Here is a 134,162-nt window from a genome sequence, read left to right as displayed (position 1 = left end):
AACTTGGCGTGCCAATGGATTAGGAGCAGCAAAAACGGGCCGATAGCTGACGCTGCAAAAGCAGATGACAAGATGAATTTAGTAGTTGATGGACGAGTGTCTGCTGCCGAACTGCGACGGGTTGGGCTCCGCGTTCTTGTTTTATAGGCCTCGATGGTGGTAAACGCCCACTAGCGGCGATTCCTGGGTTTCTGACGTGGTGATGACTTGCAACGATGACTTGCGTCCCTCAGGCTTGACCACATGGCGATAACTTGGCGTGCCAATGGATTAGGAGCAGCAAAAACGGGCCGATAGCTGACGCTGCAAAAGCAGATGACAAGACGAATTTAGTAGTTGATGGACGAGTGTCTGCTGCCGAACTGCGACGGGTTGGGCTCCGCGTTCTTGTTTTATAGGCCTCGATGGTGGTAAACGCCCACTAGCGGCGATTCCTGGGTTTCTGACGTGGTGATGACTTGCAACGATGACTTGCGTCCCTCAGGCTTGACCACGTGGCGATAACTTGGCGTGCCAATGGATTAGGACCAGCAAAAACGGGCCGATAGCTGACGCTGCAAAAGCAGATGACAAGATGAATTTAGTAGTTGCTGGACGAGTGTGTGCTGCCGAACTGCGACGGTTTGGGCTCCGCGTTCTTGTTTTATAGGCCTCGATGGTGGTAAACGCCCACTAGCGGCGATTCCTGGGTTTCTGACGTGGTGATGACTTGCAACGATGACTTGCGTCCCTCAGGCTTGACCACGTGGCGATAACTTGGCGTGCCAATGGATTAGGAGCAGCAAAAACGGGCCGATAGCTGACGCTGCAAAAGCAGATGACAAGATGAATTTAGTAGTTGCTGGACGAGTGTGCGCTGCCGAACTGCGACGGTTTGGGCTCCCCGTTCTTGTTTTATAGGCCTCGTTGGTGGTAAACGCCCACTAGCGGCGATTCCTGGGTTTCTGACGTGGTGATGACTTGCAACGATGACTTGCGTCCCTCAGGCTTGACCACGTGGCGATAACTTGGCGTGCCAATGGATTAGGAGCAGCAAAAACGGGCCGATAGCTGACGCTGCAAAAGCAGATGACAAGATGAATTTAGTAGTTGCTGGACGAGTGTGTGCTGCCGAACTGCGACGGGTTGGGCTCCGCGTTCTTGTTTTATAGGCCTCGATGGTGACAAACGCCCACTAGCGGCGATTCCTGGGTTTCTGACGTGGTGATGACTTCCAACGATGACTTGCGTCCCTCAGGCTCGACCACGTGGCGATAACTTGGCGTGCCAATGGATTTGGAGCCGCAAAAACGGGCCGATAGCAGACGCTGCAAAAGCAGATGACAAGATGAATTTAGTAGTTGATGGACGAGTGTCTGCTGCCGAACTGCGACGGGTTGGGCTCCGCGTTCTTGTTTTATAGGCCTCGATGGTGGTAAACGCCCACTAGCGGCGATTCCTGGGTTTCTGACGTGGTGATGACTTGCAACGATGACTTGCGTCCCTCAGGCTTGACCACATGGCGATAACTTGGCGTGCCAATGGATTAGGAGCAGCGAAAACGGGCCGATAGCTGACGCTGCAAAAGCAGATGACAAGATGAATTTAGTAGTTGATGGACGAGTCTCTGCTGCCGAACTGCGACGGGTTGGGCTCCGCGTTCTTGTTTTATAGGCCTCGATGGTGGTAAACGCCCACTAGCGGCGATTCCTGGGTTTCTGACGTGGTGATGACTTGCACCGATGACTTGCGTCCCTCAGGCTTGACCACGTGGCGATAACTTGGCGTGCCAATGGATTAGGAGCAGCAAAAACGGGCCGATAGCTGACGCTGCAAAAGCAGATGACAAGATGAATTTAGTAGTTGATGGACGAGTGTCTGCTGCCGAACTGCGACGGGTTGGGCTCCGCGTTCTTGTTTTATAGGCCTCGATGGTGGTAAACGCCCACTAGCGGCGATTCCTGGGTTTCTGACGTGGTGATGACTTGCAACGATGACTTGCGTCCCTCAGGCTTGACCACATGGCGATAACTTGGCGTGCCAATGGATTAGGAGCAGCAAAAACGGGCCGATAGCTGACGCTGCAAAAGCAGATGACAAGACGAATTTAGTAGTTGATGGACGAGTGTCTGCTGCCGAACTGCGACGGGTTGGGCTCCGCGTTCTTGTTTTATAGGCCTCGATGGTGGTAAACGCCCACTAGCGGCGATTCCTGGGTTTCTGACGTGGTGATGACTTGCAACGATGACTTGCGTCCCTCAGGCTTGACCACGTGGCGATAACTTGGCGTGCCAATGGATTAGGACCAGCAAAAACGGGCCGATAGCTGACGCTGCAAAAGCAGATGACAAGATGAATTTAGTAGTTGCTGGACGAGTGTGTGCTGCCGAACTGCGACGGTTTGGGCTCCGCGTTCTTGTTTTATAGGCCTCGATGGTGGTAAACGCCCACTAGCGGCGATTCCTGGGTTTCTGACGTGGTGATGACTTGCAACGATGACTTGCGTCCCTCAGGCTTGACCACGTGGCGATAACTTGGCGTGCCAATGGATTAGGAGCAGCAAAAACGGGCCGATAGCTGACGCTGCAAAAGCAGATGACAAGATGAATTTAGTAGTTGCTGGACGAGTGTGCGCTGCCGAACTGCGACGGTTTGGGCTCCCCGTTCTTGTTTTATAGGCCTCGTTGGTGGTAAACGCCCACTAGCGGCGATTCCTGGGTTTCTGACGTGGTGATGACTTGCAACGATGACTTGCGTCCCTCAGGCTTGACCACGTGGCGATAACTTGGCGTGCCAATGGATTAGGAGCAGCAAAAACGGGCCGATAGCTGACGCTGCAAAAGCAGATGACAAGATGAATTTAGTAGTTGCTGGACGAGTGTGTGCTGCCGAACTGCGACGGGTTGGGCTCCGCGTTCTTGTTTTATAGGCCTCGATGGTGGTAAACGCCCACTAGCGGCGATTCCTGGGTTTCTGACGTGGTGATGACTTGCAACGATGACTTGCGTCCCTCAGGCTTGACCACGTGGCGATAACTTGGCGTGCCAATGGATTAGGACCAGCAAAAACGGGCCGATAGCTGACGCTGCAAAAGCAGATGACAAGATGAATTTAGTAGTTGCTGGACGAGTGTGTGCTGCCGAACTGCGACGGTTTGGGCTCCGCGTTCTTGTTTTATAGGCCTCGATAGTGGTAAACGCCCACTAGCGGCGATTCCTGGGTTTCTGACGTGGTGATGACTTGCAACGATGACTTGCGTCCCTCAGGCTTGACCACGTGGCGATAACTTGGCGTGCCAATGGATTAGGAGCAGCAAAAACGGGCCGATAGCTGACGCTGCAAAAGCAGATGACATGGTGAATTTAGTAGTTGCTGGACGAGTGTGTGCTGCCGAACTGCGACGGGTTGGGCTCCGCGTTCTTGTTTTATAGGCCTCGTTGGTGGTAAACGCCCACTAGCGGCGATTCCTGGGTTTCTGACGTGGTGATGACTTGCACCGATGACTGGCGCCCCTCAGGCTTGACCACGTGGCGATAACTTGGCGTGCCAATGGATTAGGAGCAGCAAAAGCGGGCCGATAGCTGACGCTGCAAAAGCAGATGACAAGATGAATTTAGTAGTTGCTGGACGAGTGTGTGCTGCCGAACTGCGACGGGTTGGGCTCCGCGTTCCTGTTTTATAGGCCTCGATGGTGGTAGACGCCCACTAGTGGCAATTCCTGGGTTTCTGACGTGGTGATGACTTCCACCGATGACTTGCGTCCCTCAGGCTTGACCCCGTGGCGATAACTTGGCGTGCCAATGGATTAGGAGCAGCAAAAACGGGCCGATAGCTGACGCTGCAAAAGCAGATGACAAGACGAATTTAGTAGTTGCTGGACGAGTGTGTGCTGCCGAACTGCGACGGGTTGGGCTCCGCGTTCTTGTTTTATAGGCCTCGATGGTGGTAGACGCCCACTAGTGGCAATTCCTGGGTTTCTGACGTGGTGATGACTTGCACCGATGACTTGCGTCCCTCAGGCTTGACCCCGTGGCGATAACTTGGCGTGCCAATGGATTAGGAGCAGCAAAAACGGGCCGATAGCTGACGCTGCAAAAGCAGATGACAAGACGAATTTAGTAGTTGCTGGACGAGTGTGTGCTGCCGAACTGCGACGGCTTGGGCTCCGCGTTCCTGTTTTATAGGCCTCGATGGTGGTAGACGCCCACTAGTGGCAATTCCTGGGTTTCTGACGTGGTGATGACTTCCATCGATGACTTGCGTCCCTCAGGCTTGACCCCGTGGCGATAACTTGGCGTGCCAATGAATTAGGAGCAGCAAAAACGGGCCGATAGCTGACGCTACAAAAGCAGATGACAAGACGAATTTAGTAGTTGCTGGACGAGTGTGTGCTGCCGAACTGCGACGGGTTGGGCTCCGCGTTCTTGTTTTATAGGCCTCGATGGTGGTAAACGCCCACTAGCGGCGATTCCTGGGTTTCTGACGTGGTGATGACTTGCAACGATGACTTGCGTCCCTCAGGCTTGACCACGTGGCGATAACTTGGCGTGCCAATGGATTAGGACCAGCAAAAACGGGCCGATAGCTGACGCTGCAAAAGCAGATGACAAGATGAATTTAGTAGTTGCTGGACGAGTGTGTGCTGCCGAACTGCGACGGTTTGGGCTCCGCGTTCTTGTTTTATAGGCCTCGATAGTGGTAAACGCCCACTAGCGGCGATTCCTGGGTTTCTGACGTGGTGATGACTTGCAACGATGACTTGCGTCCCTCAGGCTTGACCACGTGGCGATAACTTGGCGTGCCAATGGATTAGGAGCAGCAAAAACGGGCCGATAGCTGACGCTGCAAAAGCAGATGACATGGTGAATTTAGTAGTTGCTGGACGAGTGTGTGCTGCCGAACTGCGACGGGTTGGGCTCCGCGTTCTTGTTTTATAGGCCTCGTTGGTGGTAAACGCCCACTAGCGGCGATTCCTGGGTTTCTGACGTGGTGATGACTTGCACCGATGACTTGCGCCCCTCAGGCTTGACCACGTGGCGATAACTTGGCGTGCCAATGGATTAGGAGCAGCAAAAGCGGGCCGATAGCTGACGCTGCAAAAGCAGATGACAAGATGAATTTAGTAGTTGCTGGACGAGTGTGTGCTGCCGAACTGCGACGGGTTGGGCTCCGCGTTCCTGTTTTATAGGCCTCGATGGTGGTAGACGCCCACTAGTGGCAATTCCTGGGTTTCTGACGTGGTGATGACTTCCACCGATGACTTGCGTCCCTCAGGCTTGACCCCGTGGCGATAACTTGGCGTGCCAATGGATTAGGAGCAGCAAAAACGGGCCGATAGCTGACGCTGCAAAAGCAGATGACAAGACGAATTTAGTAGTTGCTGGACGAGTGTGTGCTGCCGAACTGCGACGGGTTGGGCTCCGCGTTCTTGTTTTATAGGCCTCGATGGTGGTAGACGCCCACTAGTGGCAATTCCTGGGTTTCTGACGTGGTGATGACTTGCACCGATGACTTGCGTCCCTCAGGCTTGACCCCGTGGCGATAACTTGGCGTGCCAATGGATTAGGAGCAGCAAAAACGGGCCGATAGCTGACGCTGCAAAAGCAGATGACAAGACGAATTTAGTAGTTGCTGGACGAGTGTGTGCTGCCGAACTGCGACGGCTTGGGCTCCGCGTTCCTGTTTTATAGGCCTCGATGGTGGTAGACGCCCACTAGTGGCAATTCCTGGGTTTCTGACGTGGTGATGACTTCCACCGATGACTTGCGTCCCTCAGGCTTGACCCCGTGGCGATAACTTGGCGTGCCAATGAATTAGGAGCAGCAAAAACGGGCCGATAGCTGACGCTGCAAAAGCAGATGACAAGACGAATTTAGTAGTTGCTGGACGAGTGTGTGCTGCCGAACTGCGACGGCTTGGGCTCCGCGTTCTTGTTTTATAGGCCTCGATGGTGGTAGACGCCCACTAGTGGCAATTCCTGGGTTTCTGACGTGGTGATGACTTGCACCGATGACTTGAGTCCCTCAGGCTTGACCCCGTGGCGATAACTTGGCGTGCCAATGGATTAGGAGCAGCAAAAACGGGCCGATAGCTGACGCTGCAAAAGCAGATGACAAGACGAATTTAGTAGTTGCTGGACGAGTGTGTGCTGCCGAACTGCGACGGCTTGGGCTCCGCGTTCTTGTTTTATAGGCCTCGATGGTGGTAGACGCCCACTAGTGGCAATTCCTGGGTTTCTGACGTGGTGATGACTTGCACCGATGACTTGCGTCCCTCAGGCTTGACCCCGTGGCGATAACTTGGCGTGCCAATGGATTAGGAGCAGCAAAAACGGGCCGATAGCTGACGCTGCAAAAGCAGATGACAAGACGAATTTAGTAGTTGCTGGACGAGTGTGTGCTGCCGAACTGCGACGGCTTGGGCTCCGCGTTCTTGTTTTATAGGCCTCGATGGTGGTAGACGCCCACTAGTGGCAATTCCTGGGTTTCTGACGTGGTGATGACTTCCACCGATGACTTGCGTCCCTCAGGCTTGACCCCGTGGCGATAACTTGGCGTGCCAATGGATTAGGAGCAGCAAAAACGGGCCGATAGCTGACGCTGCAAAAGCAGATGACAAGACGAATTTAGTAGTTGCTGGACGAGTGTGTGCTGCCGAACTGCGACGGCTTGGGCTCCGCGTTCTTGTTTTATAGGCCTCGATGGTGGTAGACGCCCACTAGTGGCAATTCCTGGGTTTCTGACGTGGTGATGACTTGCACCGATGACTTGCGACCCTCAGGCTTGACCCCGTGGCGATAACTTGGCGTGCCAATGGATTAGGAGCAGCAAAAACGGGCCGATAGCTGACGCTGCAAAAGCAGATGACAAGACGAATTTAGTAGTTGCTGGACGAGTGTGTGCTGCCGAACTGCGACGGCTTGGGCTCCGCGTTCTTGTTTTATAGGCCTCGATGGTGGTAGACGCCCACTAGTGGCAATTCCTGGGTTTCTGACGTGGTGATGACTTCCACCGATGACTTGCGTCCCTCAGGCTTGACCCCGTGGCGATAACTTGGCGTGCCAATGGATTAGGAGCAGCAAAAACGGGCCGATAGCTGACGCTGCAAAAGCAGATGACAAGACGAATTTAGTAGTTGCTGGACGAGTGTGTGCTGCCGAACTGCGACGGCTTGGGCTCCATGTTCTTGTTTTATAGGCCTCGATGGTGGTAGACGCCCACTAGTGGCAATTCCTGGGTTTCTGACGTGGTGATGACTTGCACCGATGACTTGCGTCCCTCAGGCTTGACCCCGTGGCGATAACTTGGCGTGCCAATGGATTAGGAGCAGCAAAAACGGGCCGATAGCTGACGCTGCAAAAGCAGATGACAAGACGAATTTAGTAGTTGCTGGACGAGTGTGTGCTGCCGAACTGCGACGGCTTGGGCTCCGCGTTCTTGTTTTATAGGCCTCGATGGTGGTAGACGCCCACTAGTGGCAATTCCTGGGTTTCTGACGTGGTGATGACTTCCACCGATGACTTGCGTCCCTGAGGCTTGACCCCGTGGCGATAACTTGGCGTGCCAATGGATTAGGAGCAGCAAAAACGGGCCGATAGCTGACGCTGCAAAAGCAGATGACAAGACGAATTTAGTAGTTGCTGGACGAGGGTGTGCTGCCGAACTGCGACGGCTTGGGCTCCGCGTTCTTGTTTTATAGGCCTCGATGGTGGTAGACGCCCACTAGTGGCAATTCCTGGGTTTCTGACGTGGTGATGACTTCCACCGATGACTTGCGTCCCTCAGGCTTGACCCCGTGGCGATAACTTGGCGTGCCAATGGATTAGGAGCAGCAAAAACGGGCCGATAGCTGACGCTACAAAAGCAGATGACAAGACGAATTTAGTAGTTGCTGGACGAGTGTGTGCTGCCGAACTGCGACGGGTTGGGCTCCGCGTTCTTGTTTTATAGGCCTCGATGGTGGTAAACGCCCACTAGTGGCAATTCCTGGGTTTCTGACGTGGTGATGACTTGCACCGATGACTTGCGTCCCTCAGGCTTGACCCCGTGGCGATAACTTGGCGTGCCAATGGATTAGGAGCAGCAAAAACGGGCCGATAGCTGACGCTGCAAAAGCAGATGACAAGACGAATTTAGTAGTTGCTGGACGAGTGTGTGCTGCCGAACTGCGACGGCTTGGGCTCCGCGTTCTTGTTTTATAGGCCTCGATGGTGGTAGACGCCCACTAGTGGCAATTCCTGGGTTTCTGACGTGGTGATGACTTGCACCGATGACTTGCGTCCCTCAGGCTTGACCACGTGGCGATAACTTGGCGTGCCAATGGATTAGGAGCAGCAAAAACGGGCCGATAGCTGACGCTGCAAAAGCAGATAACAAGACGAATTTAGTAGTTGCTGGACGAGTGTGTGCTGCCGAACTGCGACGGGTTGGGCTCCTCGTTCTTGTTTTATAGGCCTCGATGGTGGTAAACGCCCACTAGTGGCAATTCCTGGGTTTCTGACGTGGTGATGACTTGCACCGATGACTTGCGTCCCTCAGGCTTGACCACGTGGCGATAACTTGGCGTGCCAATGGATTAGGAGCAGCAAAAACGGGCCGATAGCTGACGCTACAAAAGCAGATGACAAGATGAATTTAGTAGTTGATGGACGAGTGTCTGCTGCCGAACTGCGACGGGTTGGGCTCCGCGTTCTTGTTTTATAGGCCTCGATGGTGGTAAACGCCCACTAGTGGCAATTCCTGGGTTTCTGACGTGGTGATGACTTGCACCGATGACTTGCGTCCCTCAGGCTTGACCACGTGGCGATAACTTGGCGTGCCAATGGATTAGGAGCAGCAAAAACGGGCCGATAGCTGACGCTACAAAAGCAGATGACAAGATGAATTTAGTAGTTGATGGACGAGTGTCTGCTGCCGAACTGCGACGGGTTGGGCTCCGAGTTCTTGTTTTATAGGCCTCGATGGTGGTAAACGCCCACTAGCGGCGATTCCTGGGTTTCTGACGTGGTGATGACTTGCACCGATGACTTGCGTCCCTCAGGCTTGACCACGTGGCGATAACTTGGCGTGCCAATGGATTAGGAGCAGCAAAAACGGGCCGATAGCTGACGCTGCAAAAGCAGATGACAAGATGAATTTAGTAGTTGATGGACGAGTCTCTGCTGCCGAACTGCGACGGGTTGGGCTCCGCGTTCTTGTTTTATAGGCCTCGATGGTGGTAAACGCCCACTAGCGGCGATTCCTGGGTTTCTGACGTGGTGATGACTTGCACCGATGACTTGCGTCCCTCAGGCTTGACCACGTGGCGATAACTTGGCGTGCCAATGGATTAGGAGCAGCAAAAACGGGCCGATAGCTGACGCTGCAAAAGCAGATGACAAGATGAATTTAGTAGTTGATGGACGAGTGTCTGCTGCCGAACTGCGACGGGTTGGGCTCCGCGTTCTTGTTTTATAGGCCTCGATGGTGGTAAACGCCCACTAGCGGCGATTCCTGGGTTTCTGACGTGGTGATGACTTGCAACGATGACTTGCGTCCCTCAGGCTTGACCACATGGCGATAACTTGGCGTGCCAATGGATTAGGAGCAGCAAAAACGGGCCGATAGCTGACGCTGCAAAAGCAGATGACAAGACGAATTTAGTAGTTGATGGACGAGTGTCTGCTGCCGAACTGTGACGGGTTGGGCTCCGCGTTCTTGTTTTATAGGCCTCGATGGTGGTAAACGCCCACTAGCGGCGATTCCTGGGTTTCTGACGTGGTGATGACTTGCAACGATGACTTGCGTCCCTCAGGCTTGACCACGTGGCGATAACTTGGCGTGCCAATGGATTAGGACCAGCAAAAACGGGCCGATAGCTGACGCTGCAAAAGCAGATGACAAGATGAATTTAGTAGTTGCTGGACGAGTGTGTGCTGCCGAACTGCGACGGTTTGGGCTCCGCGTTCTTGTTTTATAGGCCTCGATGGTGGTAAACGCCCACTAGCGGCGATTCCTGGGTTTCTGACGTGGTGATGACTTGCAACGATGACTTGCGTCCCTCAGGCTTGACCACGTGGCGATAACTTGGCGTGCCAATGGATTAGGACCAGCAAAAACGGGCCGATAGCTGACGCTGCAAAAGCAGATGACATGGTGAATTTAGTAGTTGCTGGACGAGTGTGTGCTGCCGAACTGCGACGGGTTGGGCTCCGCGTTCTTGTTTTATAGGCCTCGTTGGTGGTAAACGCCCACTAGCGGCGATTCCTGGGTTTCTGACGTGGTGATGACTTGCACCGATAACTTGCGTCCCTCAGGCTTGACCACGTGGCGATAACTTGGCGTGCCAATGGATTAGGAGCAGCAAAAACGGGCCGAAAGCTGACGCTGCAAAAGCAGATGACATGGTGAATTTAGTAGTTGCTGGACGAGTGTGTGCTGCCGAACTGCGACGGGTTGGGCTCCGCGTTCTTGTTTTATAGGCCTCGTTGGTGGTAAACGCCCACTAGCGGCGATTCCTGGGTTTCTGACGTGGTGATGACTTGCACCGATGACTTGCGTCCCTCAGGCTTGACCACGTGGCGATAACTTGGCGTGCCAATGGATTAGGAGCAGCAAAAACGGGCCGATAGCTGACGCTGCAAAAGCAGATGACAAGACGAATTTAGTAGTTGCTGACGAGTGTGTGCTGCCGAACTGCGACAGGTTGGGCTCCTCGTTCTTGTTTTATAGGCCTCGATGGTGGTAAACGCCCACTAGTGGCAATTCCTGGGTTTCTGACGTGGTGATGACTTGCACCGATGACTTGCGTCCCTCAGACTTGACCACGTGGCGATAACTTGGCGTGCCAATGGATTAGTTTCAGCAAAAACGGGCCGATAGCTGACGCTACAAAAGCAGATGACAAGATGAATTTAGTAGTTGATGGACGAGTGTCTGCTGCCGAACTGCGACGGGTTGGGCTCCGCGTTCTTGTTTTATAGGCCTCGATGGTGGTAAACGCCCACTAGTGGCAATTCCTGGGTTTCTGACGTGGTGATGACTTGCACCGATGACTTGCGTCCCTCAGGCTTGACCACGTGGCGATAACTTGGCGTGCCAATGGATTAGGAGCAGCAAAAACGGGCCGATAGCTGACGCTAAAAAAGCAGATGACAAGATGAATTTAGTAGTTGATGGACGAGTGTCTGCTGCCGAACTGCGACGGGTTGGGCTCCGCGTTCTTGTTTTATAGGCCTCGATGGTGGTAAACGCCCACTTGCGGCGATTCCTGGGTTTCTGACGTGGTGATGACTTGCACCGATGACTTGCGTCCCTCAGGCTTGACCACGTGGCGATAACTTGGCGTGCCAATGGATTAGGAGCAGCAAAAACGGGCCGATAGCTGACGCTGCAAAAGCAGATGACAAGATGAATTTAGTAGTTGATGGACGAGTCTCTGCTGCCGAACTGCGACGGGTTGGGCTCCGCGTTCTTGTTTTATAGGCCTCGATGGTGGTAAACGCCCACTAGCGGCGATTCCTGGGTTTCTGACGTGGTGATGACTTGCACCGATGACTTGCGTCCCTCAGGCTTGACCACGTGGCGATAACTTGACGTGCCAATGGATTAGGAGCAGCAAAAACGGGCCGATAGCTGACGCTGCAAAAGCAGATGACAAGATGAATTTAGTAGTTGATGGACGAGTGTCTGCTGCCGAACTGCGACGGGTTGGGCTCCGCGTTCTTGTTTTATAGGCCTCGATGGTGGTAAACGCCCACTAGCGGCGATTCCTGGGTTTCTGACGTGGTGATGACTTGCAACGATGACTTGCGTCCCTCAGGCTTGACCACATGGCGATAACTTGGCGTGCCAATGGATTAGGAGCAGCAAAAACGGGCCGATAGCTGACGCTGCAAAAGCAGATGACAAGACGAATTTAGTAGTTGATGGACGAGTGTCTGCTGCCGAACTGCGACGGGTTGGGCTCCGCGTTCTTGTTTTATAGGCCTCGATGGTGGTAAACGCCCACTAGCGGCGATTCCTGGGTTTCTGACGTGGTGATGACTTGCAACGATGACTTGCGTCCCTCAGGCTTGACCACGTGGCGATAACTTGGCGTGCCAATGGATTAGGAGCAGCAAAAACGGGCCGATAGCTGACGCTGCAAAAGCAGATGACATGGTGAATTTAGTAGTTGCTGGACGAGTGTGTGCTGCCGAACTGCGACGGGTTGGGCTCCGCGTTCTTGTTTTATAGGCCTCGTTGGTGGTAAACGCCCACTAGCGGCGATTCCTGGGTTTCTGACGTGGTGATGACTTGCACCGATGACTTGCGTCCCTCAGGCTTGACCACGTGGCGATAACTTGGCGTGCCAATGGATTAGGAGCAGCAAAAACGGGCCGATAGCTGACGCTGCAAAAGCAGATGACAAGATGAATTTAGTAGTTGATGGACGAGTCTCTGCTGCCGAACTGCGACGGGTTGGGCTCCGCGTTCTTGTTTTATAGGCCTCGATGGTGGTAAACGCCCACTAGCGGCGATTCCTGGGTTTCTGACGTGGTGATGACTTGCACCGATGACTTGCGTCCCTCAGGCTTGACCACGTGGCGATAACTTGGCGTGTCAATGGATTAGGAGCAGCAAAAACGGGCCGATAGCTGACGCTGCAAAAGCAGATGACAAGATGAATTTAGTAGTTGATGGACGAGTGTCTGCTGCCGAACTGCGACGGGTTGGGCTCCGCGTTCTTGTTTTATAGGCCTCGATGGTGGTAAACGCCCACTAGCGGCGATTCCTGGGTTTCTGACGTGGTGATGACTTGCAACGATGACTTGCGTCCCTCAGGCTTGACCACATGGCGATAACTTGGCGTGCCAATGGATTAGGAGCAGCAAAAACGGGCCGATAGCTGACGCTGCAAAAGCAGATGACAAGACGAATTTAGTAGTTGATGGACGAGTGTCTGCTGCCGAACTGCGACGGGTTGGGCTCCGCGTTCTTGTTTTATAGGCCTCGATGGTGGTAAACGCCCACTAGCGGCGATTCCTGGGTTTCTGACGTGGTGATGACTTGCAACGATGACTTACGTCCCTCAGGCTTGACCACGTGGCGATAACTTGGCGTGCCAATGGATTAGGACCAGCAAAAACGGGCCGATAGCTGACGCTGCAAAAGCAGATGACAAGATGAATTTAGTAGTTGCTGGACGAGTGTGTGCTGCCGAACTGCGACGGTTTGGGCTCCGCGTTCTTGTTTTATAGGCCTCGATGGTGGTAAACTCCCACTAGCGGCGATTCCTGGGTTTCTGACGTGGTGATGACTTGCAACGATGACTTGCGTCCCTCAGGCTTGACCACGTGGCGATAACTTGGCGTGCCAATGGATTAGGAGCAGCAAAAACGGGCCGATAGCTGACGCTGCAAAAGCAGATGACATGGTGAATTTAGTAGTTGCTGGACGAGTGTGTGCTGCCGAACTGCGACGGGTTGGGCTCCGCGTTCTTGTTTTATAGGCCTCGTTGGTGGTAAACGCCCACTAGCGGCGATTCCTGGGTTTCTGACGTGGTGATGACTTGCACCGATGACTTGCGTCCCTCAGGCTTGACCACGTGGCGATAACTTGGCGTGCCAATGGATTAGGAGCAGCAAAAGCGGGCCGATAGCTGACGCTGCAAAAGCAGATGACAAGATGAATTTAGTAGTTGCTGGACGAGTGTGTGCTGCCGAACTGCGACGGGTTGGGCTCCGCGTTCTTGTTTCATAGGCCTCGATGGTGGTAAACGCCCACTAGCGGCGATTCCTGGGTTTCTGACGTGGTGATGACTTGCACCGATGACTTGCGTCCCTCAGGCTTGACCACGTGGCGATAACTTGGCGTGCCAATGGATTAGGAGCAGCAAAAACGGGCCGATAGCTGACGCTGCAAAAGCAGATGACAAGATGAATTTAGTAGTTGCTGGACGAGTGTGTGCTGCCGAACTGCGACGGGTTGGTCTCCGCGTTCTTGTTTTATAGGCCTCGATGGTGGTAAACGCCCACTAGCGGCGATTCCTGGGTTTCTGACGTGGTGATGACTTGCACCGATGACTTGCGTCCCTCAGGCTTGACCACGTGGCGATAACTTGGCGTGCCAATGGATTAGGAGCAGCAAAAACGGGCCGATAGCTGACGCTGCAAAAGCAGATGACAAGACGAATTTAGTAGTTGCTGGACGAGTGTGTGCTGCCGAACTGCGACGGCTTGGGCTCCGCGTTCTTGTTTTATAGGCCTCGATGGTGGTAGACGCCCACTAGTGGCAATTCCTGGGTTTCTGACGTGGTGATGACTTGCGCCGATGACTTGCGTCCCTCAGGCTTGACCACGTGGCGATAACTTGGCGTGCCAATGGATTAGGAGCAGCAAAAACGGGCCGATAGCTGACGCTGCAAAAGCAGATGACAAGACGAATTTAGTAGTTGCTGGACGAGTGTGTGCTGCCGAACTGCGACGGGTTGGGCTCCGCGTTCTTGTTTTATAGGCCTCGATGGTGGTAAACGCCCACTAGTGGCAATTCCTGGGTTTCTGACGTGGTGATGACTTGCACCGATGACTTGCGTCCCTCAGGCTTGACCACGTGGCGATAACTTGGCGTGCCAATGGATTAGGAGCAGCAAAAACGGGCCGATAGCTGACGCTACAAAAGCAGATGACAAGATGAATTTAGTAGTTGATGGACGAGTGTCTGCTGCCGAACTGCGACGGGTTGGGCTCCGCGTTCTTGTTTTATAGGCCTCGATGGTGGTAAACGCCCACTAGTGGCAATTCCTGGGTTTCTGACGTGGTGATGACTTGCACCGATGACTTGCGTCCCTCAGGCTTGACCACGTGGCGATAACTTGGCGTGCCAATGGATTAGGAGCAGCAAAAACGGGCCGATAGCTGACGCTACAAAAGCAGATGACAAGATGAATTTAGTAGTTGATGGACGAGTGTCTGCTGCCGAACTGCGACGGGTTGGGCTCCGCGTTCTTGTTTTATAGGCCTCGATGGTGGTAAACGCCCACTAGCGGCGATTCCTGGGTTTCTGACGTGGTGATGACTTGCAACGATGACTTGCGTCCCTCAGGCTTGACCACGTGGCGATAACTTGGCGTGCCAATGGATTAGGAGCAGCAAAAATGGGCCGATAGCTGACGCTGCAAAAGCAGATGACAAGATGAATTTAGTAGTTGATGGACGAGTGTCTGCTGCCGAACTGCGACGGGTTGGGCTCCGCGTTCTTGTTTTATAGGCCTCGATGTTGGTAAACGCCCACTAGCGGCGATTCCTGGATTTCTGACGTGGTGATGACTTGCACCGATGACTTGCGTCCCTCAGGCTTGACCACGTGGCGATAACTTGGCGTGCCAATGGATTAGGAGCAGCAAAAACGGGCCGATAGCTGACGCTGCAAAAGCAGATGACAAGATGAATTTAGTAGTTGCTGGGCGAGTGTCTGCTGCCGAACGCCGCATGCATCGCGCAGGGACGTGGTCATGAAACGTTTTGGAACCTATTGGATCTCTCCCTTGATTTTCACGCGCACAACATCTTTCTTATTGGGGCTTTGCCTTGAGCAATCCAGCTGGCCCGTTTTGTAGTATCCAAGAACTGCATTAACACGCTCTTCACCAACCGCGCATCTACTACGCCTCGCCTCCTCGGTTCTCCGTTCTTCTGTGGGGAGCGGCTGTGCCACCGCAGGAGGGATGACTCTGGTGTTTGTTTACCATTTCCACACGCCCTGTCGGTTATGTTTACACCGTGCAGGGGACACCGCCGGTGTCACGTACCGCTGCCTCGAGTCTGTGAGATACGATCGCCTTTGCGCGCGCAGATGTAACCTTCGGCCTTACATTCAAGGAGCAGGGCTGCCATCTATTTTTTTTTTTTTGGCAAGTCTGCATCAAGACACACTTGTTTTCCTTAGCCGTCTTCAATTATGCTTCGGCTTGGAGTCCAGCTACGCCATGCGTTGCAATGCAATAATATACCACCGTCATAACCTTCCGCTCACGCCACTCCCCTTATCAGTCGGGCAAAAGGCTTCCGTAACATCGCTCGGTCCTAGTGCTGCCTTGAACGACGAATCAAATTATTTTGTCAAACAGGTGCTCATATTAAAGTACTAATCTGAAAAGGTAGCACGATGAGCATCTAACTAACCAAGAATAACACCCTCATAAGTTTTGTACGCGCCGTAAAGTTCAGTATTTATTGGCAATATCAGTCACATCAGCGATGAAAACAAGTTCATGCGTTATTTCTAGAGTGCTTCATGGCGTCTGGGCATTAATATGACCAAGTATGGATACTGCGGCATGAGTCGCTCGTGTACCACTAGTCGTTAAGGCAGAAACGCCCCAGCGGTAATTGATGCGACCACGGCCTGGTTACACATTTATTTTCTTGTTTTAGAACAAAATAATACAACATATATTTGCATATTTCTAATTACCAGTCATCAAGTACACATCGGGTAAAATTTAAAGAAAATCGAGAATGAATATATTTTTTTTAATTACCGCACAAAAATCGCAAAATGTTGACTTTTTCGACTTCGACAAAATTTCTGATCGCAATGCATAAAATAGTTTTAACAGTAGAACGCTAATTAATTTGATAAAAATTTACAAAGCCTAAAACACTGGACACAAAAATTTTTAGTTTTAGAATACAAATTTAAAGCGACCTAAAAATTCGCCGAAAAATGGCTCATTACATACGATTTGCTCCAGAAGCCAGGTTTGCCATTTTATTTCGCTTGAAACATCTGCTCATATAAGTTAACTTTTAATAATTCTGACAGTAAAGTATGCATGCATTAAACTTAAAAATTTAACGGCGTAGAAAGCTGCATTATGTATTCCTCCGGCCTTCAAAGTAGCGTCAACGCGCAGTTGTGAAAACCGTTGCTTGAACCTTCTCTCGCATGTGATTTTTCTCACGAATACAACGAGGTATCTTGCAAACGTAAGGTCTGTCCCGTTGTGTGGACACGTTATGCTACCTCATATAAAAATTTAATTGAAAACAAAAAAAGGCCTGACACCATCATGACCGTCCTTATGTGAACACACCCTACTATCAAAATACCAGGTATCTTCTAACCGAAAAAGAAGAATTTTTTGCTAATGTACTTGGACGCGATTATGACATCATATGTCTGACAAAAACGGGGTGACATGATTCCTATATAAATATTTCTTATTTTTCAAATTAGTTTTCTGTTTTTAGGGCAGACAGAAATTATTCTAAACTAGTTAGATATGGGAGTGGTGTCCTCATGGCATGTAAGTCTACATCTCATCGTTTTAGGCGAAAAGACCTTGAGACATATGTGGAGTGTTTTGGTTACAAATACAAGCTGCAGATGGTTCGAACTGTCTCGTGGGCTGCGACTATTTTCGGCCAAGTTCAGACGTTTGCACTTTTGTACCCTATTTGGCAGACCTTGAGAGTGGAATTGATTTCTCAAAATTTAAGGTGGATATCTACGGTGATTTCAACCTTCCGAGAGTCGACTGGCCTACTCGCCTAATACGTAGTGACTGCGCTTTATTAGGTGAAAAAAGTAAAATGCCTGAACAATTTTTTATTGGTCTTTATCAGCACAATAACTTGAAAAATTGTGCTCGTAATATTTTGGATTTGATTATATCGAATGTACCGATCTTTGATTTCAGTGAAGCACGAGAGCCGTATATCCCAGTAGGCAAATTTCATCCACCGTTTACTCGCCGTTTTTTTTTTTTTTATGTATAGGACTGTAGGGGGGGGGGGGGGGGGGGTGGCGCAGGCGAGCTGGTGTAGATTTACCGTTTTTTTGAACCACCAGAGACTGTGTGGACAACTAGAAGAACCAAAAGTGGAATGGACAGGAACAGAAATACAGGAGGCGTCGTCTCGAACCAGCGATGCCTAACTTATGCGGTTGCCTTTAGAATCAATCGTAACCGTCTCTTCCACTACCCGGTTGACATCGTTCACCTCTCTGCACACGACTTCTGTTCCCGACCACTCTGCCGTTCAGTCATTACACTCTTGCACATGTTTTTCTATGTGTGAATTGGCAGCCTCCATCTTTACGTTTCTCTTATGCTCTGTTATTCTATCGTGCACACATCTTGAGGTTTGCCCCACGCATTTTAATCCACACGCCAACTGTATCTTGTACACTGCTCCGTTTTCACACTTCACCGATTTTTTTCCGATGGGCTTCCTGGCACTTCTTTCTCTCTTTTAAGAAGAGAGTGCGATTACATATCTTTAAGTCTGTGCTAAATACTACATTGAGTTCAAACTTTTTCCCACAACTTTTTTCACATTGTGAGAAACTGCATGGTAGTACGACATTGCCGCGTACCTTTTCTTAGATTTATCTCCTCCTTTTTTCTCTTCTTCGGTTATTAAAGACTTGGCAGCAGCGACGGCACAGAGCTACCACGCTCACACCGGTCATCTTTGCAGATCGCCGATCCTGTTCTTGACAGTCTACTTCTGGTCTCGTCGGCATCTGCTCCGGAGAGATTACGAGCCCAAGGTCCGGCCGTCTGCGTGACTACGCTGTTCTTCGAGCCAGCCTGCCATTGGACGGTGCCACGAGACGTCAGTTGCTGCGCTCTACAAAAGAAGAACGCTTCTGATCTTCCAGACACTTGGCAGCAGCAACAGCACAAAACTACCACGCTCACACCTGTCATCTTTCCAGGTGTGCTTGAATTTGTTTGTTCATTACTATTGGTGAGGATTACCGTCGCTGCTGCCACAGCACTTACTGTTTTCCGTTTATCTGTCTTATTTTTTGGTTATTTTTTTTTTTCGTTTCACACATTGCTCTATGTCTAAGGACATGTCAAAATTGTTAAATGACCTCAAGGAGGAACTTCGGCAATAATGGAGGGCTTTCAAAGAGGCATTGGCAAGAGACATCAGAAGCGATATTCGTGAAATGCGGACCGACATCAAGGAAGCTAAAGATAGCATGAACTTCATTAACCTTGAATTCGAAAACTGAGAGGGAAAGTAAAACTGCGTCCTGGGAGAGAACGTCGAGCTTCAAAAGGAGAACGTAAGCTTGTCGAAGAAATTCGACGAAATGGGAAGGCGTATAAAGGCCTGCCAAGAACGGCTCACGGAGTCTGAACCAGGCACGTAGCCAGGGGGGAGGCCCATGGGGCCCGATCCCCCCCCCCCCCCCCCCCTGAAATCTTCCATTTTGCATGGGTCCTCCTCTCCCCCCTCCCCCTCATACAACATTTTGTCATGGGTGGGCCCTTTCCGAAAGAAAATCCTGGCTACGTGCCTGGTCTGAACAATACTCACGCAACGTCAACTTAGAAATCAAAAGGGTCGAGAAACGCGACCATGAAGTACTTCGAAAATTGATAGAAACGATTGGGGATGGCATTGGTGAGCCGATAGCTCGAGCTGATATTGCTGCTTGTCATCGGGTGCCGACCCGGGATTCAGGAATAAGTAACATTATTGTGCAGTTTGTGAACCATAGAAACCGTGACGATGTTCTTGATAAGGCAAAAAAGAAGCGTCTCTCAAATCAATATCTTGACCTTGACTCGAGTGTGCCAATTTTTGTCAATGAACATCTCTGCCCAACACTGAAACGTGTTCTTGGCAAAGCGATTGAAAAAAAAAACGCCAATGTAACTGGAGTTATGTCTGGGCGCGAAACGGTTGAATTTTCGCTCGTCAAACGGTAAATGCGCCGCTTGCTCGAATTGTCAGTGAGGAAGACGTTGGAAAGATTCGCTAAGTTATTTTTGTAGCTTTTATGTTTCTTTTTTCCTTTCAGTAGAGTACTTAGATCTTGTTTTGCCCGAAAACTTCAATCATCCTATTGGAAAGACCAGTTTCAAAATATAACTGGTCAGACTGGTATTCGGACTGGTCATACTGGTCTAACAGGAAATCAAACTGGTGCAACTGGTAGCCAGACTGGTGTAACTGGTAACCATATTGATCTAAGTGGTCACGAGATTGCCTTCTAACTGGTCACCAGATTGGCCTGATTGGCCACCATATTGGCCTAACTGGTCACCAAATTGGCCGAACTGGTCACCAGAAGCCGAACTGGTCACCAGACTGGCCGACCTGGTCGAAGTGGTAACCAGATTGACCAAACTGGTTACCAATTTGACCCCTCTTTCTCACTTTATTTATTGGCTCTTACTTTGATTTATTGGCTTTCAAATAATTACGGCATGATCGAGCGTTTACTTTTTACTAAGAGATTAATCCCCTGAGCCGTTTAAAATACTCTCAGAGGTATGACATTGCTGGAAAGAAGTCAACATGCTGGGAATATTTTTTTATTGCTTAGGCAGTCACTGAGAAATTCCGTACGTTCAAAACGACCAGTATAAAAAACGGAAACGCAGAGCTCCGTAGTAGTGATCAGGTTAGTGTGCTGTTGTACTGATGTTTATATGTGCCTTGTATGCGTATGCGCTCAATGTATGTTCAGCTAATGCTTGTAGTAGGCGTATTGTGTCTACATTTGTGTATAATAAATATTTTCGAAGCGCAGGGTGGCGTGAACAAATGAAAATATTTTTTGTCTAACCAGTGTGACCAGTTCAACCACCATGACCAGTTCGACCATCATGACCAGTCAACCAGTGTGACCAGTTCAACCGCCATGACCAGTCAACCAGTGTGACCAGTTCAACCCTTATGAAACTGTCCAAACTGAAGCAATAACCAAGTTTGAAACTTGTACCAGTTTCAGACTTGGTTATTGCTCCAGTTTGACCAGTTTCATAATGGTTGAACTGGTCAAGATGGTTCGAACTGGTCACACTAGTTGACTGGTCATGGTAGTTGAACTGGGCATGGTAGTTGAACTAGTCACACTGGTTGACTTGTCACAGTGGTTCGACAAAAATATTTTCATTTGTTCACGCCACCACTGCGCTTCGGAAATCTTTATTATACACAAATATAGACAGAATGCGCCTACTACCAGCTTCAGCTGTACATGCATTGAGCGCATTCACATACACGGCCGGCACATACAAACATCAGTGGGCTCGGTGGCACCGCGTCAGGCAGGATGACTAATCCCTTCTTGCTGTATATGCAGATTCTGCTGTGGCTGCCAACCCTCGCAACACCACTTGGAGAGAAGCACCATGACTTGGCCGGCTCAACATGCGTTCAAAGATTCGAGCAAGTAATCTGCTCGGCGACTCACGATCCACCAGTTCATCATGGAAGACAAGATTACGGCAGTGAACTCACACCGCCAGTGCGACATCTGGCGTCGAAGTTTCCTTCCGGACCGCTGGTGACGAGAGCAACATCGTCGGCTGCCTACAAAAACCGGCAGCTTCAGGACACCTACTTCAGTGGGCTCGGTGGCACCGCGTCAGGCAGGATGGCTAATCGCTTCTTGCTGTATATGCGGGTTAGTAATAAGTATCGTTGGTGCAAATGCTTAAGAGATGACACTGTATCGCTTATTGTGCTGCCGAGCCCTTGCTACTTTCTTGTTATGATGACTGAGTGCTGGGATGTCGTTCTTCTGCTGCTTCAACTCTATGGTGATGTTGAACTAAATCCAGGACCGCTGCAGAAAATTTTGGAAGGTGAAAACAAAATAGCGGGAGATATTTCTCAACTGAAAAGCCATTTTGGCACCCTGGAAACACGGTTGGGAGCGATTGAGGCGTCGACTTCCCGTTTGAATGAGCTAGTCGAAAAGTTCAATAGCTCGCAGCAGACAGTATCAAACCTAGAATTCTGCGTGAAAAAACTGGAAAAAAAAATAGATGACCTGGAAAACAGAAGTAGACGTAATAACCATATAGTTTATGGAATCCGGGAGATGGACAACGAGACTGAAGACAATTTAATTAACAGTGTAGTCAATGAAGTGTTCTCCTATAGGTTAGCAGTTCACGTGAAAAGTGTTGAAAGAATTCATAGACTTCGAAAATGGTCTTCTAACCGAATGCGTCCCGTTATCCTCAAATTTAGTGACTTCGTATAAAAAAAAAAAAAAAGAAGTATTGGAAATGCCCGGAAGTTAGAAGGATCAGCCATTTTTATTAACAAGGATTTTCCCTACTCATCAGGAACGTACGGAAAAAGTTGTGGGACAGTGCTAAGGATAACAGAGATAAGGGAGAGAGGGCAACATTATTGCACGACAAATTAAAGATCGGGGACGTAAATCGGGACGTAATGTACGCCTGGGATGAAGAGAAGGATGAGACAGTACAATTGCCCCCGCGTGCCCCACACGAGCAGCATAATTACGCTAGGAAATGACCAATCATGTCGAACGTCAATAAAAATTTCGTAGTCCTCAATGTGAATGCCAGAAGCGTGGTAAATAAAGTCGTTCAACTTGAACATATCTTGGTTGAACATAACCCGCATGGTGTCCTTATCACTGAAACCTGGCTGAACACATCAGTTTTAAATTGTGAAATCATCCCACCGGATGTAAACTTTACAGAAAGGATCGGGAAAGTAAAGGGGGCGGCGTTGCCAGTGTTATCAAGGATTGTTTAGATTGTGCGGAATCAGAAGGCGCCCCTGACATAGAAAATAAATGGTGAAAGATTAAGTTTGGCCATGTTCAATACGTTTTAGGCGCTGTTTATCGCCCGCCCGGAATGGGATTAGAATTTGTGAATAAACTGAATGACTGTCTAGATAAGCTCCGCGCGCACTCTCGTAAAGTTATCATTGCCGGCGATTTTAATCTTGCTGATATCGATTGGGATGGAATGGTTCCGACCATTCGTGAAACTTTGGTTTCTTCCGCTCTCCATGAAATGGTTTTTTCGCACAATCTAACTCAAGTTGTCAGACCCAGAAAAATTCAAGGTTCGTCCAGTTTGCTTCTGGATTTGTTTCTTGTTTCTGACGGCTTGCTATCAACCACTTAGGAGTGTAGCGTGTTGCTCGGCATTTCAGATCATTGCATGGTCCTTTTATCTCTTCCAAACTTAACAACCCCTTGTAGAAAGTTTACATATAGCGTATACTAGGACTTCAACCAGGCCGACGATGAGGCCATCCTGGACGAACTACTTTTGGCACAAGGAACTTTCCTGGAAATGGCTGATACTCCAGCACTTTCGGTCAATGACTTGTGGCTTTACTTAAAAGAAGTTATAATTAAGTCTATGACTTAGTATGTAGGCACTAGGACAAAGAAGAAGGCAACGCACAACCCCTGGATCAATAGAAATATTATTCATTTAAAAAGATATCACGATGTCGGGCTCCAATTCGCAGAGCAGCCACTCCCACTGCGCGTGAAAAAAATCAGGTCGCCAAGTCAGAATCTTAAAACGTCAATTAAAGACACAAAACACAGATATTATAACCAAACGATGATGAAAATAATCCCTGGAGAAGGGGAACAAGAGGGACAAAGGACAAACACAAATCTCCAAACACAGCTAGGTGACTGGTGCGCGACCAAAAAAATCCGCCTGGTCCGGGTATTGAACCCGGGACCTCTCCATTACAGGTTTAGCGCTCTACCAACTGAGCTAACCAGGGGTTAGACGTCAGTAGAGCAAACGGGTTTTATCAGCCGCCACCAGTCTAACACCAACAAGGGTGAAGCTTGCAATTTAAGGTTATGATTATAATGCACCTTTGCATTTAATTGCATTATAATCATAACCAAACGATGCCGGCGTTTTTAATCTCGTCCGCCAGCAAATTTTGGCGGCACCTTTCACCAACAAAAGAGGGCGTGGAAAAACTTAATGTCGATGGACACACGATCCAAGATAACTACGAAATAGCAAATTGCTTTAATAATTTTTTTCTGTTGCGTTTTCTTCTGATGACGAAACGACGCCTGTATTTAACCAATTCGAAGACGTTCCCGCCATTCCTGGTTTACAGTTGTCTCGGGAAGGAATTGTAGATCTGTTACTCCACCTAGACCGTAAGAAAGCAACCGGATACGATAAAATTCCAAATGCGTTTCTTCAACGGTATGCCGAGTCTCTGTCCAATTATAATATTATCGTTTTTGAGAGATCCCTGTCTTCAGGTTTATTACCAAGGACTGGAATATTGGTAAAGTTGTGCCTGTTTTGAAGTCTGGGAAAGCTACCTCCGTTAACAATTACAGACCAATCTCACTAACATCAGCATGTGGGAAACTTTTAGAGCATATACTTTCGAGCTATATTCACTCCTTCTTAAGTCATTACAACTTATTAAACAGCTCTCAGCACAGCTTTTGTAAAGGGCTATCTACTATTACTCAGCTGGTTGAAGTCAAGCATGATTTTTCTGAAGTACTGAACCGCAAAGGCGAAGTTGATGTTAATTTTTAGATTTAAAAAAAGAAGCATTTGATAAAGTTAACCACAAAAAATTATTACTCAAATTAAAATATATTCTGAAATACCCAGGTCTCATCAGATAGATAGAGATGTTTTCGTACGGAAGAAGACAATCTGTAGAAATCAAAGATAAACATTCCGATTTGATCGATGTAAAATCAGGTGTACCTCAAGGAACAGTGCTCGGTCCTTTGTTTTTTTTATATATTTATTAATTATATACTCTTCAATTTAACTGTTAAGGCTAGGCTCTTTGCCGACGACTGTATCTTGTATACATAGGTTAAGGAGCCCACCGATCAAACTAATCTTAACACGTGTTTAGCACGCGTTGGTCAGTGGTTCAACACTTGACAAATGTCACTAAACTTAGATAAAACCGTTTTTATGACTATTAAACATAAAACAAAGCCCATTGAATTCGCGTACGCCATCGAAGGGTATTCACTAGTAAGGGTAAGCAGTTAAAATATCTGGGTGTCATTATTTCTCACGATCTCCGTTAGGGTGCTCATATTGATAAAATTGTGAAAAAAAGCGAATTATAAACTGTGGTATTTAAGGCGGTCTTTGAAACTAAGTTCAATGAACACAAAACTTTTGGCTTATAAAACACTCATTCGTCCGTTGATGGAATACGCATGCGAAATTTGGGATCCTCATATTGTTAGAGATGTGCTGAAGCTAGAAAAGGTGCAACGACACTCTTTACGTTTTATTTTTTCCAAATATCGTCGACTGGATTCACCTACGGCACTGTATTCAAAAGCCAACATTCCATTACTTAAGATAAGGCGTAAAGAAAAAAGATTGAAATTTTTATATATGATTATTAATTAATTATTGCAGATAGATAAAACAGTCTACCTAGTTCCTGACCCAGTCGAGAATAACTCGGGACAAACACAGCCGCGCACTTCATCAGCCCCAATTCTTCAAGGACTGTTTCAGATACTCGTTTTTGCCACAAACCATAAGCGACTGGAATCTTCTTTCAGAGCAAGCTGTGGTATGCCAATCACTTGAAGGTTTTTCTTCTTATATAGCATCTTGCAAAATGTGAAATAAAATGTTTTTTTTGTATAGTTTCTCGCCAACGCAATATAGCCCATGACGGATCTAATTTTTTTATCTTTCATTGTCAAAGCATTTTTTGTGATTATTTGGTGATATCTTTTATAGTGCCTTTTCAAGTGTGTGCTGCTCTTGTTGCTATTGTCTTTGTACACTTGCATACCCACCCTATCATAGTCTCAATAGAGACTGAACGTATTTTGAAATAAAATAAATAAAATAATAAAATACAACCAGCACACTAACCCCATCACTACTTCCGAGCTCTGCGTTTCCGTCTTTTATATTGGTCGTTTTGAGCGTACAGAATTTCTCGGTGACCGCCTAAGCAATAAAACAAATTCCTAGCATGTTGATTTTTTCGAGCAATGTCATACCTCTGAGAGTATTTTAAATGGCTCAGAGAATGAATCTCTTAGTAAAAAGTAAACGCTCGATCATGCCGTCATTATTTGAGAGCCATTAAATAAAAAAGCCAATTCGCACACCCCTAGAAATAACCCCTAGAAATAAAGTGAGAAAGAGGGGTCAATCTAGTAACCAGTTTGACAAGGCAGGCTAATCTGGGGTGACCCGTTTGGCCAATTTGGTTACCAGCTGGACCAGTTCGGCCAGTCTGCTGACCAGTTCGGCAAATCTGGTGATCAGTTTGGTCAATCTGGTGACCAGTTAGGCCAATATGGTGACCAGTCAGGCCAATCTGGTGACCAGTTAGATGAATATGGTTGCCAATTAGACCAGTCTGGCCACCAGTTAGAGCAGTCTGGCTACCAGTTGCACCAGTCTGATTTCCAGCTAGACCAGTCTGACCAGTTCAAATGCCAGTTTGACCACTCCGAATACCAGTCTCACCAGTTAGATTTTCAAACTGGTCTTTTCAATAGGGGTGTTTATCTTCTAAAGATTGTGCTCACGTCTTTTACTTGAATGCTCGTTCGGCGACAAATAAACATGATTCTATGATATTCCTTCCAGATCAGTGTCGGGTTTATTTTGATCTAATAATGCTTACAGAAATGTGGTATCGGCAGGACGCTGATATGCTTCTCACCGGGTTACAAACATTTATTTTTAAACCGCAAAGAACGACGTGGTGGCAGTGTTGCTATTCACGTGAAAGGTTCTATTAAATGTGAGTTGATGGAAACCTTTTCTGAAGTAACATGTGATTATAAAGTATTAAGTCTAAAATGTGGAAAGAGTAGTGTTACTGTTTTATATCGTCCACCTTCGGCAGATTTTCGAAATTTTATTTTTTTTCTTGAAAATTTCTTCGATTACGTTTCTGTAAATAACTATCGCTTGGTCCTAGGGGGGATTTTAATGTAAATATATTAAAAGATTATATTCAAGCAAGAACGCTCACTAATACGCTAAACTCAATGGGCTTTCAAAACGTTATTACATCCGCGACAAGAGTCACATTACCTACATCAAATGCAATTGATCTTTTTATTACCAATGCTTCTACCAAAGTCAAAGCCGCTGGAACCATTAGCAGTTATATCAGCGATCATTGTCTCATTTTTTTTTCCTTGTATAATCACGAAACGCAGAGAGAGAGTTCGAAGGCTACCGCCACCTTTCGGAAAATGTCAGACGATTGTCTAATTGCATTTAGGGACGCGGTCTTAAACTGTGAATGGACCCCTATTTGGTCTATGATAGATGCGGATGAATCTTATAACAAATTCTTACACGTTTTCAAAAAACTTTATGACGTATTTTCCGGTCGAAACGGTAACTGTAAATAGGAAGATAAGGAAGCCATGGGCAACCCCTATGCATGTAAAAATGATGCAGAAGAAAAATCGCTTATATAGGGAGTTTGTAACTTCAAGGAATCCGGACAAGTTATTGCGTTTTAAGAAATTTAGGAACGAATTAACGTCTGAACTAAGAAAGGCGAAATCGTCATACTATAAGCAAAAATTCAATGACGCCACAAAATAGCGCCCTGAGGTTGTCTGGAAAGTTATAAATGAAGTTCTTAATCGCAATAAGCCATCTTCTTGTATAGGAGAATTAACCGTAGAAGGTCGATCTATGTCGGGAGGGTGTCTGGCAGATTGTTTTAACGCGCACATTACAGATACGCAGACTACTACCTACGATGACAGCGCCATTCGTTATTTCAGTCATGTCGATGGCACTTTTTTCTTGAACCGCCCCGACGAGAGAGAAGTCTTTAATACATTCTTAGGTCTCAGAAACAGTAAGAGTATTGATATTGAAAAGCTTGAAATAAAACCAGTTACATTTGTAATGGACATTATTGCTAAAGTTGAAGCCTGGGGGAGTTGGTATGACATACTTAAAAGGTTAAAACAGAGCAAAAAACGACGGACACGGTAAAGAAGGACACGGACAAAGCGCTCTGTCCGTGTCCTTCTTAAGCCTGTCCGTTGTTTTTTGCGCTGTTTTAACCTTTTAAGTAAAACATTATTGCACCATGCCTAGCGCATATATATAACTTATCATTATCTTCCGGAATATTTCCCGCAAGTATGAAGTTTGCTAAAGTCTCAGCCATATTAAAGGTGGTGATAAAAACACGGTAAAAAAACTAAAGTCCTATATTCGTGCTGCCTGTATTCTCTAAAGCACACGAGAACATTATTCTTACACGTCTCGATAACTTTTCGTAAAACATTGCGTGTTAACAGACAATCAGTTTGGTTTTCTAAAAGGTAAATCAACTGAAGCTGCGTTGTTATTTCAAAAGGAAATTATATTACGAAACATAGAAAAGAGACTTATTACATTAGGTGTATTCATTGATTTTAGCAAAGCATTTGATGTTTTAAATCACACAATTTCGATTGCGAAATTAAATCATTATGGCGTCCGTGGTGTGCAACTGGCTTTGCTGAAATTATATTTACAAGATCGGAGACAGTGTGTTGTTATTGATGGTCATTGCTCTTCTTTTCGAAATGCACAGCAAGGCGTCCCGCAAGGTAGTATATTAGGACCTCTCTTGTTTAATGTCTTCATCAATGATATTGTGAATATTGATAATGAAGCGCAGTTTATTATTTACGCAGACGATGCAGACGATACAAGTTTGTTTTTCTCTGGTAATGATGCTAATGCAGTAATATGCAAAGCAAACTCTGTTTTAGAAAAGTTTTCCCAGTGGTCTGAGGTAAATCGGCTCAACTTAAACGCAACAAAATCGGAGCTATTTTATTCAGGGCTACCAATAAACCAATCGTGGTAAATTATACTATCCAACTTGGCACCTCGGAAATTGAACTGGTAAATAAACATAAAACTTTAGGTGTTATTTTTTTTTTCGAAGCACTTGACGTGGGAATCTCATGTCAACTATCTAGTTGGTAAACTTCCTCGAATTATCGGTATTGTCGCTCGTTGTCGGAGTGTTTTACCCCCAAACATTAAGCTACAAATTTACCACGCTCTGTTTCAGTCTCACTTAAACTATTGCCATCTCGTGTGAGCTACAACCACAAAAACTAATCTTCAAAATGTACTACTACTGCAAAAAAAATATAGTACGCTATATTGCGGATGTTTCGTATACAGACCACACAGAACCTTTGTTTACAAAATTTAGAATACTTCCTGTTGCGAGCATGTTCGAATACCGTTTGCTCTGTGCGATTCGTTTTTCAGCTCAAGCACTTGTAGATTTTTTGTACATTATTTCGGGACTCAAAATGTACGAAAGTAATGTTAACACACGCCGTACAGAGACATATGTGCTTCCTTAATCTCGCACGAACTATAACTTTCAGTCACTACATTATAATGCACCATGTTTATTAAACAAGTACATCACAAATAACATATACATATACAAGACCTCCACTTGTACTATGTCTAGCTTCGCGTGGTGGGATTTTGAATTGCATGTTATTGCTGTGATTTTGGTTCCTTTTATATATATATATATATATATATATATATATATATATATATATATATATATTGTAACGGACAAGGAAAAGGAAGAAAAGGAGAAGAAGAAGACGAGGTCGTGTGGAGAACGGGGGACTGAATTATGGGTTGCCCGTTTAGCCCATGAACTGGGACTCCCGCAACATTTGGTGGCAGCGGTGGGATTACGAAATGGCAACCCAATCGGAGGCAAGTGGCGTCATCTCAACTTCCGCGGCGATGCAAATCACGGAGCGGTTAGCTAATCTGCTCGCCGAAAGGAGTGCTACGGACATAGTGAACCTGCTTGGAACCCTCGACGATTGCCTCGCAACCCGTCTGTCTCTGCTGGAATCTGCGGTCAAACGTCAGGTTGCCGATGTAGGGCAACGCCTCAATGATGGCCTTTCGTCCGTGGAATCTCGAATTCGACTGCCTGTGCACCCCGGACTGCCACTCAAGCTGCCGACATTCGATGGGCAGTCGTCTTGGCAAGCCTTCATTATCCAATTCGAAACGGTTGCAGACTTTTACGGGTTCGACTCAACGTCCAGAGCTCGGGCAATGGTGGCCCAGTTAAGGAGGAACTCTGCTGAATGTTTGGAGAGCATGTCTGCCACAAGTCGTTCCTCATATCAGCTACTCATAGAAGCTCTAAAGTCCCGCTTCGGTGATGAACATCTCCAGCAATTTCACCTGACTGCTTTAAAGCACCACCGCCAAGGCACGGACACACTGCAGGAGCTAGCTGACGTAATCCAGCGGATGGCGAGAAGAGCGCTCGTCGGATGTACGGAAGTCGACGTGGAGCAGATAGCAACCACTGCTTCCATCGACGCAATCGAAGACACCAACATCCAGCTTCTTGTGCGACTCGCCCACCCAACCACGACTCGTGCAGCACTGACTCGCGCACTCGAAGTTCAAGCAGCCAACAAAGCAATGGACATGGTGTCGACATCTGAAATCCAGCTTTCGCGGGTGGCTCACCGATCTTCTCCGGTACGTTCAAGTAAACGTCGTTGCTTCACGTGTGGTGACATTGGGCACTTAGCTCGGTCCTGCCCAAATCACTTGGCCCCGTGCAAAACGCAACCTATACCAACGCCAAACGTTTCAAGTGACAGTGAGCCTGGCAAGGTTGAGTCTCATGTAGTGCATCATGTTCCTCTGGTGACAACGCCACTGCGCACCTCACCAACGCCATGTCTTTCAGTTCATCTTCATGAGTTGGGACAACATGTGAATGCTATCGTGGACACCGGAGCTGCAGTAAGTCTAATCGATTATGCATTACTGCAATCAGCGAAGTGCACCACGCCCAAAACACTTCCTGGTACCGTCTGTCTCATATCAGCCGACGGTTCTACAATCGAACAAGAAGGACAGATCTCGTTGACTGTAGAAACCTTAGGAACAACAGTCAACCTCCCCTTTGTAATAGTGCGCAAGTTACAATGGTCAATGATACTCGGCCGTGACTGGTGTTCAAACGTCCAACTCTCCCTATCGTTTCGAGGAGGTGAACATTGTTTGTCAGCCGTACCAACTTTCAGTACTGGCGATCAGTCCAGTTGTTCTGCGACAGAGTGGCCCCAAGGAGATAGCGGGGGAAGCAAAGAAGCAATTTCCTGGAATTTTGAGAGCTTATTCGATGGATTTGTCCTAGCGTGGTCCAGCTTGAAAAACCTGACGAAGACCGCTGCAGCTCAAGTGTGTTCTACCATCGCAACTGCTACGACACTTGTGTCTACACTAATGGCACCGATGGTCAATCGAAAACCACACAAGGTCTTCCGTATGGTCGCAGCATCGGACGTTGTTGTACCTAAGTTATCTGCAGTTTGGGCTACAGCAATAATTCCAGGTTCAATGACGTCAAGAGATATCCTAGTTGAATCACTGCTACAATCTCGTCCTGGGAGGGAGTTCGCTATACCTCGCTGCCTTGTTTCCTGCGAGAAGGGGAGTTTGATGCTTCCCGTTTTAAACCTGACAAACGGTGACCTGCTCCTGAAATCCGGTGAAGACTTCGGACCTGTGACATTTGCCCTCTCACATGCCACTGTCGCAACAATTAGTGCGGCACCAACGATGTCTGTCCCGCAAGATTGCCTTGAAAAAGCTAGTGACCTTCCGTGGTCGGAATTTAATTTCGGCCACAACTTAACAGAACAACAAAAGGCACAGATACAAGAACTGCTCTTGGACTTTCGGCAGTGCATTGCTATTACACCAGAAGAGCTAGGGTGCACACCACTTGTGCGCCACACCATCAATACTGGTGATCACGCTCCAGTACATCACAATCCAAGACGTGTTTCGATGAGAGAACGGGAGGAGATAAACCACCAGGTAGACGACATGCTTCAAAGGGACATTATAACTAGCTCCAACAGTCCTTGGTCGTCACCAGTTGTCCTGGTTAGGAAAAAAGACGGTTCTACAAGATTCTGCGTGGACTACCGGAAACTTAACAGCATAACAAAACCAGACGTGTATCCTTTGCCACGACTTGATGATGCCCTTGATCGCCTTCATGGTGCCAGCTACTTTACTACTCTGGATCTCATGTCCGGATATTGGCAGGTGGAGCTGGAGCCGAAAGATTCCGAAAAAACTGCCTTTGTGACTCCTGACGGATTGTTCCAGTTTAACCGCCTTCCATTCGGACTCTGCAATGCACCTGCGACCTTCCAACGCCTCATGGATAGGGTGCTTGGACACCTGAAGTGGACGATGGCGTTAGTTTATCTTGATGATGTCATCGTATACGCTGACACCTTTGAAGAACACCAGCACCGTCTGCGTCTAGTGCTGAATGCCCTCACCAATGCGCATCTCCGTCTGAAACCATCGAAATGCTTCTTCGGATGCGACACAGTCATTTATTTAGGGCATGTTGTCAACAAAGAGGGTATTCGCCCGGATCCAACCAAGCTGGCAGCGCTAGCCAATATTCCTGAACCCACTACCACAAAGCAGTTGAAAAGCTTTTTAGGCTTTGCGTCCTATTTTCGTCGATTCGTAAGAAACTTCTCTCTCAGAGCTGCTCCACTGACTGAGCTTCTTAAAAAAGACACCAAGTGGCGTTGGTCCGCAAAAGAACAAGCTTCTTTTGCTGATATCAAAAGAGCACTTCTTGAACCACCAACCCTTGCCCATTTTTCAGAAGAAGCACCGACGTTCATTCACACTGATGCCAGTGGCGAAGGGCTTGGCGCTGTTCTTCTCCAGAGAGACAATACAGGAGTAGAACATCCCGTCATATACGCAAGCCGCAAACTCAGCGAACCAGAAGGTCGATGTCATTCTTCAGAACTCGAGTGCCTCGCTGTTGTTTGGGCAGTGGAAAAGTTCCGTCCATACATCTACGGAAAGCATTTTACAGTCGTGACAGATAACTCTGCTCTCCGTTGGCTTCAGTCAAAAAACGATCTAACTCCGAAATTGACTCGGTGGGCAATGAAACTGCAAGAGTTGGACTTCTCGATCGTTCATAGAAGTGGGAAACAGCACCAAGACGCCGACTTCCTCTCACGGCACCCCATCGAAGACGCCAGAGTTGCTCCTGTACTCGCACTCCTAGATTTGCACTCAGCACAAGCAGAAGAATGTGACACATTCAACATAATCCAGTTGCTTTCTGACGAAGTGAACGGGGGACCGCGACTTTCGGAACGTCGCTTACGGCGTCTACGAGCGTACTACCAGCTTCGGGACGGTCTGCTGTGTCATCGAGCACATCCCTCAGGAGCGTGGCTCCCCGTAGTTCCCCCCAAAATGCGTCGGAACGTTCTTGAGATGTGCCATGACGCTCCAACTGCGGGTCATCTCGGGCAACACCGGACGCTCGACAAAGTCGCCAAGAGGTTTTGGTGGCCGCACCTCAGGACGGATGTCCGACAGTACGTCGCGTCTTGCGCAACATGCCAACTGCGGAAAACACCACCGCACCCGGCGAAGACCGAGCTACAGCAAATACCACCTCCAGGCAGCCCGTTTGAGGTAGTTGGAATTGATCACCTGGGGCCGTTTCCAAAATCTGATGATGGAAACAAGTACGTCATTGTCGCAACGGACTACCTGACGAAGTGGGTCGAAGTGGAGGCGGTCCCCGATACTTCAGCTGTGCATCTCGTCGCCTTCGTCAACAAACACCTTGTATTGAGGCATGGTACACCCCGCCGGATAATATCTGACAGGGGAACGTCATTTATGTCCCGTACTTTCAGTTGTGCTTTGCGAGACTACGGAATTGAACATGCGGCCGCTTCAACCTACCATCCTCAAACGAATGGCCTAGTGGAGCGTACCAACCGCAGCATTGGAGATATATTAGCTGCGTTCGTCAATAAATCTCACAAGAACTGGGACACATTCATTGGTACAGCGGCGTTCGCTTTGAACACTTTACAACAGGAAGTGACCGCCAAATCTCCATTTGAGCTTGTTTACGGAAGACTCCCGACGCTTCCGCAGGAATCATCGATGGGCGCTGCATGGACCCGTCGGGCGCGAGAGTACGAAGAGAACTTCGCTGAACGACTAAGTGAAGCCAGAAAACTGGCTCGAATGGCAATTCTAAATAAGCAATCAAAGTTGGCCGAACGTCACAACAGAGAAACCTCATTGCCGTCGTTTTCACCAGGTGATGTGGTGCTTCTTCGAAGGAATCTAAGATGTCCACAGCACTCGGAAAAGCTTTTGCCCAGGTACTGTGGACCTTTCAAGATTAGCAGGCAACTTGGACCCGTAACATACCGTCTCGAACACCTTGACAGTCTGCCTCAGCGTGGGCGACGCCGCACTTTGACAGCCCATTCAAGCCATCTGAAACTTTATGTCACACGCGGTGACTATCTTAGCATCGTCCGGGACGGACTTCCGAACAGGGAGGGGCGAGTGTAACGGACAAGGAAAAGGAAGAAAAGGAGAAGAAGAAGACGAGGTCGTGTGGAGAACGGGGGACTGAATTATGGGTTGCTCGTTTAGCCCATGAACTGGGACTCCCGCAACAATATATATATATATATATATATATATAACATATGCTTTTCAGTGTCAAAGCTGCTGCCAGTGTAAAGGGATCCCAGACCCAGTCAAGCTGTTTTTTTACAGCTTTTTGCCTGGCGATCCCTCCACTTTTCTGTAAATAGAGATTTGATTTAATTTGATTTGATAAAGTAACATGCGTCTTTACAAAATCTTTTTCGTAACCCGCGCTCCCCAATCTTTCCCAATGATCCTTCACTGCCTTCGCTACGTAATGTACGCACCACCTGTCTAGAGCATTCTGAACTAACGACTTGACGACTCCCGCCTTTACACTCTTTCAATGGCAGCTCCTTTTTTAATGTACTGGCTTCGGATAATCCTTATCATATTCCCAGCATAACTCCTTAGCAACATGAATTCTTAGATCCAGAAACTGTAATACATCACTTTCTGGCTTTTCTAAAGTAAATTTCAGTTCCGGGGCTGATGACCTAATTAACTTTTCTACATTTCCCTCAGCTCCTCTCTGAAAGCAACAAACCAGGATGTCATCAACATAACGCTTGACTATACAACTGTCTGAGGGCATTACCTTCAGTACATTACCCACAGCGCAATCTAAAGAGTTAAGGTAGATTTCTGCCAAAATTGGTGCCACTGAAGAACGGAAGCACACTCCTTCTTTCTGTACATATTTATTTCCATGATACTCTACTACCGTTGACTGAAGATACATCTACAAGACTGTCAAAAAATTGTCAACCGAGATGCTGAAGCCTAATTGGAACCTTACTAAATTTAACTTCAACCCTTCCCTCACCCTTTCCATTAGTCTACCTTTTTCCACAAAAAAAATAATAGAGATCCCTGATATCCATAGAGAATGCAGAGCATTATTCGCCATGACGACTCTCCAAACTACCGATCAATTCATCAGGTTTTCTCAGTAATAGAGAATTTTCAAGCTGTACATACCCTAATCCCAGTTCCAAAAACCTTGGAACGACTTTCTACCACGTTCCATTTTCGTTAATGACAGCGCGGAAAGGCAACTCCGGCTTGTGATCATTCAAAAAGAACTTCAAACACAGTCTTGATTGTTTTGTATTCATCAAGTTCCTGCCTGTACTCTGAAACTTGTCTTAGAGCCCAGAAATAATTTTCCTCACTTTGTCAGTGTTGCGGAAAAAGGGAATCGAAAAATTCCTTTGCTTTTCTCTGGAAAACCGAACTGGGTAACACAGCAAATTTCCCACTTCTGTCCGTTTGCAGCAACTCCACCGATTTCTCTTCCAACTCCTTTTTTGTCGATTTTACCTCTCCAAAATTTATTCTTTCCGTGGGGTAATTTTTGCCTATCAACTTTTTTCATTCTTCCCACCATTTGATCTATATACGCCTCCCTTCCATCTGGGCTGACTGATTAGCCAGCGTCTGAATTGATGCCAACACAGCTAGCCTTGACGGTTTTTGGTTTAAGCAAAACTTTGGACCCCAACCCAACAACTCTTCAGTCTTCCGGGAGATAGCCTCTTTACATGGGTTAACCAACGAAGTCTGAGACAGATTAGGCACAGCAATAACGTACGGGGGACGGGATCTCTGATACCTCTGCCAACCATCATTTCCATGCACTCGAATTCCAACATCGCTACCACACTTGTTTAACCTCTTCGTGCTATTTAGAACATGCCGCTGTCTCTCATAACAACACAGGTTGAAGTGGATCCTCTTGATGCTCTCCCATCGCTTGTAGTCGTTGTGATGCCTCAAGTTCTCGCCCAGCAGCAGGAACCACAGTCTCTCGTTTGACTTGTCGATGTCCAGAATTCATTGGCTTACCCCGTCCCTGCAAGTCTTGAAAATCTTCTTCTTGGTGCACCACGGAATTCCCGCTGTTGACATGAATTTGAAGAGCCCAAGGTAAACGAACTTCTTTCGTAGGCATATGCCTAAATAGGAAACATCGGCTTCCAATTCCGCCAGTCGACGTCCTAATTTGTCCAGGATGGCGATTGCTTCAAGAAACAGTGATGTTGGCGACGACGAAGCTGCTGATGTGCATAAAAATGGGACTAGACCTGCTTCGGGTGCGATTGACAATAAGGCTGTGACGGCACAGGCGGGCTTGTCATTCCGAGTACTGCGGGAGCGTATAGCGCCAAAATTCATGAATGCGCAGGGTGACTATCTGGGCCTATTCAATTGTTTACGGGGCAATTATTGGTCCAGCCTTTTTATCTGAAGGACGTTAACTCTTGTGTGGAATTATTGACATCAACAGTCCAGCGGGCTATGGAAGAATGTATACCCCGGCACCATCCAAAAAACTCTAAATTTCCTCATTGGCTTTCTTCTCACCTGAAGCATTATATGGATAAAAGGCAGAGGTACCTCAGAATAAACAATTGTTTAAGGGGCAAATATTGGTATCAGAGATTTTTGATTTGTAGAACAATACTCAAAAGTAATAACGCGTCTCGATATGAGACGCGTTATTACAGCCGGCTGGAAGATAACTTTAAGAAAGATCCCAGCTGCTTCTGACAAAATGCGCATTCGCAAACCAAAAGTGGTGGCAGTGCTGTCGTGCGCAAGGCCGGCTATAAGATATGTTTCAAACCAAAGGAACTGTGTGAGGCTTTTGCTGAACATTTTAGGGCTTGTTTTTCGCAATCTTCTGATGCACCTGCGACTGTCGCTATCGGGGGTTTTGCTGACTGCTTGGCATACCACGATGTAGCAGAGAATGAGGTGGCGTGTTTCTTCCGGAAGCTTAGGGCAAAACTCTCTGTTGGCTGTGATGGCGTTCCGAACTTCATTATCAAAGGCGGTAGTGAAATATTCGTACCTATTCTTACATATATATTTTGGGATTTGATAGCTACAAACACAGGTACCGATAAAGTAACCAAAGGGCTTTCTCAGCAGCGGCGGCGATCTCAAAGGAGCCGTCAAACCTAGTAGCGCGGTCCCCACATCTCCGCGGCCATATAGACGACGTTTAGGGCTACATCACCGCGGGTCCGTTCGATTAATTACCTTTGTCTGTGCCAATGATCGACTACCTTGTCTCACTTTCTCGAATATAGTGGAAGAGAAGACACACGTACCAGAGTAAGGACAGAGGCCAAGAGCATTTATTAAAACACTTTTTTAAATGAACTACAATGTCCCAATCCAATGTGCCCCCCGCTCCGGCAAGGTAAGAAAAGGTCCCTACCTGCCAGGCGGGGTTCGGGAGAGCCAAGATCGGGGAAGCATCGGAGAAGTCGCCGACACACGTCCTATCTCTTTCGCGGTCACCGGACGAGTCCCTTTCCCGAAAGCGGGAAAACAAGATGCGAAACCTCCTCGCCTTTCAGCAGTGATCCGCATCCGAGCGGGGGAACGGAAGAAGGTCCCCCCCGGGAGAGAGTGAAAAGGAGAGCCCCCGAGCCAGGTGGCCCTCCGCCTCACGAACAGGTCGGAGCTCACGGCGAAGGAGGCCGAGTGTTCCGACCTGCGGCCGTTATCGCAGCCATCGGGGAAGGGAGACCACAGGAATCCCCACAATATTTAACTTGTCTCTAGAAAGTGGGTTTTATCCTTCCTGTTGGAAAATGTCACTAGTATTACCAGTCTTGAAGTCTGGAAATCCTTGCGATGTTAATCACTTTCGTCCTGTGTCTGTTCTCTGCGGCTTTTCGAAGGTCTTTGACATGGTGGTCTATGAGCGTTTGTTCTCCTTTTTAAAACGGAAAATGCATTACACCATTACAGCACGGATTTCTCAAAGGCAGATCTGTTGTAACAAACTTAAGTGCTTTCCTCGGTCATAGTAAACCTACCGTACATAACAGTGGTCAGGTGGATACAATTTATTTTGATATGACTAAGGCCTTCGACAAGGTTGACCACCAGGTACTTTTGCTTAAACTGAAAGAATACGAACTTTTCCTACGGTATTGTGCTTGATCTGAAAGTTACCTTTAAAGTCGTCGAAATCGGGTTAGATATTTTAACTGTTTGTCTGAACCATATGCATCTTTATCTGGTGTCTGCAGAGTTCTAACCTGGGTCCACTTCTGTTTTAGTGTTTATCAACGATTTACCGTCCTGGATTAAAGCTCAAAGGTGCTCGTGCTCGCTGAAGACTTTAAAATTGTTCCGCAAGGTTGAAAATATTAGTGATTGTATATATATCCAATATGATATCCGCTCTCTTGAACAATGGGGCTAGACAAATAGACTTCTACTGAACCCCAAAAAGTCAGTAGTGATGTCCCTTACTAGGAAGAGAGAGGGCATAATGTATGACTATACCCTTTTTGAAGCACAAGTGCAGCGAGTGTCGCACGCGCGTGACCTTGGTGTGATCGAAGACTCAAGATTAGATTATCGTTTTCACGTTTCTCGTATTTTCAGTCATGGTCTACTCTCTCTTGGCGTCATTTCGCGGTTGACAAGAAAGTTTCGTTTTCCTGGGTGTCTGTTAACCACGTACTATGCACTTGTTAGATCGCGTCTTGAATTCGTGTTCGTCACATGGAACTCTATTGCGATGTCACGAGGCAATTTAATTGAAATTGCTCAGCGTAGATTTATACAAATTTTATATTAAAAACATATTGGCCAACGCCGCTTTTACGGCTAGAATTCTCTTTTCGTGGACCTCAATCTTTTAACTATGCATGATAAAAAAAATTGCTAGAGATATCCACTTTTTTATATTAGGTTGTGCATGGCGCTATTGATTGTTCAGAGCTGTTGATGGCCTTGAGATTCCGTGTGCCCTCTGGGCGGTCATCCAGCTTCGAGACACTTCGTATCCTAACGTGCGATCAATCTGCCCGATGACATGATTCAACCAAACCTATAAAGCCTATGACGAGATTTTTGTTTGATTTTATTACTTGAGAAACATGCATTTATCCACAGTATCGTCTACACTTACAAAGCCTGGCAGTTCGACGACGGAGCCATAGAGTGGAATGAGAATACAGCGCGGGAGATAACGGAGGCATTTTACGTATCACGATGTAGGAAGGGCACGTGTGTCAGCGCCCCCTCTGTGGTCCTCTATCAAAAAGAGATAGAACATCTCGGCCAATGGGAACTTGGTGTGTGGTGACGTGGGTGTGGTGGATTGTTCGGGTTTTTTTCGCGGCCTTCATGTTTTTCCTATTAAATTTCAGTTGTAAATCAGCGCCTTGTCTGTGTGTATACTCTTCTACTGGTCCGCCGTTTTGGTTGCGCTCTATTGTCGTTCCGATGCATCACCAACTCGCCCAGATTTCTACGCTTCTACAGAGCCATATAGTGGCCGCTCGCAGATTTAGAGCGCGAGGATCTGATAGCACAGAAGATTTTTCGGGGAATCTGGTAGTGAGCGCCCAGCTTTTGAGCGGCGAGGACCCGAAACACACTGTTCGTTCAGGAGAAACCGATGTGACTGGCTGCTGATGTCGAGGCTACGGCGATTGCGGCCACCGAGTATCCTTTATCGAATTCTTATTTTAGTACTCATTCTGGTTTTGTTTTCGCTTCCCGCATGGAAACATTTTGTACTATTGAAAATCATTCGGGAGAAGACTTTTTTGGTCTTTCTAAATAAGGGAACCTGAAAACGTCCTCAAGACGTCTTTGAAAAGACCAGAGTGTCTCGACTAGTTCCGGACGTTCCGACGACGAAAACGTCTCGACCAGCTGAGGACGTACTCAGGACTATCTGCGTTGTCTGGGCAGCTGTGTGCCCTATGGCGCATGGACCGCCGAAAACTCCAAGAAGTGGATAGTCTTTAGTCTTTAGCCTTTAGTCACCACATGCTTTCTTCGCCGTCTGGCTGGCGCCACCAAGTTAAGTTATTGCGTCGACAAAAAGCAGTTTTCTACACTAAGCGGCGAAATACGCCGGACACAAGCACACCCGCTTAAAAGCCACAAGTGCGGACAGAAGCCCAAGATAGGGGTGTTCCGGCGCTCCAAACTGAAACCCAATCCGTTTGTTAACGACCGGGGTCCGACTCTTCCCCTCCGAGCCCCGCGGCTGCTCAAAGCCACCCCCCCCCCCCCCCCCCCCGCGCGTGTGGGCGGAAGACGCCCAAATATGGAGACACAAACATAGGCAGATAAAAAAAAAACAACGCCGACGCAACCGTAGAAAGATAGACTTTTCTAAAACAAATCTTACTTATTTCTAACAAAATCCTTCGTTACTTAACACCTCACCACCAAGAATGTTGCAAGTACACTTGCTGTTCGCGCAACATCTGTCCCCCTTTCCGAGACAGACGCGTAGCATACAAAAACAAAAACAACAACAAAGGAGCTATACCCCTCGCGAAAAGACCTGTTGGGCGACAGAGAAAACAAAAAAAAAAGCCCGGCGAGGCCCACACTCGCACGTTCCAGATTCCATCATGACCAGTATTTATACAAAAGCAGAAAAAAAATGAACTGTGACGGCAGGCAAGCAACTCCAAAAAGCCAGCAGAAAAAAAAATTGCTTTACCTAACTTATACTTAAATCTGTTTCTCCAGACCTGCGCGTTCCAAAGAGCTCTCAAACCCTGCCGCAGGTCCGCGAGCCAACGCTCTCTCTGGTCATGGTGAACCTCTGAGAAAACGGGAAAGGGACTCATCCACTGTTGTCTGGCGACATCCAATTAGCTGCTCCTCCACTCGCCGCCACCCACTTGCCGCAGTGTTCCCACTCGGCCTGGCGATCGTGCCCGTCGTCTGGAAGCCTCGGTTCCTTCTCCGTTCACCGAAAAGAAAAAAAAACGCACAATTTCCCGGTACCACAACGAAGGCAGCACTGCAGCGACGATCTCGTCTCTCCTTTTGAGGCTTGCCCCGATATTCTGTCGCCGCTCGCTGAAGATGCTTCGCCGGTCCGCAGGTGAAGCCACAGGTCCTCCTGTTCTCCGACGTATATGACGCAAAGGACTGCCTGTCAGCTGCCACCATTCCTTTTTGGGTAACTGTACCCCCCGCCCCCCCTGAGCTTCTCGCGAATAGATATTGCCACGGTCCTCACTCCGGCAGGAGCGAGCCTTGTCCGCAGTCCAGCAGACGCCACGACTTCTTTTGGGTAACTGTACCCCCCCCCCCCCCCTCCCGGGCTTCTCAGTAAATATTGCCACGGTCCTCACTCCGGCAGGAGCGAGCCGAGCCTTGTCCGCAGTCCAGCAGACGCCACAACTTCTTTGGGTAACTGTACCCTCCCCCCCCCCCCCCCCGGGGCTTCTCACGTAGATATTGCCACTGTCCTCACTCCGGCAGGAGCGAGCCTTGTCCGCAGTCCAGCAGACGCCACGACTTCTTTGGGTAACTGAACCCCCCGGGCTTCTCACGTAGATATTGCCACGGTCCTCACTCCGGCAGGAGCGACCCTTGTCTGCAGTTCAGCAGACGCGACCCTTGCTCGCAATCCAGCAGACGAAACACTTGTCGCATAGAGCCCAGGTACGTTCCGCCTACCTCCGTTGATGCCGTCGTTTTCGCTCACCGCCCGTCGCAGAAAGTCGGCGATCCTGTCGACTGCGCCAGTCAACTTTCCGAGGGAGAGGGTGCCGGTCATTCAGGATGGTGACGACCGATGATGATATTCGTCCGATGCAAGTCCCCCGGAAAGTCGAATAAGAAAAAAAACTAAAAGTTGTTCGATCCCGCTGGACACATTACGACCTTTGCCGAACCTTTAGAAAAGTTCGGCAAAATCTTGCAGTCAACTTTACGTGGGAGAGGGGCCGGTCAGGATGGTGACGACCGATGATGATGTTCGCCCGATGCAAGTCCCCCGGGAAGTCGAATAAGTAAAAAGAACTAAAAGTTGTTCGATCCCTCTGGACACATTACGACGTTGGTTGGTTTACGGTGGCCAGTGTGGCCACGTTTACTTCGAAACAAAACGACAACAAGTCAACAGTAATTTACATGACAAAACTCCCAAAATTAAAACCCATATTTTAGTCCTCCAGTCTCAAGAGCTGAATCTGCCTGATCTCAAAAGCCGAATCCCCGAGAATCCTCTCGGCAGCCCTTTTCTAGACTCGTAGGGGCCTCCTTTCCCTCCAGAGACGGACCAATCACTTCAAGTTTGCCCATTGTCACGTGGTACACTCTTACCCAATGATCAGCGAGCTGTCAACGTGACCCCCCTCCAACACTTCAACGGTCAAACCCAAATTCTTTGTAGAGTAAGCACATACTTTCTTCGCCGTCTGGCTGGCGCCACCAAGTAGTTAAGTTATTGCGTCGACTAAAAGAGAAGTTTTCTACACTAAGCGGCGAAATACGCCGGACACAAGCACACCCGCTTAAAAGCACCAAGTGCGGACGGAAGCCCAAGACAGGGGTGTTCCGGCGCCCCAAACTGAAACCAATCCGTTTGTTAACGACCGGGGTCCGACTCTTCCCCACCGAGCCCCGCGGCTGCTCGAAGCCCCCGCCCCCCCCCCCCCCCCCCCCCCCGCGCGTGTGGGCGGAAGACGTCCAAATATGGAAACACGAATATAGGCAGATAAAAAAAATGCCGACGCAACTTTAGAAAGATAGACTTTTCTAAAACAAATCTTATATATTTCTAACAAAATCCTTCATTACTTAACAAGACAATTCCTTGCCTTTTCTCAACGTTCTCGTGAGAAGAGAAAAGGAAGAGTTGACGTTTTCTGTCTACAGGAAACCCACGCATAGTGGACGTTATCTCTGGAAGTCTGATTCCAATCACCCAGCCTACCACAAAGCATCGGTGGTCAAGACTCTGCTGTGTAGGGCGAAGACTATATGCTCGTCTGAAGCTGGCAGAAGAAAGAAGGAAAAAAAAAAACGTCTGTGCTGATTTCAAAAAGAATGGATGCACGAGCATCTTTATCCAGCGCATCGCTCGTCGTCAAGCTCAAGATCACCAACTCCAGCAACCACAAGCCTGTACGCAGCCATACTCAACCTCGCACATCTGCGTACCCTACATCAAAGGAACAAGTGAGGCGCTGGCACGCGTGCTAGCCAAAGGAATCAGCGTGGCCCACAAGCCGCTGTCACGCTTGGGTTACTCATGCCCCGCCCAAAAGATCGCCCTCCGAAAGAAAAAACGCAGGGCGTGGTTTTATAAGATCCTTTGTGCAGACTGTCCCCCCACTTACATCGGCGAGAAAAGAACTTTAATGAAAGAATACGCCACACAATAACGACGTTCTTAGCTCGAAAACGAGTGCAGCGCAGTTGCGGAGCGCTGCGAAGTCAAAGATTACGGGATTGGTTTCGACAACACCAGCATTATCGGGGGATCGGTGGCCGAGTGGGCTGAAGCGCACACCCAGCTCGACGCGCGTGGAGCGAAAGCTCGCGCTGCCGAACCCAGGGATCCTGGGTTCGAGCCCCACCCCTGCCCGTTTCGATCTGGATGAGCATCGTACCGGCGTGCGGTCGTGTATCACTACTGCGTGGTGCACGTTAAAGACCCCAGGCTAGCGGTTGTACCGCACTGGCTAAATTGCTCATCTACAGTGTAAACCAGTGTCGCCCCTACTGGCAGACCAACCTTACGCTGTATAAATCACTCAAACGTCCAATTTGACTTTGATTTTGACCAGCATTATCGTCGCAGAGACTAACAACAGACGCAGGCTTTTCATCGAGTCCTGGCACATTCAAACGACGCCAGGAAAGATAAATAGGTGCCTTGGCGCTTTACCAACAGTGTATGGAAACTGGCTTTGCCATATCCGTGAAAGAATAGGATCGAGAAATGTGCCACATCCCTGAAAGAAGAAGAAGGTCGAAAAACTCCGCTCCTCAACGGCCACAGTCGCCCCTGACGAAGAACCAAGTCGGATCGAAACATAGAGCTAGAAGACCTACAAAACGAACAAAAAAGGAGAACAGTTGAAAAAACAAGAAGCAAAAATTAACAAGAATATATATATATATATATATATATATATATATATATATATATATATATATATATATATATATATAAACCATTGAGTCACGCAATTATTGCTGTAGGAATGCATATTTTATACAGAAACACTTCGACAAAGTAGCGAGACACGCAGTGATTAGACACAGCAAAACAGATCAGAGTTAAAAATCAGGTAGACGTAGTCAACACGAACACGGCTAGACAAGTGTCACTTACGATTATGTAAGCGATGTTATCGCGTGCAGTCACTGAATTCTTGCATTATACCCCGACCACATGGCAAAATTAATGTAATTTCGATCGAATGACATTAGGGAGTCGACAAATCCCCTTGCGACGCTCGTATAATCACTCGAGACCGCGAGCTGACTAAATTCCATATCAGTTAATGAAAATATATTAATTTTTCCGTGTGGCAGGGGAACAAAGGTTACTATTTACAGTCAACTAATTTACTTCTCCCTGTGGGCTCGAGCTGCCTTAGAACGAAAGATAATTTATTTTGTATACAATAATACTATTACCTTAATACAGTTAAGATTCCAGTATAAACGCGTTAAAGGTAATCAAATAACATTAGTATAAATAAACACATAAGCACCAACAACGCACTTTCAATGATCACACAAACTTGTTATTCACCTTTCAGTGAAAACTGGAATATTACCACACATATTTACAAATGTCGACGCAATTGTACACGGATAACAACGAAGAACAAGATGCCAAGAAAGCCCGTAAATAAGTTGTTTCTCACCAATTGATCGTATCCAAAAGTCCTGCAATATCCGCCACAAAAATATTTGAACACGAACTCCAAGAAGTCTCTCTCTATCAAGAGAGAGGTCTATCGATAATCGACCAGTGTCATCGTTGGCTAATTGCCACACATGTCACTCGAACCGTAGCAGGACTTGTTCCGCGAATCCAAGTAAATGTCTTAGTATTAAGCGAACACAAAACAAACAAAAAAAGAAAAAAGAAAAAAAAAACTACGGGAAGAAGGAAAGAACTATTAAAAGAACCTCACACGAGAGCAACAGCAGCAGTGTGGGACGAAAGGTTTGTTGACCCGGCCATGTCTTGCTCGTGTGCGCTCCCTACGGCGATTACTAGATTTTTTCCGGTTCGCTTCCCTTCTGAAATGTCTCAGCATTCCTTTTTAGACAGTCAGCAGCTCACACACAACGTAAGTTTACCAGAATCGGACCCCGGATGAGGGAAAATATGTCGCATCGGAGCCGGTTCATTCAAAAAGTGTGGGGAGCTGCGGGACTGCACGTAGTCCCGCGGTTACGGGGATAATTATAAATATAAAATTCGTAATTTCAACCTTGGTAGCGCGTTGGATATTACGTTTATATTATTTATATAATAAATTGTACAAGACTGCGCTTTTAAAACATATATTAATGCCAAATAAACGCGCATGAACACCACCGCGCCGCTGGACAAGAAACTTCTTATTTCACGTCGATACCAGATATTTTCTTACGTAGTTGCGCCACGGCCTTCCTTCTCCGTCTCGGACATTTTGACGTAACCACTCTGAGCGCTACGGCCTTCTCTTCTAGGGGGTGTCGCCCCAACGCGACTCTTTACCTGATATTACGTCAGAGCTTCCTGGATCTGGATCTGTTGGCTATTCCCTTCTAAACGGGCGGAAACTACAGTACGGATTATCTCCGTATGTGTCCTAGCCATATATTGTCCTTAGGAATGAAAAACTCCCGCTCCCCTGCAGGATTCCCTTCTCCAATCCTCCAATCGCCGCTTTGTTTTCTCGATCACGTTCGCTCCGTTCCCCCCTGCTTCCGCACCAGCCGCGCCCCCTGCATCACTGGTTGCCAATGTTGGCAACACTGATTGCCAATGTTGCCAACAAAAATGCCGTTTTTTGATGACGCGCTTTGGGAAGAGTTTAAAACCCAATTTCTCGCATGAAGGAGGATGAAAAATTCGGATATTGCGCGGAGAGTGTTCCTAAACACAGTTAAAACAAGATTTAATTGTCTTCTTGAAGACAAAAATTGACCGGGAAATAAGGGTCAGGCTCGTCTCCACTCTCGGCTTGATCAGCGGCGGCTCTGCGTGGCATGGCAAACCTAAAAAACGCAGCAAACCCAAAACAAAAACGGGGAAATCTATGCAGGGGCAAAATAGACCTATTGCTATTGGAGACGTGGGCGATCGAAAGCATCTCTGTGGTCGGCCTGCCACAATTTGCCGAGTGCTGACTGTGACGTCAGCAAAGGTAAGAGTGATATAAGAATAAGAGTAATGTAAGAACTTCAATTTTCTTGGTGCTCGCAGTGTTGCTTTCAGAGTGCAATGATTTCAAGCTTCCGCCATGCTCATTACAGACACCATCAAACTTGTTCGCAAAGTAATGACGTCACGAGAGGGAACCATAGTAGGGCGCCACCAAAACATCTCGCCAATATTACCCAAGCATCAAAGAGAATGCAGGGATTGGTGTTCCACGCGCCGCACGTGCTGGCCTCAGCAGTAGTAACTTTTCTAAAGCCTTAAACAAATTGCGTCTTGCACGCGCGTTCGTCAACGCATTATTTTGGTTATTTACTTCAAATCATTTACACGGGAAGGCGTGCGTGTGGGGAGCATGGAACACCAATCCCTATACATTCTCCTTAACAAGGGTTTCCTTAGGAATTCAAATTAGCGAAAAAAAAAGGGGGAGGGGGGGGGGGGAAGCATTGAGATTAGAGGAGTCGTTGCGAATTAAGGGGTTGCCTTCAGAAAAAACAAGGGAAGTGTACACCCCCCTTGTTTTTCTGGAGGCAACCCCTTAATGTCACAACTTGTCACATTAAGGGGTTGCCGCGCGTCACTGCGCTCCTTGTGGCCACTTGCCATATTCACGAATTGAAGCATTATTTATACTGTAAGGTCCTGGTCATATGTTACACATGTTGCATGTTCAGAACTTCATAAATTACCAGCTCCTAAAGCTCTTTCCTCTCCAATTTCTGAGAGCATCATAGCCCTAGTTGCTTTTCCACCATAAAACGTCAATCTACTGCTACTACTTTACCTCATGTCTTTCGCTGACAACCAAGTTTGGTATTCAAATTTAGAGTTGTTTATGAAACGATAACCGCCTTTTCGGTTTTACTTTGCCGACAGTCACGGGGAACCATCGTAGATTTTACGTTAGGGACGTAGAACACCAGCTGCGGATTGCGGGCGCGAGCTTCAGTCCTCCATCAAAGTGACGGCACGAGGTCTTCTAAGCAACGCAAAACTCTTGCATGCTATAGACCTTTCCAGTGTTTACAAATCCACAGTTCAGCGTGCGATCTCCACAGCTCAGCACGCGCGTGTGCGTCGCTCCGGAAAACGAGCAAAGCACGCGCCATACGCACGAACACTGGAAATGGCACCGGCCATACGCTCTTTCTTGGAAAGGTCTATTGCGGGCTATGTACGAAAAGTCCCTATTAACGTGAAAAGTAAGCTTAGTGCCACCGCTGAATCATGTTACAAGATAGCGAAGCAATGATTAACCCTGTCTTCCGCACAGCTGACGATTCGTGCTTCCGGCAATTTTTCTTGAATCGCCTACCAGGAAACAAATTAATAAGACATTCTGGGAGACGCATATTTGCCTTTCCGTTTAGCACGATGCTGTGGCATTTGACTGCACAAGAATAACTCGTGTCCAGCCCTTTTGTCGTCGTTACATTACTTTACGAAGCGCGAGGCCAGCACGGCAAGTGCACCAGCCTCTCGCGTCGTCTGCTCCGCGTACGCCAACTAGTATGGGCGCGCCCCGCCAGGGGGAGGGAGCCTGTATTACAGAGAGGGTTCAACTGCTCGATAGGGTTCATGGGCCGCGTTTGCAACACGAGCTGCAACGATGTTTACTATTTTGTTAATTAAACCACCTGAGACTGGGTGAGAAAATCTTGAAACAACCAAAAGTAGAAGAAACAGGGAAGTCAGTCATTGAGTCAGACGACGTCCCAAACTCAGCTAATACGTTTATTCAGTAAACCTCGTCACCAACCAACACAACGACTCTGGTTTCAAGGGTGTATATGAGATGGTTTACTAAATAAACTTATTAGCTGAGTTTGAGACGTCGTCTGACTCTTCTACTTTCGGTTGTTTCCAGATTTTCTCACACAGTCTCAGGTGTTTTAACAGAATGGTAAACTAGGATAGATAATCTGGACAGTTGGTAAGAATTTATGTTGAAAAAAAAGTGCGACTGGGACACAAGCAGTGGCGTACCAACTTGCTTTTGTGTGTGTGTGGGGGGGGGGGGGGCAAACCAGATCCCCCCCCCCCTAAGGGCCGGGGGGGGGGCGGTGCCCTTGGTGTACCTTGGGCGTCGCCGGAGTGTGTTTGCCCTGCCCAGTGCCGGCTGTTTCGGGGGGGGGGGGGGGGGGGGGGGGGGGGGGGAAACACATGCCTTGCCCCCCACTCTGAGAACTAGGGGGGGGGGGGGGGGGGGGGGGCAAGCGCACCCCGGTTGGTACGCCCATGGACACAAGCGTTGTCTTGTTGTCCTTGTCCCAGTTCAATCGCCACCCCTGCCCGTTTCGATCTGGATGAGCATTGTACCGGCGTGCGGTCGTGTATCACTACTGCGTGGTCCACGTTAAAAACCCCAGGTTAGCGATTTTACCGCAATGGCTAAATTGCTCACCTACAGCTGAAACACCAGACGCCCGCTGAGGCAGACTAATTTCCGGCCCTATAATAGAGATCAGTGGTATAAACATACACACGACAATTTGCTTGCTTGCCCCAGTCGCGCTGTTAACATTGTACACTCGCTGTGTTTCGCAAGGAGGTGCCGAAAGCGTAGATCCTCTGAAAAGTCTCCGCCATTCCGCCCGCTTTCCTGCTCGCCACGCGAAAACTCAGCTCATGCGCACTTGCGACCAACCTCCGCAGGACATGGTTGATGGACACCACTGATCAGTGATGGACCCTCTCTGCCCTCTCTACAATCTAGGCTCTCTACGATCGAGGCACGATCGACGCGCCACATGATAGCCACCGTTGGAACTATGGGCAGCATAGTGGGCATAGTGCCACTGAGCGCCACTTCCGGCAAAGCGGACGATCGGCGCTCCATATCCGGCAACAGATTTCAAACTTCATTTACGGTTAGCGTCTGCGATTTTTTGTGACGTGCCGCTCGCGCCTCGGTTCGTTTTCGCTTTTTTTTTTTTTCGCGGTGTTCTGGTCGTTTCGCGTGTGCGGGATGCGGTCCCCCGACGCGCGCTAGGACAGCGGCCGGCTCGACCAAGTGACCGCTTCCGAACAACGCCGGAAAAGGAAACGATCGAGAAATAAATTGGTGCTGCCAAAGCCGTCGGCTTAGGCCTAGCGACCCCGCCGCCGCGGTCGAGATGGGCTGTGCTGTGAGTACCGCCGCGGACAAGGAGGCCGCGGAGAGGTCTAAGAAGATCGACAGGGACCTCCGCGCCGATGGCGAGCGACAGGCCAGGGAGGTCAAGCTCCTACTGCTCGGTGAGTGCCGACTGGCGTGCCGTACCGGGGAGTCGGCGGTGCCCGTCGGTTCGACGACCTGTCATGCTCCCGTTTTTGCCTTTCTCGGCCGTTCGGCAGCTTCGGCTTCGAGCTGCGCGGGCGGCAACCGCGAGCCTCACGTTCTTGTCGACCAGGGATGTCGGTTCAAAGTTTACGGAGCCAACAACCGACTTAATTTCGCGGTTATCGGAGCGGCCGCTAACCCTAATCAACCCCTCCCTCGCAACCGGGCGGTGGCAAGACCGTCGCCGGCAACCTGTAGGAAGCGCTAAAAGGGTATCAGTGGCGGGACGATCCTTCGGTCCGATGATTTGCGGTTTTGGAAGCGTCTGTGCAGAACGATACATCGCCGGCAGAGCGGCGGATAAGCGCTGTTTATTCGACTGTCGCTAACGAACGGAAGCCGGCATCATAGGACGCTTCGAAGCCGAGACTGCTGCGAGTGTTTCGAAGCCCGTGTTGCGTCCCGTTGCTTGCCTCTGCGAAAGAAGCATAAAAAAACGCAAAAAGCAAAAAGAAAAAAAAAAAAAAAAAGTGACATCCGCTGTTCGGAGAACCGGAGGCCGTGATCTTGGGATTCCTCTGACTCTCCCCCGCGAGCACCGGCACGCCGATTGAAGCTCGTGCCGTTGGTAGCGCGGGGAGCGGGACGGCCTGCCGGGGATGCTCAGCCGCGCGTGAACACCTACAGTGGGGCCGCACCGTCGGTACTCTGTGCATTTCTCGCTTGGGCAAGCCGGGGCTCGCCGACGGCAGACCCAGCTCTTGCTGGGGGCCGTCTCGGGCAGCAGGTGGGCCATTCTTCGCCTCTTTCAGTGATGTTTTGATGCGCTGGCACGTGGGATGGCAGGAGAGATCGTAACTCGTCAAAAGTACACGAGCTTGAAAGAAGCAAATTCGCCAAAAGAGACGGGGGTGGCGCGAAAACCTTGGATGGGGTTTGCATACAGGCGACGACTTCGTCTGCGGGAGAGGCGAAAACACTCCGGCGGGCATGCACGTACTGGGTCAGCACCAGAGTGGCTGCGAATTACTCCCTGTAGATTGTTTTCACATGACGTCAATCCGCCATTTTGTTGTTTGTTTGTTTTCCCAAACAAATTTAGTAATATGAAGGATTACATCGCAACCTGTTGAGATGTCAGCGCGGTAAGACTTATAGGCTTCCATGCTCCACGTATTTGAGGGGTCATTTAAATCCTTAGAACGCTCGCCTTCGGCACACACCAAACAGCTCACAACAACAAAATGGGGGACAAAATTACGTCATTGAAAAGTCTGTATTTTGTGGAAGAGTGTATTTTGTAAATGTAGCGTTTTAAGCGTGTAGTGTGGCTTCTACACCTGTAAGGTAGCTTGTAAGCATGTTAAGAAAATGTCTGTATTGATGCGATAAATAAAAAAGCAAAATATTCTGCTCTTGCCTATAAGTGTTTCATCAACACACTAACTCCACCCTGTTGCGTCACGCCCCGGGGGTGCTGCTTTGGGCACATTTCCGATCGGGGTGTGTGGGCTGAAGCCGCCATGTAGGCCAGGGCATTGCTGTGTTGTTTTGGAAGAAACTTGACTAACACCTGCCTTCTCGTTGAAGCATTGCGACTGTAGCTGCACCAAAAGAGCCGGGAAAGGTGTCAAGATAGTTTTTCCCGATTTTTCTGAGAACGTGAAAAGGCTAAACCAGACTCCATTTGGCCAGATTTGCTTTTGCGAAAAGCACTCCGAGTTGAATTCATGCAGATCTGTGATTGTCAGATTTATCTTTTTTTGTTTTAACATAGACCTTATATATGAGAGCACCATCTGTAGCACGGAGAGGCAACTAGCCCTCATCGCCATCTTGAAGGATACCACGTCTCTCGCACAAGTCTGCGCACATTTCAGTGTTGCAAAACTATTTACAATACATTCACATTTCGTTGTGTAAAGTCAGATGGAGAGTGGTTTGGTTGCTGCAATAAGTGAATATACTGTATTTGTCTTGTTCTGCCATGATGTCCAGACTAAAGTAGAAGTTTGGGCTAGTTGGTATTTCATGATTAAAGATTAAAACAGCGCAAGGACACGGACAAGAACAAGAAGGTAGACAAACAAGGCGCCTTGTTTGTCTACCTTCTTGTTCTTGTCCGTGTCCTTGCACTGTTTTAATCTTTAATCATGTCCAGACTAAAAGTTAGCCACGATCGGGCTGGCGACTGCCTGTGCGACGTGGCAAGGTTGCTTGACGTGAAGCTTTACTAGTGTGGGAAGTTCAGTTGGTAGACGTGCAAGATACGTAAAACTATGGTCCACGTCTTTGTCTGGCATATTTAATCAGCCGATTAATTACGGCATTCAGACTGCTAAGTACAATTCAAAGCGGTGTTATCTCAATAATTTATTAGTTAATACATGTTCCAATTGTTTTCCAAAGATTGTTCATTTTAGCAAACATTCGACAAGGCTCACAAATATTATTCGTTATTATTCGGCCATTAATATGACCGATTCAGCAATATATATTAGAATTAATTTATGCAGCAGATTTTAAGGTAGGTACTTTATTTGGCATCACAAAAACACAGACACTGTGGGTAAAGACGACGCCTGCACTAGAAGGTCTTGATTATGTATGTGTGTGCAAGTGTTCAATGGCAGAACTTGAAAAACAGCTCGGTGAAGATTGCGATATAATCAAATTTGGCTTTTACATAACGTGCCCAGATATAATGTGCTAGCGTCATCCAGGCAAATGGAAAGGAACTTTGGCAAAGCTGCTTCTAGACATGCAGCCTAGCTGTCTTGAGTTTGGCAGTCGGAAGACTTGCGAGCGCTGCGACTAGCAATTGGCATGGTCACCGGATCGCTACCAACTGTACTGTGTGTTACGTTGGCTCACCGCTGAATTGCCTATGGAATAACAGCCTGATGATACCCTTTCAACTCGCATAGTCACAAACACTCCTATCCTTCACGACAAAGTGGCTGCGAGAACATCACTGGAACACTGAATGTTCAAGGAACCAATGCACTCTCAATAAATGGTAGCACCTAGTCTCTTGTTCTTACTCCAAGCAGAAAGAGAAAGAATTTCTCAGCGCGTGATAAAGAAACGTCAGTTGTATTGCACGTACGACCTCCTCACCACACCACGAAACTCGTACCGGGGCAATTTAAACAAATCAAGAACATCCTTCGAGATCGCATCCGCTGCCCAGTGTGCTCAGCCAGATCAAGCTTTTCTTTCACTGTTTTCAGATTTTTTGAAAGGGGTCTGTAAAAATGTAAAAAAACCGCTAAGTTGTCTGTACCACCCGCGGGCCACGTTTGGTGCATTTTCATGCTCAAACGACCATCTGATGGTTCAAACTGTCGTCCGCTTGTTGGATCAAAAACAGCCTGTAGACCACACATTCGTGCAGTAATACCAATAAAAAGTAAGTCACTTTTTGTTGCTGTAGCTCCAAGTCTAGCTACTTTTGAAAATTTTAACTCCAAACAAAGCCACTCCTTACTCCCCATGGCAGTGGCATAGGCAGAGAGGGGGTTTGGGGGGTCCAAACCCTATACACTGAACTTAATATTCTGCAAGTTCACACCATTCTTTCAATACAATTTATGGAACACTTTTTTTTCTTTTTACTATACAATATTTGTTTAATAAAAAACCAAGAGGGGCATTTTGAGCCCGCATGTAGCCTCCCTAGAACCATAAAGATTATTACTTGGGGAGGAAGAGGGGCAAAGAGACAGGTTGTCTCACCTTGGGGCATGGCAATGCAAGAGGCCCACTTTATCAGGATCATGTAGAGACTAGGAAATGTGGACTTCTGGGAAATGATAGTGCACCTTGCTCTTTGACTATATCTGACAGCAAATGCCAAGGTGCAAGCAATCTTGAGGGTCATGAAATTGGCAGTATTGTGGCTTCAAGGAAAAAGAAGTGAGGCGGAGAGAACTCTGCCCGTAGCTAACATTTTTTATATAAGGTTTTTTTGGGGTTTTCTTGTGTGTAAGTAGAAGTTTACAAACTTAAGGATTTCTGGTAAGGCACCATACGTTGAGTTTGCAAACACAGCTTCACTGGGGTAAAGATGTTTTAAGTGAAGATCTTCGTAAGTGGGGAGTATTCTATGGGTTTTTATATGAGGGCATATGTAGTCAGGTTGTCTGGAGTAACTGGATGATGTCATTTGCATTTTTATTTGTTAATGTCGCTAGTGTTACCTGTGGCTGATGTTTGATCTTCCTGAGATGAAAAGTTAATTTGCAAAGAACTACAAACATTGTGAAGTCACAATATGTGCAACTTGACAGTGTAATAGTCAACACCAGAGCTAACAGACGACTGTCTGTTAGCTCTGAAGTTGGGAGTCTGTGAATGGACAGGATCGCAACGCAACCCATAAACTGCTTCAGCTGTGACTTGGTCCACTTCGGCTGAGGTCTCCCTGCACACTTAACAGGTTGCTTTCTTGCACAGCGTGCTGAAATATAACGTTGTCTAAAATATTTTTTCGGTGACTGTCATTTTGTGGCAAGAAACATTGTGACGCTTCTTATCGACTGCAGCTGTCTGGCTTTATCCACAAAACACGTTGCTAACGGCTATTGGCAAGTGCAGGCACAGATTGGCTGTCATCTAGGCCGTGGTCTTCGCTGCTGAGGTTAGATGCATCTCTCAAAGCATCTGTATAAGGTGCAATGTAGTCGAGATCTCCATCGTCGCTTTTGTCTTCTGGAAGTAGGTGGGTTCTCAGTCACTGGGCACCGTAGAAGGTCACACTGTCCATGGTCTCTGAACAAGACATGTGCAAGAGTCCCAAATTAAGTTATTTTGTGGCAGGAGTCTATGTCGCTCACCACATGGTCCTAATGCCGAATTTAGTGAATTTGTGACAAACTAGTAAAGCATTACATGGTCAATATAACAGGGCTTTTCTCAATAAGCGTATCAATATGCACTTTCTAATCTGTGTTCAGAAGGAATAGAAACTACAATGTAATTGTACTTACCTTGCTTTTTGTAAGGATCTGCAAACTAATCGCTGCACATGCTTGACATCATACGACCTTCAAATAGGGTCAACTGCTGCCCGCCTGATATTCTCTCCTAAATGGTGCTAGCTGCCCAAGATGCATTGCACCATCTGTCACGACAGCCAGCGTCGGTGTCTGTAAAGGTCTTACTGCTATGCAGGAACAGCATATTTGGAATGTTGCTAATTCTCGATACATGGCGTCAAAGGGGGTTCAAAGACTCTTGCTGTGAGGATGCTCTCTGAAGAGGAGCGTGAGCTTGCAAGGGGGGTGGAGGGGCGGGACGCTGGCGGAGTTGACCTTACGTCTCTCTCCGGGGGATTCTCCAGATTTTTATTTATTTATTTTAATACCTTCAGTGCCGTACGGCGTAACAGAAGGGAGTGGGGGAAAAACAAAAGTACAAAAAATATAATTCAACACATATTAGTTAACATAATAGTTTTCAATGGCAGACTTGAATGCAGGAGCGCCTGTGATTGTGGCGATGGAGGTGGGCAGGTGGTTCCAGTCATTAGTAGTCTTTGGGATAAAAGAATAAAAAAAGTGCTTCGTGCAACTGAAAGGCACACTGACTTTATGGTGATGATCATTTCGATGGGACACATATGATGGTTCAGAAAAAAGCTCTTCTGTTAGATGCTGGTTGCGATGATAAATTTTGTCAAATAAGGACAAACGAGATAATTTTCTACGCAATGAAAGATTCGGCAGATGTAAAGTTAGTTCAGTGATGTGATTGCTGCACCAATTGCACCAAACTGCGCCAAGGGGCTAACCCTGCTACATCCTGCTGCATTTTGCCAAAATATGGGTAATCTACGCCAAGCCTGCGCCAAAGAACCAATTTCGGTCGCCTTTAAAACCGAAGCTAAACGGAGTACCGTAATTGAGCATGCGTGTGTTATGTGGTGCAAGCAGCCGTCCGTTTGCTCTCTCGTAAGTCTTAAATTAGAAATTACAGAGAAGATGCAAGCGAGCTGGTGAACTTTCAACATCGTAAAACCCGAGACGTAGGACAAAAGGAGAAGAAAAAAAAAGGGGGACAACACAGACACAGGTGTTGCCCCCTTTTTTTTTTCTTCTCCTTTTGTCCTACATCTCGGGTTTTACAATGTCATAAGTCTTGTCTTGCGCCTTTTTTTTTTCAATGATAGACGCAGGTTTGTGCGGACGTTCCGACGCTAGCGTGCCGGGTACCAGCCATGTCGTCGTGTTGTGAAACGAAACCACATTTTTGCGCTGCGGGAGTTATTTTGTGAGCTGAAGCACTCGCTCCTGAAAGCTACGGCCGTGGGAAAACTATATTTGGTCCCCGCCTTTCAGCCACTGTGGTCGCGCGACGTCGGGTGTTGCCGTCCCCACGTCGCTGCAGATATGGCGCTTTCTAAAACGAAGCTAAGTACCGCCACATGTTCATCAACATTCCTGTTCTTGTTTAAATAATACGTTACTACAAAAATCCATCTTTAACTCAAAGTCTGTTGTGTCGAAGTATTGATTACATAGGTTTTTCTCGGTGGGCTTTCTTTCGAGAGGGACCTTGGTACATGAAAAATGTGCCACAAAAGCAAGTTGGTGAAGAGAAGTAAGCTAAAGCAAAGAAGGCAATGTCTGAATGCTGAACCCGCACAGCGCTTGATTGTCTCGAGTTCAGTCATTGCACAAAGCGCTCCAAGAACTTTTTGGCCCTGGCTCGCGATGTCTTTGCGCTCAGGTTCTTTTTGTGTGTGTGTGAGTGTAAGTGTGAGTGTGTGTGAGTGAGACTTGTACCCCTTTTTGCCAGCCTGGCAATGGCAAGCACGTGCCGCTGGACCATTTTTTGTCTCATGCTGGACAGTTACAATTTGAGAATCAGTTGGTGACGGAGCGGAGTGGCATGGTTTCGGTTTTTATCGAACAGCCCCTTGCCTCCACTCGCGTGATGAGGCACGCGCAGCTGCAAGCCTGCCGAAGTTGCCCTCACGTGCATGCGAACATGATTGCACAACAGAGGCACCAGCCAGGACACTTGAAATCAATTGTTGTAAGTTTGCTTACTTTTGACGAAAATCTGGCACTTCGGGAACCAGTAAAATGGTGGCAAGCGGTTTTTCGGAATTGCTCAGCAACGCCTACAGCACTGTGCACTTCTGGGATGTCTCAGCAGTAAAAACACAAGTAGCGAGTTCTGTCACAACACGTCACATTTGAACACAACACAAAGTGCCCTTCGTTTCTACTGCAGCACTCGAAACAAGCATTTTTATTTTTCTAGGAATATCTGCTCCAAAAGCCACTTTTGCTGCACCAGAAGCACTGTTCTGGTGGCTCCAAAGGCCACAATTGCTGCTTCAAAACATTGTTTTGGCTGCTCCTAAACGAGTTCCAAAATGGCTTAGGCCAATCACATCACTGTTAGTTTCATGAATCATTGGAGAAACGTGAAAAATTAGACACAGTAAAACGTGTGCCACGATTCTGTACGGATTCAATTTTATTAATAAGAAATTTGTGGCCTGGGTTCCACACTGAACTTGGGTTTTTACAGGCTTGGGTTCTCAAGCAATGGATTTTTTGTTGCGCTATTTATGTGAAATGAGACGCAAGCACTGATAATGGGGGGGGGGGGGGGTTTATAATATGGGGAGCATGTATGTAGGGTTAGGGGCCCTCACAGAAGTGGAAAGCCTAATGTATAGCACCTTCAAGCAGCTTAAAATCGAGGCACTGGGCATAGTGGCAGACTAGTGAAACATCAACATTTTGGGTGACTTCTCGAAGTAACAGAGCGTGCAAAAGGCTATAAAAATATATTAAATCTAAGTTGATGAAAATGTAGTGGGAATTATACAGGCTCCTAAGCTAACCTTCAGTGGTAGATACCTTCAAAGGCTATTTCAAAAGATTAAGAAACCAAACAGGTTTCAAAGCGGTTGGTCACTTTTTAGAGCTTTAGTTGGAGTATTTTCTTTTGATTACATAGTTCCACCCAAACAGACAGATTTCTTTCGTAGATGTTTACACTCCATTATTTTGGAAACATGCTCTAAAACTCTGTATGCTGTTGACGGGTCCCATGTGTATAGCTGGCCTACGGACGCTCATGTGGCAGGCTCAAATCCCAGAAAAGTGCAGAGAAGGCCGAGATTTTGTTCCACATCAAGAGGTTCCCAGGCGGTTCAAATTAATCATCAGTCCTTCGCTGGGTGTGCCAGGTGCCCTTCTTTGGTTTGGCCCTAAAATCTGCAAATTTGACTGTTCTCGTACGCATGAGTTGTGAAGCAAACCGATCACAGTATCGCCCCACATTGGGCGCCGTTGCGTTTGGTTTGCCTCGCTGCACACCCAACCCCACGGCCTAAGGTATATATAGGTGAGGACACACAGCACGCAAATGCCGAGATGCGATTGTCCAGATGAAGTCCTATAGGCGCGTGCTCGAGTAGCCTGAGTCGACAGAGTCTCTGCAGTCCAGATGGTGCAACTGAAGAAAAACCGCGCTCTTTCCACTTGGAGCGTCTGCTCTGACTTTGACGGACGCTGGCTCAAACACCGCACCAGAGATCCCTATACTTGAGCGCATTCATAAAACTGTCCTTGCCGCCGTTGAGGCACAAAACTAGGATTAATGACGAAGCAGTGTCTGAGCAATGCGTGTAGCACAAGTGCCAAGATCTACAGTGTTATATATGTACTAAAAGGTAGCGCCACCTATGTTGCATTAGCCCTACTGGCAACTGTAGCAGAGCTGGCAGAGCCAATCGGACGCCATTAGAACAACAATAAAGGAACACGTTATGTAAATCCAACGCCATCCTGTCGATCCAAAACACTTAGAAGAACCCACGCATAACATGGTGTCAGAAGTGGAGTAAGCAAGTAAGCAGCGTCTACCACAGAAGCGATGGCGGTGTTTTTTCCGCCCATTCAAGCCCTCTCGGCAGCCGCCAACCTGGCAGAGGACTGGAGCGACTGGAAGAAGAGCTTCACGATCTACGAACGTGCAACAAAGTACCACAAGGAAGACGACGAGACATGGATTGCTCTGCTGCTACATGTTGGAGGCGCGGAACTCGTGCAGAAGTACCACGCATTCACATTTCCGGCGGCGCAGCAGAAGTTCGCCGATGTTCTTCAGCGTTTCGACGAGCACTTCGAAAGGTACCGCAACACAACACATGCATCCTACGTCTTCCATAACTTGAAACAGTCGAAAGACCAAGCGTTCGAGGCCTTCGCTCAAGCCGTAGAAAAGCAGGCAGATCAATGCGCTTTTGGTGAAGCTCGCAACCGTATGATCACCGACCGCCTCGTTCATGGAATAAATGACAACTCGCTGAGAGAACGCTTGTTGCGCGAGAAGAAACTTACACTCGACAAAGTCAAGGACCAGTGTATGGCAGCGCAACTTTCCAGAACGTACGCCCAAGAGATGCAGCCACAGAGTCCGAAGGTGTTCGCAATACATCGCCGCGGTCCACCAACTTCACGGCAGTATGACGCTACGCGGGAACCAAGTGAAGGAGCGCCCACTCACCGCCAGCCACCGCAGCCTCGTCACAACTCGCAAAGAACATGCTCCAGGTGTGGCCAATTACACCAGCCACGACAGTGCCCAGCATTCGGACAACAGTGTTACAACTGTGGCAAGCCCAACCACTATGCTGCGTTGTGTCAGCAGCAACATCAGCCTCGTCCGTTGCAGTCGCGTCATGCCCACATCGTGCTAGAGCTGCAGGAGGACGCACCTCTCTCCTTGGATGTGCTGACTGTTCGCACCGTTCAGCACTCTTCTTCATGGAGCCAAAGAGTGAACGTCAGTGGACACGACATTGTGTTCAAACTGGACACTGGATCAGATGTGAACCTAATCTCGACGGAGCAGTTCCAGAAGTTGCCGGATCCCCCACCACTTAACAGCCCTGGTGCTTGTGTGACTACTTACACCGGTGAGCCTTTGCCACTACGTGGAGAGTGCTTTCTAAGATGCAGCGTACCTGGCACATCGGCAACACTGAAGTTCTGCATAGTTGACATGTCAACAGCTGCCATTTTGGGTTTGGATGCCTGTCGGGAGCTGAAGCTAATACAACTCAACAGACTCAAGTGCAACTCGGTTGATGGCACTGCAGGAAGGGATAACACACCAGAAGTATGCTTTCTGGAGCAAAGCTCCTCCATGGCTTTGCCGTCTAAACCCAAAAAGACCCAATCATTGACTGCTCACTCCTGTTATGATCTCTCCCAGTTAGCAAGTGAGGACCAGCCAAGCAATAGGGTGCTGTCGTCTGCGGAGATTCTTCAGCAGATCACGCTGCAGCTAAACGGCCTGATGAACGAGCCAACGCGGCTCTGAACGGAGACATTGCGGCGCTTGCGGAGAGCTCCGGCACCCCGAGGAACGATGCCCTCTTGCGAAGGAACCAGGAGCTGGCCACGAGCCTCGAGTCCCTGCAGCAAGACAGGGACCAACTCGAGTTTCAGCTGCAGGAGCTGAGGGGCAAGCTGACACGGCAGCAGCGTGAGTACGAGCGTGAGCAGCAAGAGCGGGAGGATCAGTCCCGGCGCGAGCTGGGGGCCATCAACGACCAGCTACAAGTGCACATCCAGACCATCGGCATCCTGGTGGCCGAGAAGACGGAGCTTCAGTCGGCGCTCTCCCAGAGCCAGGAGACCGCCAAGCAGAAGGCCGTGGAGACGGAAGAATTGCAAGGAAGACTGAAGGCAGCTAGAGAGAAAAACACGGACTTGGAGCGAAAGTTGAATTCTGTCAGCAGCCAGAGCCAGGTTCAGGAGAAGAGTTCCCAAGAGTACCTCAGGGAAATCGAGAGGCTCAAGACGGAACAGTACAAATCAAGCAAATCAATCGAAGAACTGAAGCAAGAACTTTCTGAGTTGAGCAACAAGCTTGGCAAGAAGGCGAAAGACGATGAAGCCCTGCAACAGGAGCTTGGCGACGTCAAGAAGGAGCTGTTTATGCTCAGCAGCTCGGAGGCGCTCAGGCCTCTGACAATGTGCACAGCCAGTTGGAGGAGCTCCACCAAGAGAAGTTGGACATGGAGAAGAAAGTCAACAAGTTCAAGGATGCCATGGAGCAGATTGCAGCAGAAGAGCAGCAGATGTCCTCTCACTACCAGTCGTACGTGGACCGGCTCTCTCAGCAGCTGGAAACAAGCAAGGAAACGGTGGAGGCACATACCGCAGAAACCGCTACCACCTGAGAGAAGCACACCTGCCACCGAGGGATCGAGAGGCACCACCCCAAGTGCAAAGGAGTGTGGAGGATCTGTGCCCATTGTCTGACTTAGATGAAGACTCCTCCCGGGCAGTGAATATACCATGTGATACCAGCAGTGGACCGACAACCTCAGGTCACACACGTTCAGGAAGACAAGTCCGTCCTCCAAACCGCATGAACTTGTAAAAAAAAACAAAAAAAACAAAAAGGAAAAAGGGGCGTGTTATATATGTACTAAAAGGTAGCGCCACCTATGTTGCATTAGCCCTACTGGCAACTGTAGCAGAGCTGGCAGAGCCAGTCGGGCGCCATTAGAACAACAATAAAGGAACACGTTATGTAAATCCAACGCCATCCTGTCGATCCAAAACACTTAGAAGAACCCACGCATAACATACAGGACATGGCACAGCCAGAGAACGGCTTTCCGAACAGGCCATGGGAAACCAAGCCTGCAACCGGCTGCCATTAGCCACGTATCGAAGAGCCATCTAGTGGCACCACTTGCAACCGTGGCGAGGAGAGGACCTTATCTGGCAGCTGCAATGCGCACGGTGTTATGTACATACCTGTCAAGTCTCCCGCACTACCCAAGAGATTCCCAGATTTTGACCATTCATACCATGTATTGTAAATAAAAAAAAAAAAATCTCCCAGAAAATACAAATTAACCACTCCGGGCTTAGGAAAACGCAGTGGGCCCCTCTTTCTATCCGAGCCCTGGTCTTTGTGTGGCCACATTCTGCATAAAATCCTATTTTATCTAGGGACTTTAGCCATTTCAAGCTAGTTGGCTTGGAATGGATTCTCTTAGTTGTTTGTCTCTTTCATTCTTTTTGTCGTTAGTGTGTTCCTTGGCATGAGCCACTTGGTAGGTCCTAAAGGTGGAACGGTTGCATCATCTTGCACCAAACACATTTACCTGCACCATTCTGTGACATGTTGCGGAAACTGCACCGCAACCAGTACCTCGCGCCATTACGTACCAAATAGAAAAACGAGTGCAAAAAGAAAAATTGTATTTTGTTTTGGTTTCGGTTTCTATCGACTCTATGGTAACAATGAGCGCGTTTAGCTTGGTCGGCCTTGCAATCCTTTGTTCTCTTTATTCTCCCTGTGTATCCCGAGTCGGAAGTGCGCGAAAAAACTCGGGGGTCGGATTCGAAGTGCTACATTACCTGCGACTGGATTGTTATTCTTCAGCCATCAGTGGTTAAGCAAGTCGGCCGAGGTGAGGTCGAGTCATTATGCGTCAGATTGCCTGAGGCTCTGCTGCCCGGGATCTGGACATCAGCCAGTGTAAAACAAATGAGCAAAAGATTCCTTTTAGTAGTTCATCGTTAGAAGTTGGAACCGCCAGCCAGCAGCTCTCACGCGAGCGGTAGATCTGCTCGGCGTACTTTAACCTTGCTCCTACTTATCACTTAGAATATGATAAGTCCGTTAATCGTAGTCTGCTGCTTCAATATTGAGTTGCACAATAGTATAAACTTTAAATTTGTTGTCCTGTTCCTCTGCACAACTTCACGTCCGTTGCTTACGCTCACCTTGTGGTTCGCACATATAATTACTATCTCAAGCACGTGTGGGTTGTGCGATAAGCAGTGCTGGTTTGAATTTTGAGCAGCTGAGGCCACTCAGAAAATATCAAGGACACTATCTTCAGAAACATGGTACTTGCTTTTTGGTTCTCATAAAGGCTCACAAAGTTTTACGTTTTCTCATGTGTTACACTGTTCTCCCATCTAGCTAGGTCCCTAACCACTCATGTTTGTCTGTGCTGCCAAGCACAATTGGAATTGCTCCCGTGCTTGTCTAAGACACAAGCTAAAGTGCAATGAAAACTGATCTGAGCTGCTCCTAGCCTGCTCCAGAATGTAGTTTTAGCTGCTCCCAACCTTATCCAAAACAGCGGTTTCAGCTGCTCCCGTGGCTGCTCCCAAGTACAGTTCATGAGCTCCCCTGTAGGTCTATATGTATATCTTGCAGCGTGCTAGAAATAACATGGAGCCTTGGGTTTCAACAACAAGGAACTACATTTAATTGGACATGGATAAGATTAATAACCATGATCTTGAGGCTTGGTCATCGGCTGCCACCTCTGTTGCACCTCTTCAAGGTTGTCAGTGGTTTGGAACTGTTGGCTGATTCACTTGACAGACTGATCCGCGGACAGATTGATCACGTGACGACATCCTCGCGGTTTGTCCGTCTCCCAAGCGTGTCCACACGAATTAGATGACGAGCAGGACCAAACCTGTTTGCGACCCCACAGTGCCACAAAACTCCAACATCGCACGATTGCCTTGTGACACCATTGTCCAAAAATGAAATCAATGTTTGCTACTGCGAAAAAAAATGGTGCACCGCTGTTGGGGCATGACAGTGACACAAGCATGGTCCTGCTCGAGGGGGCTTCGGTGTAGAGGCGACGAAGGCCTGGGCTCGCGGAGGGGCGTTTGGAGATGCCTTCACATACTCCGCGCTTGCGCACAGTTTTTCAATACACCACTGCCGCAAGAAAGGTCTTGCTGGGTGAAAGGTCCATTGAACAAGCAAAAAAGATTGCAGCGTGCTAGGCGAGTTTTGACGGAAGTACTTGACACGGACTTGGACCGGAACCTGCGTTGCGTCAGCCAAGCAAAGTTTCTGCAGCTTCTTTGATGCTTAAAATCAAGAATCACGGGACAAAAATAACCAGCAAACTCGCAAAACACAATATTATTCTATCTTCGTTTTAATCATTCAAAAACAAAAACTTTGCGTGACTACATGCTTTTCAAGTCAAATCACTTGCCGAAATTTTGCAAGTAAAAAGGTGCTCGGCCATTTCACTCTGCACATCTGCGGAGGAGGCACGGATCACAGGAATTGGTGACGTGATGGTCACATGGTACACCGTCGGCTACATGCAGCAGCAAACATAAAAGTTTGTCAGGGACATGGTAGCCGCCGCAGCTCCCAAAGGACACAAATTCTTGGACAATTTTTATGCTAAGCAGTTTCTCAGAGTGTTCTCGAGAGTGGTGCCACTGCAAAATAATGGTTTTATTAGCACTTTTACTGCAGCCTCTGAAGAAGTTCCTTATATTGGACTCGTGCTTTCTGAATCAGTATCGTCCAGGTGTTGGTGCTAGTGTATAGAACTCGGTTATGCAAGGAGCCATTCCTCCCCATTACCTTGAATGTCCAAGCTCATTGGTTGGCCACTGACAGAATAATGATTACTGAACAAGTGTTGCACAGTACTGTAGCTTCAACTTTAAAAAGGTAATTGTGACGGATGCTCCAACAAAAATGACTGGCGAGGACAGCATTTGTTACGAATAGTCACTTGGACGCAGGTTCTGTTTTCAGTTATCTGCCAAATTAAGGGCATTACTGGTAAAATGAGCACTAAGACAAGTGCAGATGAGGATATTCTTGGTCTCCGTCTGTTTGGGTCAACACACTGTAGTGACCTCGGAAAGCTCAGAGCGGTAGAAAGGAAGAAAAAAGTTTCTCTTTATCTTGATGGCTTGGAAGTAACATCCCATTTGACTGATTTCTTGTTGGGTCTGCTTTAGGGGCTGCCAAGTAGCGCAGTGGTGGTGGGGACATCCCTTCACGTTACTCCAGTGTTGCCATCAATGCCAGCCTAGAATTAACAAGTGGAGTGGGTGGTGGGACAGGGGTGCAACCTCTTGCCTAGGCTTTTTGTGTCGTTTTGTTACCCTCATGGAGCATGTAGTGATTGCTTTTCTTGCCTTCTAGGGGATTTGTAAGGAATTGGGCTTCATTTGTGCGGAGAACACAAATGCTGTATGGAGGTGGCCATTGCTAATATATTTGCAGTCCATCGTATTTCAGTTTTCTGCCCAGATCAACTTGATTAGTCCCTTATTGTTTCCTCACATCTACACTGCTTTGCTCAGTTATCAGTGTGTGCCAATTTTGGATATGTAACTTGTTGCGAAGCAAATCGATGGTTTCACTATTAAAGGGCAACTCCGCTCAATTCCGAAAAATTTATTAGGCTTCCATGTGATTCACATTAACAAAGCACTACTAAACAACTCTACGTCTTCGGATTTGCGAAATGTGGAATAATATTTGTGTAATCCTAATTTAAACATCAGCAAATACCGAAACCGAAACTTAGGTTGCGTCAGGCAACATTGGTCTCGGGTCATCAGAGTCATGGCACGTCACGTCGAACCACGTGGTCTTGTGACGTTCGGGAGGGAGCAAGAAACCGAGCAAAGTCTTTTTTTTTTTTTTTATTGGACGCGGGCAGGTCGCTTTGCATGGCCTGGACGGTGATGGCCCGGGGGCGAAGGGGAAGGGGAGAAGACGAAAGACGAGAAAAGGAGCGGAAAAACAGACCGATAAGCGCGCAGGGCAGCGCATCCCAGGCGCATCCGTGTTACGGTGATCATGTGAACGCCCGGTCAGCCAACACCGGGAGGAGAAACTCATGACATCATCGTTCAATTTCGCTCTGAGAAGTAAAAACAAACAAAACGTGAGAATGACATACACATGCCTGTGACGTAGTGGCTCAACGTTGGCCGCTCCAACTCCGTCGCATTGATTGCGCTGGTGATTGCGCCTCGCGCCGCACGCTAGAGTTGGCAGATTTCGGCGACTTGGCTCGCTTGAAGGTTTGCTGGCCAGTTTATTAAATATATAAACGGAATTAGATCGTAATATTTGACATGGGGTCTTCCTATATGATACTGAAGAGGGCTACATAGTTTTCTAAATATTAAAAATGAAGCGGAGTTGCCCTTTAAGTAGCACTATTAAATTGAGGCCATGAAGCACTAATTGAAATTCAACTGAAGGAAGCTGACTTCCTTTTTTGTTTTTCAAGATTGAAGCTCTCTGCATGAAACCGGTTTGCTTACTATACATTCTTTAACCTTAAACTGTTTCTAGTAAATGTGCTCTAAAAAATTCCTTAGCAGCTATTTGGTGATGTGCATCGGTGAGCATTAATGTCACAGGAATGCAGTGTTTCATTGTGAACGTGATTTTGTTTTGACTGTGGGCATTTTTTTTTTCAGGAGCTGGAGAGTCTGGGAAGAGCACCATCGTTAAGCAAATGAAGTGAGCCATTCAACTTTGCATGCTTGACTGCTTTTAACCATTATCATTCCTTGGCTGCTTTTTGTTTCCTCGGTTTTCCTGTTGGTCTGGAGGAACTGTATAGGCTCTGCATGCAGGCTATCGCATTCCTTTTCCTTTCGCTGTCAACTTCGTATTGACGGAGAAGCGGTCGGTCACATGCGCCAAGCTGGATCCAACCTTCGTGCGGGAACGCAACCTTGCAGGCGCCGAGTTTCGGGCTGGGCCTGGTTCTCGCTTTGCATTTGCGAAATATACATCCTCCACTAAAATCGGACAAACTGGAAGGTTCATTGACCATTGAACATTATGTGTAGCCACTGGGTACAGTATAATCGCATTGTTTTATAATGCAGGCGATGTTTTAAACCATGTTTCCAAAGTCTGGAAAGCAGACGACACGAAGGTCGATGGCGTCTGCGGCCTCGGGGAGTGATATGTCACTGCCACATCCGGGTACCCCGGACCACACAACATTGCGCAGCTACAGCTTGCAAAGGGACAATGTTTTCGTAGTCTATTACGCTCTACCGGAAGCATAGAGAGGAATGGGAGACAAATGACGGGACGAAGGCGCACTTGCGGCGTGTCGCCGCACTATATCTTCTCCGCTCCACACGCCGCAACTCCGCCTTGCAGCCACGCCATCCGTGCCTCTCTGCCTCCCGCAGAAGCGTAAGTCGCTTCCCGCAGTGCAGCTTGGATCCAACATGGCCGCCCTGGAAGCACCATTGCGATACTCTGCTCCACGAGCAGAGCATATACAGCTACTCTGTGTCCCTCATTACCTAACCACATGATGCGTACCCACCAAGTTTGCTTCTCTGCTGATGTGTATAGACCTTTCCAAAAACAGCTCTCTGGCCACTTGGCGACTCTCGCAACCCCAATCGGCAATTTCTGCCATCCTCCTGGGCTGTGGAAACTCGGTCTGTAAGACTCTCCATCTGCGACACTTACCTTTTTTGTTATATGTTTCACTGTGAGAACCAAGGAATACCGGGGTTTGTAGCCTGCCAGGCCTTTGTGGAAACAGACTGCCAGCAAGGCAAATCGTTCGACTTTCAAGGATTTTGTCTGCCGAGACAATCTCCGGAAAGCTTGCGAAAAAATAGCCCGTCGGGTGCAGGATAGGGGACAGTACGGACACATCCGTTTGCCTGCTTCGGTTCTGCGCAAAATCTAGCTCTCTTCTAAACGTGCCCGAAGGCAAGTCTGAGTCTTGTCCGATCGTCCTGAAGTGACCGTCTTCGACACTCCAGATTGGATATGCCGCATTATTTGAGATCTTTCTCCAATAAACTCAGTTCGGATAACGTGGTACTGTGGGGTATGTACAGTATGTTGTTCGATCGATGAGGCTCGTCGAATTCCTTGGGAGCGGGGAATACCCCTTGCCTTTCAGCTATCTTGCGTGATCAAATATTTTCAAAAGTTGAGACCTTTGTAAATTGAAATTGCTGAGCTTTTGTCAGTGCGAAAAATCTGCTTATAATGAAACAAACATTCGAGTTGCATTTGTTCTGTCGCACGTTGACTCGCTAAAAATAGCTTTTATTTGTTTGTATTCATTGCCAGAGGAGGTCAAAAGCTTTCTCAAAGGCCCCGAGAAATTGCATTCGCCATAAAACGCGCAAAAAGCAATAAAAAGCGGCCTCTATTGTTAGGAATTTCACCTGTGCAGGCTGCCACAGCCCACTGAGAACCAGGGACACGCGCTTTCAGTCGCCTGGTTCGAGACTGGAAAGGTCTACACATGCAGCACCTTGCATCATGTTGACAAGTTGCTTTTCGTGTGGACCGAGTACTGGCTTTTTTCGAGTTTTAGTTGCTATAGCAACCTAATTTTGACATTTTAATTGTAGGGAATAGTGAAGAATTGGAAAAATTTATTATGCAGATAAATTGTCCCTTACTGTAATTATGCAGCGACTGTCAGTGTAGAGGTGTAGTTTGCACTCTGTGAACATTGTGACGGAGTAGCAAAGGGACATGATTGTTCTACCTTCCTTAGTTGTAATCTGCATGTTGACCATTAATCACCGTCATGTGAACAATAGGCAATTCTTTGTGTGGGCTTGAGCTGACCCCGTCCCAACGTTCATTTCGGTGCTTGTGCGTTTCAACCGAGAGATAGGGGCAGGGCAATGACCACAGCATACCTTCTGGAATTACTTGGGAGCAGTGCAGTGGGTCTAAAGACGATACCAGAGGCGGTTGTAAGTGGTAGACTAGCCACTCTTTCAATTACCGCTTTGAAGTCGGTGCAGGAATGCTTTGTTAAGTATTCGGTTGAGCATGCTGCCACCATACTTGGGTCATCCGTCGGTCTCCTTTAAGACATGGCTGCTCTAGTTGGGCTTCAGCTCTAAGCCAGTATGTTGCACACAGACGTCTGAAACTGGTCTTGCAACCCCTCCGTAACACCATCAGTGTTCACACGCTCCTTTCTCCCCTCTCTCTCTCGCAGTCTGGTGTAGCAAAAGTGCTCAGGAATTAGGATACTAGATTGCTGCTCTTGTCTAGAGCACAAGTCTAGCTTGCTCGCCGGACTGGAAACGAGCATTTTATGACATTCTCAGTTTTATTTTAAAGGCAAGTCCAAAAATGTCAATATTTTGCAAAGCATTTATTTTGGGATTTATTATGATTATTTTTAAATCTTTATATTTCATGTATAAAAATAATTAGTCCCGGTTGTTATCGCAAAATTAATCAAATACACACTTGAAGACCTCCAGGCAACGGATAACAGCATGAACTTGAGCCATTCTTTTCTGCGTGGTTCCTCAAGTTGTGTCGTCGCCCGCCATCACATTTACGTTGACAGGTAGGCCTAGCCGTCTCCTCTCCATTGCAGTCTTTTGTAGCTTCCAATTTCTCACAGAAATTTATTAACAAAATATTATTTTCCGCACCGCAAAGGAGCATAGCTACCAGTGATGCGATTCCTGTTCCATTTGCGCCAAACTTACCCTGTTACATCCTGCTACATTCAGCCCAAATGTGAGGAACTTGTGCCAACATTGTGCCAAAACTTTATTTCACTTTAATAAATGCTGAAAATATAATGACTCGAACCCCGCTACACGTCCAGATTGTTATGGTACGTTTGTGCGAATGTTCGGAACTCTTGATTTTAGCCGCGAGTAACGCAGTATCCTTTTTGATGTCTCTACCAGTGTCAAACGCTAAGAGTACTCTGAATTTGCGTCATATCTCTTATGTTCCTAGTCCACTCTGGCATGTAAATGAGCTCTGTTGAGTGCGCTTCTCACCGCGCTCTTGTGTACTGCAATGAAGCGCTTCACCGCATGCATCTGAGTGCTGAAGGGAAAGCATCTTCCTAAAGCGGGACGTTAAACACGCATGTGTCGGGCATATTGAAAAAATGGGACTTTGTGAGTATTAATGTAACAGCTCTTAATCATAGTAATAATTTTGGAATTATTCTGTGACTTGTTTATGATTGACTGTGGTATTGTAGGGATATCTTTTTTAAAATTCGTGATTTAGCGAGAGTACTCGCCAAAGAATTCATAAAAATGCTCTAGGTTTGTTTTAATTTTAACTTTATTATCGAGCTGTCACCTTTTTACATGTTTTATCTGTTTGATGTACAGTCAATAGAATAAACTAGAACTAATTTTGTGAAGCAGCGTAATGAGACTTGGGAATAACCTGAACAACTTAATTTGGCTGCATTGCTTTAAGGAGGTGTACTTGTTGTTTACATGCCAATCTCAGTTATTATGAGGTTCTACATACAAGATGTCATTATATTTTATAATTTATAATTGTTTCTAGTTTTTCATTTATCGTGTTGAAATTTACTGTAGTGGTGTATTTCTTGGCGGTGATTTGAAATATCTTATTAGTTTTCAGATAGCTTTACTAGATCCTGAGTTAGCAATAAATTTGTAATTTTAATTAGGTTTTTCTTAGGGGTCATTAGCGTAAAATTCTTCAGAATATATCAAAACTTTTTATAGAATTGCATTCAGCAAGACATGTTTTGTGTGGTGATGCCTTTTTAAGCCTGATTTAATGATTCTACATTGGTAAAAAAACATTTGCAATCAAGTTGCACAAAACAGGTGGCTGTATTTTTTTAAGACTAATTAATTAAAATTATTGTATGACATATAAAGCAACAAAAAAAGCATCACTGCACAAAGCGTGTCTTGTCTTTGTCTTTCTTTAGAAATCCAGTATTTGCCCAAAAAGTGGGGTGCGTAACGACTCGGGACATTACGGTATAGTTGAGCCTGCGGGGCCTCGGGCACTGAGGAACTGCCCCTTGCAGGATCATCCACGAGTCCGGCTACACGTCCGACGAGTGCAAGCTGTACCGACCGGTGGTGCACAGCAACACCATTCAGAGCCTGCTGGCCATCATCCGGGCCATGGGCCAGCTCAAGATAGACTTCAAGGACCCCAGCCGGGCGGTGAGCGCCGCATTCTGAGTCTCGAAGCTGTTTATTTTCGGAGATGGGTTTCTGTCCTTCGGTTGTATGGGACTTTGTTCATTTGTGTACCAAGGACGTTTTGTCCTTCTTTGTTCATGCAATTCCCATCGGGAGTATACTTTGACTCTGAGTCTTGCGTGCTCGTAAACACATTGATACAACAAACACATCAGTTGCAATCGTCTCGTTGCGGGCAAGTGTCGCAAACCCCGTAGGTGCTTGCCAGACAAAGAAATGTCACATTCGTCTGGGGCACACACGGCACCGAGAAAATGTCGCCCCCAAGGCCACGCCACTGTGTAGGTGCACCACATGATGCACTACCAGGCGAACGCGAAGCATCCCGCCATGCGACCCGCTCGGTGCAGTCACTGCAAGGGCACAACATGAACGGGTGGACGGTAAAAAATATCCGCAAGAGTGGGGCGGCGGCTCGCGCCATCTAGCGAGGAATGAAAGTACAAATTGTCTTTCAAGTGGATGGGTCAAGTGTTACACCGAAATTTCGCCAGCCAACGTAAAAACAAAAACACATGGACTACGAAATGGAGTGTACACATATGCAATTTTATTGTCGGACTGATGACAAGCGATAGGTACACGTCTGTGTGAAAATCAACAGAGGCGAGGGCACGCAGGGGTTAAAAGAAAAACAAGAAATTTAATTAGGTGATAAAAAGTCGCGCACGGCAACAACACGACAAAACCATCAGAACGAAATGCGAACACGCGTTACTCCAACAACACACTCGCGAACCTTCGGGCAGCGGGGCCGCGAAAAAAACAAGACAGCACTCAATTCCCGACACAATGCAAAATGACTCGCCGCTCGCAACACAAGCTGCAGCCAGGAAACAAGTTCGCCGGTGCAAAGAAGACGAAAGTTCCGAAAAAGGAAAGTCCCCACTGCGGGACCCAAAGTCCAGGGAAAAGTTCAAACGAAGTCCGAAAACTTACCGACGTCTTGAATCCGACGAACGACGAAAGCTTCCCGTGCCTGGCATGGTGAACTGGTTGCTCGGCGGCCGACGCAACGCACGCACACACACTTCCCGAAAAAGGAAGAACCGAGGCCCGTTGTCATTGCTGAAATCGTAGCCAGAGCAGAGGGCTTCAGGGAAAGAGTATAGCAGCGCCGACATCACATTCTCTTGAGCTGCGGGCCGCCATGTTTATCGAGACGAGGAAGGAAGACCGACGACGAGGAGAGAGTGAGAAAGGAGGTGCCGAAGGAAGCGGAGAGCGTTAACTCAAGGTCGCAGTGAGGCGCCTAAACAACGAGGACACAAGGAGAGAAGGAGCCAGGACGAGGCGCTCCTCGTCCTGTCTGCTTCTCAAGGTCGCAGCGCTAACTTAAGGTCGCAGTGTGAGGGCCTGCATGATCTCCTTCCGACGGTGCAGCTGGTGCAGCAACGCACCAGTGCCGCGCGCCGCATGAAGTCCCAGGCAAACGTAGTGCAGCTGCACCGACACGACCAGGCGAACGTGACGCGTCCGTCAGTGCGGTGTGCCCCAGACGAATGTGACAAAAGCATCGGTGCCATGACCACATCAGATGCCATTCTTCTCAAACTTAAGGGGGCACTGCCTAGGAATCACAATTTTTCCTAAAAGGTCGCATTTCTGAAAAATGTTTTTTTTTTTCAGATTGTTAGAATTCCTGAAGAAAGCTGTGAAAGTTTTATTCTTATACATAAAGTATTTACTCCAAAATAAATTATTTTCAATTTGTCGGCCGCTGTGCGCGCCTCACAAAAAAGGCGCGTGTTTTTGCGCGAACTAGCCATTTTCATACCTGCCAACTCTTCCGAATTTTTCGAAAAATGTATGAATTGGGACTAATTTTACGAATCTTGCTTCAAATTTTACAAAGAAAAAATATATATATATAATTTTCTTTTTTTTAATTGTTGGCGGTATTTTCTACCGCCACAAGAGGGCGATGGGTACCGTCTATGTCAGCGTCGTATCTATCCGGTGGCCACAGATCCAAAACCAATCCAAAGCCCAAGCCTTTGTTCAAATCTGTTCGGCGGCGCACATTCGTTCGGCGTCTTCAGACGTGATTGGGCCAGTTGGGCCCACTGGTTGGGCTTCTCTGTTTTGGCCAGTTTCAAGGTGAAAACTGCGGCGTCTGTGTTTGTTGCACGTGTAATGGTAGCATTCCCCTGGTCGCGGTGGCTTCACGGTGCAATGGCTAACTCCAAACCTCAAAAGAGGCACTTTCAGGTGTTACTGAAGTCGTCCTACAAGGCGGAATTCCCGTGCTTCGTGCCGTCCAAGAAGGGGGAGAAGTTTGGATTCTGTAGCACGTACATGTGTGATGTAAGCGTTTTGCACGGTGGCAAGACTGCACATCGCTGCGCATAACTAGGGTGTGTACTTTCCGGTGTTTATTTGTGAGAAAAATCGGCGGATGTTTTTCAATGTTTATTTATTTTCGAAACACCGGTGTATTTCGGTGGACGGTCTCACGACGAGGCTAAAATCGGTGATTATCGGTAGAAAAAAATGCGATTGATCACAGACAGAGAGTTCCAATTTTATTCACATATTTCATTCGCTTCTCGAGGAAGCATATATTTCTCACACTTGGTTATTATAGTAGATGCAAGCATACTTCGAGAGGCTTGCATCCGTCATGGCAGCACGTTCCTTGCGGTTCACAACCCGCAATTTTGAAAACGCACTCTCCACATTTGCGCTGGACACAGGAAATCTCAATGTCCAGCGAGGCTTGGGACAGTAGTAGCCAGTCAGGTAAATGAAGTTTCCAAAATAACACTGGATCAACGGTGCTAGTCACAGCATACTGGCGGTAACAAAGAAACTGATTATAGGTCACTCAGCTAGCTCTCGTCTCGGAGGACCAGCCGATAGATACTTTCATAAGGCACAAATCCCCCTGGCAGCTCCACGTTTATGCACGGATTAACAATTGGCACGCGGAACCAGAAAGACGATTTATCCATGAAATACGTAGTGTAGTCATCCTGAGCTTTCCGCTTACTTCCCATCCTGGTGGCCTTCTACTCCGCGTGACGACGAAGGGATGCAAGTTTCACGTTGAGAAAACCCGCAGACGCGGGACGGACTTGCCTTCTCAAACACGTCTGCAAATTTTCTTACAGAACGGTCCTTTTATATACAGCGAAAAACTCCCCCGCCAACAAAACCCTTTTTTCGTTTCCCCAGAAGCCCATGGAAACTAAACAGATAACAAGGAACGGATCTCACTTCTGAAAGGTCAGCAGCCCTGTACGACGACACGGATGTTGGCAGTGTCTTCCAGGTACCACAGCAACCTCTGAATACATGGCTTGCACCGACATTAGTTGACCAGACACAATGGGGAAAGGGCACGTGAGAGCGTACCCTCCACTGCGTTAATGTTTCCACAGAAGGGGGCCATGGGCGACACAATGGGGGAAAAGCGTGTGAGAGCTTAGCTTCGACTGCGTTAACTAGACGCTTTTAACCCCAGAAAGGAGGGCGGACTGACGCCACGTGCAAGCCATATATAGACACTGGAAGAATGCAGGATCCACGGGATAACACGTTTGACGAACCTCTACGGGGAAAGGGTTTCGCTAGGTCGGAAACGTGCAACGACCGGTGTTTTTCGGTTTTAACCGGGGCGAAAATATCCAACCACCGGAGTTTTTCGGTTTTAACCGATTTTGTATTTTCGTCACTGACGGATGTTTATCGGTGTTTTTCGGTTAAAACCGGAAAATACACACCCTACGCATAACCCCCCCCCCCCCCCCCCCCCCCCGCGCGCAGCTGCGGGATTATTACGAATTTGAAAATTCACAGGTTGGCAGTTATGCATTTTCAAAGCACGCTCGCTCCACGTCAATTCGGCCTTGTGCAGACTGGCACCCCATGTCTTCAAGAGTGTTTAGCCCTCTTCCTTTGTGTCTGGAGCTTCGTGCGAGGCGTCGTGCTGCGTACGGACGGCAAGACCCCGTAGAAAAGAACACCGCACACTCTGTTGTTGGCCAGATTGGCGACGCGGGAGTTCCAACTTTCTCGAACTAGTCACGGGGTCCCATCTTCTGCGTCGTGCTGCGTTGATAGCCGGTTGTTGTTTCGTTCGCTATACTCGTGGTCGGCTTTCTGTGGCAATGCAGTCAATGCTAGGGGAGAGGGTGCGCCAACCGCTGTAGACGCGCTTTCCTCCTCTCTTTAGATTGCCACAGAAAGCTGACCGCGAGTATAGCTACTCTACACGAATTTGACTGTTCGTCGACTTTCCATCTCCACAATGCCGGTGACTTTTCGTAGCGAGCCACGTTTGGCAGCCACAAGCGGTTTATGAAGTGAAGAGGGGGCGGACGACCTCGTAAGGTAGACGGTGGAAGCGCTTGGCCATCACCTAGTGTTTCAGAATTGCCCGCCGCTTGAGTGCATCCCGCTACATTACAACTCGAAGAGTCTAATCAGCAGGGTCCATCGGCGCGCGCATCACCTTTGCCGGTGATGGAAATCTTCAGCGAACACAGCCTTGCTGCGATGGAGCAGAAGCTTGTTATAATGTAACGAGGAGAAGCCATGCCTAACTGACAGCGCCGAGTCCCACGTAGCAAGCCAGGCACAGAGGGGTACACGGGGTGATGGAAGATCCCAACTGCCAGAGGACGAATCTGCTGGTGCCACGCAAGTGGATGCAGCCACCGTTATTCTTGGACGCTCAGTGAAGCGACACTGTGTACCACCGTGCTGTGGGACAGCCACAGCGAGGCCTTCTCCAAGGTAGTCGGCCTTTACGACAAGGAGATGAAGAAGACTGCGTCCAGTGTTGCCCTATTGCGGGAAATTTTTCGTATTGTTGCAAAAAGTATGAGGGAGTACACAATTTAAACGCATGTAACCGTGCACAGTGCATTCGCCAGCAATCGAAAAGAACAAGTTTTCAAGGGTATGCGACATCAATAAATAGCCACACATCACCGAAGGAGGTCTGGGACCGAATTAACAAAATCAACGGATCCTATAGTGCTTTCACCATCCCCCTGTTATCCTGCAACGGAACCTGTCCAGAAAGTAGAGGAACAAGCCGATATTCTCAGGAAACATTTCGAATCTGTTTCAAGTTCCAGGCACTATTCACCATCATTTCTTCGGCTAAAACAGCAGAAAGAAGGCAGGACCATAAAGGCACCTGTTGGTGCACGGGAACCATATAATCCTTCACTCTTATTGAACTAAGGATGGTCCTTCATAGCGTCAAGCCCTCGGCAACTGGTCCTGACGGTATCCACTACCTCATGTTGAATCATCTCCGCCCGTCTACACTTGATCTGGTCTTATACCTTTTCAACACAATATGGGAGGGGGGACGTTTTCCATCAGCTTGGAGAATGGCTACAATTATCCCTCTGCTTAAACCAGGAAAGGACTCGGATGCTGCTACTAGTTATAGGCCAATAGCATTGACGAGCTGCTTGTGTAAAACCCTCGAAAAAATGATTAATAGGCGACTGATGCAGCACTTGGAAAAACATTGCATCCTGGATAAATACCAGTGTGGTTTCCGCTCGTCCCGCTCGACGCAGGATCAATTAATTTGATTGGAAACAACTGTTCGAGAGGCGTTCGTCAATAGACAGTACTGCCTCTCTGTGTTTTTCGATCTTGAGAAAGCATATGCAATATGGAATGTTGAGGGACATGATTGACATTGGTATCCAGGGCCGCATGTTCCATGCCATTGAGAGCTATTTAGGTAGACGCACTTTCCGAGTAAGGCTGGGGTCTGTACACTCACGATGGTTCGTACAGGAAAACGGCGTTCCACAGGGCGGTGTCCTAAGTGTTACACTGTTTGCTATAAAAATCAATTTTATCGCACGTGTCATACCACCTTCAGTCCACTACTCACTGTATGTAGATGACCTCCAGATCGCTGATTCCTCATGTAACCTCGCAATCTGCGAACGGCGTGTTCAACTGACTATTAATAATGTGACAAGGTGGGCTGACAATAACGGATTTAAGTTCTCCACGGAGAAGACTGCTTGTGTTTGTTTTTCACGAAAACGTGGTGTGATGCCGACGCCTTCGTTGACCATATACAATGCACCAGTTCAGGTAAAAACAGAGTATAAGTTTCTAGGGCTTATATTCGACTCCAAGCTCTCTTCCAGCCAGCATATCAAAATGCTAAAACAAAAATGCCAGAAATCCCTTAATATTCTGAGAGTTCTCTCCCACATGACTTGGGGCTCCAATCGACTGTGCCTCCTAAGAATCTATAAATCGATTGTGCGGTCACGCCTAGATTATGGATGTTTGGTGTATGGATCAACGAGTGCATCAACACTGAAAATGTTAGATCCAATCCATCACGCAGGGATCCGACTCGCCACCGGTGCGTTTCGTACATCCCCTGTGCTGAGCCTCTGTGCTGAAGCTAATGAAATGTCTCTAGAGAAAGGGCGAGATGTCCTAGGTCTAATGTATTCCCTTAAGATACGGTCTGTATACAATATTTGTGTCGGGAACTAGTAGAGGGAACACGTTTTGAATGAACCTTCCAAAGCAAGCCCGCTGTTGAGCCTCCCTTTTCATTGCGGAACAAGACCGCGGCCGTTTTGGCTAGCCTTGAGACAAACCCACCTGTTGCTCAGCTTCTGGGAACGGTGGCACCGTGGGAACATGGTCTGCTCATCACAGACTTGTCACTTACTGAGTACACTAAGAAAAATACCCCACCAGAAGCCTTAAAACAGGAATTTTTTGAGCTACAAAATACATATAAAGACTACACCAGCTTTTATACCGACGGAACAAAAACCGATTCTTGTGTCGGCTGTTCCGTGATTGGACCATCACTTAAATGTGTGCGGAGAATTAATTCCAGTGCAACTATCTTGACTGCTGAATTATACGGTTTACTATTGGCCACAGACTATATTGGGTGATTTCAGATAAGATCGACCAAAGGGTGGCTGGTCGACATTTTTAAATCAACTGATGTTTTTATATGACATTGTCTAGTGTCTGGTATAAACGAATCCACACTTAGTTTTGACCAGAAAAAAAATTTGGAGACAAGAAAAATCGTAAGGCAGGGAGAGGTGGACAGTTGCAATAATGCGCACTGATGGAGGGGGCAAGTTTGAAAGTGAATAATTAAAACAATAAAATTAGGAGAATTTTAAAACTTTTTACAAACAAACTATGGGTACAACTTGCTTGTAATATAAAGTAATAATATTTATTAAAAATTTATTTACTTTTCTAAAAATTGCCAAACATGCCTGCTCGAACGACAAATGGCAAACTTTGGAAATCTGTATCTCATGAAATAATTTAATCATTATTACATAACTTGCAGACATTATTTTACTAATATATGGCTATTATTGAAAAAATAAATAAGGTATCTGAGTGACACAATAGTTACAATATATTTAGGCAAACATGGGAAAAAAATCAAACAAAGAAAAATTCCAATGCGAATAAAAAAAAAACACCACCTTAGATTTTTTTTTAAATTTGGGTACCCTGTTATACTCTATTTCGGCATTCATTTCTATTAAAAACATGTTGCATCATTGCACTGTGAAAGAAGAAACAACTCCCCAAAGTAGGGTCCTTTTTCAAAGCCTACACTTAGCAGTGTCCTATACAAGAAGTGACTCTGAGTTCCAGTTTCATGAAACTTGCACAAATCTTTTATATACATTTATTCAGATGAGGTCATTGATAAAAAGAGCGATCGGTCACACAGTAAAAGGGAGGAGAAACTATATACAGCATTTTACATAGGTGTACAAAGTGGTATCATATTAGAGACTAATGATTTGAGAAAAGATGATGCAGTGTGAAGTTGTACCTTCCGGTATATTTTACATCTAGAGTAAAATAAATAACTTTACTTCCACACACAAAAACAAAGATATAATAGTAAGATATTTAGGTTGGCTGTGTATTTACAATTACAAACAATTTCAGGTGACGGATGCCATAGTGCCTAACTGGAGCAGCTTCGATGCTCTCGGTGTATGAACGAATCGTGGCAAGCCGATATATTTTATCCTGCTCGAGGATAACATTTTGGGATTTTTTTTATAGTGATCAGATAAAAATGATTAGTAACCACCAACAAAAACAGTAGGTTAAATACGCCGTGAAGAAAAGTGTGATAAATAAGATGTCCCTGCATTCAAAATGAGCAGTCCTTGGGAAATCAAATTCGGCACTTTACGCTAAGGTTTTCCTCGCTGTACCCATTTAATAAAGTTGCTTCCAAGCAGATCCGACTGTCCGTGCTACATATACGTCACAGGTCCCTTCTGTTGATGACTTGCTGAGCCGCCACGCGTGCCAAGACTGAATGCCAGGGAAGGCGCGCGCCGTCAGCCACTCTTCTTTTTTTTGTTCACGATACCGAACAACCTCATTTTCGTCCAGATATACAAGATGCACGCCTTTCAGTTTCTTTGATAGAACGCTCACCATTGTCCTGGCCGTCTGAATTGCGCTTACTGAACGTTTGCTCAGGTTGTTCAGCGTGGCCTGGTGCTTCACGAGTCCGCCAACTCCGTCACATGCATTTTTCCCATGTCCAGATGCAGAAAATAACCACTGGGCTTGTGGGCAATCGTCCTTTGCAAATTGGTGAAGCTGGTAGCGATTCTTGAAATGACTGGCGGCGCCGTCACTTACGTACGTCACGTACGAGTATACCGCAACGTTGTCTTCAACCCACTCCTTCACTTTTTCTAGAGCCAAGCAAGCGTGAGCGGCGTCGTGACACAGGTCCTCACTGATGATGGCAAAGCTGTTTGTAGATTTTCTTGTCGTCACTACACATGTAAATATCGAAACTTTTTTTTTTTTCCAGTGATATGCTTGCACTTTGTCAGGAAGCACGATGGTCCAGTTTTCAGCAAAGTCAAAATGAAAGACAATGCTCCCGCGTTGCAAGCACTGTTTTTCATCGTAAATCGCTTTACCTTGCGTTTGCCGGATATGGTTGTGAAGCACCCAACTTCCAACCGACACTTGGATGACTTTTAGGAAAGTCTCAGGTTCCAAAGTTTTTTTCACAAGGTCGCCGGACTCCCATGTTGCAAGCACAATCTCTTCATCCTCTGGGATATCAAGTTCCTGGAGTGTAAGAAGCTGGCCTTTTGGGCAGTGATCACAGTCTCCTTGAAGGCACAGTTCTGTTGCTGGGTCGCACAGAAATGCCGAGTTCATTTCTCCAGTGTTGAATGATGAGCCTGTAACGTTCTCTAGAGCGGCAATACAAAGATAATAATTGGCGCAGCGCACACAAACGCACACTTCCTGGTGTGGAATACATTGGACCCATCTAGGGCGCAACGAATAAAATTTCGTTAGCCCAACGCCGGAATCGGGATGCTTGTCTTTGTATATACGGAAGGCCTCTCGTATTGAGCGTGTCATGAAGCGCTTTGGCACGAACGTTTTCTCTCCGTTGAGCATGACAGAGATGACGTCCTTCTGGTTGGGACTTTGGCGCGAACATTGTAGCTCGTCTTTCGTGAAGTACTCTAGGGCAGCAGACAGGTTCTCAGGGCTCACCTTGCACCTCGTGTAAGGATCCGGCTCATACCACATGCCATGCTTTTCCTTTGAGGTTTCGGGATTTACTGATGAGGTACATTGAGGCCTGTGGAATCATCTTTTGAACCTCATTCTTCGTCAGTGTTGACGGCAGGAGTGTAAGCAGTTGACAACGTTCCCGGAGAGAGGTGGCGGTTTCAAAGGCCTGCCGAAAGTTGTCCACCCACTCAGTGCATGTGGAGCATGTTGGTTCGGACGACCCCGATGGTGCGTCCCTGTCGTACGCAATACGTAGCCTTGAGCGTATATTCTTGACAGCAACCTGCTCCAGTTCTGTCTGCTTTCTCTTGACATAGGCAGGCCTGTCCCGACTTCTTACGACGCTTGGTTGTCTCAGCGGCGACACATCTGTAGGTAGTATGCTGCGATTTAGATCTTCAATTGCTTCTTCAGCTGGCACAAATATGTCAGGGCACTGCTCTGAGCTTCGCATCGAGATCTCCTTAGTGATGTGCATGAAGCAATGGTAGCACAGGTAGTCCGTCGCACTCACTTTGGTGGAGCAGTCAGGCGGAAGAATTTGCTTCAACGAGTTTAGGTCCAACTCGCCAACACTTCGAAAATTCCGCTGCTTTGGTATAGTCTTTTTGTGTTTGCAAAAGTAATCTGCACAAAACACTCGTTCGGAGCTCCAGGACGTCTTCATAATGTATACATAAATAATAGAAATTAAACCCCAACTGATGGCATATAATTGCCAAGTGAAAGAACTACTGGGTGCACAAGTGACAAGTCCGAGGCTGAGGAGCTCACTCACTGCAAACGTACATTTGAAAAGAGAGGTCACAACTGAGGCTGTCAGCAAAGCTTGATCCACGTCAAAGGAAGAAAGAGGGAAAGTCTCCAGACAAAAAATTGTGGTCAGCGGCCTTCGAAAAAGACTTTCCGGAATCGCACTGTCGTCCCTCCACGCGCTGATATGAAAGCACCCGAGCTTCTACCACGTGGTTCATGACACAGCCTGAGCCATGTCGGCGACCGGTTCGCGAGGGGTTGGCGGTGGGGTTACGTTGATGGTCACTCGGATTAGCCCTTGGTGTACTGAGCTACCGCCTGCAGTGCCTTATCGCCGGCTGGTGTCAACAACGAGAACACACACACCCTGTCTACACCAAAACTACAAGCGTTCACCGCACACGCGTCGCCGCCGCTTTTAAGCTTTTGTGAAATTGCTTTCTTTTGCCGCGGAGAACCGCCTTATCTTAACTACGCGCCTGAAATCCTTCCAGGCGGGCGTACACAATATCAAGCGTTTCGAGAAATGCCCGTGGAGTAGAACTATGGGAAAATTCGGAGCCCGCGATGTCGATATCATCGCCGTTGTGTTAGTACGCCGTCGCGTACTGCAGTCCCCCGTTGGGGGAGGGGGGGGGGGGGGCGGTCTTACTGCAATAACATGGTGACAGCGTTTACACTCTATGTATTTACGCGAGGCTCGAGTATTTGGGGATAATGCTGCCGGTTGGTGTGCCCCTTTGTGCCTGATATTATCGCCCGTGACGCCAGCGAGTGAGATGGCGACAGGCATGACTGCTCAGTAAACAGGCGTTGGCGGCCATGTTTTGCTGGTTGAAGCAAACCCCCTTGTCCTTGACAGCGAGCGGGGAAATGCGAAAAAAAGATTGTATCGGCCGTTTTGCCAGAACTAGCGACGAGTGTCGTCTGCGGTTTCCGGCAACTATTTTGCCATAATCGTGAGCTTAGCGAGGAAATGATCTTTGCTAGCCACAGGACACTACCACGCAGAAAGGGAATGCTTGAACATGTTTTTGTTCTGGATATATATCAGGGATATATATGAGAGAGAGAGAGAGATGAAGGTAGAGCGGAAGAGGGAATAGCATATAGTGTCGCAGGAGAATAAAGTAAACAAAGTTCCTAGTGGCCGATGGCTGCATGATCTTTTCTCGGATCACTAGTCCGTAATATGATACCTCTTTGTACACAGTAGTTTCTCCTTAATTTAAGTGTGTGAACGATTTCTTTAGTTATCATTGGCCTCATCTGAATAAAAATATATAAAAGATGTGTGTTGGTTTCATGAAACTGGAACTCAGAGTCAGTTCTTGTATAAAACACTGCTAAGTGTAGGCTTTGAAAAAGGACCCTACTTTGGGGAGTTGTATCTTCTTTCTCAATAAAATGATGCAACATGTTTTTAACGGAAATGAATGCCGAAATAGAGTATAACAGGTTACCTAAATTTTAAAAAAATCGAGGGTGGTGTTTTTTTTTTATTTGCATCGGAATTTTTCTTTGTTTGATTTTTTTTCCATGTTTGACTAAATATATCCTAACTATTGTATCACACAGATACCTTAGTTATTTTTTAAATATTAGCTATATATTAGTAGAATAATATCTGCAAATTATATCATAATGATTAAATTATTTCATGAGATACAGACCTCCAAAGTTTGCCATTTGTCGTTCGAGCAGGCATGTTTGTCAATTTTTAGAAAAATAAATAAATTTTAAATAAATATGATTACTTTATATTACAAGCAAGCTATACCCATAGTTTGCGCCTAAAACGTATTAGAGTTCTCCTAACGTTATCGCTTTAGTTATTCACTCTCAAACGGGCCCCCTCCATCAGTGCGCGTTAATGCAACTGTCCACCACCTCATGCCTTACGATTTTTCCTGTCCCCAAGTATTTTTTCTAGTCAAAACTAAGTTTGGATTCGTTCATACCAGACACTAGACAATAACATATAAAAACATCAGTTGATTTGAAAATGTCGACTAGCCATCCTTTGGTCGATCTTATCTGAAATCACCCTATTATCAAAAATAGGCATCCATACTCTGTAGTTTACACTGATTCACTAAGTGCTCTGAGAGCACTCAGGTCCCTTGAGATAGCAAAAAACCCTTTAATAACTCAGCTACAACATAAAGTGGTTGCTGCGGCTAGGGACAACAAATTGCAGGTAGTCTTTTGCTGGGTGCCTAGTCACGTGGGTATTCCTGGCAATGAAGCTGCTGATTGTGCCGCTTCCACATGTGCTTCAAGGAAGGTTGATATTCACGACATACCCTACCAAGATTACAAAACGACCATAAAGAAAAGTATCAAGTGTAAATGGCAAGAGGAATGGTCCCGCGAAACCAACGACAAACTCCATGTTGTGAAGCCGATGCTACAGGAGTGGGCGAGTGCCCGTGATAGGGACCGTTTTTTCGAGGTAATTCTTTGTCGGTTAAGAATTGGCCACACACATCTAACACATGGGTATCTACTTCGCCGAGAGGATCCACCTACATGTGAACACTGTTCAGAACCATTAACTGTAGTGCATATCCTTCTTGAGTGCCCCGCATATCACAGATACCGCCAATTCTACTTTGCCCAGTTTTACTCAGCACAGATGCCTTTACACCTTGCTCTTTTACTTAGAGATGAACCTTTTATACCTCATGCAAATGTTTTTAAATTCCTAGAAAGCACTAGACTTTTACGTCAACTTTAAACTTGCTTTGCAATTTTAAATCTTTCACCCACATTATTTATATACAGATTCATGCACATCCTTTTATTCTATCACTGGCCACTATACTCTGTTTCATACTTAGCGTGCAACGCTGTCAAAGCTACTGGCGCGAGCGCGTGGCTTCATCTATGGTATTGTTTGCGCGAGACCGCGTGCGAATGATCAACGAGATCAAGCCACACGCTCGCGCCAGTAGCTTTGACAGCGTTGCACACTAAGTATGAATCAGAGTATAGAGCCCTCTTTCCTCTCTAGAAACCATTCACAAAATAGTCACAGACTTTGGCGCTCCATAGCCTTAGATGCTTTTGCGCCATTAAAACTCAATCACTCACTCGCATATAACCGTGGGGAGTATTTTTTGATCGAAGTCTAAACTTTTCTCATTATCTTAGCTGCATCGAACAAAAGAAAGAAAGTGGCACTTAGCGACTCTGACATTTTGCTATTTTTAAGGGCCAAAATCCAATTTACCGAGCCGAGGCGCATGGGTTATCCCACTGGCACAGACTGCTGGTGCCATTAGTACCGAAACATTGTCCTTGAAACAGCGGGAGGACGGGAGGAGCACCTGTGTCCCGGCCACAGGAGCCAGCCTTCTCTGAGGACAAGGGAGCTGGTACCCTTGTAGTACAACTGCCTGTCACGGAGGTGTGGAAGTGGGGAGTTTCCATATTTCAGGGCCGTGTTTGCTTCCTTCAGGACTGTGGCCTTCGCAGTCCTTAGATTTCAGCCGGAGTCTTTGAGGTATCATGGAAGTTCTGTTGGAAATGGGCGTCCAGCCAGGGAGCCGTCAAGCGTCCCACGCAGAGAGGGCAACCCGTATGAAGGTTGCAAAGGCCAAAGTGAAAGCACTCGAGTCATCGATAATGTCCCGCAAAAAAAAAAAAAAGGAAGATGGAAGCTGTGGCCATAGAAGGGCCATGCGGTAGAAGGAGTGACCTATGCCCCTGGAGCATTTTAGGTGAAATGGCAAGCCCCATTTAAAGTCAAGCACTGCGTGGGCTTTGATATGTGTCTTTCTCAGCTTCCTGTTTCAACCATTTTTCCACTTCTCTAAAACTATTGTTCGATGACTCAAGTGTAGTCGCCGACCGATTATTCAGACTCGGAGAAGACCCCCAAAATGGTCCGAGTAATCAAGCAGTCCAAAAATTCGGTAGATGAAAAAAATTGCCTTTATTATGCCTAAGCAGGCTTTAAAAAGCCGTCAATAATGGCTTGCTTCATGTTACACCTGCTCGCGATGACGTCTCCTTGCATTTGCGCAAGCGTCATGTTCTCTTCGTACAAATTCAACAGCAATGTTAATGTGTTCGTAATGTCTGCTGTCAGTGGCTGTGGGCGGTAGTCGTCGTCGGAGTCTCAATTTCAGCTGATGCGAGGAACGAGATGAGAGGTGCTAATCCACAAGCGCAAAATGGCGACTGGCGACTCGAAAGTGGTGCGGATGCGCGAGGAGATGGAAGGAAACAAAGCAAAATGATAATCATGATGATGATGACGTGCAGCTATATGGAAAAACAGGCCTAGCATTGCATCACCTAACGGTAGGACTCAGGAGTACTCGAGTCGCGCTGCCAAACCAAGCCAATCCATTTGCAGCCAACATAGAATTCAAAATGGCCGCTTCTCTGTGGTGTTTCCCGCTGATCGCTCGCGGCAATTTTGTCCGAATAATCAAACCGGACTTCAAGCTGTCCGAAACATTGGTCGTGAATATGCACTATTTCTATCAGGTAAGTCACAGTTACCCCTTTAGATCCAAAAAACCAAACAAGTCCGAATTATTGGAGTCCGAAAAATCGGTCGGCGACTATATCCGCATATTTGCTGTGCGGTTTTTCTGGAGTGAAATTTACTGAAGTACTCAACTATGCACTTCATTTTTCTAAATTATAACTTTTCCAACGAGAAAATGTTGCATTTTGTAAAAAACGAAGAACGAAGCAGCTATTCTGAGGTTCATTTTTGGGGGGGGAAGTATTGCAATAAATAGTTATTCCAGGCCCACTACCAATTAGTCTAGTCACTCATCGTTATATTCCAGCAAAAATTTCAGTATTGTTTTTTTGTAACAAGTTTTTTTTCTTTGGCAGTACTACCTTAATATCCCCAGATTTAGCCCACCTAAAATCAGTCTTGGGTAGTAATGCATTACTAGTAATGCATTACTTTAACTTCTTTACTTTTTTGGTAACTTGTAACTGTAACGAGTTACTTTTTAAAAATGTAACTTGTAACTGTAGTTCTATTACTTTTTGTGGAGGTAACAATGAAAGTAACGACGTTACTTTTGTCGTTACTTTCCAGTTCTTTTTATGAATATTAGATCATTGAACGAGTACAATATAGCTATTCTTTGCACTTTCCAAAATGTGTTTTCCAACATTTTGAGTGTCAAGTTGTTTTTGCATGAATTTGTGAATACGTCTTTTCTCGCGAGTCACGACCCGAATATAGCCACGTGTAGATTTGATGGAAAAAAAAAATTAGTTATCTTTACGCACGCACTTGTACTTTGTGACTGAACACTTACATCTTAGTATCTTAATATCTTAGTGTCTTTTTTACACGCGGAGGTCACTGCACATGTTTTGTATTTGGATTAGCGCCACTACTACGCAATGCGCATGTTTCGTATCTTCATTTGCGCCACTACGGCGTAGTATCAACATCCGAGGCAAAATTTGCTGCTGTTTGCGCGGGGTTTGTTTCTGGCTTGCCGGGTACGAACTGAAATATGTCCAGCAACTCTATGAACCCAGCGCAACCGTAAACGAGCCATCAATATACTAGTGCTACCAAGGATGGGGCATTTGTATTGGGTCCGCGTTTGCCCCCCGTGCAATTCCTTCAAGCGCACCATTTGAGCGCCTGTTCAGCAAGAGCAGGGACGTGTTCGCCATCAACTGAGGGAAACTTTCAGAAACTAACTTCGAGAAGCAACTGCTGCTAAGTTACAAAATAAAGCAAAAAGTGCACTTTTAATTCTATGCAACAAAACTTGGTGAGGGGCATTTTCAAGTTTTTCCTCAATTTTCTTTTTGTGTTATAGGAAAGTAACGGAAAAGTAACGTTGTTACTTTTTAAAAGTAACTGTAATGAGTTACTTTTTTGTTGCGGTAACTGTAACGGTAACTTAGCTACTTTTTTTCTGAAGTTAACTGTAACGAATTACTTTTTAAAAGTAACTTACCAAGACTGCCTAAAATTGGGTGACAATAAGGACTGGGCTAACTTTCTATGTACAATCAAGAAAAGTTTAAAAATAGTTACCGTATTTACTGGACTATAAGTCGCACATCCATATATTGAGCCGTTTTCTCGGAAAACTTGGTGCGGAAGTCTCACCTCTTTGCACGGTTCACGCGATCAGTCTTTTTAGTATGTGCATCGGTATTGCGAAATCGGAGTTTCACCCAATCGACTTGATCGCACGTACCGTTTGACGCGTAACTTTGACGTTTCGACTTGCAAGAAATGCCCATAGCACGGTGCTGTCTGGCGGGGGCAATCGAGTGTTTTGCAGCAAAAGGGACGTAAAACACGCAGAATGAGAGGGTAGTCGGCTTTATTGGAGCAAACACATGCCGAGCGAGCGAAAGTTTAACGAGCTAGACACTTGTGAACCAAGCTTTGAACCACTAGACCTAGCCCAGCCAAGCTCTGGAGACGATGCGAGCATCGATGTGCAGGCCGTAAGATAAACCTTGACATACTTTTTTTTCGGTACTTCTAAAAGATCGGCTAGGCACAATCCTTCCTTTTACATGTAGCAACACGGCTGGAGCATGGCACAAAAAAACTGCTCATCAAATGGAAACCAAGAAAGACGCGAGAAAGTATTCTGCAATGCATGTATACCAGCCGACTTACATTTCAGTGTTACTGGACCGAAGCAAATGAGTTCAAACTATGGCTGCATTGGGCAATGTCCATTACGTGCTGTAAAAGCTTTATTCTCGCTGTCTTGCCTATCCACATTGAGCCGCTTTGGGGAAACCGTCCAATTTCTCGCTTTCCGAGTCAGTCGTGAAAAGTGTAGGAGGAGCGCCTGGGTAGGCGTCATGGGCTCGCTCCACCCCTGGTTTGAGAGAACTGGGGCTCTAAACTCGTCAAACACGAGGTTAGGGCCAAAGTTCACGGAACATACTGATTGGGACTATCCCAACAATGACTCGGCACATTTGTCACCAGCGTCCGATTGGCACGCTCCGTGAACTTTCGGCTCCAACTTCGTGTTTGACGAATTTAGGTACCCTGGGCTCAGAAAGAGAAAAAACATGTGGCTCTCTAGTTGATTAAATACGACAACCAAATAAATACGGCTGACTCGACTCTGACTCAACTCTGCACTGTAGAGTTACCGCAGTAACGCTGTTGAAGCATAGCCAAGTTTTTTCATAATATTTGTAGGTGGTTGTTTTTGCAGTTCATTGTATTCTTGAGTTTGGTAGGTTTGTTAAACTCGGGAGCATGTATTTTCATCAATCTGTTTTTGCCAATGTGCCACTTTTTTATGCCATTTTATGGGAATGATATTGATTGTACGATTGTAAACAGCATTTTCTCTGATCTGAACTTTAATTCTAAAAGGTCTATGTACCGTGAGTGTTATTCTTATAGCCATTTTCGGGCATATATCAAGAACAGATGTACAGATTTTAGAAAAGAACACTTGGTCATTATCATAGGGGCTCGGTTGCTTTTCTGAGAAACAGGGCGTTTACAAGATGGAAAGAAATTGTTGGCTGAGATTACTGCTTGTCTGTTGTCAAAGAAGCGAGCCTGAAATGTGAGCCTGCTTGCCGCTCACATTTCAGGCTCGCTTGAGAGGGCTTGCAGGGGTTTCACTGGCATTCCCTTTGGCATTTGTTGGTTGGTATTTCCAGAATGAGGGCACTTCCTGCCGCATTCTTTTAGCAGCTGTTGGGAGATCTCACTATGTCCCTCCTCGGTGTCGCGTGTCCTGTCTGGTTTTGCCTTCTTTTTTCGCGCTTTGCGAGTCCATTCCTCAGAGGCATTATTCCTTAGGATTGTTGCCGAACTCGCCCTGTGCTCCAAGGCCAGTGGAGGCCAGTGCCGTTATCGATTTTCTTTATCGTTGAGTGTCAAAGTCGAAGGGAAAATTGCCGAAAGGCAATTTTGCTAACAATTCTGCACATTCTTTGTTGCATTTCTTTTCAGCGCTGTTCATGCTACCAATTGTGCACCCGTGCCGTTGCATGTGGCCACCCCGTTTTTTGTCACCTTGGGAAGTCTGAAAAGTCTGTAATTAACCGAGTTTATTTGAGCCCACCACAAATCTTGTTTTAATTTCTCGCTATTTTGCTGTAGTTTTATTGGTGCACTGATGTTGCAGAAAATTTTTTTAGCACCTGGTAATTACATGAGCAAAAAAATTACCTTCCCACAAAAATTATTTTCATATTGTTTTATTGCATTTATTAGAGGGCCCCAACACGTGCCCCTCCCCCTCCCATTACATGGGAGGGGGAGGGGCACGTAAAAAAAATTAAAATGTGTAAAAAAATGCTGTACGGACAAAAAAAAATGTTGGCAATAGTTTATGTTATTTTGGATGTAGACCAAGTGGGCAGGCAGTGTGAGATGATGTGACTGATTACAAAACAATTTCGGATGATACGGCATTTCTAAAGGGAGCGGGGTCATCGATGCGCACGGCACGGTCTGGGAGATTGTTCCATTACGCAACGGCGAGGGAAAGAGACGTTAAAAGTGGAACTAGCAATGTGACGTACGCTGGGACGAACGACAAAGGCTCTCGCGGCACATTTGGGATGGGCGTACGAGATGTGGGGGCTGGCGTTTGAGGGCAGCGTTTGTTGCAGGACGACGCCCGGCAGTTCTTCACAGTGGCCGGGGCAACGTCGTCGCAGGAGTGCGAGATCACGCCAGAGCTGGCGTCGATGATGAAGCGCCTGTGGCAGGACCACGGGGTGCAACACTGCTTCTCACGCTCCCGGGAGTACCAGCTCAACGACTCTGCCTCCTAGTGGGTACCTCCCTCTCTCCACCTCTTTGGCTTTTTTCCAGGCACACGAGACGCCCTTCCTGTCGTCTTCAGCTTGTCGGCGGCCACGGCAATTGGAAAGGAGACGACTCTGACGGCTATGTTCAGGACTAAACTGGCGACAATGCGGAGAGCAAGTGCGTCTGCTTTTTTTGCAGGAGTTGCGGTGGCGTCAGGATGACGCCAAGCTCCGATTGGCTCTGATTGAAGGATAGTGGGTAGACCTCAATAAAGGATAGTGGGTAGGTGTACCCGCTATCCTTCAATGAGAGCCAATCAGAGCTCGGCTATCTGACGTCACCGCAACCCCTGCAAAAGAAGCAGGTGCACTTGCGCTCCGCATAACTCGAACTATTTGCTCGCCTTTGCGACCCCCACGTAGCCGAACGCTCGATCGGCGTTGGGCCTGCATTCCAGCCGAATGCGGGTCCAGGCTGCCCCGGCAGGGAAGGGGATGCTTTTTGGCTGAAGCTTTGCGCGTGAAAAACGGGCCGGACGAGGTTCCTCGCGTCAGCTATTGGCGACTCCGGCGATGCCACGCAGCAGAAATGCCCAGAAGCTCCGAGAGAAGCTTGTTTTGCTACTTTGGTCCGCTTTTGCCAGTTGCTTCTCGTAGGCCATGCAGCTACACACGCTTTTAGGGCAAACAGCTGCGGCTGTGTTGCAACGAGATGAGGGAGGGGTCTCTTTTTCCTAAGGGGCAGGGTAAGGTACCTGTCGCTGTCTCGAGGGCAGGAAAATGAATAAATATAAATGAGGAAAGACTATATAAATAATCCTAAATAAGCAATTATTAAATACAGGATTGAAAGTTGCGGTAGAAAGTAAAAAAAGAAGACTGGAAGGTGGATGAATACAACTAGGTTATTTAAAAGTCTACTATTTAGCTAAAAACCGTGACATTACACAACGTGAGAATGCAGAAAATTTGCCAGGCGTGAATCTAAGCGCATAAAAGCTGGCATCTTCCAAGGGGGCACGAGACTAATTAGAATGATAGAACTGATGCTGGCAATATGAGAGAGATATGACACGGGAGACTAAGCACACTATGAATGGGCATCCATTTTAGCATTCGAAGTTACACAGGTATGAAACAGGGGACTAGTAGTGGTGGTGCTGGTGAGGACAATCTCCAGTGAATAGGACAGGAGGCCATACAATCAAAAAGAATATTGGAGCCCTATGCCTTTGAATGGTTGGTCAATTTGAACGTCACTGAGTGTGTTTTTGAACGGGGTGGACCATTGATTGGTTCGAAAGCCCATCCTCCTGCCTGCCAACTTATTCCAAGACCCGATTTTTGTGATTCGCATACCACTGCAGTAATGTGATTTCTGCGCCAATTGCGCCAAACTGCGCCGAGGGGCTAACACTGATACATCCTGCTACATTTTGCCAAATTATGGGTAATCTGCGCCAAGCCTGTGCCAAAGGACCATTTTTGGTCGCCTTTGAAAACCGAAACTAAACTGAGTACCGTAATTGAGCATGCGTGAGCTAGGTGGCGCAAGCGGCCGCCGACACAAAGTACCCTGCTTGAATCGTCCATCCGGTCTTGCATGGTTTTTCTCGTCTCTCGTTTCGTGCTCTCGTCGTCTCATAGGTCTCATCTCACATCTTTTTAAAACTTGCAACGATAGCGTGCGCGGATGTTGCGACGCAAGCACGCCGGGTACCAGCCATGCCGTCATGCTGTGAAACGAAGCCACGTTTTTGCGCGGCGGAAGTTACTTTGTGGGCTGAAACACTCGCTCCTGAAAGCAACGGCCATGGGAAAACTGTACTTGGTTCCTGCCTACCAGTACCTGTCACCGTGGTCGCATGACGTCGGGTGTTGCCGTCCCCACGTCACTGCAAATATGGTGCTTTCTAAAATGAAACGTAAGGACCGCCGCAAGGTCGACATTCCTGTTCTTGTTTAAATCATACGCTACTACAAATATCCCTCTTTAATTCAAAGACTGCTGTGCCGAAGTATTGATTACCTAGGTTTCTCTCGGTAAGCCTTCTTTTGAAAGCGACTTCGGTACGTGAAAAATCTTCCGCTAAAGGAAGTTGATGAAGAGAAGTGAGCTAAAGCAAAAAAGGTAATGTCTGCACACTGAACCCGCACAGCGCGCTTGTTTGTCTCTAGTTCAGTCATTTCACAAAGCGCTTCAAGAACTTTTTGACCTTTGCCAGGCGGGCAGGCTAAACACACAGAAAAGAATGTCAGGGTCAACCTAATGCTGTGATAGTATTTACTACTAAGCTGGTCATTTTCAAATAAATTTTAATATGTGTAGTTTGGTTCTTATTTATCTATAGCGCGTTCATATATAAGTATAATTTAACTGAAGCATTGTGAAATGTGTCATGTTATTGGCATTTCAATTACATGTTGAAAGACTTCCCTGGTGATCTAACTTGACCATAATTGATTTATTGTGGCGAGCAAAGTGCCCTTATTTGTCCAGCACTTAAAACTAATATTTTATTTTTTCTAAGAATATCTGCTTCAATAGCCACTTTTTCTGCTCCGAAACACTGTTTTGGCAGCTCCAAAAGCCACATTTACTGCTCCAAAACACTGTTTTCACTGTCCCAAAGGCAACTTTTGCTGCTCCAAAACACTGTTTTGGCTGCTACGAAAGGCGCTCCAAAACGGCTTAGGCCAATCACATCACTGCACTCGCAAAAGGTTAATTGCGCTAAGGAGTAGCGCAAAACGTCGTTATTGGACAAACAATATTCAGACTCCCCAGTTCGTTCGGCACAGTACACCCACACCCATCCATAGGATAATTTTGTGTAGGCCCCTTATCAATATTGGAAATAGCATAGCAAGAGTTATAACACTTTTATCTATGCTGGCTGTCCTACAAAGGTAAATGGACCAAACTATTTGTGCAGAGTGAGTACCTCTGTCTTGTGCCACGAAGAACTCTGAACTCTGAACCTTTTAGTTCATACTGTTCCCAAACTTCATCTTTGTTTATTTATATGGGCATCTATGTTTTTGTGCCTTTTTCAAAAAGATTATATTGATTATTACTTCATTTAATTTTAATAGTGCATTACTAAAACTAGATACCCTCAATAATTTCCCCTTTAATGATATAAATGAGATTTTACTTCACGTAAAGCATTTGTTTTTAAAAAATTTTTCCTTTTTTTTAAATATTTTTTTAGAGAACTTTGGACGTCTTTTTTTTCTCCTCCTCTTTTGGGAGTTAAGCGTCAGTTGTCAGTTAGTGCTCTTTCGTGTCTGCATTATTTTTCCTTCCTCGCCATTTTGCGCTTTAATATATTGAAGTGGGTAGTTGGGTCGATTAGTCTGTTTCAGAGCATCAGAAGTTATTTTGTGTGCATGTAGTTTCCTTCATTTACTCTTTCATGGTTGCAATCGTCCAGCAACCTCTCTCTCCCCCATCACTTGTGCCGAACCAGAAGGGGTCCCCGCAACTTTAGTGGTGGGGAACCACCGCACTACGTCATTCACATTGGCTGCAGTGTTTGTTTATGACTGAATCTTAATATCTTTACACCCTTTATTCGAAGGGAGGGTGACAAAAATAGTCCCCACCACCATGACTGCTTCCTAAAGCACAAAAATTGATCTTGTCTCGCCTTGAAAAAATAAAAATGATGGATTGATTTTACTGATTAATCCTGCTCTGCCTTCGTAACAAAGAAAAACAGATGTTTTTGAGAAAAAGAAAAGGCAATGGTAGGGTTTCCTTTGCAAAGCAGCCAATACACTCGGTGACACACCAGAGATTTCCTAGAGAATGGACCTTGTGCTTTTGGCTTTTTGTAAACTCGCTGTTTTTGCCTGCTTTAAGGGGGGACATGGGGATTGACCATAACTTCATCAATTTTTTAGACAACTGAATGAAATTTGGAGCACATGCTACTTACACCAGTACAAGTAACTGTGAAATTTTAAGTCTCTACATCCAAATGTTCCCAAGTTATGAAGGCATGCATATCTCTCGCTTGTGCAACAGAGCCTCACTTAACAAACTGTATCAGAACCTTGAAACCTTGCCTACATGTGCCCTAGACATGCCCCAAGGGGGAGAAGCTATTGAAATAATTTTACGGTTAAATGAATGGCAGTTTTGTTGATAACTTTTTGGGGTCGCATGTATTGGCAACATATGACAGCTAATCCTAGCATCACTAATCGCAAGAGTATACTCTGGAAACAAAAATAGCTTCTTTCCCTGTAAATAACATTTTGGATCATTTTGATGCAGACGGAAATAAAATCGGATGATTGGTTCTCAAGATATCCAAAGCACGAGCAGCAGATGTAAAACAAAAATGTTTATTGGTAAAATGCAAAAGAAATGGGGAATAGCAAAAATGCAAATGAAATCAGTATTTTAGAAGGCGCCGGCACAGTACTGCTCCTTCTCCTTCAGTCCCCTCTTTCTCTTGGTATTTTCAGACAGATATTTTGCCTTCCGGAGCCTGCGGGCATCTTTCTCTTTTGCACGTTGCAGCGTCTGTGTTCCAAGTCTCAGACTTAGCCCTTGGGAAAGCTCTTCAATTGCACTTTCATTCCCTTCATTGACCCTCAGGATGGCTGTGTTTATGCCGTCCTGTACTGCAAAAAGGGAGGCGTGCTGCTCTTTTGGCAACAAAGACCAAATTACATTGTGAAGAGACTCGGCGCTGTTTTGAGTCTTAGCCTCAAGGCATCGTTGTAGGAGGGCTGGGTCAGAGAGCCTCTTGTATATAGGAAGCATCGCAGCACACACATGTTGAGGAAGCTTGTGCCTGTCTGGAGGTGGCTCCTCTCCTCGTGCCTTAGCATGCTGCTGTTTGCACCACGAGTCTGGTCCTTGGGGGCACATGTCACGGTGTGGGTTGTCGTCCGTGGAGCTGACGTGATAGAATGTCGTTATAACCGCTCTCTGCATCTCTTCAAGGCTGGAAGAACTGTTTTTTATTGCAAACGAGTAGTAGTTTGTTAGCTTTTTGATGAGGTCTTGAGTCAGTCGGCCCTTTCCTCCCAATGGCAGCTCTCCTTTGTTTTTTTCGACAATTGCTCGCAGTGCAGAGCCCATACGTTTCGACACATGGTTCAGACATTCTTCTTTCTTGATAGGTGTAAAACTGTAAGTCCTGTTCTCAGTGAGTGCAAGAAAGGTCCTTTTGTAATTCTCCGCTGCTGTGGGGTCAAACAAGCCTTGAACGCCTTTGGACCTCACTAGATCCGCGCTTACATGGATGGTGTCGGCCGGCTCCGGGGCAGAACCTGCCGATGGGAACGAGACGACAGGCAACCGATCTCGACGGTGACGAGGGCAGATCTGAGGCGAGCGCCTCGAGCAGATTTATTGTTCATATTTTTGGTGGTCGAATCATGTCTTGCCGCCACGCGGCCCGTGGTTTTATACAACACGTGACACGTGCAATCGGCGCCTTGTAGGTGGTGCCATCTCTGAATGAAGGACGGCCGTAAACATAATCACTACATTCTCCTTCCTTTATAAAAAAAAAAGAAACGTAAAATGAAGACAACATATCTACAGAATCGTAGTAACAAAAATACCTGCACATAGTATATAAAAAAATCATTTTTTTTTTAGAGCGTATATGAATAATCCATCAATCTCCCCTCCATAAAAAAAAACAGTGCAGCGGTAACACAGACAATTCCAACTGTTGAAAACCGACACACTTAGTAAATTGTCTATAATACACTAGACAAAAAAAAAAAAAAAAAAAAAACAGGCATTGTTGCTACCTTAAGCTGGGCACAACACTGTTCAGTTGAGGCACAACCGCGTGGAAAGTCCCATTACAGTGCAAAATAGTTCAGTTCGCGAGAGGTGACATTTAAAAAAATCAGAAAAAGTCGCTTCAGTTCATTGCACATGATAATTTCCAGATGAAGAAAACAGATTACTGTTTCCATAAAATGAAAGCACGTAGTCCTTCAGTCGCTGTGGAAGTCTTCTTTCACGTACTGGCCGACTGTAGAGTTGAGTTGGCGTAGTCACGGTTGCTTCCGGGACGCAGGGGTGAGTACTGCTACCGTTCACGCTCTCTTCAAGGGGAGGTATGGAGGAAGGTGTTCCCGGATTAGATACAGCGGGGCTGCTGGTCGCCATCGGGATGAACGGTTGAAGAGGATCTTGAACCTCGAGACTTGGGAACACAGAGTTAGACGAAGGCACCTGCGGGGATGGAACTGGCACAGCAGGTTTAGAGCTGCAACTAGCTCTACTTGTAGCTGGACTGCAGACAGGATCGGGTGGAGCCGTGACAGTAGGGTTGCCCAACGGAGAATTTTGTCTTATCGGAGCAGGTTCGTTTTCATCTTCATCATCCCAGGAAAGATCTGCATCCTGCTGCTCTGTTGGAATGAACGCTCTTGTTAATTTGTCGGCATTCCATATTCGCCCGTCAGCGAATTTGTAAGTGGCCGGGCCCACTTGAGTTTGAATAATTTGTGGCGTTGAATACTTAGTTTGTAATTTATTATTGTGTTGTGGTCGATAAATCCAGACTGCTTGGCCAGCGACGAACCTCGGCCACCGAACAGCCTTTCGAGAGTCCGAGTACGACTTCATGTTCTGTTGGTAACTACGCACTCTCGCATGAAGATCAGTCCGGCTTGACGAGACAGCTGGAGCTTCGGGGGTCGACATCCCTTGAATGTCTAACTTGGACCTATGGGTCCGTCCATGAAGCAGTAGGGAAGGTGCTTGGCCTGTTGCCGAGTGGGGAGTTCGTCGGTAAGCTTCCAGGTAGTCCCGGACAGCATCCGGCAGAGGGCGTCCTTGTACGGCGGCTAGCTGAAGACATGACTTTAATACGCGATTAAACCTTTCCACTTGGCCATTTGCTTGAGGGTGATATAAAGATGTTTTGGAATGCTTAATTCCATGCTGGTGTAGAAATTCTTGAAACTCGTGTGAAACAAACTGGACGCCGTTGTCCGAAACTATTTCGCAAGGAAGACCCTCGCGGGCAAAGACAGTTTTCAGGAAGTTAATAACAGTTGTTGAAGTTACTGATGCCACCGGTTGCACTTCCGGCCATTTTGAGTGATAATCTATTAGTACGAGAAAGAAACGTTGACTCGGAGGTGCGTGTTCAACCGGTCCCACAATATCCAACCCCAGCTTTTCCCACGGTTGTTTGGGAAACTCAACTGGTTGCAATGGTGCAGGTGCTCTCTTTGCAGTTTTGTCAGTTGAGTTACATACTGTACAATGTTGAATCCGTTCTTTGATTTCCTGAGACATTCGGGGCCACCAGTACTTGTCTCGGATGATGGTCGTTGTCCGGGAAATACCTTGGTGCGTCTCGTGGCCCAGTTGGACGATGCGGTCACGTAACTGTTCAGGTACCACAATCTTTTCCCCTTGGAAAAGGATCCCGTTATGTAAGGACAGTTGATCTCTTACATTGAAGTAAGGTCTCAGGTCGGTCAGGGCGAAGCTATCATCCGGCCATGATGAAAGGGTATATCGAATCACACGAGGAAGGACAACATCTGTGGTGGTAGCTTCTTGAAAATCCGTTAGTGTCAAAGGAAGCATAATAAGGGAAACTACGTCCTCTTCGAACTGCGACCCGTTTTCTGTGTCTGACACAGGAAGTCTGGAGAGGGCATCGGCGACCACGTTGTCCGCCCCTTTCTGATACTCCATTGTAAAGTTATAATTTAACAACCTTGCTGTCCACCGAGTGATCCGGAGAGGTCGAACTCCAGACCCTTTGTTAGAAAGTAAAGTTACCAAGGCTTGGTGATCGGTGCGAATTACGAAATGACGACCCCAAAGGTAAACATGCCATTTTTCGCAGGCCCAGAGACATGCCAGTGCCTCTTTTTCTCCGGTGGAATACATGCGCTCAGCGTTAGTAAGTGAGCGTGAGGCAAAAGCTATTGTCCGTAGTTGGTTTCCTATTTGTTGTTGCAACACGGCACCCAACCCATACATGGAAGCGTCAGTGGATACCACGACTGGAAGCGTCGGATCAAAAAGAGAGAGAATTGGTGCATTTTTAAGGCACCCTTTTACTTTCCGGAAGCTGGCCTCTACTTCTGGGGACCAGACAAAAGGAACGTCCTTGCGAAGTAATCGACGAAGCGGCTCTACTAGAGTGGAACAATGCGGAATAAACTTGTTGTAGTACTCCACAAGTCCTAAGAAAGCTTTAAGCTTCGATGGATCAGAAGGAGCCTCAAAGTTTTGAACATCGTCTACCTTAGACGGGAGAGGAGCTAGCCCTTCCGTGGAAAGACGGTGTCCTAAGTACGATAGTTCTTGAACCCTGAAAACACCCTTACGGTTCAGCTTCATCCCTGCGCGTGAGATGCAGGACAATACCTCTCGTAGGTTTTCGTCATGTTCTCTCTGCGACGAGCCATACACTATGATGTCATCGAGATAAAATCGGACACCTTTGCAGTTCCTCAAAACCTTGGACATGATGTCTTGAAAGGCCGCAGGTGCTGAAGCCAGTCCAAAACAGACTCTTTTAAATCGAAAAAGGCCTTCATGAGTGATGAAAGCGGTCAAATCCCTGCTTTCCGGGGCAAGTCGAATTTGGTGGTAAGCTGAGGCCAGGTCCAACTTAGAAAAGTGGGAGGCTCCTTGCAAGGAGTTCAATAGTTCTTCGATATGTGGTAAAGGAAAAGAGTCGATGACGATGGCCTGGTTCGGCGCACGTAGGTCCACGCACAGACGAATACTGCCATCTTGTTTCCTAACCACAACAATGGGCGAGACCCACTCAGACGCATTGACGCGCTCAATGATGCCTTGATGTTCCAACCTGAAAATTTCTTCAGATACCGCATCACGCAACGTGATGGGCAACCGACGTAACTTAGATTGAACAGGTGGCACGTTGTACCGCACCTTGACGGTATGGGTGTGATTGTGCACCAAACCCAGCTCCGGGCTAAAAAGATGCTGGAAGTCTTCGAACCCGGGAGGAAGCTGCGATACGTCCCGCGAAGTCGAAGATGCGGAGTGCGCAACAGCTGTCGACTGTGGGGTTCTTGATGAAACTTCTAGGTCCACTTGCTTGTCGGGTGACGGATGTGCCTGTGATAGGTTAACACCCGGTTGTGAAGAAAACAGGATGCCGGGGACATCTGACGAACTTGGCTGGTGCGGTGGTTGGCGGGACGAAACAGTGAACGGCCGGCGCTGTGGAACTTTAACCGACGTCACATCCTGCTGGGGGTCCGGTCTTCCGTCAGCTGCGTTAACATAAGAGCAGCTGTGATCAGCTCCCGACAGAGTAATTTGCAACTCGCGCACAGCATCGATGCCGAGTAAGGAACGTCCATTTTGACAGACATAGAACTCCAGTGATGCAAAACGGTTCTTAAAAACGACTTGGCCAGTGAAGCTTCCAAGGACAGGAATGGTTTCATGCATGTAGTGAACAAGTCTTCGTGCAGGTGGATGTAACTGAATCTGTCCGGAGCGATTAATGTCATTAAAAATTCTCGCGTTTAAAATCGAGACGTGGGATCCGGTATCGATCAGGAGCTTTAAAGGTAGTCCATTTACCTGTACATCAGCGATGAAGGCATTTAGTCGGCTTCGGTCGACTACAGGTCCCTCCAAGGTCCGCACAGGGGCGTCGTCGACGGACGTGACGTTATACTGGTAGTCGCAGTCGTCGTGCACTCCAACCGTGGCTGGGCCGGATCTCCACGGAGGTGAAGGGCCGTGTTGACGTTCATGGGCGTGGTCCCGGGAAGGAAGGGACGCTTGTCGTTGATCATATACGAAGGAATCTGATGGTGGTTGGCGACTCCTACAAACAGCGGCGAAGTGGCCCATCTTCAAGCAACGGAAGCACTGAGCGTGGAGTGCCGGACAGACGTCACGCGCATGGTTGCGACGTCCACAAAACCAGCAGAGGTCGGGGCCGCCTGCTCGCTCGCCCATTCGTGAAGGAGGAACGTCACGACGCTGTTGAGGACCCACTCGCGCTTGCGGCCGCGGTACATGGTTGACTGCTGGAGGGCAGGGAGTCATCCGGGACGTCCTTGGTGTTGGCGTGTACTGACGATAGGGCCAGGTAGAAAAACCTGGGTGGCAATCTTGGTTGAGTACCTGGGATGCCAGTCGCCCTTGACCATCTTGATATCCCCGTCTTGGTGCGTGCGCCTGTTTGAAACGGGGTTGCTCGATGTACTGGACTTCACCGGAGCTTGAAGATGTCCCCGATACCGACGTCTGGCGTTGGTGAAATTGTTCGGAGGTCCGAGCCAGTTGCTCGAATTGTAGAGCGAGCTGTACTGCCCGGTTAAGTGTAGGTACCGCAGTGCCAACGCACTCACGTAGGATACGGTCCTGAACTCGTCTGAAATCGAGGCCCTCAAGGAACACGTCGCACAGATGTTCGTCTAGTGCAGTACCATATGCACAAAAAGAACCCTGATGTCTTAGAGCAGCCAGAAATTCTGAAACTGTCTCTCCAGGCAGCTGAGTCCAAGAGCGCAGTTTCTTGCGCTCCAAAGCAACACATCCCGAAAATTCAGTGTTTTTCGAGCGCGGCTAAAAACGCTTCAAACTCGTTCAGATGCTCCGTTGCCGGCACGGTGTTCAGCTGAAAAGCAGAGACAGTGCGCTGCCCTTCTACTCCCAACATCGAAAAAAGGACATGCTTCTTCTGAGCCGGCGAAACGTCGTGGATACCGGTAGCATGAAGGTACGAAAGAAAGGCCTCCTTCCACGCCGGCCAGGCCTGTACAGGTGTGCCGGGAACGGCCAAGAAGACTGGAGGTGGAGGAATCGCCGCCGCGATATTAGTCAATGCTGATTGAGCCATTGTCAAGTAGGCTTAGATGGGCATGTGCATTCTAATATCCCATCCTCGTCGCCATTTTGTAATTCTCCGCTGCTGTGGGGTCAAACAAGCCTTGAACGCCTTTGGACCTCACTAGATCCGCGCTTACATGGATGGTGTCGGCCGGCTCCGGGGCAGAACCTGCCGATGGGAACGAGACGACAGGCAACCGATCTCGACGGTGACGAGGGCAGATCTGAGGCGAGCGCCTCGAGCAGATTTATTGTTCATATTTTTGGTGGTCGAATCATGTCTTGCCGCCACGCGGCCCGTGGTTTTATACAACACGTGACACGTGCAATCGGCGCCTTGTAGGTGGTGCCATCTCTGAATGAAGGACGGCCGTAAACATAATCACTACAGGTCCTGCTGTTACCATTGGACACCATGGTTGTATATCTCAGGTCGTGCTTTTCAAGAGAACGACCAAACAAGATAAGCGCTGCTTCCACCTCCATTTTCCCAGATTTCACCTTGGTGTTTTTCCGGCACTTGCGATCCTCCTTCCATCCGGCATAGTGCTCATCCTCTGAATCTGGAGCAGCCCCTTGACATCCGAGGCAAAAGTTCGACAGAACCATAGAGTCAAGCACCAGACCAGTGTAAAACACTATGAGACATCCCACGGCATTGTGGGAGGAGTGCCCCCGGGTTTTCCACGTGCCATCGTATACGACTGTGATATCTTTGGTGAATCCAGGATCAGTACATTTGTACAGCTCTTTCACAATGGTGGCAGCCCTGGAGAAAGCTTTAGTGACAGCAGCTTCTGACGCCCTTCGGAAATGCTTCTTCTGGTGTTCTTGATACGTCTTCTGGTGTAAGCCACCATGTGAAACGGACATTGCTGCCCAAAAGTCGTTCATTCCAGTAGGGCCTCTGCCAATTGCCTTCGTGGCCAGCATCGAACAGAGATTCACCTCAAATGCTCGAGATTCTTCATGACGTGGAGATGACCACGCGCTTGCAATATCTCCGCAAACTGGGCAACTTAGCACCAACTTCACAGCTAGAACAAGCTTCGTCGACTGTTGCAGTCAGTCCAGGTTTGCCACACTGGTGACACAATGTGTGAACGAGCAAGTTGTTAATGGCCGCAATTTCAATAAGCGTGAATTCCAGGGCTGTTTGCGGCATGCTGGGTCACTTTTGAGATGTCAGCCTTAGCTTTCTTTCTGTTGCAGAAACAGACGCAAGTTCTTGATGACGCTCCGCGATCGTTTTAGACAACGCCTGCGCTTCCTCGATCGTCACATAGCGAAGCACAATGTGAGCACTCACCGTACAACATCCAGCACTCGAGGTAGAAAGAAGTTCAGTGGCGTCCTGGGTCACCGGTGATGCCGCAAGAGACGACTCAGACATCATTTCTGATTCGTCCGAAGGGTTTGGTTTCTTTCTGCCGCGATTCCAGGCCTTGCGTTTGCGTTCGCCGAAACATTGTTTCGTTTTCCGCTTCTGTGAGAACGAGCGTCCCATTGCGACGAGGAAATGTCCAAAGGAAAACAAGCTGAAAACTGTTGCTTTCAAGCCAATATTCACAAGGCGAAACAGATGCGCACTTTTTGGCGCGAACAAAGACCAACGGAAGAGTGGCTTCGCGCGCGTAGCAGACGACACGCCGCTCTCCCGGCGGCGGTTGCTAGGGGCAACCACGGAGCCAGCCAATGACGAAACTCGCCGCGCGTGACGTGGCGACGGGGGCCAATCGGACGCCGCTCTTTTTGTTTCTGGGCGCTTGAAGTTTTGTTTTTTACGTGTTTGCTTTACGTGGGAGACGAGAGCCGGACGCGGGAAACGGGTGGATGGCGAAATGCTCTTTCATTTGGTACCAAGATGGCCGCGCTCGGTTTTGTCGTCGCGGAGTTATGGGGGTGCGAAAAACACTCGTTTTTCAACGTTTTTAGTAGATATTGTGCTACCTGAGCTGCTGTTAGTAATTAATTAGGCCATTTAGAGATAGTTTTCAGCGGAAAAGCTTTGCGATCGCGAGAAAAAAGGCACGTGGAAGTGAAATATCAAACTTTCTAAAAAACGACTTTTTGACATTTTTCGCAAACTGAAACCCGCGTCCCCCCTTAATTTGTTTGTACGACTACTTTGGGATCGTACCTGATGTAACAGATTTAAAATGCCACTGGCCCGTCATTGTGCTGGAATTTCTCAGTATAGACCGGAAAATAAGGAGACAAGTGTTGTTTCCGTGTCAGTCAATTCCCTCTGCAATTAATCGGACTAAACACGTTTTAAAAATAACCTTTTTATTTTTATTTTTTTTGCTGTTTTTATAGTGGCATTATTGGAAAATTTTGGTATTTCAATGGTGTTTCAGATAAAAAGGAACCCTCAAGCGCGAAATATGGGAACACACTAGGAGACTAGGAGTGGAAATGTGTGGACATCGTGGAAGCATTTTTTGAGGCGCACGTAGGGTTCAAGACGTGGGTACGGAGGCTGTAGGATACTTGCGGGCCGTGTCCCAGAGAGTTGCAGGCCGCCTGTACGAGACCCCCGCTCTAGCTCGCTATGGTGTATTTTTCCAGCATGCGGCATAGCGGTGGCCTTTAAAGGGGCTGCAGAATTGGCTGTGTTGTCGTGGAAGCCAATCGAATACTTTCTAGCGGGCCGGAAAAACGCATTATTCCGAATCAAGAATAGTGTGTGTGCGGACGTTGGTTTTATGTGGACGAGAGGGGGATTTTTCGATCTGTGCTTCTGTCATTCTTGCTGCTGACTCATTGCGTTCTGTGCTGCCTACGTACGGAGACATCCGTTCAGATACGCGCCCATTAAAAAGGGGTTACAATTGTGAATTTTTGCCATAGTTCGTACGAGGCCGTCGTACACTCGCAAGAAAAAAAGGGGAAGGAGGTTAGCGGGTGATTCTGTGGTCCATTAGTTGATCCAACGACGCCGTTCCAGGCGAGCCCATCCACCCAGGCCCGCCCGTTGCTCTGCACTGCACTGGGTTGCGAGTAAAGCTTCTAAGGGTGGCCAAAGCAGTGATGTGATTGCTGCGCCAATTGCGCCAAACTGCGCCAAGGGGCTAACCCTGCTACATCGTGCTACATTTTGCCAAAATGTAGGTAATCTGCGCCAAGCCTGCGCCAAAGGAGCAATTTCGGTCGCCTTTCAAAACCGAAACTAAACTGAGAACCGTAGTAGCGCATGCGTCAGCTAGGTGGCATAAGCGGCTGCCCGACACAAAGTACCCTGCATCAATCGTCCATCCGGTCTTGCATGTTTTTTCCCGCCGTACTAACCTCCTTGCCGCCGTCTCGCGATTCGGCCCTCATGCCCAACATTGCCCGTGCCCTTGTCCCTGTCGTCTCAAAAATCTCGTCTCACGTCTTTTTAAAAAAATTTTCAACGATCAACGTGTGCGGACGCCCCAACGCTAGTGTGCCAGGTGCCAGCCATGCTGTGAAACAAAACTATGTTTTTGGGCGGCAAGAGTTAATTTGTGAGCTGAAACGCTCGCGCGACCACAGTCACCGTGGTCGCGCGACGTCGGGTGTTGCCGTCCCCACGTCGCTGCAGATATGGCGCCTTCTAAACTTGTTCATCGACGTTCCTGGCCTTCTTTAAAGGGACAATGAAGGCAATATCGCACATCTTTTTGGCGATTGAACTGGGTTCCAGGCACGTCTCATGTCACGCTGCCCAAATTTCAGCCGAAACCGGCGCTTCTATGCCGCGCAAATCAATTAAACAGTCGCGGTAATAATCGTACCGGGATCGACTGGAGCGACGCCCCGAGAGTTGCGGGAGAAGCCAAGAGTCCAAGTCCAAGTCACGTGATCGATTTGGGGCCAAGAAGCGCGACGTCACAAGAGACGCGTCAGCGATTGGTCGAAACGAGAAACGTGCCCTCAATCACGTTTTGGTTCGCGATTTTAAGGAATACTGTTCCAATTTCCACTTGAATAACCATGAAAAGTATAAATCAGACCGAAAATGATTACTAAACCGTAAATAAAGCAGCATAATTGTTTTTTGCTTTGCTACGCTGGACGCGAAGCGGGCAACGAACAACTATGAGCAAACAAAATAAAATAAAAAAGAACACGGTACTGGAAGGATTCTGCAAAATTGTAGCTGTAGATGGCTGTACCAACGGTCGACTGAAGACCAGTATTCGTTCGGGCGACGCTAGTTTTGTGTTCTTTGACGACGAAAAGAGGACGTCCGCAGAGAAACCGGATCCCGGAACGGCCGGATCGCTGCCGCTTTCCCCTCCGCGTCTCCCCCGCGTCCGTCCTTCGGCATGCGGGCCGCTGGTTGCCGGCTGGGCGGTCTCCGTCGGGTGATGGCAGAGGCCGCCACACACGTACTCCCATTCCGTTGGTGTTCGGTCACTGAACGGAAACTCGAACTCGCTCGCGAAAGCGGCATTGCCATAGATGTTGACAGATTCGGCGAAACGACCGCCCCACCGCGCTGCTATAACCCACCGTGGTAACCAGAGTCTCAATCTCCTAAATGCTACCGATACCGACTATTCACATCTGACGTCACTCCCTACGTCACCTCCGTTTTCGGAGGCCCAGAAACGAGAATGGAGATTGTTCAGTTTCGGTTTCTTTACTTCTTTCGTAGGCACAAAATTATGCGTCACAAATGTCTACAAAAAATTGGGCAGCATGCTATGTTCCCAAGAAGCATAAAAACACCATTTAAAAAAATTAAATAAAATCGTCTTCATTGTCCCTTTAAATCATACTCTACTACAAAAAAAAGCTTCTAACTCAAAGACTGCTTGTCAAAATATTGATTACCTAGGTTTCTCTTGGTGGACTTCCTTTCGAGAGGGAGCCCGGTACGTGAAAATGTGCCGCGAAAGAAAGTTGGTGAAGAGAAGTGAGCTAAAGCAAAGAAAGCAATCTGTTCACGTTGAACCCGCACATCGCACTTGTTTGTCTCAAGTTTGGTCGTTGCACAAAGCGTTCCAAGAACTTTTTGACCCTGGCTCGCAATGTCATGCATTGATGCACTCGGGTTCTTGTTTTCTGTGTGTTTAGCTTGTACATTGCCTGCCGGCCTGGCAAGCCCAAGCCGCTCGACTGCTTTCTTTTTCTTTTTTTTTTTTTGTATGCTGGACAGTTACATTTTGCACACTATTTTGGGAACCAGTTGGCGACGGAGGGGAGTGGCAGTGTTTTGGTTTCGATTGAACAGCCGTTGTCTCTGCTCGCGCAACGGAGCACGTGCCACTGCAAGCCTGCTGAAGTTGCCCTCACGTGCATGTGAACATGACTGCATGACAGAGGCGCCAGCCGGGACGCTTGCAACTCATTGTTTTGCGTGTGCTTACTTTTGACGAAAATCTGGCACATCGGGAACCAGCAAAACGGTGGCAAGCGTTGTTTTCGGAATTGCTCGGCAACGCCTACGGCACTGTACACTTGTGGGATGTCTCAGCACTAAAAACACTGGCAGCGAGTTCCGTCACAACACGTCACATCAGAACAGAACACAACAAGTACATTCGTAATATTTTTGTTTTTCTAAGAATGTGTGCTCCAAAAGCCAGTTTTGCTGCTCCGAAACACTGTTTGGACTGCTCCAAAAGCCACTTTTGCTGCTCCAAAACACTGTTTTGGCTGCTCCAAAAGGTGCTCCAAAATGGCTTAAGCCAATCACATCACTTGCAAAGGGTATGAAGATGTCGGGGCAGAAGGGTGGCCCATGTGTTTCCAACAAGGAGAATAACGGACGCTCATGTGCAGCTACCTGAATGCCCTGGACCGCATCTCCCAGGCGAGCTACACGCCCACGCAGCAGGACGTCCTCAGGACGCGGGTCAAGACGACCGGCATCGTCGAGACCCACTTTGTCTTCAAGGAGCTACACTTCAAGTGAGTCTCGCTACGGGACTTTGTCACCTTCAAGATCCTGTGGCATCGCCTTCTGGGCGACTCGAGTCTGCCGGATTGGGTACGCGGAGCTGGCAGGGAGAACGGCCCTTTCCTCTGACCGACTTCTCGGCTAAGAGGGCGGTCGTCCAACCCCTGCCAGCTTGGGTCGTAGCGGAGCGTGGTGCGACCTCTCGGGGTCCTGCGGCAGCTGGGGTAGAAAGAATGTGGCAAATGGGCAGCGTCAGTGGTCAGAGAGACGGGAAAAAAATCAAACGATAGGTTAGGCGTCAACTTTGTTTATTTTTATACGACAAGTGACGTCTGTGTTCCTGCATGAATTAAAGCCAGAAAAACGCCATATACAAAGCTCGCAATTGATGTTCTCCTTCATTTATGCGGCAGTAAAGTCGCATTAGGACCACTGATGTGTTGTATGCCTCGCCGTTCTGAAGCGAACGAAATGGTTCCTCCAGACGATTATGTTAACCGCCTGCCCGTCCCGGCAGGATGTTTGACGTGGGCGGCCAGCGCTCCGAGCGCAAGAAGTGGATCCACTGCTTCGAGGGCGTCACGGCCATCATCTTCTGCGTGGCGCTGAGCGGCTACGACCTTGTCCTGGCCGAAGACGAGGAGATGGTGAGGCCCCGCCCTTCGCCCCTTTTCCAGGCCAATAGCGCTTTTGGGATGATGACAAGCAACTCTGCCAATGGAGTGTGTCACATTGCCTCTTGAAGCCGAGGAGAACTACCGTACTCGGTGGCAGGTTGACCTTCTTTAAATGTGGGACTTCAGTAGGTTGACCACCCGTCCCGCCACTTCAGGAACTCTCCCGCATCGAGGGCTTGTGTATCGCGTCCCGCAGTATATACCAAAATTCTCAAAATGTTCCGCATTTCACACTCTCGTAAAATTCGGAATTTACTCGATGGCGCCGCGGAATGACTGGGAAGCACGGAGGTCTCTGGTAATCCTGTAAATCGCGATGGTAAACCATTTTCTATCCCAGCATTGCGGGAAGCAACCTTTGTTCTTGCGGGAGAACAGACACGCCGTTGTCCCTCCCCCCAAGGTGGAGCTACTGCGAGAGAAAATTGCTAGCCAAACGCCAAAATTAAATTAGCGTAATTACCATATTTGCACGAATATAACGCGACCACAAATATAACGCACGGGCAGGATTTTATGCCCTCAAAAAGAAAAAAAAAATATTATTACTATTATAACGCGAACCGAAGCCGCGTAAATTTCTCGCACTCGGGGGGCATAGCAGAAGTAAAAAGTCAATGGAAATAGAAGAAATATCAGTTTATGTTTTGACCAGGGTGTCGAACCGGAACTGAACCGGTATTTTTTCCGGAACTGAACCCAAACCCGAACCTTTATATTGTTATCGCGATGAACCCGAACGGGAACTGAACCAGAAAAAAAATAATGGTTACCGGCTCATGTCAAAACGGTTCGGCCACGCGCTGTTGACAATGAATGTGCTGTCAATGCCATTTGTTTTTTAAGTGCCGTCAGCTGACACATACCTCGCTTACATATTTTTCTTCTCCACTCAGTCTTAGGAATATAAACGCTGCATCCATGAATCTTGACAAACGCTGCATCCACGAATCTTGACATAGGAACCAGTATTGCGCTGGTCGCGGTTTGCACGGAAAAAAAAAGAATTGGAAGGCTGTGCAAAAAAAAAAAGATTGCGTCACGGGATTTCATTTTTCTACAATCTCGTAAATCCTAAATGCTGCTGTGAGCTCATTTCATAACACGTTTCTAGAACGCGCGACTTCTTGAAGCTTGCTTCTATCGGAATGAGAAAAGAAAAGGCTGTGAAGTTTGATAGTAATGCATCCGGTTTCGTATAGGCACTTAGAAGCTAACATATTTGTGAGACAGCGAACTCTTCTAGTTTAATATTTATCCTATCACGTCCTTCTGGCGTTGCGTTCGGTGAAGTGTTTTTCATATTCCGTATCTTGTTTAATGAAAACTTCTTTAAGGGTCTAATGTGAGTTACCGAAGGCTAGTTCAAATAAAGAAAGCTGTATTTTCTCCCCACTGTTCCTTCAATTGCTTACACGCCGAGGTGGCGGGATAGTTAGCGAGTTCTACTTGTAAGTGGGTTTGTAAGGAGGTCGCGGATTTTACATCTACTGCGCCGGACCCAATTAGATGAAGTCCGAATGTGTAAACGTTGGTGAGGTAACCTTTGAGTGCACATAAAGAAACCATTCCTGGTAGAAATCCCTGAGCCTTACACTACGATGTATCCCGTTTTGTATGTGCTGATTTCAGATGTTTTATTTGTAATTTATTTTGATGTTGCAATTTGTCATTTATAATTTCCGAACCGGTTCGTGAACCGGTTCAGCGCCCCGAACCAGTTCGCGGATCGAATTAATCGAACCGGAACTGAACCGGAACAAAATTAATTTACCTGAACCGTAACCGAACCCGTATTTTTTTCGGTTCGACACCCTGGTTTTGACTGCGCTCATCCTCACTGCTCAGGTCCTTCCGTTTACAATCCACTTGGCAAGCAGCACAGCACCTGCTTGTCTGGTAGTTCCTTTTTCTTCCGTGCGAGCTCCTCCTCGGCAGCCCACAATCCAAACAAGGCACCAAGCAGAAGCACCAACACACCAACACCAGACCACTCTGGAGCAGAAACTAAACAATGCGCAGGCAGAAAAGAATACTGCTGAATCCGATACACGATCACACTTCTCTTTCTGGTCCCTCTGCACAAAACAAATGCCTCGTGGTGCACGATTGCGTAAACGCGGTTGGTGGGCTTGGCTTGTGTTGACTTGACTTGGCCCGGCTTGGCTTGGCTTGGCTCGAATTGGCCAGTGCCCGCATTCCCGCATGGCGCACGCCGAGTTTCTGCTGCGTGCGCGCGTTGTACGAACACAAAAGCGATAAAAATGTTTTTTTATGTTTTCTATTTGCCCCTTCACATGGCCCAATAGCGAGTAAATGCCCTCCCACACCCCCACTTCTTTTCCCACCCGATCTCATGCATTGGGCAGGAGGGATGGCTTTCTCCTCTGGCTTTATCCAGACTCGCGCGCCTCGTGGCTGAACTCGATTCCGAATATAACGCGAGGTGCGTTTTGGAGCACGTAATTTAAAAAAAAAAACTTGCGTTACATTCGTGCAAATATGGTATTTTAAAAGCAGACTGCGTCGAGGGTTGCTGCAAAATACTTTTTTATTGAAGATGGCCACACAAGGCAAAAAGCCTGCAACTCACAATGGTCGAAACAACACAAACGTAGGGTTCTAAATTTGCGCTAGAGCATGTGGGTAAAAGTAAGCATCCGTAAGAAGGAAACAGTAAGCCGAAAAAGATTTACTGTTCTTTCCTTTTGATGCATTATGTTCCGCTGCAGCAAATTTTGATGTTTTCAATTAGGCATATTTATTTAAACATTTGACATTAAACTTAAAAATGAAAAGGATATTCCATTGGGGGGGAAAGCTATTTGAGTTTAGTTGCCGCGTTACAGTTTGCTGGTGTACAATTGCCTTGAGCCACATTCCGTGGTATGCGTGTGAATAAATTTCCTTAGATATATTTTCTTTTTTCCTTGCCATAGTATACTGGCCTTCTCTACCGGTAAGCGTGTGTCGGTAGCAGGAACCCTAGGCTCCACACTTCTTTTTTCCGGGGCAGCCGCCATGTTCAGTGTTGACATAGCTGAGTTTGGGAAGCAAATCACTTTATTTGCCCATTGGAAGGCCCTAGAACTGAAGGGGTTTGTGCCAAGAATATGCTTTTTCTCTGGTATGTATGCTTACCAACTACGTCATGTTTCAATGTGGCAACCGTCGCACGAGAGCGGTCTATAAACATGGTCAAAGAATGTCGACGTATGCGGTGGAACCCCTATATTGCGTTCCCAGTTTATGCATTGTAGCACATTTTACGGCAATTCGGCACTGGACTGGCCAACTCCCCATAGAAACAATGCACCATCAAACCTTCATAACGAAGTCTGCGGGACCGACGAAAGTGTTTTCAATACAGGTAACGCAGTTGAGCGTGAAAAATTGTTTGCGCAAAGCCAAATTCGTGCTATCACATAGCGATGTGCCTGTACAACGTTTGTGGGGTTTTAGGGAACGGTATAGCATTAGTTATATATTTGGGGTCAACTTTCTGTGGCAATAAAGAGGAAGCTAGAAGCAGGGGACGAATCAGGGGCCAAAGCTAACGGCTCCGTATTATTGCGCCCGGTAGTTCCCGACTCTTTTGGTTTGGTTTTGGCATGACAGACACGGATTTGCTACAGTTCATCTCTTTGTCTGAGGATCACGATTGCCAAGCATGCACGCAAGCATAACCGCATTTCCACATACAAGCCAATACTTTAAACGAAGCACTCCGACCAGCGAGGTAAATTATACCGTGGTCGATCTGGCCATCTCCATTTTTCTCGAGACTGGCGCGGATGTGCGGCGTCGATTTAAGGGGGGACACTATCCAGAAAAAACAATTTCTGCAAAAAAACATTCATTTTGAAAATGTCACATTTACATCCACAAACATCTAGAGGGTATTCCCAGAAAGTTTCATTAGATTGTACTGTATAGTTAATTTTTATAAATTATTTTCAGTCCACCAATGCTAAAGAAAAGGTAGAGGTTGGAGCACTTTGAATGCGTTTTTCTCCGTTCCACTGTCTGGCATAAATTTCACTTTAGGAAAACTATCGTTTTGTTATCACATAACTTGGATTCATTTTTATGAGTTTTTCTGGGGTGAAATTTAAAGGGGAAGATAACTATGAGCTTGTATTTTTTATTTTTGTCATTTTCATGCTCAAAAACAAAAATTTTGGACAAAGGATGGAAATCTAAGAAACTGTATTTGTGTTTATATGACTTTTTTGTCATGAAAGGTGGTATAACATAGAAATATAGCTCCATAGTTATCTGCTCTGAACTGTCCTAATGCAATATAACATATGAAAACAACAAATTTAAAAGTAATTTCAAAACTATAGTTTTCCTACGCAGGCACGCCCACTTTCATCTTTGAACGTTTGCAGTTTTTTTTGTACTTCACCCAGGTTAACAAAATTTGGCAGAAATGTTCTCAACATCAGCAGAAACAAGCCCTGTAAATATAATTTAAATCAGATAAGTGGTTCAAAAATTTACTTTTTCGGGTGATGTCCCCCCTTAAGAAATGCTGTTCATTTCACCAGTGCTGCGGTTTCGAAATTGCTGGTACGTAAACTCTTCAGGTGCTAAAAAGCCAGTGCCAGCGCGCTGAAATAGGAGCATGCACACGTTACGGCGCAAAGCCGAATCTTGTTTAGTTGAGTTACCGCTGCCCCTGGGGGGAAGGGGGGGGGTCGGTCGGTCAGTCAGTGGCACACCACCGCTGGCACGGCAAAAGCTTAACCGAGGTATCCTGGGCTCAATCCCTGCCTTTTACGCCGGTGAGCTCACTAACCAACCTATGTATGGAAACAATGGAGAGTCCCAGTTTGTGCTGTTTCTCTTGTGCACACTCATTGCACGCCACTTGCTTGGTTAGTTTTGACAATTTTTGAATGCCAAACTTCGCAAAAATTCTACAGGGCAAACTAGGAGTTTGTCGAAGGCACCGAAGATACGCCGTACCAGTGATGACGCACGCAAGAAAGGCGCCATGTTAGTTTTGCGGGGAACTAGAAAATCTGCGGTGCACTTAAACCAAGAAAAGCCGAAGGAGCTTAAAAAGAAATGCTCCAAGTTCGGCATATCCTGACTAATATTTATAGTAACATTTTGAAATATAAGCTAAAAAGAACAATTTTATATTTCTTAATTGGTTCAGTTAAACCAGGGTGTCTAGCGACGGAAAAAACAGGGTATTTTTGGGGAAATTGTAATTACTGGGAAAAATCTAGGAATTGTCAGGGATATTATCAAAAAGCGAGCCCAGTCAGAGAAAATCAGTCAGAAAGGCCATCGAGTGCCCTGAGCAAAGACTTGAGGACTTAGGGGCAGAAAAATAGGCAATAAATTCTGCTTAGAGCAGAGCATGTGCTCTGATCACCCAATGTAGAGTGTGCTACCTGATGCAAAGGGAACAGCCGGCAAATCCAGTCCAAGCTTTCGATTGGATTGGGTTGAGGGTACGAAACTAGGCTAGATCCAGTTAGAGGTGCTAGATCTAGTAACAAATGGGAAAGCCACAGACCCCAATCCAATCGAAGCCTTAAGCCAAAAGTATCCAAAAGTGTGCATCTGGCTGCCATGCTGCCGTTCAGTTATTGATGTGTGTGGTTGAGCGTCGTGCTGTCATCGTGCTTCCGGAAGTGGCCTCTTCACTGATGATGTCGGCGGCAAGAAAGTGCTCGTTTAATCCGGACTGTATGCACTGGAATATTTCGGAATATGCAAATTGGATTAAGCCCGTCCAAAATTATCCTCACAGTGCTCAATGCCTTGTGTTGTAATGGTCTTATGTATTTAACTGCCTATACAGTGGTCAGGGAATTTCACCTGAAATTGTCAGGGAAAACCTGGAAAACCCTTCTCTTTGTCATCAAGCGCTTGCGTGCCTAGTTTCCTTTTGCACTCGTGGTGGTGGTCCTGTTGCGCTTGTCTAGTTTCATTGGCTCCTAGGGGTGGGTCTGTGTCTTGCGCTAAACAGCTTCGCTGGTCATGCAATGGAATGCAATGCAGTGGAATGGCTCACGATTTTTTATGAATTCCGGGCGGCAGGAGGTTGGGCGATAACTCGGGATATTACGGTAGTCACTGCCATTTCTGATAACTCCCCAACTTGGGAGATAGCGCGAAATGAAATCGAAGCTGTAGTTCTCGGCCATCCACAAGATGGCGAAATGTGTTCCTGCGCACGAAAATGAAATTTGGGCAGCCCGCGAAATCCGTCGATTCCGAGCAATCGATAGCTAATGGGCATGGTACCGAATGAGTTAAAGTGGGAGCCTTCCTTTCTTGCGTTACCACAATCGCCAACTGTCGTCATTTTTGAGTGGACAAAAGTGGAAATGTGCAGCCCGAACCTTGTCTTTTTCTCGGGGTGCATTTTGTGCGAGGTCTTGTTAGGTGGTTGTTTTGGGAGTGTACAAGTAGTGGATGCCCTGTTGCAGAACCGCATGATTGAGAGCATGAAGCTGTTTGATTCCATCTGCAACAACAAGTGGTTTGTGGAGACCTCCATCATCCTCTTCCTCAACAAGAAGGACCTGTTCGAGGAGAAGATTGTCCGGTCGCCCCTCACCATCTGCTTTCCAGAGTACCCGGGTGAGTCTCCCTCTGCCAACACTCTTCCCCTTTCTTGCTCCAGTGGGACGACGACCTTGACTCCAGGGCCTCAAACTGCTAACTCCCTTTCGCAGAAAAAAAAGGTTTTGTGCGCGAAAAGCTTTTTAAAAACTTGGCTCTGCTTTTTTAAAAAAAAAAAACTTTAACGTCGCCGTGGCAAATGCTACGATTCATGTGTTGATCATCTAATTGTTACACCCCTTGCACCCGTCAATTGGAAATAAATTGCGACAAAATGAGTGCAATCAGGCAAATGTTTCTGATATCTCCGGCACAAGTGAACCAAGCGGCAGAAAAAAATGTTTTAAGAAAATTATGAAACAATACAAGGCTGCAGCCTAGCCTCTTACCGTGCGATTTTGCCATAAAAGTTATTGTAGGTGTTCAAAAGAGACATTTATAAGAGGAAACACTGCAAAAGTGACTTAGATTCAATAACAAGAAAGATTTGGTTCCAGCGTAACTTCTGTCATTAAAAATCGGGGAGTTTCTCATGGGAAAAACAAATGAAAATAGACTGGCCATTATAAAATGATTGGACTGTTTAAAATACACTCTAATGCACTTTGCAGAGGACAGCATAAAAAGTGATCTGAAATTTGTTTTTTTATTTTATTTTGCAGTAACAAAACAAAAACGGATAATATTGTTTATTATGTATAGCTAAAAGAGGGGGTGAAGAATTAGGTTTTTGGCGATATGTAATCGAGAGGTAAAAAATGCAAAATTGAACAATGGAACAATTAGTACCGTATTTACTCGAATGTAACGCGACCATGATTGTAACGCGAGGGGTGACTTTTTACAGCGCAAAAAAAAAAAAGAAAAAGAATGTGAATGTAACGCGAGTTAGTGAGGGGAAAAAAGTACCTTAAAAAGTACTACAACGTGGTCCGCGGAAGCCTTTTCGGCCGGGTTCACACTTGAAGAGCACTTCACGCTGGAGCCTCCACCCACGGATAGTCGATTCTGTCACATCTACCCGTCGAGCCGCAGCAGAGTTTCCGATTTCCCCCGCCATCATAATTGCACTTCTTTTAAAGCGGGCGTCGTACTGAGCTCGTCGCGTCGCCATTCGCTCGAGTCCAGTCGCAGAAGCACGTAGCAGCAGCTCACAAAACACGGGCCACATGGGTATGCTAACCCTAACAGAAAGAGAAAGCGTTGTGAAGGTAACCCGTAACCCTAACATGGGTGCAACGAGTCGCAAACAAAAGTAGGATTGGATTGGCTGTTTCCAGCGTGTATATGTTGCCAGCACAAGATTGAAAGATCGCGAGATTTGTCCTAGCCATTTTAAAGAGCCAGTGCTGCGACACCGCCGAGGCAAATTTTGAGGCGTTTCGATTATAACGAGAACCCCCAAATTAAAAAGAGGAAATTAAAAAAAAAAAAAAAAAAACTTGCGTTACTTTTGAGTAAATATGATATCAGCACTATGGGCTTCTTACACCTGAGCTCACTTCCAGTTAGACTCGAAATCGAAAACAGCATTGTCGTCTGTCATCGGTGCATTGACACAATGTTGGAGGCATTCGGCGTCTTATTGCGGCAGCAGTAGCCGTAAAGCCATAAAATTGCTGAATAGTAGTACAGAAAAAAGGCGTCGTCTGGTAATCGTTTGCAGTGACTGACAAGAAAATGAGTGCCGCTAGTTATACGCTAAATAATTGAGGGGCATTGTGCAAAATTTGTCGGGACTGTAGATGGTCCTCCAACTTTTTAGCTGGCGCACAAATAGTTTCGTCCGCTTTACTTGTCCCTGGTTAGTCGCAAAGAGGTTTCTCATCTGACACCAAGTGCAGTCCAAAAAATTAAACCTCTAGTTTGCAGTAAGATTTTCGTCAAGATTGGGCCGGCATATCGGTTGAGCCATTTGTGACGCCGCCGAACCGATTGCTTGAGCGTTGCCTTCACCTGGTTCCTAATGATTGCCGGAATTCTAAAAAGAACAATACTGCTGGCCGTAGCACCATTTTGTTGTTGACTTTTACGGCTAAAAAAATTAAGTATGGCACAACCGTCCTTTTAAACCTCGAGTGAGCGGACAAACTACGGCGCAAACACGGCCTCAAAGCGCACAAAATGTAGCGTGACAGCGACGAATGCCGCCAACATGGATTCCGGCGGGTTCCTTTAAGATTTCCAAAGTAGCATTGCACCGTGGTCTCGTGCAAGAACCCTATACATGGCTTGCACCGACGTCGCTTGGTAAGACATGGTGGGGGAGGGGGCGGATGGACGTCGAGCCATGTCTAACCACGAGGGTGGGCGTTTGTGTCCATCCTTCGTGTTTAGCTTTCGTAGATTCAGTAGCTACGTCAACACGCTCATCGAAATCATCTTAGTATGAATGGTCCCCTGACCTTTGCCGGTTGTGAAATTTCGGTACACGGTCGCCTAGGCTTTAATTCTTTCCGACTGTGCATGTCTTCATGGGAAAGGTCTTTTTTTTTATATATTATTCTTTTGCACGAAAGCACACTTTTTGGTTAAAAACGTGAAAACGGCCATATTTGGGATGTTCCTAATTGAAGAGTTTGTATAAAAATGCCACTTGATGGGTCGGGATTGAACTGTTCTAAAACCTATTTTCACCAAACTTCTCGCAGTCATTATGCATTTTCAAAACGCTAAGAGAAAAGAGCTATTAGTGAGGGTCAAATTAGCGAGAGAACACAGCACACGCTGGACGGAGGAAGATGACTCCAGGGGCCCTTCTCTGGGCACTTGGCAAAAAAGCCGGCGAGAAATCCGATGGCTACGATTGGCCGACGTCAAGTGCGGTGTTGGCGAATCACGGCGGCCAGATTTCTTGCCGACTTTCTCGCCAAGTGTCCAGATTAGGGCCCCAGATGTTGCTTTGACACCGGTGGTGGGCTGCCCTTTCCCGCGAGTGTTTGGCGCAGGCCAACCAATGGCCCGATCTGCGCAGGGAGCAACACGTACGAAGAGGCGGCGGCCTACATCCAGATGAAGTTTGAGTCCCTCAACAAGCGCCGGGACACCAAGGAGATCTACACGCACTTCACGTGTGCCACGGACACCAACAACATCCAGTTTGTGTTTGACGCCGTCACCGACGTCATCATCAAGAACAACCTGAAGGACTGCGGCCTGTTCTGAGCGAGGATGTGCCGCACCCCCTTGGCTCTTCTTGGGACCGTGTTTTCTCGCCCTTTTGCTTTGTGCGGTTGTTACGACGAGCATTCCTCTTTCGCGTCTATTTATTCCTCTCGTTTTTCTTTCCTTTGACAGTTGTCCGGAGAAATGTCCTCGCTCGAGAATTGTTTCTGTCTCCACGTCATTTCCATTGTTTTGCCGACTCGATCCGTTTCCACTACGCTTTAGGTTATTGAGGTTTCTAGCAGGGCCGAGGAAGGACAATGTGGGGAAAACTCGTTTGGGTTTGGGCCCTTGGGAAGGGACATTCCCTGAGAGCGACCCGGAAGTGGGGGGCTGGAGCCTGCCCCTTACCCGCCTTTGGGGTCGCCTGGCCAGTCGGTTGTTTGGCTCGTTTCCCGTGCACCAGTGCCTTCTAGGACAAACCCACTCTAGCCTGGTGGCGGTAGCGACCTCTCTGGCAATCTGCGCAAAACGTGGGCTCATTCTGCCTTGTCTCTTGGAGAGGCGAGGCCTCTTTCCTTTCTTTGGTTACGAGCTGTCCCCGTGGTCATTGTGTGTGCCGGAAGGAATGTCCTTCCACCCGGCAGGGTTGAGAGGTGCGCCGAGACAGGCCCGTCTCCGTTTCGGGCGGGTGGGGGAAAATATGGTCCCAAGGGTTAAGGTAACAGTATTTCCCGTTTTTCGAATTGAGGGATAAATAGCCTTGCAAATTTACCCAACCCAGGAATCAAATTATGGTTTGGAGTGGCATATTGTTTTGTAACAAAAAGAAGTAGGGAGGGTCACTTGAACATTTTCAGTGCAGAAGTGTCTTAAGCAGGAGGTCCTCAATTGTTGTCATCCCAGACTCCTCCTGAAGGTTCTCGAGACGGCGTTGCATTTCGATGAGTCGTCTGCTTGGGAGAAGCGCCGGTCCCGGGCCATCTTAATGGTTACGGTCAATTTCTTTGTGCATAGGGATTTGATGACCTTCCACACTGGTGAATAGCTCGAGGCTAGGACCCACTATGCTTCCAAACCTCCTATTTTATACCTCAAACCAGCGTGTCCAAGTGCATCCCCATTTCTTTTCACCGTGAAGTAGACGAAGCAGTTGCATCGCTTCGAACAAGAATGCGATTACTGCGTAGTTCACGAGGTTAATACCTCCCATTTCTAAATCGGTTTCGCACAAAATAGTTTTCCGGGCCGTTTTTCTTTTTCCATTTTTTGCTTGTCTCGGGCACGCCTGGCATTTGTGTCGAGCTTGGCTATGCAGTAGCGGCGGCATATTTTTGTCCTATTTGCTTTCCCGAAGTGAGCGCAAAGCCGGCAAAAGGAAAGTGCCTTTCCGAGCACCTTCCTTTTGCAGCTGGGCAGGTCTTGGCAATCGAGTTGCAGCCAGTAAGAATACCAATGTCCCGGCAGACGTAACCTTGTTCTGTCTGCTTGCACTGCTTCCAATGCCCTGCCTGGTAGTTTGGCGCTTTCACAGATTGTCGTATTGTTAACGTCATTTTGGACGCATCCGTCGCTTTCGGGAGTTTTGCTTACGCTCAAGACTACTTCTGCCTCGCTTCCCGGCCCGGCATTCCTAGCCGGCTACGTGACGCCACGCGGAAACATAAATCTTGCGTGCCAACTTGACTACCAAGCAACCGAGCACGACCAACACAGATGCGGGACAATGGGGGTTTGTCTCCGCGCCGGGGCGCGTTGTCGAGCCTCTTTTCCCAGGTGTCTTCGGAAAGCCCAGGTTCCCCATGTGCCATAACTAGCTAGGGTATGTTCACCTCTTGGATGCCCACATTCACAGGGCACCAAACGGTTGTGTAAAAGGTTTCCGGGCCTCGCCAGCTGGTTCCCACTTCTCTCGTAGGACGACGCAAGGTCCTGTTTCAGGTGGCAAAAGAATGCCGTGTTTTGCGTGTTTGCACTTCCCAGCCGGCTGGAGCTGCTTCCAACCAGCTGGGAAGCGCCTCTGCACATGCGTGGAAACGACGTGCGTCTCGTTCGTGTTGCGCCCGCCCCCCCTGGCGAGGCGTTCCTTGCCGCGTGTTACAAGGGACGCCTTGCCGACCTTCCAATGCTCAAGGTCTTCTTTTTCTCCACCACGGCACTCTGTGCACTTCCTCCAGTCGTGTAAACTATTTTCGTACAAACCGCAAAGTCCCTGCCACTCCCATCCTGAAGTCAGTCTGGTTTAGAAAAAGGCGGCTCGTCGAGTCGCCCGACGACGAACTGCCGGTTGTTTAGCAATCCACCCGCGACGTGCGGGGCCTTTGGAGTGTGCCGCCATGCGGGCACTTGTGCGGCACATTGCAATTTTTGTATCTATAGGACTAGAATGTGAACAATGGTTGCCAGTTGTACCTCCTCCCGTGCAGATGCACGACTCACGTTTCCAGCTTCACAATCTTTCCGCCTCGGTGTCTTTGAGATTGTGCCAGTGTTTTCTTTTTGTATATTGTGTTTGGTGGCCTTCTTGCTGTTGTCACAAATAGTTTTCAGGTATGTGCGTTAGACTGCTTTTGCATTTAGTCGGTACCTCCTTGCCACGGGGACGTGGTTCTGACCTCCTTGGTACGTAGACCTCTACTCTAATGTCTGTGTGGTTGCATTTTTTTTCTCGTACAACTTGGGTACCCAACAATGCAGGGCTTTGATGACTGCCTTCTTTTACGCTTCTGTGACGGAGGTATTTCTAAGACCTTTGCGAGCTCATGCCCATAGCCTTTGTTGCGTACTTGACATAAGGCGTGATGGAGCGAGCATGTTTCTGAACATCTTGTTGGTCGCCTTCCTAGAGTTGTTTTTGCTCTTCTTTTCCCCAGAATTCATAACATTTTTCTCCCGTCTTTTTTGTGTAGATGCAAGAAGAAAACTTTGCCAAACATTTGTGCATTTTTTTTACATTACTGCATCTGCTTTTGAAGAAGTGTGAGGATGAGCAGTCAGAATATTTACTTTTAGATGTAAGGAACTGCTGCCGGATCTATTGAAAGTATTGCAGTCTTGCTCTTGTTGCAGCATGTGTGTGCATGGGATGGTTTTTATGTGTTACACATACACCCATGAGAATGTTACCCTGTATAAAATACACATACACACATAGACACCTATGTATATGTATACATGAATGTATTCACAAACCTCAAGCAAAATGAAATGGTGGTTCTTCTAAAGTGTCCAATCTCTGCCTACTTGCATGGGGTGAAAAAGAACAATGGTGTGATCTGAAATCAAGCATGCGTGCCTGAGTGGCTGTTTTAATTTTCCTAAAAGAAATAATGGGAGTTTTCATCGGGTGTGGCTCTGTGGTCCAAGTTTTAATTTTGACCAGAAAAATATGTTTTGGAAGCATAAGCGCAAATAATAACGATACATAATAGTCCTTATTGGCTCAGGAGAGCCAGTGCACCGCTGAAAGGCCGGTACCATAGAGGCCTGCAGTGCCGCGTCTAATGATGGTGATTATGCGATGATATGCAAGATGAAGCAAACGGCCAGCTTGGTTGATTCCTTGTTTAATGTTAATGTTTGAATGCATTTTTGAAGCTTAATGTTTGTATGCATTTTTCTCAGTTCCACTTTTTGCTGCAAATTTCATACGAAGGAATCTTGTTTGAAGCAGTGATGTGATTGCTGCGCCAAACTGCGCCAAGGGGCTAACACTGATACATCCTGCTACATTTTGCCGAAAAATGGGTAATCTGCGCCAAGGCTGCGCCAAAGGACCAATTTCGGTCGCCTTTCAAAACCGAAACTAAACTGAATACCGTAATTGAGCATGTCTGAGCTAGCTGGCGCAAGTGGCCGCCCGACACAAAGTGCTTTGCATCAATCGTCCATCCGGTCTTGCATGGTTTTTCTCGCCGTTTCTCGTTTTGTGCCCTAGTCGTCTCGTGGGTCTCGTCTTGCGTCTTTAAAATTTTTACAACGATAGATGCAAGCGCTGATGCAACCGTGTGCTAACGCTTCGACGCTAGCGTGCCGGGTACAGCCATGCCTTAGGGAGGCACTCACTTGATCAAATGACGTTTTAGCGAATGCCCACGTTTCACGGAATGACAGCGAATTGTCGGACGCCGCAAAGCGGCGTTTTGGGGTGGGACAAGTGGGTTCACAGTTTTGCAATGAGCCGCCGCAGGCCGTCGCCGCAAAGCGTCGTAAGCGCAGCGCGCGGCGCTTTGCAACGCGCGCTGCGCTTACGATTCGCTCAATTATTGCTCTCCGCTAAAACGTCATTCGCTCATGTGATATGGACTCAAAGCAATGGTTGTCGGAAAACTATATTTGGTCCCTGCCTACCAGTCACCGTGGTTGCATGACGTCGGGTGTTGCCGTGCCCACGTCGCTGCGGATATGGCGCTTTCTAAACTGAAACGTAAGGACCTCCGCAAGGTCATCAACATCCTGTTATTGTTTAAATTATGCTACTACAAAAATCCTTCTTTAACTCAGACTGCTGCGTCGAAGTATTGATTACCTAGGTTTCTCTCAATGGGCTTTCTTTCGAGAGGGACCCGGGTACGTAAAAAAATCTGCCGCAAAAGAAAGTTGGTGAGGAGAAGTGAGCTAAAGCAAGGAAGGCAATGTCTGCACGCTGAACCCGCACAGCGCGTTTGTTTGTCTCTAGTTCAGTCGTTGCACAAAGCGCTCCAACTTTTTGACCCTGGCTCGCCATGTCTTGCATCGACGCGCTCAGGCTCTTTTTTTTTTTTTCGGTGTGTTTAGCTTGTATCTCGTCTGCAGGCCTGGCAAGCACGCGCTGCTGGACAGTTACATTGGGAACCAGTTGGCGAGGGAGCGGAGTGGCATGGTTTCGGTTTCGATTGAACAGCCGTCTCCGCTCGCGCGACGAAGCACATGCGACTGCAAGCTGCCGAAGTTGCCCTCACGTGCATGCGAACATTATTGCACGAGAGAGGCACCAGCCGGGTCGCTTGCAATCCATTGCTTTACGTTTGCTTATTTTAACGAAAATCTGGCACGTCGGGAACAGTAAAATGTTGGCAAGCGGTTTTACGGAATTGCTTGGCAACGCCTGCAGCGGGATGTCTCAATGTCTCTTTGGAGGCATTGAAATTGGACATTCATTACTTGTCGAAGGCAAAGCGAGGCTTGCAGCAGCCTTGCAGAAAGTTTCGAAAAGCGAAACGAAAAGCACCCGCTAGTCGTAATGCAACTTTTTCTTGTGTACTGTTCCGCTTTGCACTGCAGTAGTTAGGTGTTTGATCAGTTGGAGACTGCTTCGCTTCATTATATTATATAACTAGTAAAACCAACCGGCGGACTATAGCCCCGAGAGCGAACACAAGCGTCGCTGCGGTCGCCGCGCCCTGATTGGGTGAGGCGTACCGTGACGTCAGGGGGAGTACTCCGCTCCGCGACCTCGCATCGGCTCGCTTCCCAGCACCGGTTTCCTGGTTTGGCGTTGTGTGCCGCAAGCTCTTCGAAGCGCTGGACTTCGTTTACCCGGTGTACAAAACGTTGAGTTAGGCTGATATTGACGTGCTTCCGTACATTTTATAAGCCTGCTTGTCCCTTTTACCTTGAAAATTGGGTTACAAATCCCGAAAGCTATCGGCGGAGGCAATTCCGCCGATGAACCTCACCGCCCGTCCACACGACACAAGGCAATTTAGCGAAGGATCGGTGGAGCGTTGGCGCAAGTGTTTCGGACGCTGGAATTCTGTTCCTTGCATGTTCATGATTTAGGAGAATACTACATCCCGCCTTGCAGGCATTTGAAATTGCATTCATATCAAGGGCCTTTGGGTGGTCGGCAAATTAGCTCGGGACTCCGACTTTGCGCTGCCGCTCTGCATACGCTGGTTCGCAGATGTTTTAAAGGCCCTGTGTCTGATCATCTTTGAAGTGCTCATAGAACAGGGTTGCTTTACATAAATGTAGCTTCTTCGTAAATTAATTACATAGTTTATACACGTATGCAGGCATATTTCATAGAAGATGCACAATTATTGGAATTTAGTTCGTATGGTAGCAGCAAAAACGGCCGAATTACCCGCAGTTGCCTGTATGATATGTATTGAACTGCCCAAAATATGCACAGCAAATGTGCCGCAATTTGGAATGTTTATACTTTTTCCTGACACTTTTATTCCAGCTTTGGTTATTCGGAAAATACACCGTTTAGTCTGAATTGTCATTTCCAATTAAAAGAGACACTGCTGCAGGTCTCCAAAAGCTTCCTCAGCCTCCAAACTCCCTACAGCTGTACTATCTGACAACAGATGAAAACAGGAGTAAAAGCAAGCATTCGAACGCCTGTCCAGTGGTAGTTGCATTAGTAGCACAAAATGTGGAACCCGTGAAGGGCGACATTCTGCGTGAGAAAAGGTTCTGGTATTTTAGCTCCAGGAAAATTCGGTTTAAGTAAAATCTCAATTTTAGGGCTTAACGAACTAATAACGAGGGTTGATATAGACAAGTCAACAAGACAAGACAAGATTGAGGGTTGATATAAACAGGTCCACAGATATCACCCGTGTAGTCCATTGAAATACTATCCGAATCCAGCAAAGGTCAAATGCGAGCAATGTATGCAATAAATGTTCCTTGTTTTTTTTACTTTGCCCCTGCACTTGGGCTGTCTTACTTGTGATTCTCTCCCCATGGCCCAGACCGTATTTAACATGTTACCCGAGCGGCATGCAGCTTTTCTGCTTCGGCGAACTTGTTTAAAAACGGAGATACAAAACAAAAAATAGTATACATAACCTGCCAATTCATTCAGACCATCAGCAGCACTTTTTGTGCGAGATGTAAATCTATAGTGATGCTCCTGAAATTGTGGCCATATTTCTTTATTTTCATATACCAGCTCCGATTCATGCGTTGCCTACCCTGTCAACCATGCTTAAAATGTTGGTTGAAGTTTCGCCTGAAGCTACGGGCCATACCTCAATAAAGGCACATAAAAAAATATTAAACTTCCTACGAAAAACACGCCAAAAAATGAAATAGGAACGAGCGCGCCGACAGCTAGCGTCGTCGCAGCCTCCACAGGGCGAGCGGGGCGAGCCGGGGAAAAATTCTCTCCTCGCCGTGACGTCACCCCGGTTCGCCGTAAGGGGGCGCCACGCAAACTTCTCGGTCCCATTGGGACTCCAATTGCAGACGGCAGCGCCAAATCTCCCCTAACGGGCGTTGGGTTTCTCCAAAAGAAATAAGAAATAGACAAAACAATACGCGCACCGTCGTCATGGCAACCGCTTGGTTATGGGAGAGGGTGAGAGAAGTGTGTTCCTTCCTTTCTCTCACCCTCGGCGACAAAAAGATGCGAGTTCGTTCGCAGTTCGGAGCAGCCTCCGAACTCCGAACGAATTTGCATCTTATTGTCGCTGATGTGGAGAGAAGAGGGAACTGCTCCCACTGCCGCCGTCTCGTTCTTCTACAATACGATGTAATCTTTTTTGGAACAAAAAAAAGTGTGTTTACCTTTTTTTGCGAATGTCCGACGCTTCCGAAACAATTGCACTTGACTTTGCCTCGCTCGATTGAGATCGGCTTAGCAACAGTGCATGTTCAGTGACAGCCAGTTCTCATAAAATCGTCAATGAATGAATGCAAAGCACGCCCAGCCGCTGCTGTTTAGCGGCTTAAGATGGGCGCACATCGCCAGTCTGAGCATAAGTCCAAACTTCTTTTGCAAGTTCTCTTTTTATTAGGCACGCTCGTTATACAAAGAAAAAAAAACGTTCACTGCACAGCACAACAAAGTAACAAAATCTACACGAAACTACTATTCAAGTATTCACAGACCTGCAATCACACATTTAACTTTGCGGTAGTTAGCGACAGTGATTCGATCGCCGGGGTTTCTCGCAGGTTCCTTCTGCAGCGAGCTGCTCCACGCACGAGCTACCGAGCTGCGGTGCTCTAACACCGATACCGCCCGCACCGCTCATTTTAAGATACATGCGCTGTCCCTTGTGACCTTTTACAATAACTCTTCCATAAAGAAACATGCACCAGCAAGTTTTCGGCTATCCGAAACTGTATAACCAAAAGTATAGCATGCTTAGTAGAAGAGCGTGTTGGTTTAAGTCAATAACGGGTAAATAACAACCGGATTCTGATTGGATGCACTGTCAAGCACGAAAAGAAATTCATTCCATGCAAAGAGAAGAAAGTTTACTCCATCCCCTTGAGCTGTGGCCATCAATACATAGGACAGACCGGCAGATGCACCAATCACAGACTCCGCGAACATCACAACGAAGTTTCCAAGGCCTCTCCAGATTCTTATCATCCCATAGTCATTCATGCCCGTTCGTGTTTGAGTTGTCATCCCCTCTTTGATGGCACAAAAATCCTTGGGGGGCATGACAGCAGATTCGGCAGGGAAATCATAGAATCATTCGCCATGACCACAGCAAAAAACAACGTGTCAAACCCTTCCCTCCTGCTGACGAAAACTGAGGTTGAATTTTTAAAATCCGAGATAACCCTACCACCCTGACTTGCACTTCGCGTGTTTTATCTTTCCTTCTCTCCCCTTCTCCCCCCTACTCCTACTGGGTATAGTCGGCTGCTCGCTGTTGAAAATTTACTCGTCCGTTGCTAGTTGAAAGATGTAGTTGTGTTGTCCCTGTTTTAATTGTTTATTCTTTCTTCATCCTTGAAGTATAGCAGCCCGTCTTTACCTTTCGTCACTCGATCGGGAACCCAAAGAACTTGGCAGAGCTGTTGCCACTGGAATTAGAGCACCACTGAGTCGAGCAATGAACAAGGTTTCGTTTGCTCTGTGTACTGGTAGCAGAAATAGACCGATAACCAATAGGTCAACGCCACTGCCCGCTGCCGCAAACGAAAACCACCACCGCACCGCTGGCACAGGCGCCGCCGAGCAGCCGACGCATCCGCGATCGCGGCAGCCGACGCGCAACTGTTCTCAACGGTCAAAATACAAAAAACAACCGGCCAATGAGAGCAAAGTATGAGGGCGAAACTTTAGCCAACCAAGATATTTGTTTCATCTTACCAGGATAATTTCTGAAATTTGTAAGTAGCAACAATAATATGTATCTGATCCTATTAAATAAACTTCCCGGCGTAAACCGGAAAGACTTAATAGAATACCAACGGATAAGAGATGGCGCTGAAATAGCTAACCGGAAGGCGCTCGAAGTGTCCGCCGGTTGGTAAAACCTAATGCTGTGATATTTTCTACTAAGCTGGTCATTTTCAAATAAATTTTAATATGTGCAGTTTAGCTCTTATTTATTGATAGCGGGTACATACATATGTTTATCATTTAACTGAAGCATTGCAAAGTGTGTCATGTCATTGGCATTTCAGTTAACATGTTGAAAGACTCCGAGCTGGTCTAACTTGACCATAATTTGTTTATTGCGGCGAGCAAAGTGCCCTTCATCTGTCCAGCACTTAAAAGAAATATTTATAATTTTCTAAGAATATCTGCTCCAAAAGCCACTTTTGCTGCTCCAAAACACTGATTTGGCTGCTCCAAAACAATGTTTTGGATGCTCCAAAGGCCAATTTTGCTGCTCCAAAACACTGTTTTGTCTGCTCCGAAAGGTGCTCCAGAACGGCTTAGGCCAATCACATCACTGTTGAAGGTAAATTTATTTTTATACCACAATCAAGATGTTTCTGAACTGAAATTTACTGGGGAATCGGGCTATCTACTTTATTTTGTTTTACATTAAAGTCCTCGTTGAGAAACAACTATGTTTTCAAAAATTGACATAGGACAGATATGAATCTCATATTTTGAGGTAATCACTCTTCCTGAAATATTTGCATTTAAGTTATAAAAACTATATAGCCCAAAGTCCCACATCCCCCACTTTGTATTCAAGCAGTCAAAATTTGCATATCATAGATTTCTTAACGAAGAGTGACACATCATCTTATACAAGCATTTAAAATTGTCCCAGAGAGCTGAAAGTTGGCACAACACACCTACCTCCGATGTTAAATCTCCCCTGCAAATTTCATTCCGATCACTCGAGTTGTTCAGAAGTTCAACCTCTAGCCAGTGTCCCCCCTTAATGACCTTTATATCAGAAATCTCAAACTTGACTTCTTTTACTGAGTTGAAATGTTAGATTTGTGAAATAAAATCTGTTCCATACATTTAAATGAGCAAATCCTCAAAAAATATCTAAAAATTTGGAAATGATTTTGTCGAAACTCCTATTTTTATTTGCTTTCTCTTTTATTAGTAGCAAGGTATGATTGCGGTTTATCAGTCAATATAAATAAAACATAATAACCAAAATTCGAGCTCGAAGATTTCGAATTCAATGGCGATCGTAAAATAGTTTGATATGGCGATAATTTGATATACAAAAATATGTTAACTTATGATCCAGTTCAAATTTCGGCGCGTCTCTGTTAAAGGACACATGCAAAAGAAAAATAATTTTTTTTTTTTTTTAAACAGCCTAGATGAAAAAAGGATGTCATAAAACGATTTGCCAGAACTTGAGATTGAAGCTAACGAAAACACGCTGGAATTCCATTTCCCATGTATTTTGTCAATAAAGGCACCGTGCGCGTTATTTTGTTTACATGCCGCTACTAGAAGCTCGTTACATTGCACGTAAACAGCGTCTCGTAAGGATCATGGCCCGGGGGGGGGGTGGGGGGGGGGGGGCAGGAGTTTTGAGAGAGAGCGGAGAGTAACGCGCAGCTGTTGGAGAGAGGAAAGGAGGAGAGTTGCGCATGCGTAGTGTGAGTGCGGACTACGACGCCGCGGGACATAAACCCGAGCAAGAGATGCTCCGCATCTAAAAGGAAAGTCTACGCCGCTGTTGTCAAAACAGGAATAGCGTAGAGGAAGCGGTTTACAGCGTGACTGCTTCCTCAGTCACGGCCGGCGATGCGTTGCATTGCGCCAAGGAGCTTTTCGGCCTATGATAAGAGCAGAGCAGACAACAGAGCATTTTACTCTGTTGTCAATAATGACACCGAGATATTCGACGCTGTTTTCTCTCCTAATCCGCGTGCCACCTAACTTCAAGGATGAATATTCACCTCGAAGGCGTCCACGCGTCGGTAGGTTAGTGCCATTGTTTTCTCTCCAGATATTTTAGCCCCGCATGGTGCAAAAATGATGTAGCAACATCGAGGGCGCTTTTTAGTTTGGCTTGTACTGTGGTAGATTGGGGGGGGGGGGGGGGGGGGGGGGGTCCAGTACGTCACAAAGCAATATCGTCGGCGTAGATCGTGCAATGTATTGAAAATGTTTCCGACTGAGGTAGTGCAGGAAGGAGTCTGCAGCCATCATTATGTTAAATAGTAGCGGGCGTACGACACTTCCTTGAGGGACGCCTTGAGTGCTATCTTGCGCATAACTCTTTACTCTTGATAACTTTACGTAATATGTTCTCAAAGAAAGGCTTCAATGAAGTGGTATATTTTCCCACAAATTCTAATAACACTGAGACGTTCAAGAATAATTGAATTTGGAAGAGCATCGTAAGCTCGATGTATACCTAGAAACATGCATGTGCGGTTTTCTTTTGTGTCCTTGCTTGTTTGAGGAATGAGGCCGGACCTCATATTGCATCTGCAGCTGAGCGACAGTTACGAAATTCCGAAATCTGAGAAGCAAATGAGTCCGTCTGCTCTAGCTGCCAGTTCAAACGTCTGTAAACCACGCGCTCCATCAATTTGCAGAGGCAAGAGGTAAGAGAAATTGGTCGGTACGAAGAGGCCTCAGTTGTTTCCGAATTTAAGAATCGGCGTTATTGTTGATTGCCGCCAGCATTCGGGAATGTCTTCAGAGTTCCAGACGTCGTTGAGATGAGTGAGAAGTACAGGCTGATGTGCGGTATCGAGCCTGAGTCTGGTTCGTAGTTGCGTCTGACCCAGGTGCGCCTCGTATCCGGCAACGAAAAAGCGCGAAGGTGAGTTCAGCGAGCGTGAAGTTGTTGTCAATGCAGGCGGTGGTGCGAGATGCAATGTGAGGCTTATAGGTGCAAAGGGGGCGTCCCTTTGCAGGCTGACTTTACGCACGAACTCGTTTGCAAAAATTTCGGCCAGGCTGGACATAGTGATGTTGCTTTTAATAGCAATAGCCGCAAAAGGACAGCTAGGGGAGATCGGAGTGAGGAAGCATTTTACTGCTTTCCAGGGTCTTCGAGACCCCGAGTCTGTATTTAGGGATTCACTCCGTTGATGCCACTGCGTTCTTCCGGGCCGAACCGTGAGTCTTCGGAGCACAGCGCCTTGATACGGTCCAGTCTTTCGCCTTCAATACAAACGTTTTTAGAGCGCAGCTCTTAGGCGCCCGTTTACGGCTTGAGCGGCGTTGGCGTCGGCGTAACCGCGCGGTGCATGATGGGTAAATTTAGCGGAAATTTTTCCCCGCTAAATCTAGCGGAAAATTTTCACGCTAAATTTAGCGGAAAATTTTCTCCTGAATGGGGCGAGCAAGAGAGGAGGGGCATAGCCCCCTCTCCGTAGCTTCCCCTTTTCCTCCTCAAGAGCTGCGCTCTAATTCGGCGTTACAGGGAGTTGTAAACGGCTTTCATTTTTTTTCCTGTAGAATCCGACTTGAGCAGCTTTGTCAACGCGTCAACAATCAAGAAAAACCGCAAGAATGCAATGTTAAGCACGCTAACAAGTTCGTTCCGTGCGAGGAAGAGAAAGTTTATTCCAGTCCTCTGAGGTGTGGACAACAGTATGTTGGGCCAACACCACCTAGACAGAGGCCTCCGCATGGTTTCCTCTTCTTCTATGAAACGTCATCACAGTCGGATCGCGCTCGGTCGGCTATTGGACCCGAGCCCGACCTTCGACGCGCTGATTGGCCACGAGCCGCAGCCGAACACCGACGCAGCACTCGTGCCCAACCTTTCGCCTCGATCGATCTGACTATGATGACGCATGTGGAGGCCTTCTGTCTAGGTTGTGTTGGTTGGGCAGACAGGGAGGTGCGTTAACCAAAGACTCAGAGAGCATCCTTTGGAAGTTTCACGGTCGTCAGCAGATCCCTTTCACCCTTTCGTCGTTCATGCCCGCACATGCACTGACTGCGTTCCTTGTTTCAAGTACGCAAAAGCCTTGGGAGGGCATCATAACAGATTAGGCAGGGAGATCATCGAAACATTCACCGTGAACACCGTTGAAAATAATCTGTCAGCGCCTTTCCTTCTTCTTTCCAGAGAAGAGATAACCTACTTGACTCCGGAATTATAGCGCAGATTATAACCGCCCCCAACCCCATCCAAATTTTGTGCTGCTCATGCTGTTACTTCACATTTGACTTTGTTTACTTCATTACAATTTTATATTTGCACTTTCTTTTCTCTCTTCCTGCCTCCCTTTCTTTTCGTTGGCGGTCCTGAATAGACCGTTTGCTAAATCCCCCAGGCGCCCCGATCCGCACTTGAGGAATCATGGGAACGGTGTTAATTGAGTTCAGCGGTGATCCGTAATTTCGACCAATTCGGTGCTTACACACTTTTAAGTGTAATCCGAAGTCATCCCTAATAAGTGTTCTGTAGATTGGAGAGACCTAGTCATATCACTTCTAAAATTTCTCGTCAATGTCACCGTTTTTTATACCGTGAACGCAATCCACCCTTAAAACTGGCTGAACTACATAAATCTTTTACATGATCATTCTCGTACAGCTTTAAAGACACTGATATTAACTTAAAACGCAAAAAAAAATGCTATAAACAGCCCCGCTTACTGCGAGCTAAATCCCGTTTTTGGTTGTTGTGAATTCTCGGCTTTTAAGCGATTCCTGCTGGAACAAAAAACACGAGTATTATAATATTGTAAGAGATTTCTGCAGCTCAGCCAGGTTCAAGGGTGAATTGCGCGCAGAGTGTGAAAAAAAAAAAAAAAAAAAAAAAAGCTGACACTGACGATACATTTTAAACGTGATATGACAGATCTCTACGATCTACACGACGCTTGTTAAGGATGACTCCGGATTAAACTCAAAAGTGTGGTAGCATCGCATTGGTCGAAATCATCGATTTCAAAGGAACTGAGGGAACACCGTTCCCATGATTCCTCGAGTGCGGGCAGGGACACTTGGGGGATTCAGAAAATAGTCTATTGTAGGGAGTTCTTTTAAGCTCATTCATTTCGGAATTCGTTGCTAGTTGAAAGAAATGTTTGTCGTCCTTCGTCCCGAGTTTGTTTTATTTTTTCTGTGGTCATTCATTTATATACCTACTGCGAAATGGCGCCACCCGCCGGTTGCGCGACTCAACCTGAACTAGATTCAGAGTACCGAAACTCCCAGGGTAACTAACGCCAAAGTGGCGGCTCCATTTTTTTTTTTTTTTTTTCACTGTGGTCATTATGGGCGTTTAGGAACCATGTTTTTGCGTAGAAACAAACGGAAAGAGCTCATGGTTGAGAAAAACCCGAGACTGCGGGTAAACGACGCAACACTAAAAAGTCTCTCAAAAGAGGTCTTTTTGTAGAAACTTTTATTTGAGATTAGCACAGTATGACAAGAGGGTGATGTTTTTAAGGGTTTGTAGCACGATTGGTATTGTTTTTATACAACCATACCTCACCGGTGATTTCAGGTGGCGCGTCCCGACCTGGGTGTTCGCGGCGCATCCGCTTGGGAGACGGGGGTGAGCTTCCCTGAAACGCCTTCCACTGTATATGTTTCGGCGCCAAAATGGCCGATCAAAGCCAAAACAGAAGAGTCACAGCGGTCGTATCGAATGCAATACCTGAGCAAGCCGTGCGGTTCCCGGAGTGGCCGCTGCGGGAGAAGCGAAGGCACTGCGAACGCCTTTAGTTCCGTTCACGAGTACGAATCGGAGCCACTTTTTCCAAGTAGGCTTTGTGGCAGTTACCCAACTGAGTTGTTTAGTAACGTTGGCCAGGTCGGAGCGAAGGCCGTTGTTGTCAGCTCGGAAACATTTTCCTTAGGTTGTTAAAATATCTAATTTGACGACAAGTTTGTCAAGAACACTTGCCAGGGCGGATGGGAAGTCCATGGATTTACTAACGTTGTTTTCCGAAATGAATCAGCTTCGCTCTCGGAATCGGAATCCTCAGATTCTGATGCCGAGGCGACTTTCTTTTCGGACGCACTAGGGTTTCGCAAGGTGCAGTCGTTGCATTTGAAGACTGTTATCGGATGTCCTACATGTGACGTGTTGTTTACGTCTCGAGTTCATCGCCCTCACACTTCGACTCACGTGCACATCATTGAGTGTCTGGGCATGCTTGACAGAGTTGTATATACGAGAGTCGCGTATAGACGAGGCTCCTCGCACTTTCTCCCTCTCTTGAGTTCGGAGTTGGCGACTTCCTGTTGGCATCCCTCAATAAAGGGTGTGGTCACCTAAATTAGTTCGCTGCTTGGATATGACATTTGGCGACGAGGATGCCTAACGAAACCCCAAAACAGAAGACGACCTCAACTCTCGGAAAGATCCCCGAGTTCCAGCCAGACAACAAAAACTTTGATGTGCACCTCGAACGTTTCGAGCTGTTCGCCTCAGCCAACGACATTGCGGCAGGCAAGAAACTGCAATCAGTCTTGACGACGATTGGTGAGCTATCGTACGTCACACTTCGGAGCCTGCGGCTGTCAAAGACAAGCACAAGGGTACCGTTCCACGGATCCGTTAGTGCAGTGAAGAAACACTACGCACCCAATTGCTCGTTGGTCTCCGAGCGGTACCGCTTCAATGACGGAAACAAGAGCCGCGCGTGACCGTGACGGACTTTGTGGTCGAACTGAAGAAACTGACAGCGACGTGTGAGTTCGGCGCTTTCTTCAAGAAAGCTCATGCGACCGATTTATTGCTGGTCTGCACGCCGACACCATATATGCTGTCGCCTTTCTGGCGATGGCCGATGCGGAACTCACATGGGACCGCGCCTGCAGCATCGCATCAGCCATGGAAGCGGCTGCCGAGGACGCGAAAGAAATGCTGACGCAGCACACTGCGGGCCCTTCTGCAAGCTCCGACGTCAATTGGCAGCGAGCTTCGGCACCGCCGCGTCGGAAAGGACCCTGGAGCACGCCGCTCAGGTTCAAAGAACTCGAACAGAGTTGCAAAGACAGTGTCTCCCGGGAAGAAGAAACCGTGTCACCGGTCTGGAGGACAACACCCACCTGTAAGTTGCCAATTTTGTCATGACACCTGTTTTAAGTGCAGCATGGGGCGTGTTGCCAAAATGTGTAAAATAAAAGCTGTTCACCGCGTAGGTAAGGTTGACAGCGAAAGCGAGTTGCTCACGCTGTGTCACACGAGCCAGCCAGAGTTCGGGAGCGCCTGCCATTGTGATTCGAGTTCAGATAAATGGAAAGGAAGTTCCGATGGAATTCGACACAGGTGCCACAGTGTCGGTAACGTCAGAAGGAGAGTGCGCGAAGCACTTTCCCAATGACAGCTTCCGAAAAGCAAGTGTCAAACTCGTGACTTAGAGTGACGCGCATGTCGCGACGAAAGGAATCGTGGACGTGGAAGTTAAGTATCACGACCAATGCCTTCATTTGCCGTTAGTCGTCGCCAAAGAGATAGAGGCACAACAATGCCTACACTCTTTGGGCGAGACTGGCAGAGCAAGATAAAACTCAGACGGCACAAAGTCGTGCAAGTGAAGGCAGTCGATGTCGAAAGGCCGTTAACAGAAAAGTATCGCGATGCGTTTGCGCCCGTATACTGGGCTATAAAGGGACTTACAGCAAGCATTGTCACGAAAGAGAACTCGAGCCCGGTGCTCTGTAAGGCGCGGCCAGTGCCATACGCTCTGCGCGAACAGGTTGAGGAGGAATTGGCAAACCTAGAAAAAGCTGGTGTTGTGTACCGGGTAGAGTGAAGAAAGCACAATGAGTAAGCTATGCCACTCGTGATCGTGCCGAAAAAGAACAGCAAGGAGCTTCGGATCTGTGGTGATTACCGGGTCGCCGTGAACCCTGCCATGGGGGTTGATCACTCTCCTCTGCCGCTACCCGAGAATATTTTCGCATACTTGTGAGATGGGACAGTGTTTTCGGTGTTGGACCTGTCAAAGGCCTATCTGCACTCGGATGAGCGACCGCAAGAATTGCTCGCTCTTAACACGTACTTGGGCCTATTTAGGTTCCAGCGCTCGCCATATTGCGTGCCATGCGCACCAGCTCTCTTTCAAGCCCTAATGAATCATATCGTACGCGGTATGCCGGGAACTGTCTGCTACTTAGATGACATATAGTTATTGCAGCTGAGGACTAGAAGCAGTATCATGACTGGGTGGAGTAAGTGCTCATGCACCTAAGTAATCACGACATTAGGTTCAAAGCTGAAAAATGCAAGCTGCTTCAGCAGAGAGTACGATATTTGGGGCACAAAATTGAGAAAGATGGGTTGCATTCGACTGCAGACAATGTAGCGGCAATTAAAAATGCGCGAAAACATACCAACGTGACCC

At 47.2% G+C, this 134,162-nt stretch overlaps 1 protein-coding gene and 1 pseudogene across 1 annotated transcript; both read left to right on the top strand.

The window, feature by feature from the left end:
- The first annotated feature begins 49,239 nt into the window (after positions 1-49,239).
- Positions 49,240-119,941, top strand: LOC8034422 (guanine nucleotide-binding protein G(i) subunit alpha). Its single transcript, XM_029972539.4, has 8 exons — positions 49,240-49,696; positions 66,005-66,047; positions 70,372-70,513; positions 89,492-89,655; positions 106,227-106,355; positions 106,862-106,991; positions 113,477-113,630; positions 116,587-119,941. Exons 1-8 carry the CDS (start codon positions 49,576-49,578, stop codon positions 116,775-116,777), a joined length of 1,074 nt encoding a protein of 357 aa, XP_029828399.1. The 5' UTR covers positions 49,240-49,575; the 3' UTR covers positions 116,778-119,941.
- Positions 58,952-61,300, top strand: LOC115315253 (annotated as a pseudogene).
- Positions 119,942-134,162: the final 14,221 nt, after the last annotated feature.

The sequence above is a fragment of the Ixodes scapularis genome, unplaced genomic scaffold, assembly GCF_016920785.2.
Source record: "Ixodes scapularis isolate PalLabHiFi unplaced genomic scaffold, ASM1692078v2 PGA_scaffold2__306_contigs__length_199485367, whole genome shotgun sequence".
In the NCBI taxonomy this organism is placed as follows: Eukaryota; Metazoa; Arthropoda; class Arachnida; order Ixodida; family Ixodidae; genus Ixodes; species Ixodes scapularis.
This window is presented reverse-complemented; position numbering and strand designations above follow the sequence as displayed.

What these genes read in the sequence shown, in the direction of transcription:
- LOC8034422 (XM_029972539.4), top strand. Translation starts at nt 49,576, where the DNA reads ATGGGCTGTGCTGTGAGTACCGCCGCGGACAAGGAGGCCGCGGAGAGG. An exon ending in GGTCAAGCTCCTACTGCTCG is followed by an intron (nt 49,697 to 66,004) that starts GTGAGTGCCGAC and finishes TTTTTTTTTCAG; the next exon opens with GAGCTGGAGAGTCTGGGAAG. An exon ending in CTCAACGACTCTGCCTCCTA is followed by an intron (nt 89,656 to 106,226) that starts GTGGGTACCTCC and finishes GCTCATGTGCAG; the next exon opens with CTACCTGAATGCCCTGGACC.